This window comes from Chelonia mydas, chromosome 3, assembly GCF_015237465.2.
Source record: "Chelonia mydas isolate rCheMyd1 chromosome 3, rCheMyd1.pri.v2, whole genome shotgun sequence".
In the NCBI taxonomy this organism is placed as follows: domain Eukaryota; kingdom Metazoa; phylum Chordata; order Testudines; family Cheloniidae; genus Chelonia; species Chelonia mydas.
The window spans coordinates 5,980,314-6,099,392 of NC_057851.1; the positions used below are offsets into that span (position 1 = coordinate 5,980,314).

The window sequence follows — 119,079 nt, forward strand, 5'->3', positions numbered from 1 at the left end:
ATTTGGATCTGTTTCACATGCATTTGCCCAATGCTGCAGTGTTTGGACTGCAAACACAGGCTGCAGGGGGGTTGTTTATTATGTATTTCAGTTTACATCAAAGCACCCATCCATCACTCTGGGCATTTTTACCAAATTAAAAAAAAGCATGGAAGCATTTTTGTTGGTCTTAGGCTTTAGACAACCTTGTTCTTATAAAAGCTAAATTTGGGTCCCAATTTGCCCTGACAATGGCACAAAAAAAGTCACTTCAAAGGGAGAAAAAAAAGAAGGGAGGTTTTGTGCATAAGCCACAGGACTGGGAGTCAGGGGATAGGGGTTCTATTCCAGGGCTGATTGTAGGGACAGGCAAGCAGGGAAGTTGCCCTAGGCACCAACTTCCAGGGGGTGCTAGACCACTATGCTGCCAGCTGGGATTTTTTTTTTTTTTTGGCTCAGCTACTAATGGGAGCCCTCGCCAACACCAAAAATGCTTTCCTCCCTGGCTGGCAAAATGGCTAGGGCCGCTCCTGATCTATTCCCTGACCTACCCTAGACATGCTCTCTGATCTTGGGCAAGCTGCTTCACCTCCATGCCCCAGTTTTCTCCAGCTGTATAAATGGAGGATAATCCTATCCATTTCACAGGGCTGTTTGAAGTTTTAATTCTCTAATAGCTCTTGTCTTGCAACTGGGGTCACATTGACCTCAGTGGAACTCTGCAAGAGTGCATGGCTGGATTCCAAGATTGGGGCCAATATTTGTAAAGCTTGTTGAGATCTTGGATAGAATGGGCCATCAAAGTGCAGAAGAACTAGAAGGAAAAGAATTCAGCAACCTTATCCGGTCATTCTACACCATGTCCTAGAGTCTCTCCAGTACAAAGTTTCTTACTTGAGCAAATTCTTGGTCATTAGCCTGGTGGGGTACAAGAATTACAAAAAATACTCCTTTGACAAATAGGGAGATACTTCTCCTCCTCCTTGGATCTGCAGCCACATAACACATCTGGAAATATTTCCTCTCCCCCTCAGCTGTTCAGTTGGGAAAGGAATTCAGCAAATCGGTAACAGACAGTTTGGAGAAGGAAACAATTCACTCTAACCCCCTGGAGCTTAGTGAATTTCTCTGTTCTGATGCTGGCCAGCCAACTGTGAGCGTGATTATTTTGTGCAAAAATCAGATGCCTTTTTTGTTCTACCTTCTCAGGGCTAATCCAGTGTAGGAATTATAGAACCATGGGGAGATACAAATACACTGGCTTGTGGCCAGTGCACACGTCTCACCATCAAAAGGACAGGGCTCTATTCCTGGTCACGCCGCAGACTTGCTTTGAGCCCTTCAGTGAGTCACTTAATTGATCTGAAACTCAGTTTCTCCATCCACAAGAGGATGGAGAAACTGAGTTTAACTACCCACATCATAAGGTGTTGTGAGGGTTGATTCATGTATCCAAAGGGCTGTGACCTCTTTGGGTTGACGGTAATATTGAAGGGGTCTCTAACACTCTAAAAAAAAGCAACACTGAACACACAGGGTGAAATTGGCATTGACTTCAGCGAGGCTGTGATTTCACTCATGCTGTAGTGAGCTTCCCAACAGATGGTGCTGCTGCTGAACCTGTTGCATGAACCCAATATGCCAATCAGCTAAACGAAAAGACAAGGGCTGGTGGGGGTGGGCTGGGGCTCACCTTTTACTCGGTGATGATTATTTTGGGAAAGTGCTTGTACTAAGTGCTACCAAAAGTCTGATAGGTTGGGAAACTTGGAAGATTTGTGTGTTACCTTTGGCGAAAAAGATGTTGAAAAACAGTTTGAGGTGCCACAAAGTATGTGGCAAAATTTGGCCCTCTGGACTTATTTAACATTCATATTCCTGTGGTGCCTAGAGACCTTACCTGTATCGAGCACCATTGTACTAGGCACTGTGCAAACGATAGCAAATGACAACCCCTGCCCCAAAGAGATTCCAGTCTAAAAATCCTTAGAGTTTAATCGCTACATTCTCAGATGGTGGAAATTGGCATAGCTCCGTTGACCAGTACTGATTACACCCGATGAGGCTCTGGCCTAGATATCCTTAGGGAGGTTCCAAGTACGTGCTCCCTTATACAAGAGTGAATAATAATTTCCTGTGTTGCAGGACTCTCTGGGTGCAATCCTGTACCCTATGTTACGCAGGAGGCCAGATTAGATGACGAGACACAATTGTCCCATCTGGCCTTAAAACTTTTGAATTTATGGCTATTGCTATAGCTGACTGACTGTCAAAAACAAGAGTAGAAAAACTAATTCACATTAAGCTGCTATTTCAGAAGCTGAAATGGGATATTAAGATACTCTGTTTAAACAGACAAACTAAGGTGAGTTTATATATAAAGTATCTACATTCTGAAAGGATTTCCCAGCTTTAAAATGTTAATGAATAGCAGCTGCAATAATTCCTGGCATTTGTGAAAAGATCTTTCAATAGGAGGACAAAAAAAAAATATAAAAAAATATCTTCAACACAGTAAAAGCTTTTGTGGGTAAGCCTGGGATGACTTATTCCCGATTTATTCCCACTGTGAAACCAACAGATTTGTGTTTTATAAAATGGATATCTGGGAATAATCCTATGTTGGGGAGATGAGAGGATTTCTCTAACTTCTTCCTTCCAGTAGTACTTGTGGTGTCAGATAAAAGGGGTTTTCTTTGTTGAGCTTAGAATGCCCCCCTGGAGTATGGGATTCAAATTGTGTTGAGTACATTAATTTCAGCAAATTAGATACAACTCATGGCCCACATCCAGCAATCATATCTTCCAGCATAGTACCCTGCATTGGGGATCCAGGCAGGTGAAGAGGGACATTTTAGTTGATCTGCTTGCAGGATTGCAGCTGAAAATGTAAGAGCAGGCTGGAGAATATCCACTGGAGGGCAGTGAAGAGATCTCTGAAATGAGGGTGTAGGTTAATACTAATGACAGGGAAGCCGGCCGCATGGTGACAGAACATTTAGATGGCTGAGCGCTCACAGTTAAGGACAGATTTTCAAAAGAGCTCGGCAAGCTGGGATTTAAGCGCTCTTAAAAATCTAGTCCTACGGGTTACATCAGTTGTGGTGATAAGTAAAATCCTGATTTTGGAGCAACACACAGCAAGCTCCCTTTCTAGCCGAACATGAGCAGTAGTTCAGTAGCCTCGTTTCCAGGACTTTAGCAACGGACTCTTTCATCACCTCCTCCTGGAGATTATTCCACACCGGATAAATCCTTGGGAATTTGCATAAATTCCTGCTGCACTAGAGCAAACCCCAAGTGCAGGCAAGGAAAGCCCCAAAGTGCTCAGGTGAATATATCCTGGTTTTGAGAAGGGGAAAGTTCCATGGATGCAGATCACAGCTGGCCTCGGGTACCCTTGGGGTTTGCACAGCAGCAGCTCCATTGGTGCAAATTCCCAATATAGGCCCGGCCTAAATTACACTCTCTTCCTCTTAGTTATGCCCCCTTGCACCACACTAAATAATTCCTCTCCCTCCGACCCTGCAAATATTTGTAGAGGGTTATTTTGTCCTGCCCTCTCTTAGTCATCTCTTAGCCAGCCAATATTTACTTTATTTGACACTTACGATACTGCAGCAATCGAACACATATGTAGCTGTCTATGTATTCCAGGGTTGCATTGCCTCGTTTTTAGGGTACTTAGTCATAGTCAGAATACAGCAACCTTAACTCTTGGGTAATCAAGATTTTAGAGTGGGAATGTAGATAGATTTTTGTCTTCCCTCTTACACCACTCCACCCAGTCCCCTGATAGCTTTTGTTGCTCTTTTTTGAACCCCCTTCCCTCTAAAGCAGACTAAATATGCAGGGCGTGATTCACCATAGCCCCTGCACTATGTGTAGTCACATTCACTAGTGCAGTGAGCGAACAATGCTACCAGCAGGATTTAGTATAGTTTTACACCAACTTTGCACTGGTGTAAATGATGATACAAGGTGCAAGACAATAGCAAATCAGGCCAACGATTCACAGTAGTATTTTTAGATGAATGCTGCTGGAGATTGGGTACCACAATGATGGGTATGGTAGAAGAGTCTAGAATAGAACAGAGAAGAGATGTGGGGGGACAGGATGGGTATTTGAGTATTTTATATTCAAAACAAAGATCAGAAATGTCTTCCCTTTGTCTAATATCTTCTTAAATGACTCAATTTCCCCCCCTAAAATCCCTTTTTCTAAGCAAACTTTTCTGGATCCTTGCTCTTAAATGATTATTTCAATTTGTGTTCTGCTCAGCTGTGTTCCCCTCCCCTTTTGGAAGTCCTGAATTGCTGTCTTCACTCAGATTTCTCCCACAGATTGAACTGTTGCCGTCAGCAGAAGGCTTTCAGAGCTCACGCTGAAAACCTCCCATCTTTCAAACACACTCTTCCATTTCAAACAAATGATTCCAATTTTTAAAATTACACTAATGCACTTTGGTTTGGAAATTGCTGAAACAAACTAAACAGAGAGAGAGTGATGGGGAGAGGGCGGGGAATGTAGTGGCTAAATAGAACTGGGAGAGTTCAGAGGTTTTGTGTTGCTTTTTAATTAAATGACTTACAGTAATTTACTGCCTGAAATAACAGGTTTAAATTATTCAGCTTGGGGATTTTTTCCCCCCCTACTTGGCTTTTAACACTTTTTATTGCTTTTTATGTGCTTCAGTGTCTGAATTCTAATGAAGTGACAATAAAGTGATGATCTCATTTCAGTAAAACCTGCCATCTTAATGGAATAGAGCAATAATGTACATTGCCACAGTTCAAAGATTCGAGGAGGATCCAGTTCTACCCAGAGGCACAACAATACAAATTATGGCCCCAATTCAGCAAAGTATGTGCTTAAATGTAAGCATAACGGTAGCTCCATTGACCATCATGGGACTTCTCATGTGCTTAAAGCTAAGCACATGCTTTAATTCTTTGCTGAGTTATGGCCCAGTTTATTTAGTTAAATATGGAACAACTGAACCCTTAAGAGAACAAATGATTATTAATGGATTATATTATTTATTTCTATTGCATAAGTGACTAGCAGCGCTAGTCGTGGGCCAGGACTCCATTGTGCTAGGTGTTGTACAGACACAACAAAAGGATGGGCCCCACCCCCAAAAGTGTACAATAGAAGTAAAAAACCAAGAGAGAACAGATGAATGCACACCGACCGACAGGGGACCATAAGGAAAAAATGAGACAATATTGGTCCACCTGGTATGATATTGGTCACAGCACACCAGCTACCTAAACGTTTAAAAAATGAGGTTTGTCTGGCACCTGGAAAAGGAAAACACTCCATAAACTTCAGTTTTTCTTCCTCCTTCTCAGCAGTTGCTCTTTTTCTCATCCTCCTTCCACTCAGAGGCCCCGCCCACTTAACTACAGCTCCCCTGGCTTGGCTTCCCCTAAAATAATAGGGAAGCCTAATTTGGTTCTCCTGTATACCCTTTCTCATAATACAAGAACAAGAGGACTCTTTGGGCAATGAGATAGCATCACATCTAAAAATGGAAAAGGAGTAGTCTCTTATTGCAAAAGACAGTTATCCTGTGGAACTCATTGCTACTGGATAATTCTGAAACAAACATCTTAAGATGCCAGATAAGATAAAAGATGTTTATAGGATTAAGAATAACATGCAGTTATACTAGATGGGATAAATATTATAACAGCTATTAGTGCCCATGCCTCAGGCCATCAATTTGATTCCCAGACAGGGTCAGAATGAATTTCCCCCTCCCCATAACTTTATGATGTTACATTATAGCACAGTGGTAGCTCTGCTATAGTTAAGGTTGAGAGTCACTTACTGTTTCAAAGATGACTACTCTAAGTGCTCTAAAATTCAAATGCTCTCTTGGATTTTCTTGAAATTTGCTGTGCCTCATAAGGCTGTAGGGTAGGGTTAATGGACCAAATTTGGGATCATTTGAGAAAGAAGTTCCTGAGATACAGCCCCCCTGAAGATCATGAGTTTACAAAATCACCTGCAAATTGGAATTTGCAGTGGTGTTGTAGCCGTGTTGGTCCCAGGATGTGAGAGAGACAAGGTGGGTGAGGTCATATCTGTTATTGGACCAGCCTCTGTTGGAGAAAGACAAGCTTTCAAGCTACACAAGAGCTCTTGAGTACCTCAAATGCTGGTCTCTTTCACCAACAGAAGTTGGCCCAATAAAAGACATTACCTCACCCACCTTGTCTCTCTGGTTTTGGGAATGTTTTATTTGTGCACACCTGGGGCTCAAACTGTGGAATTATAGAAATGTCAGGCTGGAAGGGACCTTGAGAAGTCATCAAGTCCAGCCCCCTGAGCTGAGGCAGGACCAAGTAGATCTAGACCATCCCTGACAGAGGTTTGTCTTACCTATTTTTAAAACTTCCAGTGGGGACGTTCCACAGCCTAACTTGGAAACCTGTTCTAGAGCTTAACTCCCCTTACAGATAGAAAGTTTTTCCTAATATCTAACCGAAAAATCCCTTGTGCCGATTAAGTCCGTTCCTTCTTGTCCTACCTTCAGTGGACATGGAGAACAACTGATCACTGCCATTGAACTAGCTGCTGCCTTTTGGGGAGGTGTATTCATAGAATCATAGAATCTTAGGGTTGGAAGGGACCTCAGGAGGTCATCTAGTCCAATCCCCTGCTCAAAGCAGGACCAACCCCAACTAAATCATCCCAGCCATGACTTTCTCAAGCCTGACCTTAAAAACCTCTAAGGAAGGAGATTCCACCACCTCCCTAGGTAATGCATTCCAGTGCTTCACCAGCCTCCTAGCAAAATAGTTTTTCCTAATGTCCAACCTAAACCTCCCCCACTGCAACTTGAGACCATTAGTCCTTATTCTATCATCTGGTACCACTGAGAACAGTCTAGATCCATCCTCTTTGGAACCCCCTTTCAGGTAGTTGAAAGCAGCTATCAAATCCCTCCTCATTCTTCTCTTCCTCAGACTAAACAATCCCAGTTCCCTCAGCCTCTCCTCATAAGTCATGAGCTCCAGCCCCCTAATAATTTTTGTTGCCCTCTGCTGGACTCTTTCCAATTTTTCCACATCCTTCTTGTAGTGTGGGGCCCAAAACTGGACACAGTACTCCAGATGAGGCCTCACCAATGCTGGATAGAAGGGAATGATCATGTCCTTTGATCTGCTGGCAATGGTCCTACTTATACAGCCCAAAATGCTGTTAGCCTTCTTGGCAACAAGGGCACACGGTTGACTCGTATCCAGCTTCTCGTCCACCGTAACCCCTACGTCCTTTTCTGCAGAACTGCTGCCTAGCCACTCGGTCCCTAGTCTGTAGCAGTGCATGGGATTCTTCCGTCCAAAATGCAGGACTCTGCACTTGTCCTTGTTGAACCTCATCAGATTTCTCTTGGCCCAATCCTCTAATTTGTCTAGGTCCTTCTGTATCCTATCCCTACCCTCCAGCATATCTACCTCTCCCCCCAGTTTAGGGTCATCTGCAAACTTGCTGAGGGTGCAATCCACACCATCCTCCAGATCATTAATGAAGATATTGAACAAAACGGACCCCAGAACAGACCCATGGGGCACTCCACTTGATACCGGCTGCCAACTAGACATGGAGCCATTGATCACTACCCATTGAGCCCGACGATCTAGCCAGCTTTCTATCCACCTTATAGTGCATTCATCCAGCCCATACTTCTTTAACTTGTTGGCAAGAATACTGTGGGAGACCGTATCAAAAGCTTTGCTAAAGTCAAGGAATGACACATCCACTGCTTTCCCCTCATCCACAGAGCCCGTTATCTCATCATACAAGGCAATTAGATTAGTCAGGCATGACCTGCCCTTGGTGAATCCATGCTGACTGTTCCTGATCACTTTCCTCTCCTCTAAGTGCTTCAAAATGGATTCCTTGAGGACCTGCTTCATGATTTTTCCAGGGACTGAGGTGAGGCTGACTGGCCTGTAGTTCCCTGGATCCTCCTTCTTCCCTTTTTTATAGATGGGCACTACACTAGCTATTACCTATGCCAATAGGAGAACCCCTCCTGTCGGTGTAGGTCATGTCTACACTGAAGTGCTACAGCGGTGCAGCTGCTCTGCTGTAGCATTTCAAGTGTAGACAAGCCCTCAGGCTCTGTTCATGCTAGAATGTTTGCAGGCAGTGTGTTGTCACAGTAACTGGATGGCACAAGGTGATCTGCTGGAGTCATTGAACCTGAGGTACACCCATGCACTATAAGTTCACGCCCTACCCTTGCTAGCTTTCACAGGATTTGTCTTCTTTGCATCCTGCATGGGCTCCTTTGGTAAGTTTTGCCCTGAGACCAACATTTCTGTTCTAGGAGCAATATGTTAAAATGCTTGAAAATCTACATACAGACTCTGATTTCACATTGGAAGTGCTGTCAAGAAAAATCTGCATGAATTAACTAGAGGGAAGATGAAAGACTCTAAGAAGCTATTAAGGTAGCATAATTGTGACGCATGCTCCTCAGTCATTTCCTGAACAAAGGGACTTTGTATGATCAAAGGAAAGGAAGACACCATGCCAAAGAAAAGCAAATTTTACAAAAGGTAGATCACGTCAGACCAACCTGATGTCTTTCTCTGAGACAATACTTGATTTTCGAGACAAAGGAAATACGGTAGATCTAATCTACCTGGATTTCAGGAAAGCATTTGATACAGTTCCACATGGGAAATTACTAGTTAAACTGGAGAAGAATTAATATGAAAATCAGAAGGTGGTTAAGGAACTGGTGAAAGGGGAAACTACAATGGATGATGCTGAAACATAGGTGCTGACTCCATGGGTGCTCCGGGGCTGGAGCACCCACAGGGAAAAATTAGCCAAGCCTGGGAGAAAATATAAAATTGTCACTTAGAAAGTTTGCAGCAAATATTGGGAGAATGGTTAATAATGAAGAGGGCAGGACACTGATTCTGAGCGATCTGGATTGCTTGGTAAACTGGGCACAAGCAAGCAAACAATGTACATTTTAATATAGCTAAGCGTAAATGTATTATCTAGGAACAAAGACTGCAGGCCATACTTACAGGATGGGGGACTCTATCCTGGGAAGCAGGGACTCTGACAACGATTTGGGGGTGCTGATGGATAATTAGCTGAACATGAACTTTAAGTCTGACCCTGTGACCACAAAAAGGTAATGCGATCCTGGGATGTCTCGCATAGGAGTAGAGAGGTTATTTTACATCTGAATCTGGCACGGGTGCAACAGCTGCTGGAATCCTGTGTCCGGTTCTGGTGCCCACAATTTAAGAAGGATGCTGATAAATTTGGGAGGGGTCAGAGAAGAGCCACAAGAATAATTAAAGGGTTAGAAAACATGCATTAGTGTGATACACTCAAGGAGCTCAATCTATTTAGCTTGACAAAGAGAAGCTCAAGGGGTTGCTTGATTACAAGTGCCTGCATGAGTAACAAATACGTGATAATGGGCTCTTCCATCTAACAGAGAAAGGTATAACACAATCCAGCAGTTGGAAGTTGAAGCTAGACAAATGCAGATTGGAAATAAGACAGACATTTTTGTAAGGGTGAAAGTAACTAAACATTGAAACCATTTACCAGGGGTTGCAGTGGAGTCTCTATCACTGACAATTAAATCAAGACTGGATGTTTTGCTGAAAAATCTGCCTTAGAAATTATTTTGGGGAAGTACTCTGTCCTGTATTCTACAGGAGGTCAGATTAGATTATCGCAATGCTTCCTTCTGGCCTTGGAATCTATGACTTTCCCAGCCTGCTTGGTATTTTTTTAGAGTGTACAAACTGCAATGATTAACTGAGTGAGGAATGCAAAAAGATCAGCCTGTTTCCCGGGATTATAAAACAGGGCTAAGTCTCTGTTGCCTTGTGTAATCATATACACCTGTATAAAGTGAGAGTCGGATGCTAGCACTCAGGTCTGATGCTTTTTAACCCTTACTTTGTACAGGTGTCAATGACAGCACAAGCTGCAAGACAATGGACAATCAGGCCTAATAATTATTCTTTACACAAACCCATTAGTAGGGCTGGGGGAAAACCATTCTTCCTACATTGGAGCTTCAGGATACTCAGCCACCCTGTTTAGATCCCCAGCATGAGGTTGTGGCTGGAATGCTGTGATGAGCTTCTCTATGCGATGCTGGGAGATTGAAGCAGCTCTGGGGAAGTCACTGGAGGGTGTCTTACTGTGCTTAATTTGTAATGAAAGAGGTGTGGAGGTCCAAGCAATTTTTTTTTTTTTTTACATTCATAACTGATGGAGCAGGGCCAGAGGTGCCAGGGCTAGGAACTGCCAAGCCTAGAGATGCCGGGGCTCAGCCCTGGCACCAATTAAGCACTGATACCTTGTGGTCATGAACCCTGTCCCCCCCCCAGGAGAGCTGCAGGGGGACCATCTAAGGCTCAGAATCAAATACGGACACATAGGATCTCAACTGATGATTCAGCCCACTGCAAAGACTGGAGCAAGTGGCAGAACTGAGACCTTCATCTGGGTTTGAATTTCAGTTATGTACCCCCCAAAGTTCTGTGGTGTTCAGATCAGGGGAGGGGGGGTTGGCAGGGCTGGATTAATGCAGGGGCTTTAGGGGCTGAAGCCCAGAGTCCCAGGCTAAGGGGGGGCCCTGGAGCAGCAGGGCTCAGGCAGGCTGCCTGCATGCAATGCCCCATGTCGATCCCGGAAGCAAGCGGCTGCTGGCACGTCTCTGCGGCCCCTGAGCCCACACCCCTCACCCTCTCCTGCACCCCGACACTCTGCCCTAGCCTGGAGCCCCCTCCTGCATCCAAACTCCCTCCCAGAAAGAAACTAATATATCAGCTGTTCTAAGGTAAGAAGTAGGCTTGAATTAACTTAACTATATTCTACATGTTTTAAGACTGAAATGTAACCACAGAACAGCTCTATGTTAATTAAAAGGCAAGTTTAGTATCGCGTTAATAGCCTCAATGCCATAATTGTTTTAAATTTTGTTTTAAATTAGGAAAAAGACTTGTATGCAGGGACCCCACAAAATCTAATAGCCCCAGGCCCACAGGAGAGTTAATCTGGCCCTGGGGATTGGTTGGACCCCTCTCTACAGAAAAGGGGGCTTGCTGGGTGGATAGGTCAATATAAAGGGTTGGGTCAGTTCTTTAAAATGAGTACTTTGTCCATCCCTAGTTTCCTTTGTGCCCCATTATGGGGCCATGGCTGCTGCCCATGCTGGGTGGACTTCATCTGGGCCCCTTTTACCTGTATAGCCACAGGTGGATCTGTTGGTTTTGGCAGATGTCTTTGCTCTGTGCCCTGGCTGACTCTGCACAACCAGGAAGTTTCTGAGCCAGCAGCTACCCACCCACCCACAGGCTCCTGTTCAAAGTTTAGAGCAGTTGGGGGAAGGCAGCTCACAGCTGGGAGAAAGTTTCCCTGCAGAGAAGGAAGCCCCTGTCCCCCTTCCAGGAGGCAGGACAGCTTGGGACTGCAGGAGACTTTGAGCCAGGGACTTGCTTCTCCTTGTGGTGAGTGGCTTTGTGCTCACAGAAAATTTGTTCTGGGAGAAGCGAGTGGGAATAAGGGTGGAGATAGCAGCTGTGTGCTCTCCCCTGGGGCTTCCCTCTGCACTGCCCTGGGGAAAACCAGCATGGGGCACCCTGCTCTCCCTGGTGGGATACAGGGGTGACTCCTGCCCCCTTCTCTTCCCCAGGGCTCCTCTGCTGTCCCTGAGTTGTGGGCGGCGGCAATCTACTCTCTCCCATGGGAAGTCCCTTTGCCCTCCTAAGGGGCCTGCCCCATATCCCTTAGTGAGCCCCTTGTGCTCCCCAGGGGGGCCCTCTTCCTCTGCTCTCCTGCAGGAGTTGTGCCTTGGGAAGGTTCCCCTCCCTCCTCCTGGAATTAAACCTGCCGCCTTGCATTGCTCAGATAGGGGAGAACAGGAGGCAAGGCGGGGCTTCTCCCTGTGGGTTTGAAGTGGGGACAGGCAGGGTCCAGGGGTGTGTGAAAATGGGTTGCAGAGTTTGGGGGTCTCCAGGCTAGATCCAGGGGGAGCTCAGAGTTGCCGGCAGAAGGGGGCATGGCTCTGTAAAAGTGGGGAGCTTATGGAATTGCAGGGAGTTGGTTTGGAGGACAGTGGTTATGAAGTGCTGTGGGGAGGATGTGGGGGGCACCAGCAGGGTGGTTATGAAGTGCCATGAGATGTGGGGGATGGGGTGTCTGGGAGGGGTGGTTATGAAGTAGGCATTGGGGAGGGGTGGTTATGAAGTGGCATGGGGGTGGAGTATCTGGGAGGGTGGGTATGAAGTGGCATGGGGGGTGTGGGAGATGGAGTGTCTGGGGATGGTGCTTATAAAGTGGCATGGGGGTGTGTGGGGAGAGTAGCAGGGGTTTCAGAGAGGTGGTTAGGGAGTGGCCTGGGGGGTTGTTCTGGGGAGAGTGTGGGGGTTCAGAGGGGTGGTTTCTCCATGGTTATGAAGTGGTATGGGGGAAGGGGTGGTTGTTCTGGGGAGAGTGTGGGGGTTCAGAGGGGTGGTTTCCCCATGGTTATGAAGTGGTATGGGGGGAGGGGTGGTTGTGAAGTGGCCTGGGGGGTTGTGGGGAAAATGGGGGTGTTCAGGGGGTGGTTATGAAGTGACATGAGGACTGGTGGGGAGGTGGCCAGGAATCGCGATGCGAGGGGATGGCAGAATCCCCCGTTTGCACACTGGGAGGAGATCTGAGTTACATGCAAGGCGTGGGGTGGGGGAACCTGGGAGCCCAGGTCAGGAAGAGAGGTGGCTGATGTCTCCTACCAGACTGCTTTTGTGTCCCTAAGGGAGGGAGGCAAGTCACTGAGGGACTAATGTGATGGGGAATATTTGGCGCCTGGTATCTCTGGGCCGGGCCCTCTCTGACTTTATTAGTACTTGGGCATTGGGCAAGCACCCAGTGAGAGCCTATCCCTGCCCTAAAGAGCTTGCATTCTAAATACACAACAGACAGTGCGGGGATGAGGGAAACACAGGCCCAGGGAGGGAATATTATTTGCCCAAGATCACCAACAAGGTGGCAGTGAGGATTAGAGCACAGGTCTCCTGAATGTCAGCTCAGTGTCCTAACCATTGGATCAGGCTGGCAGACGGTTTCTGGCAAGCACCCTTCAAGGTGACTTGAGGTGTCGGGGGAGGGATTTAGCTTGGGCTCCTCTTGTGCTGCTTTATGAAGCATAAAGAAGGCCTGAAACTTTGGTGGATCTCTAAAAATAGTGTGGGGGGGTGTTTTTAATGGGTTTTCTCTGGGCTTTTTTTCCCTCTGTAGAAGTACCAATGACAACTCCTGTCTCCCATCTGGTGGTCAAGATTTCCTTGGGAGCTTTCTCATCCCTTCACTGAAGAAGTTGTGAAGGGGGGAAAGGATTGGATCTTTAACAGAGACCTTTCTCCCAAGTGTTTTTCTTGTGTTTGAGTTAAATAGGTGTGGGAGGTAGAGGCAGAACAATGAGTTGTAAGCAATCTGAATAAAAATAATTTTCCCTCCTGGTGAATCAGATTTCACTTTGGTCCTCTGTCGGCTAGAAAAATTGGTTGTTTTTGAAAATCTGGTAGCTAGTAGGTTTTTTAAAACACAACTTGGTACCTCACTCAGACACACCTTAACAGCTTTAAAAGCCTTTAAAACTGCCTTGGCAAACTCCCACAGGAGCCTTTAAATATGTGTTAGCTGGCCATGGCCCTAAGATCGGCTGTGATCAGCTAATCTGTCTACGCTAGGTGCATAATGTCTATTGAACAGCTTCTCGTGGTTTAGCACTGCCCCATCAAGCCCATTACGTTGGTGTGTGCCCCCCAGACCACTGGTGAAAAGAAGCACACTGCTCCTGGTACTGACTAGTGTCCCCACCCCTGGCTGTTATCTCTACCCACCAGCTGCTATTACTTTTCTCTTCACTTCCTTCTTGGTTCTTGTTCCCCAGCTGCTCCTCTTTGAGAACAGGCCACTTGCTGTGAGTAACTAGGCTGTAAGAGAGACATATCTTGCAGCCAAGATTTTTCACTAGTGCCTAGGGATTTTGGGTGCTCCAATATGACACCTTAAAGGGGTCTGATTTTTCACCAGCCCTCTGTAAGGACCTTGTCTTGATGGGCACCCAGATCCACTAGTTATTCCTGGAAATCTTGGTCCATATTTTTCCACTTCCTCCCGAACTAGCCAATCTCTGCAGTTAGACGGCACCTTTCTGTTTGTGCCGCTCGATCAGGAATCTGGTTTTCTTCAGTGCTCAGGGCTTCCCTCTCGTTCACCAGGCAGAAGCGCCTGCTGTTTCCACTGTGACCTGTCTTGGATCCATGATGACTGCTCCGTATTCCGTGTCTGTCTTTTGCCTTAACATATTCCTCTCCTGTTCTTAGAAGGTGTCTGAGATGCAGAAAGTCCTGGTGTGTTCTCTAGGAGCAACCTGTCTAATGCTCTCTGCCCGTCTGTACTATAAGACCAGCCTCCCGTGTCTCTCACACCTCTAATCCCTATGGCTCTTTATTAATAAGGATGAGCTCAGTGAGTGGTGGGGATGCAGATTTCATTCTGAATGTTCAGTTTGGTCTGTAATATAACTTAATGTGATCACCAGCCTGTCAAGTGAGGGTTTTGCATCTCATTTGCAGTTTAGATGCCGGAAACACCTGAGTTATTCTGCAAGCACTTTACCCATCTAAGTGGTTTGTGAAATGAGCTTTCTTTAATGTTTCTTGGATAGAGTAGGAATGCAGAAAACAGTGACTAGACCAGCTCTCCTTAGTTACAATATACAGCTCTTCTGTAGTGCAATTCATTCAGGGATCATATAGCACTTTTACAGTCAATATCATTATCCCCACTTTATGGGGAAACTGAGGCACAATGCGATGAAGCGGCTTGGCCAGTCCAGTGCACTAGGCTACACTACCTCCCCTAATGAAGAAGGGAAATAGGAATCTGAAAGGACATGTAGCATTTCCCAGCTTCCAAACCCTTTTGCAAGCATTAATGAAACAATTCTCAAATCACTAGAGCCCTGCAAATTTGCAGATATCTGCTTTATATCCACAGGCCATGACTGCCGACCAGATGATACAAATTTTGTATCCGCACGGGGCTCTGCAAATCACCCTGAGGTAGTTCATAATTACTATTCCCATTTTTTTCCATGGGAAAACTGAGTCTCAGAAAAGTGGAGAGACTTTGCCATGATCACACAGCACATTAGGGTTAGAAGCCAAGAATTCCTGGATCCCAGCCCTTGCCTCAGACCTCATAACACAGTGTTTCTGACCTATAAGTATATTGCAATTGACACGACTATGATGCGCTCTTCTGTCATTATCTGAAATAATAAATTGGGGTCCCATTGTGCAAGGCACTGTACTCACCCCTAGAAAGAGAGAGCCCCTGCCCCAAAGAGATTACAGTCTAAACAGATAAGATGAACAAAAACTGAGAGAAAGGAAGTTGTATTATCCCCATTTTACAGATGAGGAACTAAAATACAGACTGGCTCAGATCCTTTTAGATAGTTAGGCTCCTAACTGCCATTGAAATCAGTGGGAGTTAGAAGCCTAAGTGACTTGACCAAGGTAACACAGGAAGTCTGTGGCAGAGCTGCGAATTGGACCCCAACCTCCTCAGTCCCCATACAGTGCCTTAAGTGCAAGTCCAGCCTTCTTCAGCTTAACCTTCCTTCTGCACTTGGGGTCTACTCCTGCAGTGCGCCCTTGGCAATTATTGGCATTGGACATTCAGCACTTTTCCGTAGCGAGTGATCAGCCAGGATGACTGACGGTGGATTAACGATCTCTTTCCGGTGTTTGAGGGCAGGTGCTTTGTAGCTGTTGAGATCTCCTCTAGAGACTAAATTTAGATGGCCAATTTTCCCTATGGTGTGGTGTTTTAAGTCAAGAAGCTTTGCCCTCTGCTTGAGTAGCCAGACCACATATCATTAGGAAGAAAATGAGATATTGTTTTCTTAGGGTTCTCTAATTTGTAAAGGTTCAGAGAGGAAATTCTACAGAGGCCTAGGGAATTGGAGAATTATATTGTTTCTAAGTGCATTCAGTGCTGGTGAAAGGTGTAGATGCTGGAAAGCTAAGCCCCCAAGGTACTCAGAGTAGGTATAATATGAATGGATGATGCAAATCCTCCATTCTATTCTCTCTAGGTTCTTACACCATCTTCATTGCTCATCACTATAGCATCTGAGCGCTTCCCAGTTGGTGCATTAACCACTGTGCCTAAGCACCTGTCACCTGTTGTATCTTCTCTCATCCTCTCCCCAAGGGGAGAAATACATACACTGGAATGTCTTGTTTTGGTGGGGGCTTTAGGTTTTTGGATTTTTTTGTTTTTAATATACCCGCTGCTCTGTATTTGTTAGAGAAAGCAAGGTCCCAAAAAAGTACCTTGCACTTGGAGTGGAAAGTGGTGCGGTTTGTGGTGGTCCATAGTTCCTGGGAGAGTTCATGCCACAGACTCGGACCAGCCCCTGAGAACGTTCTGTCTCCTCCACAGACAAGCTGCTCCCATATTTTTGAGAGTTCCATTGTGCCAGGGGAGCAGAGTTGTTAAGCAGGGTCTTCATCCTGGAGCTTTCGGCTGTTTTAAATAGGCTGCACCCAGGAGCACTTTGAAGCTAAGAAGCGAGACCTTGAACTTGATCCCAAAATCTCCAGGAACCTGGTGTAGAGAGCAGATGTGCAATGTGCTCACAGTCGTCTGTATTGCTGAAGGGACGCTCTGCAGAGTTCTGAATTAGTTGGCATTTCCTAAGTGCTGAAGGCTTCATGCCCAGGTATACTGCATTGCTGTAGTCCAACCAGGCATTGACAAAGGTGTGCTCAAGTCCAGGTCATCATCCATCAGGATGGGTCAGAGCTTCCTAGACAACCAGAGTTGATAGAAAGTAGTATTTGTGGTTGCTGCTATATCAGACCTTAGTGTCAGCAAGAGTTGAAGAGTACTCCTAAAGTATGGACTGAACTGACCAACTGAGAGTAGGTGCCTTCAACCACAGACAATTGCAGCATGGCTGCAAACTCCTCAAAATACTTCCCTCTGCCCACCATCCTCACCTGTCTTGCCTCGGTTCAGCTTCAGCCAGCTGCTCATCCATGAGCTGATCTCGGCCAAGCACTGGGCTCTCTTCATGGTAGTGGCATGGTCGTTCGTGGTGAAGGACAGGAACAACTTTGTCTCATCTGCATATTACTGGCGCTTGAGTGAGTGTCATCTGACCAATTGACCTATCAGTTGTGTGAAGAGGTTGAAAAGGACCGTAGAGAGAAATCATCCTTGTGGGACTCCACAGGGCACGGGTTCTGCAGCGGAGATACTCTCTTTCCCATCACTGCTCTTTGAATGAGCCATTCCAGGAAGAATTCAGACCATTTTGGCACATTTCCCCTTGGCCCCTGTTACCTCTCTCGTGTGAGGGGCACCACCTTGCCGCCTGCACGCTGCTCTGAAAGAAGTCCCTCCAGTGCGGTCCTAGGAGTTTGGTCTCTGTGGTGAATTCAGGCCTTAGCCTCCTGGCTGAGAGTGCCAACAAGCATGGTGAGGTTTGGGGATATTATACTGTAACAAATACACATGCTGCAGGTAAGTGTGCATGTCAACTCCCCAAGCTCCATTCCAAAGTTGGGCCTTGAGCCCTTACGCGCCAAAGGCCTCTACCAGCTGAGCTAAAGAAGCATTCCCTGCATACTGTGATTCGTGGTCCCTAGCCACTAAGGTTATGTCTATGCAGCAGTCAATGATGTGCCAACAGGTAGGCAGACCTGCCCTCGCTTGAATCTAACTAGCACTGGTAACAACAGTACTGGAGACATGGAGGCATGGGCTTCAGCATAGGCTAGCAACCCAAATAGGTCCCCAGCAGGCTTGCACTTGGGCAGCTAGCCCACTTCTGTTCCTAGATTAAAGCTAGCGCAGGTATCTCTACCGTGCTGCAGTACCGCCTGTCGCCATATAGACACAATCGTAAGGGCAACATCACTTGTGCTAACTCATTTTGCAGGTGTGAGGCCTGAGAATGTCTAAGAAGTCGGCCCCGTTATTATCATCACTTTGTTTCTATGTCACCATGAATACGCAAGGTGGTAGCCCTGTACAAACATAGATGTGCTGAGCAATAGCCGGAGTCCCTGCCTGCAAGAGCTTCCAGGGAGCATGAATGCAGCAGAGAGGAGACATTAAATCTCTGTTGTCAATCAACTGCCTTTGCCAAGACTCAGGGTCCCAGGCTAAGCTGGTGAAGGATCAGCTGGAACGCAGCAATGCTGGTATGTGTCTTAGATTCTTTGCTCCAAGCGTCTCAATCTGAGGCCAGTCAAAACCAGGAGGAACTGAAATAAATCACGCCAGTGCAGCTGAAAACAATGCAAGCCTCTCTGGTGAGTCAGGCTCAGCAAAACTGGATCATCCTGTTTGTTGTTTCCCGGGACCACGTGGATCTTGCGGCTGCTTCTCTGGGAGTCTCATCTTTGTCCCCTCTGCTCCAGGGTTTGGGGTTTGTTTATTTTTTTTGAAAAGTAACAAATTCTTCTTCTAAATTTTACCATTCTCCCGGGGCTACTTATGCTAATATAATCCATCTGTTACTCCACCCAAGGAACAAGGGTCTCAGCTATTTTTCCAGTGCGGATTGAGGGCCAGTTTTCTTAGTCTGTCATCTTAAAAAGGGAACTTTAATTTCTTTCTGGGGAGGAGCGAAATCTGCCTGATTTTAGTGAAGCCCCTTCAGCTTCTGGTGGGAGAGAGCAATACCGTGTTCATGAGGCTGAGAACTCGGTTTCGGGGGGCGGGGCAGCAGCAAATGTTTCTTTTGGGAAATCGTTGGTTGTCTTTTTCCTCCCTAATTTTGGAAATTAGGAACAGAAGGTCTGATCCTTAGCTGGGGAAGGCAACAGGGCTCCACCAACTGCGGATCTGGCTCTGAATGTCCTTTCCCCCCCATCCTTGCCCTGTCTATTTCCAGGTGGCATCTAATGCAGGGCTGGATTAAGGTGAGGATACATGGACATCTAAGCTGAGAGGCCCCCCTCCCTCCCGCCCACTAATGTTAGAGGGGTGGGCACTGTCAGAGTGTGCTGGATCTCTCCTGAGAATGGGGAGCCGGAAGCAGCCACAGAAAAAGAGCCAGGAGCACTGTGATTTGTTGGGTCTATTGGGCCGAGCCCAGTTTCGGCTCAATCCATCACTGTCTCGGCACATTCCGTACAGTTCGTGCTGCTGGAAAGGACGTGTTGCTTTCACTTCTCTTGTATTTTAGCTCGTTTCATTATTAGCGTACACCGTGTTGAACAGGAGAAGGTTGCAGCTAAACAGGTAACCCAGCCCTTGCTCGGAAAGAGCTAGTGCTGACTGAATGCAAACAGTACAAGACCAGACAGATCATACACAGAGCAACAGGGTGGGGCCAGTGCAGCTTGACTGGTTCATGGCATAGGTATGTTCTTAAAGGCTCTTCCCAGAGACGGAGGGTGGTGGGGGCAACTATTCCAGGCACGTGGAATGGCACAGGAGAGGGGTCGCAGGCCCAAGCACTGAACACTGGAAATAGTCATCGGCACTCCTTTGAAGTGCCTTTAAATACAGGGCTCTTGGAGCGCTTTACAAACGTCCATTCATTCTCCCGACTCCCCGGAGAAAGGAGAGAAGCGTGGTTCCCTCCATGGCACAGATAGGGATCTGAGGCACGGTGAAGGGAAGGGACTTGCCCAAGGTCCCATGGGGAGTGTGAGGTAAAGTCAGGAGGAGAGCCCTGCTGTAAAGGTCGATGCCGGTGTTTCCCAAACCGTGTGCCATGGCGCAGTGTTGTGGGTGTCAGGTCAGTGTGCCGTGTCATTTTTTTGAAGAACCACAAGCGAGAACAAAAACACCCTTCCCTTCTATATTTTAATGAGTGTTGGAGCCGGCTCCCAGTCTGTACTTTTGCTCTCTGGGACGAAGCCCCTTTCCAGTATTATGCACGCGTCACGTTCCATCCCCCAAAGCCAGGTTACGATAGCAAATCTGAGTCCTGCAGGGTGGGGGTGGGAAAGGAAAGGGGGGAAGCTGCCTTCTGATTGGCCGTCTGCCTCACTGCCCCTCCTCCTCTTCCAGTGGCAGAGCAACCAATCAGAGCTCCATCTCCCTCTCCTGTGAGCAATGGGTCCGGTCCCCCCCCCCCCGCAGCCAGGGGCCGGGGGAAGATCCCCTGGAGTTGCCCCTCCCCAGCCTGGAAGAGGAGCGGGGACCCTGCTGCAGCCCCTCAGGAGGTGAGGCTGGCAGGCAGGCAGGGGAGCTGAATTGGGGTGGGAGCTGGGGGTGAGGTGGGGGACCCGGGGGGGCGGAACTGGTGGGAGCAGCATTGGGGTCAGGTGGGGGCTGGACAGGTGGAGGGTAAGGACAGAACTGATGGGGAGCTGCAGGGTAGAACTGATTTGGAGACTGGGGCCACAGGACTGATTTGGAGGTTTGGGGGCAGAATTCATTGTTGGGCAGGGGACAGGGAGATGTGGAGGTGAGAACTCCTGCAGCAGGGGCCATACGAAAGAAGTGCCTCAGATGAAAAGGTAATAAAATAAGTCTTGATACATAATAATATTTTTAGCTGTTGTTTCTTGATTGGTACAACTTCTGTATTATTTGTTCATCATATAATAAAACAATTCATTTTTGTATTTGGCATCTTGGTGTGAACTTGTGAGTTGACCAAAAATGCACCTCACAGGCTGTACAATAAAGTGCATGACGTGAATGGCCAGGGTGGTAAACAGCTTGGACCGAGGCGATAAGAGGGCGAGATCATTTTGGAGACAAAATAATTAAGTTTCAAGGTTTGCCATGGCAGAGAGAAGGTTGGGAACCACTGATCTAGATGTCTTGTCACCTCTTTACACCCCCTTCCTTTGCTGCTTTATTCCTTTCCTTGTCTCTGCCCACTTTGCAGGATTTCCCCCCCGCTCCTGTGGATTCCACAGGGCACCCTGAGTGGGACAATCTCACCTCCTATTTCTGTTCCCTCCCACTCCGCAATCCAGGCCTCGTTCCCTTGCGGTAGCCCGGGAGGGCATCGTGGTGCTGCCAGGGTGAGAGTTAGGAGAGCTGCTAAGATAGTGTCCTGGTGACGGCAGGGGTGAGTGCTGGAGCTACAGGGAGACTTCTCCAAGGGGCCAATGGCTCGCAGGCTGCCTTGTGCAGCCATGGGAGTGCTGTCCCCTACTGGCGGGAAGCAGGAAGCGATCCCTTAATAAGGCACTTCAGCTTCCCCAGTAACTAAGGCTGTGAGATAGCAGGCCGGGCAAATGCAAGTAGGCCTTTTTTTTTTTTAAATCTTTTTTACAGTGCAAATATTTGCGATAAAAAATAATAGAAAGTGAGCATTGTACCCTTTGCATTCTGTGTTGTCACTGAAATCAATGTTTTGAAAATACAGAAAACCATCCCCAAATATCTATAATAAATTTCAATTGGTATTCTATTATTAACAGTGCGATTAAAACTGTGATTAGTTGAGATTATTTTTTTAATCGTCTGACAGCCCTAGTTTTTTAATTTTTATTTTTCATATTATGTTATAATAAAACTTTGGAAAGAAAAGTCCTTTTCAAAAGGAAAATTGAAATGTTTCATGACGAAAATGTCAAAATGGGACATTTTGATGGTGTCAGGACTTTCCCCTTTCTTACTCTGAAACAAAATTTTAGCAAAATCATGTCAATTTCATGAAGTGTTTTGATTTTGGCAGAACTGCATTTCCTGACAAAACTGTTCCTTCAATCTTTTTCTAACCCGCTCAAGCTGAAAGGCAGCCAGCCTGGCAGAAGTGAAGCTTTAGGATGAATATGGCTTGAGCTCAAGGGCTTGCTGATCATTTTTGCTTTCTGGTTCCAATATTCTAGCACTTGGTGCTGTTCATTTGGTGTTCCTCCCTTGCAGAGTCGGATGTTTAATAACCTCTTGTAACATTTCTCTGGTTGTTACAGGAGGGTTCATAAAACCTTTGTAGGTTTCATAAACCCTGCTGCTGGGCTTGGGGTGTGTTCCGAGTCCCTTTCAATCAGGAACACTTCAGAATAAAGCTTTGTTCTGGGAAAAGCTGAATCTCACCTACTGCCAAAATCCAATCCCCAGCTCACATCACCTCCCTAAACTCTACACACGCACATATTACACATCATACCTCCACACAAAGCTTTAGATACAAGCACGCCCTTGTACAAACAACATATGTCACCTCCTTCTGATCCACATGGCTACCTGAATAATTCAAATGTTGAAGGTTGGTATTCTTTGTGATTTTTATTTGCTCTGTGCGTTTCTTTTTTCAGTGGTTTTATTGCCCCACCCTCCCTTCCACCTGGCCGCATGGCTCCCTCTTCAGCAGAGAGACCAGAGTATTCGAAAGTCACTTTCAGCTCTTGCCTGCTGCAATGGAGTTTAGCATCCATTGTCCCTGTCCTGCTCACAGTTCTCCTGCTCCTTCTCTGCATCCCCTTTAAAAGGTAGGTGCTCTCCCTCCTAAATCTCTCACTCTTGCTCGCTCTCATTATTCATGGTGTGTGCTGCTGGTGGAAGGTGCTGGGCAGGGCTGTCAGCCCTGGGGACACAGGACCAAATTCAGAGTGGAATATAAGGGCTCATTGAGGTTAGGAATACTGGCACTGGGATGACTACACTGATGTAGTTCCATCTCTGTAACCCCCTGGCGCTGACACACTGTGCCTGTGCAAAATTGAAGCTAGACAATTTGAGACCGGAAATACGGTGGAAATTAATTACCCCTCCCTGTTAAAAATCCCTGGAACAACTTATCCAGGGCTGTGGTGAATTTTCCATCACTTTAAAATCAAGATAAGCTCTCGTTCAAACAGGAATTAATTCAAGGAAGTCCTATGGCCTGTGCCATAGAGGAGGTCAGGTTAGAGGATAACAATGGTTCCTAACCTATGAATATGTGAAAATGGGTTTTGCACCAGTGTCTGGTCTATATGCAGAGTTGCACCAATTTCACTAAAGGGTTGTTTTGAAATAGATTTAGTTTAGGTGGTGCAAACTCCTGTGTAGATGCTCTTAAATCCGTTTAAACCTGATAGCTTAATTTGGTTACTAACCATTTTAAAAATGTACCAGTTTAAGTTTAAGCATGTCCATAATACGCTCTAGATCAATTCAGTTAAAGCAGGGCCCTGCTTTAGCATAGACCAGGCATCCCTAACACGTTGATCAGAGAACAGAAGCAGGTCAAAGGGCATTTGCATGTAAGGGAGTGTGACTCCCCCTCCTGCACCCCAGCAAAAATTGGGCCATAGCAATGGATGAATCAAAGCGTTAATTTTCTAGCTAGCACAAATATCAGGCCTAGGTTGTGAGCTGGATATTTCTGACGGGTCTTCATTTATCTGCATGCTAAGCTGCTCACCGCCCTGTCTGATGTGACAGCGCCTCTGTGGGGAGGGGGATGAGACAGAGAGAGAGAGAGCACCTTGCATTTGTTGATGCCAATCTCCTTGGCTGATTGAGGATAATACAGATCAGCCTTAATGGGGGTCTCGTAAAGTTTGTGGCAGAGCAAGTAGAGGGAAGGGGATGAAAGGACCATATGAGAGGGACAGAGATGCTTCCCCTTCACTCCAGGGAAGGAAGCAAAGCTGTGGCCAGGCACTGGGCCAGTTTGGAGAGGGTGCAGCTGGTCTCTCAACTACACTGTGTGCCATGGTGCTGTGAGATGTCTCCCCTGGAGGTGCGCTTTGCCAGACTGGCCACTGGGTGGCATCAGCTCACACACATTGGCAGGGATAGAGCATTTGTGTGGCAATTTAACTCTAGCCATTAACGCTCACAGGGCAGAAGGCGAATTCGGCTACCCAGGTTTCATGTCGCTTCGAACAGGGGTCCTCAACGTTTTTCTTTCTGGCCCCCCCCACTCCTCCCAACAGGATATAAAAACTCCACGGCCCACCTATGCCACCGCAACTGGTTTTCTGCATATAAAAGCCAGGACCGGCGTTAAGGGGTAGCAGGCAGGGCAATTGCCCGGGGCCCCAGGCCACAGGGCCCCCGCAAAGCGAAGTTGCTCGGGCTCTGGCTTCAGCCCCGGGTGTCAGGGCTCAAGGCCCCGGGCTTCAGCCCCATGCGGTGGGGTTTCAGCTTTCTGCCCTGGGCCCCAACAAGTCCAACGCTGGCCCTGCTTGGAGGACCCCCAGAAACCTGTTCGGGCCCCACAGGGGGCCCCGGACCCCTGACTGAGAACCACTGGCTCAGTACATCTCTTGCTGCTGGTACTGTGTTGGACTTCATCTGTATAGCCTCATTGGCAGAGCCAGGTCTTAAAACCAAGTGGTGGTGGGGGGCAGAGCGAGGGGTCACTGGTGGTGGGTTGGCGAGCGAGCCCACCCCACGCTCGCTTGGGAGCAGTCAGCTGTTGCGCCCTGGCACACGGGGTTACGGCACCAGCTCAGGTGTGGCCCAGCCACTGCTCCATCGTGACAGAGGGGCGGCCGGGGCAAATCTGAGCGCGTGGCATTGTGACAGACAGTAAGGGGTCACGGAGACACGTGACACTGCACCAGCGTTGCAAAACCGGAGTGGGGAGCCACGCCCAGCCCCCCCGGGACAGGAGCTGTTTCCGCCCTGTGTGGAAATGAGTATCGTATGCCTCCTTTTGTCGGCTGCTTGAAAAGGCGCCCCACGTACATCGAAAGGCTGCCAGGGGAGGGAAGGGCCCGGTCACTCTGCCACTCATATCCTGTGTGCTGCTCCTCCTGACCGTGTGCACAGAGGGCTCCGCAAGGGGGAGGGGAGAAGGGGGATTAATGGGCAATGCAACATTTTTCAGATGAGACAAAACCACAAAGGGTTTGGTGCACAGCAAGTCACTGTGTGGCAAGCCAAGATGTGAATCTACAATGCACCACCCTGGCCATGCAGCTCCGTCCTACGAGGACGCTGCTCCGGTGCAGTGAAAGCCCCGGAGTGCAGCTTGGCTTACTGCTTCTGGGAAGCGTTACTGCGCGGCAAGCTGGGAATTCACACCCTGGCTTGCCACACAGGAGAAGCAAAAGACTTACGCATGTGCCTGAACTGAAGCAGGAGACTTGTGCCATTGTCGCGGTCAATATTCAAGTGCTTTGCTGGATTGGGGTCTCCTCCTGAGCCCACTGAAATGAGTGAAAATACTCACGGGGCAGGTCTACGCTGCACTAACAGACCCATGGCGCTGACGCAGGTCAGCTGACTCGGGCTCGCAGAGCTCTAAAATTGCAGTGTAGACATTCAGGCTCTGGGCTCTGAGACCCCACATGGAAGCCATGGCACTCATTACAATGCCTCTCTCTGCCTAAGGTGCCCATCGCCCCGCAGTGTAATTATTCATAGTCAGTGAAAAAAGGAGGAAATGGCTGGACAATACGGAAATACATGTTAGAAATTGCTGATGGGGAAACCTGTGTTGGGTTCCATCTTAGCCCATCCCCCAGCCAATGCTGGGCCTCTCTCTCCTCTAGTCCATTCCAGTACACCAGACCCTCGCTAGAACGCGCGTCTGTATAGCGCAAATTCGCATATAACACGGTCGCAGCCATGGATCCCAAATTTAATTACTTTAATTGCAATTCATTCTAACGCAGTCCCCGCGTTAACGCGGTACCGTGCATGGATCCCGAATCCCGCGTTCTAGCGAGGGTCCGGTGCATTAGGAGTGTCAGGTGACTGGGCTTCCACCCTTTGTCTGGGAAGAGACTGCAGTCGTCATCTTGCCATTAGGAATTCCCTGAGCTTCCTTTTAGCAGAGTTTGATCCTGCTACTCCAAGTTACCCACCTAAACAATTCCTCTCTCCGTCCTGGCTGGGGTCAGGAAATATCTCCTGGCCCTCTTCTGATCTGTGCAGCTGGTGGCTTTGGGCACAGAAAGGTGATGAACATCAGAAAAACTTTCCACGCATTCTCCGGAGGAGCAAAGTGAATCTTTTGTGTCTTTTTCATCTTTGCAGGAAAAAACAAAGTTTTTCCACCAGACCCCTTGGGAGACACGTTGACTCCTCCAAGCTCATCAGAATGGTAAGTTCTGGAGGCCTCTGGAAAAGGTGTTTTTCCTTAGAACCACTGCAGCAGGATGATCCTACAGCAATGTTAAGTGGGTGCATTCCTGATACCTTTGCTTTTGCTTCACTCTTCAACTTGCTGTACCTGGTGCTGGGCACTCTAGCTCTTAAGCTTTGCTCATGCTTGGCGAGAGAGAGGACAGGATGGGCCAACCCTGGTGTGAACCCTGTCAACGTGAGCTTGTGCAAATCTGCTGGAGACTGGCTCTTTGAGGGCAGGACCTTGAAGGAGGGGAGAAAAGAGTTCAGACTAAGTAGTGGAAATTAGGAACTTTGGGCTCCCTCTGATATTGGGCAAATCACCTCCCCTTTCTGTGCCTCAGTTTCCCAGTTCAGTAATGTCACAGTTATGGAGCTCATTGCACCACTGTCCCCTTTTGGTCTGTTTGAGTGCATCCCCCCAGTGTCGGGCCTAATGCCCTTACTTATCCTGCCCTGCAGTTTTGCAGTTAGACCAGGCTCAGAGTACAATCCTTACCCACCAAGTATGCCAACCACTTCTGTGCAGGTCTGACTGGATGCCTGCATTTCTTCCCTTCAGGAGTTTCAGAGGGTAGCTCTGATACTTCCACAAGGGGGAATGAAGCAGCTCAAGTTCACCTGGGAGTAGTTACTCAGGGAGTTAATCAGTCAGGCAGGGAGGCACTGGGGCATGCTAAAAGGTTAAGGAGCTCAGCTAGATGGGGAACTTCAGAGGAGAAAAGTGGCTGCCAGAGAGACTGCAGGGAGAGGATCCTTCCAGCAGACTGATGAGAAGCTGCCAGACAAAACCACCACTCCAAAGAGGGAGAAACAGGGCTGACAGCTGGGGAAGACTACACAGATGGGAAGTAGCTCTGGGAACAGCAAAGGACTAGATGGACTGGTTCTGGCCGTCGCAAACAAGGGGCCTGAGCTGGAGCCCAGTGGAGTGGGCAGGCCTGGGCACACACCCGCACAACCCAGCCAGGGACTTTTAGAGAAGAAGCTCCTAAACCCTGATTAGCCCCTACTAGAGCCCTACTCAGTCCCATGGGGGCCCTCGGGAGGTGACAGTGACCGGCGATGCACCACGCTCAATGTCCTTTTAAAACAAGTATGTTTATTCGCAAACGGAACAAAGCATTGCAGAAAGTGACTTCAAAACAACAAGCAGCCTGCGTGCCTGCCTAGGCTCATCCATGCTTACGCTTCGCGACGAGCTAAGTTACAATGGGCTTTCCTCTGGTGTTACAGGAGAAGAACAGACCCAATTTACATTAGTTTAGGAAAGCAAGGGGCTCTTGAGACCCAGCCTCGTCCCAGTTTGCCTTCAAGAGAACATATGCCCCAGACTGTGCCCCCCCTTCTTAGGCACAATTGCCTTTCTTACCCCCCCAAAACACCACCCAACCTGTGTGTGCCCGAGCCCACTTACCATATGGCTCAATGGCCTTTGTGACAGGGCCATGGTGTAAGATCATCTATTTGCCAGTAACTGATGTTTCCCAGCCAGCCAGGCCATAAGAGTTCCCCCATGATTGTAGCTATGTTGTTTGGCAGTTAAACAAATTCAGTCTTAACAGCTCGCAGTCCAAGGCCCCGTGACCTTGGGGAAGGGTAACGAACCTGTCAGCTCCCTCTGACATACCACCTCCCCACCCTATACTTACAGTACTTTTTGGGGTAAAGATCCAGATGCACCACAGAGCACCCCCATGTTCATCACAAGTCAAATGAGCAGAACTGCTCTTAATTACCTGCCTGGCTGAGCTTTTGCAAGGAGTAATTACTAAGCACTTCAGGGCAGGGGCTTTCTTTATTTTTCTCTCTTGTATTGAGCGCAGCACAATGGTGTGTAATTAATGACTAGACTTTCTTAATATGTGACCATTATTTTCAAACTTGGGTGGTTGGTGTTAGGCATCAAAACCTGTATTTAGTCACCTAAATAAATGTCCTGACTTTTCATAGGCACTGAACACACTCAATTCCTATTGACTAGATAAGTTCATGGAGGATAGGTCCATCAATGGCTATTAGCCAGGATGGGCAGGGATGGTGTTCCTAGCCTCTGTTTGCCAGAAGCTGGGAGTGGGCCACAGGGGATGATGACCTGTTCTGTTCATTCCCTCTGGGCACCTGGCATTGGCCACTGTCGGAAGACAGGACACTGGGCTGGATGGACGTTTGGTCTGACCCAGTATGGTCTTTCTTATGACTCTAATCGTTCCACTCTATCTGAAACCATGCCCAGCACTCTGAACTGTTAGTGGTACCAGCGCCACTGCAGAAGGATAAACTGCGGGAGTTGTTCTTAGGTCGTGTCATCCTCTCTGCCTATTTGAAAAGGCTGGCAAAATCTTCCAGGGATCAGTGGAGTTACCTGAGCACTGCCTTTTGTGTCTCTAGGGAGAGATGCTACAAGAGGAAGAAGAATCCCCGAACTAATAGAAAAATATTTGTTTGTAACTGTCAGTGGTCCTCACCTATCCCAATTGTTGCTGGACGCCCTTGATGTTAGAAGGGACTAAAAAATGGGAGAGGCAGCCCTTCACCTTTGGTTCAGCATCTCATAGCCAATCATTACAGGTCTGTAATGACTGGAAGTTGTTACCATCTCTTAGCTGTTTGGTAGCCTAGGTGTAGCAGGTCTCCATGTACTTCCTAGCGGGCAGGTATCCACCATAGTCTGGATACCATGGAGTGTATGGTATATCCGTACTACCACCAGCTCCCATATTGGAAGTCTCAGCCCCGAGGCTAAAGACTGAAGGGACCTTCGATTCACACCCTTGTGGTTAGAATAGTCACATTGGGTCATAGTGCGGGAGGCTGGTGCTACTTTGGTCTCTGTTGCACGTGGGGGTTGCACAGGGGACTCTGTCCAATGGTGCCTTTCACCAACACATCAAAAAGAATGGCCCTAGTCTTTGTTAAAGGGAAAACTCCATTGTACCCCTCCCTGACAAGAGAGAAAGTCCACATTCACGCTGAGAGACTACAGCCTGGCTTCACTTCTGGTGTCCTGGAGAACAGGGGGAGAAACGAGTAGTAACTCACTATGAGCAGCCTGGTTAAACACAACCCTTGCAAACAGGCTGGCTGTGGATTGAAAAGAACCAGGAGAGTGGAGGACTGGAGAGAGAGAGAATGATACTAATTAATCTCATCAGAGGATCTTGCAGCCCTTTGCAAGCATGAATTAACCCTCACTGCTCCAGGGTGAGACAGAGAAGTTCTATTCTTGTGGTTATCCCCATTTGTAAAATGAGACACAGAGATTAAGTGACTTGCCCCTCATCACCCAGAAAGTCTGTGACTGAACTGCAAACTGAATCCTCCCCCTCTGAATTCCCGGTCCCGTGCCTTGGCCAAACCTACCAAGTCTCTGGGAGCTGCAGGGGCTTAGCACCTCTGCAAGTCAGGCCACTTTTATTTAGGGGCCTATGTGTAGATTTAGCAGCCCAGTGTTAAGCAATGAGTTAGAAAATGTCAGCCTACATTACATCTTCAGAGTGCTATACAAGCACTGTATATGTGCCTTGAGTATTACTAACAAACCATCGCATAGGTACATATTGCAAAAGCCCATTCTACGCACCAATTGGAGACTGCTCCCCCAGTCAAGACCCCTCCCTAATAAACATCCCACGGGCCTAATTTATCATTTTCCCACAAGCGGTACCTTTCCCCCTATCATCTGATGGGGAATTGATTAGTGATGCTAATGATCATCTAGCAATACTGGGTGGAATGTGTAAGCCCATGTGGTGGGAATCTGTAATGCCACTTCTGTACTAGTGCTGTGTACAAAATATCAAGACTCTGGTGTCTTGTGCTATGACAGCCCTCTAGTGTCGGAAAATGGAAGGTTCTCCGCCTTTTACAGTGGAACCTCAGAGTTACAAACTGACTAGTCAACCACACACCTCATTTGGAATCGTAAGTACGCAATGAGGCAGCAACAGAGACAAACAAACGAAAAAAAGCAAATACAGGACAGTACTGTGTTAAACCTAAACTACTAACAAGATAAAGGGAAAGCAACGTTTTTCTTCTGCGTAGTCAAAGTTTCAAAGCTGTATTAAGTCAATGTTCAGTTGTAAACTTTTGAAAGAACAACCATGACGTTCTGTTCAGAGTTACGAAGGTTTCAGAGTTACGAGCAACCTCCCTTCCTGAGGTGTTCGGAACTCTGAGGCGCTACTGTATAAAAGGGGCGTTTGAGGTAACCGGTCAGTGTTTCTATACCAATTTGAAACACTGAGTTTTACTTAAATACTAAAGACAATTAATTTAAATAAATGTTTGGATGGAGCAGAGACAAGATAAGTAAACAGGAATACGGCCAGTTCTGGCATCCTGCAGATAGAGCCCTTTTTTTTTTTTTAAACCACTGAAAATCATGCACACATGAATGGCAGCAAAGCTGGTGAAAGCAGGAAGGTTCTGTATTTGTGAGCCAAAGATCTAGGGCAAATCTCTAACCAGGAGTTGCTGGGAGCAGTGTTGCTATGTGGAGAGACAGGCATTGGCTATTCGTCACTTGTAGCCTCTGGATTTTCTGAGGTCAAGTCCAGGAAAGGAGAGCAGACTAGAAAGGACTTTGTTTCTAAATGTGCTCCTTTTTTCAGGTTCACTGTAGCCAGTTATGTTGGTTCCTCTGGCACGACCAAGGGGGGGGAGAGCCCAGGGTGGTAAGAAGATGCCTGCAACCCCTGTTCTGGTAGGAAAGCCTGCAGATGCCTAGCACAACTCCAGAAGTGGTTGGTCGATCTATCTGCTGTGCTCATTACCATATACTGTGTAATCAAAACCACCCTGCAGCTAATTCCCATGCTAAGTAGAATTCCCTAAGGGGGAGAAAATAATCTCCCATTATTGGACCTCTCCTGGGGCCTGAAGCAAAGTTACTGAAGTCAACAGGAGATTTTCAGGCCAGCTCTGGTCAGGCTGGCCTGCTGCTGGCTGTGCCATTGCCATGGCAGCAGGCGAGCGGCAAACACCACTGATTTGGTCGACTTAATGTCCCCTCACTACACGCATCACCTCATGCATCATTTGAAAGCTTATTATGTCTACTTTTAAGATAAGATATGATGTGGAGCTGTCAAGTGGTGCCGTTACCATAGAAACAGAGAGAAACGATTTCATCAACGCATTAAAATGACCGCTTTGAAATATTTGCATCCATTTCTGTTAGTTTAAGGACGGTGTATTATTTCAGGACATAAAATTGGATTTCTTTGTGACCTCAAAGCATCACCATAACAAGCTACAGTATCAAACAAAATCTAATAATAAATTTGTACAGGTGTTATTGAAATGTCATATCGCTGGTGAGATTTCTGGGCAACGTCATAGAATATCAGGGTTGGAAGGGACCTCAGGAGGTCATCTAGTCCAACATCATCATCACATCTTGTTCATCACGATGATCTCAGTCAAGAGTGCATGGGTTTCCACAGTCTTCGTTGCCTTGACATGTAAACCGCTCTCTGCAGGGGTGATTATTCTCACTACAGACTCAACTGATTCTGCATTGTGCAGTGCAGTCTCCTGGTACTGGCACAAATAAGATCTTAGATGTCACTGGGCCCTTGAAGAGTACAGGAAGTAGTTCATCATCTGAATTTTTCCATCCATGGTGATCTAATATCTGGCTTTACCTATGCATGAAGACATCCACATCTTTGTTTGCCACAAATGCTCTTTTGACATGCTCTTCAAAACTGTCCTCTCGCGGTGGGAGTTTGGCCAGCAGCTTGTCCTTTTGTGATGGACAGACTGAGGTGCAAGCAATTCAGGTCTCTGTGAAGCTCCTTTTCTTTCTCACTCTGGTCATACAGCCCTGCTACCAACTTCATTGCTGCAGAAATTGTGTCTTGTCCATCACTCTTTTCCAACCGGGCAAGATCTCTGAAGGGATAAGCTCCCTTTGTTTTGAAAACATTAAACACAGATTTCCCCCCACCCCCAGTACCAAACAGGGATGACACAGCTCACAATCCTGTTTAATGCGTGTACAGCAGGAAGTCGGGAGTGTGTGCACCACAAATTGGCCGTACAGGTATGAAGCGAGGCGTGTCAGTTGTGCCGGTAATTGTGCCTACTTCCAGAAATTAAACACAGATAACATGTGCATTGAAAACATGGCACAGCAAGGACCAAAACGTCTGTATCAGGTGGCCTAATTATTATGGTTCCTTCTGACACTAGGAGACCCCAAAGCCATATTGACACATGTGGAAGCATCCTTGTGTCTGCTTCCTCTTGAGTACCGTACAAGCGCCTTGGGTTCCTTCAGCACCTCTCCTGGTGATGGACTTTGTTACTTCCCTGTTGGAAAAGCCTCCAGCAAGGAGAAGTGTTTGTGCTGGGTGTGCTCCTACACTCTCAGGTACATTTTGAAGAACCATATATTGACAGAGGAATTTTTACAAATGACTTTAAACTTGGCATCCAGCAAGCAAACCTTTTCTATGGAGGCATAGGGCATCCCCCAATCACCTGGTATTTCCTGAATCCAACATTTCATCCTGTCCAGCTCTGTCCTTTTGTCGTTTTCATGCAGTTGCTGTTGTCCTAACTGTCAGATTTCGATTACAGAATTATCTATGTTAAATTCTTTTAAGACACACCTCAAGTACTCAACAGCCAATTCATCGAACGTGCGGAATTTGTCTCGAGCCGTCATTTTTGTGACAGCCGTGGCATTTCTGTGGCTTTCTTTGTTGCATGCCCTTAGCTCATGAATGCTTTCATCTTGAGCAGCCAGTTGATGCCCTAATTCAGCTTTGTTTGTCCTTCTCTTTGTTCCATCAGCATCAACATCAGTCACCCCTTAGGATCTGTGCCTAAGAACAGATGCTATGGAAACATCATCTCTTGCTAAGGACAGGACTCAGCAAAAAAATAATTTCTGGACTGATAGCTGCTGTGATTGTCCATCCCTTGCCCAAGAAAACCAGATTTAATTCTGGCATACCAGCAAAAGTTTTTTTTATGCCAGAGTTCTTGACTGAGCTGAAGAAGTTCCATGTCCCATCAGAATCAAGTGCATCTCTCAGAGATCTCTCCACTTGTTCTTCACCAGCATCTGCTATTTTCGGTGCTGACTCCTGTACATCTGATATTACATGCATTCCAGCAGATATGCTGATGGTACTTGTGGGTGTGATTCAGGATCACATGGGTTTTTCATATTGATTACATGGTTGATAAGAGCTGTAACATGCTCTTCACCCCTCTTCAGGGCAGAGGCAAGGACCTGTTTGTGGACTTTGTCTTCACTACTTTTTGTCAGGCCACTTGTTTCTCTCATAGCTTTTGCATATTCCTAACATAAAGCTGTGTATTGTCCTCTCCAACACTAATACTGACTTGTGCATGAGAGTCACTGAATTAAAAAGCTAGTTTCTAGAATATTTCAAAGGCTAGTACTGCATGCACAGGTAATTTGAAAAATTAAAACCTTCTGCCAGGCAGACTAGATGCTACATTGTTTGTGGTTATGTCTACACTGCGCACCTTACAACGGCATGGCTGTGCCTCTGCAACCGTGCCATTGTAAGGCGCACTGTATAGCGGATCTTTATCTCCGGCAGAGAGCTTTCCCGGCAACAAAATAAAACCACCTCCAACGAGGGGCGGTAGGTTCATCGACGGGAGTGCGGCTCACGCTGCTGAAGTGCTGTCCACACTGGCACTTTTCGTTGCTCAAACTTTTGTGGTTCTGGGGGCTGTGTGTGTTTTTTCACACCCCCCGCGCGACAAAAGTTTTAACAATGAAAGTGCCAGTGTAGACTTGTATGTACAAAAGCTTATACGTGGAAAAGCATTGCATTAGGAGTTCACATACTTTTATATCTCCCTATTGTGCTACACAAACTATGGGCATGCAATCTACTGCTACTCAGTGAGAGACTGATCTGGTGAGCAAATTTCAACTGAAAATTATAAATGATTATTATAATCACTTGTGAGATACTTTGACAATTAAGAGATGTGAATATACTGCAAAATGTTGATGTTTGCTGTCTTTCCCATGGGCTAAACAGCTTCATCATTTCTGAAAGAAACATCTTTTCATACATTGTCATTAGGTAGTTTTGATCAGTAAATCCCACCTTTAAGGTGTTGAAGTTAACTCAAACAGTACACACGGTAGTCATGGCCCAGTTGCAGTGTTTCTGGAGCTGTGCAGAAACTTTCTTATTGTGGATCCCATCCTTTCACCTCACCTTTAGCACCACTTGACAGCTCAACTCCATACCTCACCTAAACCTACATAAAATAAGCTTACAAATGATATCTGATGGGGGGGGGGGGAGATGTAAGGAGGGTTTTTTTGGGAATTGCTGTACGCCTCCAGTTCTTGGAGCCATCTTTGCATGGCCATGGGTTCAGCACTTTCTTTAGGGGCGATGGGATGCAGAGTTGGGCTGCTGGATAGGTGCAGGGTTCAGTCTACACCTGCCACTGGGGGAAGAGCGTCCAACGCCTTGAAGAACAGAGCACTGTGGTGGGAAAGGCCTTAGTGATACAAGATCTGAAATGCCATCTTGGGGCAATCTCTGACCCAACAGGCCTTGCTGGAGAGGCAACTCCTAGAATTCCCTCCCCCCCCCCCCCCCCGCACATGCAGACACTCTCTGGACCTGCAGGGGTAGAGGGCAAGGAAGCTGGGTGTAACTACCCAGCACAGGATCATGCCAGGATGCATTGTGTCAGGGAATTCAATGTGACGTGGGAGTTGCAGTAACTGCAAACGGTCAGGACTCTGGTTTCTCGCATGGGAGACGTGTGCTAATATCTTCTGCCTACGGGTGGCAGCAGGCACCTACGTATTCTCGCCTCGGCTGCACTGAATGGTAGGTGGCTGGGTTAGGCTCCTTACTGTGTAAGGCTACTGACTTTGTGATCAAGATTAGGCTCTCTGATCTCTACAACCAGAGGTGGCCGGGCAGCCATATCTGAGCCTGGCTGGAGTACTGTGGTGGGAATCTCCAGGGAATGCATGAATGCTTCAGTGCCAGTTCTATACTGGCAATGCCCAGGGCTAGCCCAAGGCTCCTAGCACTCTGCTGGGGAGGAGGATGTGGCTGGCCCTTGTCTATTCATCCAGCCCCATCCTCTGGTCCTGCTGCTACTCCTATCAGGAACCATGGCTACAGACACTGCGGTCCTCATTGGGGACTGAACCCAGGACTTTCAGCATCAAAAGCACATGACTCCGCCCCCTGGAGCTAACAGAGCTCCTATGGCTGTGAGCGTGTAGCAGGCTAATACAGCCCGGGGGGGCAGATGCTAGAAGGCGACATGATCACGCTCGCTAAGTCAGAGTATTGCATTGAGATGGCAGAGCCCCCCACTAGCTGCTTCTCTGTCTAGTGGTGCCCACGTAGGTCTCCAGAGCCCTGATCATAGGCATTGTGCGTGGGGCACAATGGGGCTCCTGTCTGTCAACTGTTGCTGTCTGCTGTCAGCTCCCAGGTGGTAGGAGCAGAGAGACCCTTTCACAGGTGCCCATCAGTCATTGTGGGGATTGCTGCAGGGTCCAAGCAGGCAGCTCTGAACCTTTCCCAGTCTGGGACCCCTCCTCCTATTCAGCAATACGGGAAAGGCAGAATGGTCATAGCCCCTGACACCTGGTCATGACCCCCAGGTTGACAACCCCTGATCTAAGAGATCTCTCTTTGCTGAGGGTGGGGGAGGCTGGAGGAATGTTGCTTGCGATGAGAATGCAGGACAGGGTCCTAAGAGTTAACCTCTGCTGCAGTCTGCTCTCCCCAGCCTGCCAGCCCCCCCATGTGTTCACAGCTCCCCGGTTGTGGCTGTGTTCTCCAGACAGCCTTCCTTTATATGTAGCCCCTCAAGCACAAGTGAAAAGGTGTCTGTGGGTGGGAGCAGGAGGTCAGTGACCACAGCTGGCCCTTGGGCACCTCTGCGCATGTAACCTCTTCTCTGCTGGGTCACTCGCTCGAGCCAGGCAGAGTAGTGCAACCTTGCTGTGTGAAAGTGGACCTGCAAAGCAGACCACAGTGCTTGCTCCAGTTCCCAGGTCTGTATCTAGGTGGCCTCATCATAGCTTGCCTCTGCTGGCCTTGTACATCTGGAGGGTCACCTCAATGTTCCCCTCTCTCTGTTGGAAGATCTTAGCAAGATCTTCGGAGGACCTGACTAGCGAGGTCCCATGTGGCTGCTGTAATCTGAGCTGCTGCCCTGCCTGCTCCCAGGGAAGAGGGATGGGGATGCTGGTTCTTAGACAAGCTTCAACTTCCACTCCCCTTCAGCTGGGAGCCACATGTAGGCTTGGGGGCTTTTAACCCCTTTATGTGCAGCTTCAAGGGAACTACAGTGACAGCAGTGGGTCGGAGTTGCCCACTCGCTGTGCTAGGGGATCCTCTGCCTTGAGGCCAGGTACAGATGAGTTTAGCACTGGTCAGAGCCCTAGTTTCCAGGCAACTCCTGGGCTAGGCCTATTCTTATCACCATGTTAATGACACCACCCCCACCATCCCACTCTGGAAGGGCTCCCTCCAGCACCAACCCAGGTTCAGCCGTAGTGGTAGGGATACTCTGTGTCTCCCGGCGGTGTAGACACAACTTCAGTATCTGCATCAAGGTGGGGGAGAGGGGAGAGGAAGGGTTTGAAGGGCCAAAAAAGATGCAAGGTGTCCAAAGGGGTTATAACTAGGAGTAATGGGGAAAAAATGGGAGGCTGCATGGCATAGGACACCTGGGTTCTATTCCCAGCTCAGCCACTGCCTTCCTGTGTGACCCTGGGCAAATCACATCCCTTCTCTCCTTCCCCTCCAACCCTCTGTCTGTTAGGTTGTGAGTTCTTCAAGGGACTGTCTTGCAATGTGTAGGTGCAATGCCTAGAGCAATGGGGCCCTGATCTAGACTCAGCTTTAATAATAAGGGAAATTTATGCTGATTACCGGTGGCTTTTGGAATAATCCCCCAAGGAAAACAATGTTGGAGCCCTTGTGTAGATGGGGCCCACCAGCTGCCACCATTTTAAACACCATGTCAACTCACCTGGCTCAGAGCAGGTCTAATTAACACAGTCCCCTACCCTCCCACCCACACTTCAGGCCACTTTCACCCATCGCAAAGAAGTAGGGATACTGTAGGTCTGGGTTTTCCTTGATGTCACTTCTTCTTTGAGGCTCCGTCCTCTGTCCGGGCGGATTTTTCAAATAACAGGAAATGTCTGGGATTTTTGCAGAGCAGATGCTGGTTCGCTTCCCGATTGGTCTGTCCCCTGCATCTGCATCTGTTTGGTCCATTGCCCAGCAGCCACAGCTGCTGGATCCCTCCTGCCCACCCAGGCCCGGCTCCCAGCCCTGGGGAGGGGTCCGGCGGGGAGGTACTGTCTGATGGCTGGCACTGCATCCTGGGCTTGCGCCAGCTGCCCTATCACTGACCGAGCAACACTGCCCCCCACCTCCAGTTAGTACTCCGTGCTGCAGGTGTCCCCGCCCCCGGTCTCCCCTCCTGTCCCCTCCCCGCCCCTCCCGCAGTACCCTCTTTTTGGGAACCTGAGATATGGTAACCCTACAAAGAAGCAGAAACTGGAGGGCAACAGTCCCATCATGTTGGAGAGAGGGGACTTACCTCTGTGCTGTGTGATGCTCCAGAAAGGATCTAATCTCTGTGTGTTTACACTGTGCCCATCCCCAGGGTATGTTGGCACCTATTCGGCTTTTGTGTGAAACCGGTCCTGTCAGGTCTGAAGAAAGAAAGGTCTGGCTAGAGATTAAGGCTCCATTTCAGCAAAACACTTCACCAAGTTCCTGCTTGCTTTGCTGAACCAAGCCCCCTGGGAGGGCCAATAGGGCCACTGTCAAACTTCTGTTTCTCTCTGCAGACTCGGCTAGGAGACCGATCAGCCAGCAGTCCTGCAGGGAAACAACCAAAGGCTGGAACAACTGTGCAGGAAGGTAGGACAATGAGATGGTTTGCATTGTAACAACACCAGATATTAACTGATCACAGTTCCTGCCTGCCCTGTGCTGCAACAGTGATTTGGATCCATTCCCAGCACCTCCTGGGTCCAGTCTGAAGTTCTAAATCTCTGTGGATACATAACATGGTTCGATACATGTCACAGCAGGGGTGTCTGGGGGGGCCTTGTGGATCAGTACCATTCCATTGGGGGAACTCACACAATGCCGGGGGTGGTTGCCCGACGCCTACCTCATTTGGGTGCTGCCAATCCTTTGCTTTTGGGAGCATGATACGGTTTGCAAGCCCTACGAATTCCTGGGCAAGGTTAATGTATTGCTGTGAGCCTAATCAGCCCTGCCTGCCACACCTGTGGGTGTTAGGCCAGAGGGGTGGGGCTAAAAAGGGGAAAGATGCTCAGAAGGGGGCTGGCTGGGAAGTTGCTCAGAGCAACAGACCTGTGGAGAGAGAAGCTGGGCAGGAATCCAGAGCTGAATAAATCTGATTCCTGATCAAGCCCCCCTGGAGGGGTTGTAGGCCCTGACAAGGAACCATTCGGATGTACCTGGGACCGGCTGATGAATTTTAAGATGAGCCATGTAGAGGAGACAGGAGGACAGAGAGCTAAACCCAGAGGGCAGATGGATGAATAACCCAAGGAACTGCGGACTTAAGCCAAGTTTACAGGCAAAGACTCCTTTGTTTAGTGACTTTGGTCTCTGCTACCCTGGAAGGGAATTGAGCTTGTGTAATGACTGGCTAGAAGGCTGCGCTACGTAAGCCACCAGAGCGGGCTAGAAACACAGTTGGGGAAGCTGAGGCAGGGAGCCTGCGGCACCATGTCTCACCACCAGGAGGCATCGATTCAGTCACAGGGAGTCTTTCACAAATTAAAGGAAAACAGGTCTCTAGGGCAGTGGTTCCCAATCTTGTTCCGCCGCTTGTGCAGGGAAAGCCCCTGGCGGGCCGGGCCGGTTTGTTTACCTGCCGCGTCCGCAGGTTCGGCCGATCGCGGCTCCCAGTGGCCAACGGGAGCTGCTGGAAATGGCGCAGGCCGAGGGACGTACTGGCCGCCACTTCCAGCAGCTCCCATGGGCCTGGAGCAGCTAACCGCAGCCAGTGGGAGCCGCGATCGGCCGAACCTACGGACGCGGCAGGTAAACAAACCGGCCCGGCCCGCCTGGGACTTTCCCTGCACAAACAGTGGAATGAGTTTGGGAACCACTGGTCTAGTGCCATTGTGATGGGTCAGTGGCTGCATACGGTGGGGCAAGCTCGTTCTGGACGCAGCCCTGCTTAAACCCTACATGGCGCTTGGGCCTACAGGGGCCCTCTGCACGGGGGCGGAATCCCATTAGCAGCACAGATCTGTGTGGTGTCCATTTTATTTTATTTCCATTTCATTGCTGCTTAAGGATGTTCAACCTGCCTGTGTAGGATGATGGGCAAAGCTTGCCGTTGTTCTCCCAAGCTAAGCGGGGCTGGGACTGGTCGGTACGTGGATGAGAGGTTTCTCTTTCCCAGCAGATACAATGTGAAGTTGCCTAACCCGGCTGAAACAATCCCACACCCTGGTGTTGTTTGGATCAGTTTATTCCCGGCTGACATGAAAGCCAGATCGAATCGTTAATGGTTCACGTGAGCGAGCCTTTTATCCCAAGCGCTGCCTGGCAAACAGTAATCAGGCCATCGCTAGGTATCTGCTCCACGACTCTGAGCTGGGCCAGCAGAGCGGGATTTATTGTGTGTGTGTGTGTGTATTGCTTGGCAAGCACCTGTCCCCTTGCCTGGCTAATCTTGTGTAATCCCTTTATAAAGGCACTATAAACATTTGGCTTCCTCGGGGCTTTGTTTGCATTTCAGTGTAATTAGGATTTCCTCCATATGAACTCGGAAGGGGCGAGGGAGAGGGAAGGGGGAGAGACTCCTTTGATGGCAGCAATCCTCTGGCCTTTGAAGATGCTGCCTGGACCTGGCATGTGAGCGCTGCCTGTTTCTGCTGGAGCCGGGAGATGCTCCTATGAGGGAAGTGAGACATGAGAGCCCCATGCATCCTCTCTCTAGGGTTGCCAACTTTCCAATCACACAAAACCGAACATCTTTGCCCTGCCCCTTCTCTGAGGCCACGCTCCCACTCACTCCATCCCCCTTCCTCTGACCTGCTCTCCCTCACGCTCACTCACTTGCTCGTTTTCAGCAGGCTGGGGCAGGGGCTTGGGATGCGGGGGTGGGGGAGGTGATGGCTCCAGCTGGGGGTGCGGGCTCCAGGGTGGGGCCAGAAATGAGGGGTTCAGAGTGCACGAGAGGGCTCTGGGCTGGGGCAGGGGGTTGGGGAGGGCACCTGCTGGGAGTATAGGCTCTGGAATAGGGCCAGGGATGAGGGGTGCAGGAGGGGGCTCTGGGCTGGGGCTGAGGGTTTCAGAATGTGGGAGGGGGATCCCGGCTGCAGCAGGGATTGGCATGTGGGAGGGAGTACGGGCTCTGGGCTGGGGGTGTGGGCTCCTGGGTGGGGCCAGAAATGAGGGGTTCAGGGTGCGGGGCTCTGGGCTGAAGTAGGGGGGTCCGGGCTGAGGTAGGGACGTTGGGGTGCGGGAGGAGGTACAGGCTCTGGGCTGGGGGTGCGGGCTCTGGGGTAGGGACAGGGATGAGCATGTGCTCAGGAAAGGGCTGTCCGTGGCACCGGATCCCTCCCCCCCAGAGTCCCCAGGGTTGAGGCCGCGGCAGCAGGTGGAGAATGCCTTGCCTCAGAGGAGCAGGGAAAGCCTGGTGTGTGTCACACCCCAGCTGGCCGGGGAGGGCAGAGCCACCCAGGGCAGCAGTGCCCCCAGTTCCTCTCGTCCTACCCTAAAACACCAAGTTTCCTTGCATTGAGGCAGGTGTCCTGTGCAGCCCCTCTGTGTGCCCTGATTTGGGCCCTGCTCCTTTCTCCTGCCCTGCTCCTTTCTCCCGTCCTGCTTCCCCAGCCCCAGGGCTTGCTGGGTGCCTCACAAGGGGGCACTAAACCAGCCCACGACTCATCCTTGCCCTGCCTGGCCCTGGGTGGACCCTCAGTGTTTTCATTTCACTTGGGCTCGTTGCTCTGCTCCCCGACGGCATGGGGACTATTGAATCTCGCACCCACCACTGCGGTCTGTAGGTGCTCAGAGTAAAGAGACACCCCCACCATTCCCAGTCTGGCCCATCTCCGCTGCTGCTCCTCTGGCAGGGCTGGGTGTTTAAGGGTCAGGCTAGATGGGGAGCAGGGGAAGATGCCAGGCCTCCATGTATTCTTCTTTAGCAAGGAAGCACGTGGCAAATAAGTGCGTCTTCCACCATCTCCATCCCACTCCTAACGGGTTGCATTAGGGATGGAGGAGGCTGGTGCAGGAGCAGCAAGAGGGAGAGGCCAGGTCTGTGAGGCTGGGGCGACTCCAGGGAGGCTTTAAAAACAAGCCCGCTGAATATCGCTTCATAACACGGTCTTCATGCCAGTGGCCCCAGTGCACAAAGGTGCCTGGTACAAGCCAGGGGCGTCTCCATGCTGCCTAGCATGCAGATCCTCTGACTGGCAGGACTTCCTCTTCCTGGTCCTGAATGCCAGAGCAAAGCAGCTGGGAGCGAAGTGGAGGGAAAGCCCGGGAGAGGGGACTGGTGGCCGACTGTCGGTCACAGTCAGTTGCCCAAATGTGCATTTTAATATTGCTTCTAAATCAAGCTCAGCCAAATGAGAGAGACGTCCCCTCCACAGGAGCACGAGAGAGGGGCTCCCTTCTCCAAACCTCTGGCAAAGTGTATGGCTGCAGCAAGGGGAAACGTGCTCTCCCGTTGCTGAAACAATTGCTTCCTGCTGGTCAATAGCTGTCTCTCTAATCAGAGCACTCTGCATGTCTGCTCAGTGTCTCCTTTTCAACGTGGCCTTGTAGGCACTGGAGATAGAACAAACCCTGTTATATCATCCAGCCCATGTCCCCAGGGCCAGCATAGTGCTCTTCCCGCCAGCATAATAACACGGGTTGTTGGTCCAGTCTAGTGACCCAACCAACGGGGATCCCACCGGTTCCCATAGCCTGATACAGGATGTGTCTCTTGGTATTCAGCCCATCACTCCCACTTTATAAACCCTTGTGCCACCCTTAACAATTCTTCTCCTCCCCCGGTGCTTGCAGCCTTCAGACGTTTGTTTACGGTGGATCCTTTGCGCTTCACACAGCCAAGTGACGTGTATTTAACTCTTTTTCGCTCTCGTCGAGGTGAGTGAGAGGGGAGTTATGGATAGAACCCCTTAACAGGAGGCAGGAAACGTTTTTTCTTATTTATGGTTTCTATCACAGCAGCATTTATAGGCCCGCAGCTGAGATCAGGCCGCATTGTGCGAGGTGCTGTAGCGGCGTATCCTAAGAGGCAGTCCCTTCCCCAAAGAGCTATGGAGACAAGACAGGCAACGGCTGGGGTAAAGTTCTCTTCCGCTCTGGGTCTGTTTTGTTCTCAGGTCTGCCGCTGATGCCTGTGTAACCTAGGACAAGTCACTTAATATCTCCATGCACCACTTCCCAATTTGCAGATCACCCCTCTCACCTGTGTTGTGGGGCTCAGTGCTTCCCTTCCCTGGAAAATGCTGTAAAAGTTCAAAGTATGGGCATGAACTGCCTAGTGTGTATTTTGCCCTGCTCTCTGCCCCTGGGGAACTGCTCCCCTTGGGCCACAGGCTTTATATTGCTAGTGGAGATTTGGTAGCTCAAGAGACCTGTGCTTGTGGTTGATCAGGTCTGAGTTCTGTCCCTGCGCTAGCCACGAAGTTCCAGGAGGCCTTGGTGTGGCCTGTGACAACAGCTGAGAAGCCCTAGCTGGCAGTGGATTTGTTACAGTATTATTGATCCTTCCAGCCCCTAGCCGTCGTTGTTGCTCGTCGCCAGTTTGTTTCTAACAGTCTGGTAATGCAGTGCCCGGAACTTACTGCAGCTGAGTTAATGTCACTTAACCAGGAATGTGACTGGTGCCGTGTTCTCTTCATATGGGCCACCCTGGCGTAACCTGCTGGCTTGTCTGGGGGGAGCTGAAAGGCCTCTGCTCCTGTAGAGCCCGCATAAGGTGACTGGGATTTATTTAACATGGATTATACTGCAGAGTAATAGCCAGATGGAGGCTGCGGTTTAGCACAACATCTGTGGAGCTTAAGCTGCATTGATTTCATGTCCGAGGCTATGGGATGGGGATAGGAGTTTCTGCTGGCAAAGGAGGATTCCCTGCCCCATCTCCTACCCCCCCCCCCGCCCCCCGGGCCTGGCTGGTCTTTACTCTCTGTTCTGGAGAGACAAGGACTAAAGCTCTGATTAACCCCTGTGGGCTCCGGGTTGCCCAGGTCTTAAAGCAGTGAAAGGATCTGTCTAAGCAGAGAGCATGCTTTCCAGATGGAAGTGCATCACTTAAGGCCCAGCTCTGCTTCTGTTAAAGCTGTTGGTGAAACTCTGGCACTGATTTCCCTGGGAACAGGCTGGGGCCTTGAGGGCACGTTGACTAGAGCCACAAGTGACTTCATTTACTTACATAATGGCTTCGTAGACTTTAAGACCAGAAAGGGACCATTATGACCTAGTTGGACCTTCTGCATAACGCAGTCCCGAGAACTCAGCCAGCCTGTACGGAGCAAATCACAGGGCTAGGTGGTGGCTCTAAACAAGAGGGTGGGTGGGTGTTCTTTGCGGGGGGAGGGTTGCATTGTTCCGAGGGGAGCTCCCCAAAAGTTCCATGCTGAGGCAGACAGGATCTGCCCAGAAATGAGTGGCAGAGAAGTAATTGCTATGCCCTCCTTTGTAGTACAGCATCTCCACCTTGGCCGTGCTGGCTGGTGCAGAAGAAGGCATGGCCATGACGCTGTCCCACCCCACTGGGAAAGCCAGCGTTGCTGCCCATGTTAGCCTCAAGCAGGAGCTCAGGATGGGCAGTGGGAGGAGACTGTCCCCAGCACAGATGTGCACATGAGGAGGAGGTTTCTTGTACCCTCTTCCTTATCCTTGCACACCCAGCCAGAGCTAGGGGCTGGGGACCATGTGCATGTACAAGGCCGAGCACCAGATGGGTCCTATCCTGACTGGGACCTCTGGGGACTTCTGCAGATTCACAATATGCCTTCAGCGCCCTGTGAATTGCCTGGTAGCTACTACAAGAAGTGTGTTGGCTACTGTAACATTAACCCAACACGACAGGAGTCACTATCTGCCTTTGCAACTAGCTCCCTGCAGAAGCAGATTGTGCAGTCAGCGCATGGCTTTTGCACTACTGTAGCACCTCATCCCAAAGCGCTTTTCCGTGTCCTTATACCGCACAGGGCCAGTGAAGTGCAGCCACCTCTGGGGTGAATGATACACAGAAGAGGCGGGGGAGAGGGACATTTTGCCAGGAACGCCAGGGCAAATCCCTGCTCTTACGAAAAATCCTGTCATATCTTTAACATCCACACAGAAGATGCAGGACCTACGTTTTTCAGGTCTCTGTGGAGTAGCCCTCACTGTGTACTGCATGGAACTCAGTGCATTGCTCTAAATGTCCTGGACGTAAATGTTTACGACATGCTAGGAAGACAGACAGACAGCTACAGTACTATTCCCTGTGAAGTGCTCAGTCAATCCAGACAGGACTCATTGCTTCCAAGAGTCTGGGTGCTGTAGGCCTAGCACTGGGACCACCAAGCCAGCCCTTTTTGGGCCTGACCCAGCACCTCGCATCTGAACACACCCAGAAGTGGGGAAAGTGCAGATCCAGATTCACACTTACCAGATCAGGCCCATCCTTACCTTGGCCAAGATGCATTTAAATGGAGCCAGCTGGGCCTCTGAACTCCTGCTCTGTGTAACTCAAGTGCGAATTGCCGATCCTGGGTCTGTTTCAGCACCTGCTATCAAGGCTGGACAGGAGGCTTGGAAATGTATCAGAGCTGCCTTTAGGCTTTGGAGCTCACATGTTGAATGACCAGGGCTCTTGAGAAAGATCAGGGGCTAGCTGGTCATACCCCGAGGGGTGATGGAAAGTAGGCTCCATGCTGGCTGGCCACATGCTTGTTCTGAGCAGTTTCTTGTTTCTCTTCAACAGCCGTCCTACCTCTGGTTGTGATCTTGCAAACTAAGCAGAAACAAGCCTGGTCAGTCTTTGGATGGGAGACATCCAGGGAAAACCCCCAGTGCTGTAGGGAGAGGTGCGGGTGGTTCTGTAGGAGCCACTTTCCTCTGTGAGTCAGCAATGAGCCAATGCACAAGAGTGGTGTTTATGGGGATGTTGTGCTGGAGTTACCGTCTTTCAGCTGAGACCTACAACTGACACTTGTGGCCATTACCGATCCCATGGGGCTTTTTTGCAAGAGCAGGAGTTTTACTCTGAGCCAGCATCCAGCTCAGGCGGTTTCCCTTCTGCTGGTCTAAACTTCCTCTTATATGGCTTTGTGTGGGGAAGTTTGTTTGTTACTCCCACCTGTTGCATCATGTCTGTAATTAGATTGTAAACTCTTAGGCTCAGTGACCACATCACTGTGTGTCTTCTCTGAAGTGTCTGGCATGCTGGGTGGTGTTCTTCTCTGCCCTTTGTAATGCTGATGGCACAGAAGGGATGTACCATTCCACTCCAGCAACAGCTGCCTTGCTGTGATGAGTAGAGCGATTTCTATACACAGAGACCAAGCAGTCTGTGAAGTGCTTTGTTCAGGATGAAAGCCATTAGAGTAAACTCTGCAGGGCTATAACCTCTTCTGTGCAAGGATCTCCAGGCGCTTTGCAAGCACACATGAGTTAAGCGTTCTAACCCCTCTCTGGGTGGTGGTGTTCTCCTTTCCATTGCAGGTTACATGACTTCTTTGAGGCTGCACAGCAAGTGTAACGCCGACAGATCCCAGTTGTCAACGGGCAGGATTGAACCGCGGACATCTGGAGCTTAGTGCATGAGTCTCTACAGCATGAGCTAAAAGCCAACTCGCTGTTAGCTAAGGCTGTAGAGCAGACTCATTAATTGCTCTCTAAGTGGTCTCGGTGCCACTAGATGGGACAGAACACCACTCCCAGGAGGTGTGTGTGTGGTTGCTCCATGGGCAGGGCCCAGATCCTTTGACTCTCAGAAATGTGCCTCACCAATAAGGCACCCTCTTCTCTTGGGAAGATATAATCTGGCTAATGATTATAGGTTCCCTTCTTTCAAGCCATGCCATATTATCCTGCAATGTGAACCGTGAGCAGATTCAGTTCTGCACCAACTTCAAAACGGATTTTCCAACAGCCATAAGAATGTCACCGTAAATTCACATAATCTCCTCATCTGAGCTGGAGAGCTGCGTGATCTGACAGTGCTGAGCCCAGTGCAGAGAAGGGAGCTGCAAATCTTTTCTCTGGTGGTGACCACACTACTCGGTTGTATATCAAGGCACCTCTGCTGCCTCAGCTTTTTAAACCCCCCCTCCCCCCGCCCCCAGGCTTTTAGTGCTCCCCACCACTTCCTGCCTGTGTGCTGTGAATGACTGTGTGTGGTAATGCAGTGTTGTTGCAGCTTGTAGTCCTGTCGGTCCCAGACTATTGGAAGATAAGGTGAGGTAATATCTTTTATCAGATCAACTTCTGGTGGTTAGAGAGAGACATGCTTTTGAGCTACAAAGGGTCTATATCTACACAGTAAAGAAAAACTCGCAGCTGGTCCTTGCTAGCCAACGTGGGCTTATGGCTCTTGGGCTACAGGGGTGTTTCACTGCTGTGTAGACTTCCAGGCTTGGGATGTAGCCCAGGCTCTGGGTCCCTTCCACCCTGCAGGGTCCCAGAGTTTGGACTCTAACCCAAGCCTGGAAGTCTACTCAGCAATGAAATACTCCTGCAACCAGAGCCCTGCGAGCCCGAGTCGGCTGGCACGGGCCAGCTGTGGGTTTTTCTTTGCTGTGTAGACATACTCGTAGCACTCTTCGCGAGGTCTGGGAAGGGTGCTAAGAGTGTCACAGCTAAATCCAAGACCAAACAGCTAGTTTAGCATAAGTGGGTTTGGAGTTGTCTGTAGTGGTCAGAGTCAGGGCCGTCCCTACCCATATGCAAAGTACACAGCTGCGTAGGGCACCAGGAAATTTGGGGCACCAACTTTCCTGGTGCCCTACGCAGCTGTGTGCTGCTCCAGCCCCTGCCCCACCTCTTCCCCATGGCCCCCGCCCCTGCTCCGCCCCAGCCCCGCCTCCACTCCCCTGAGGACTGCAGCAGGGGTCGGGCGCCCTGCAGGCACTGGCAGTGATAAGAGCGACCCGGTCGCAGCCTGCTCTGCTCTGCCGGCTCCCAGCCGCGCCACTGGTGAGTGCTGGGGGGCAGTTTCCCCTCTGCCCCCCAGTTCCAAGGCTGGGAGCCAGGGGAGCAGAGCGGAGCGGGCTGGGGCTGGGTCACTCCACTTCCCGCCGCCCCGTGAATGCGGGGTCTGGCCTGCCCTGCCCCCTAAGCCCAGGGCCGCCCAGAGGGGCGGGCAAGTGGGGCAATTTGCCCCAGACCCCGGTCCCCGCAGACAGGGTGGGGGCAATTTCGGTGGCAATTCGGCGGCGGGTCTTTCAGTCCCTCTCTTCCTCGGCAGCGGAAGGGGCCCCCAAAATTGCTTTGCCTCAGGCCCCCTGAATCCTCTGGGCGGCACTGCCTAAGCCCGCTCCCGCCTCCCCACGGAGGCCTGGGGCCAGCCCCCTCTCCCCTCCCACGGAGGCCTGCCCGCCCCCCCTCCCCCCACAGGGGGTGCTGCGTAGGGCACCAAAATGGCTAGGGATGGCCCTGGTCAGAGTGTTATAGAGGGTGAGACCTTTGGGGATGATGATTTGCCCAGGAAGTAGATGTCATGGTTAAGTTTTGCTTCCTTTTTCTTCATGTTGTAGAGTTTCCATTTCAGATGGCGAAATTTGATATCTTCTGTTGATCACTCTGTCCTCATCCCCAAAAGAAACCTGCACAACACTTTCAAAAACCAAGCCTGGGAGTTAAATTTATAACTTTGCTAGACACTGAAAATCCATAAAGACACTGCATTTGTGTCTTGTTACAACAATCTGTAACCGACTAACCCCCCCTTTTTGGTCCTATGTCTTACAGGGGTGTTAACGGGCCACTTCACCTTGAATGGCCCCTTAGAATATGTGCTAACTACTTATGCTAAAACATCTGTGTGACTTTGTATTTAGATATGACCCCTTTTTCCTCAGACCCGAAGGAGAGCTCTGTGTAGCTCCAAAGCGTGTCTCTCTCTCACCACCAGAAGCTGGTCCAGTAAAAGATATTACCTCACCCACCCTTGTCTGTTATATTTACTTGTAGTGTGAAAAGAAAAGGAGTACTTGTGGCACCTTAGAGACTAATTTGGTACGATGTCTATCTGTTTGCATTTGGAAAGGAAGATGATGTCTGTCTGTATCTGTACGAGGTTTTTCATGAAGTTGATAGATTTCCACTCCATACTTGTAGTGTAGTATTCAGTCACTAGGTGGCTCTGTGTGCTTTGTAGAGCTCCAGTCAGGGTGGGTCACTGGTAAATCAGGAAGGCAAAGCTGGAACTCAAGCTGTGTGGAAGCCTGTTTGTTTGTGTCTGTAGCTAGTACCGGTTTTCTCTAATAAATGTTTCCTGTCTAAAGAGAACTGTGATTCCATCTATCATGATCCCATCAGGGGCAGGGACTCAGATTTCAGGGGAACCTGGTTTTCAACATCACTTTTTCCCCCTTTGTTTCAGAGTAGAGTGCCGTCCCATCCCTTTGCAGAACCCTGAGAATCTCTCTTACCCCCTTATCACACCCCATACTGCAGCTACTCCCCTTCTGCCCAAGGGGGACTGGATGAGGCTCCATTTGGAGAACACTCGTGCTGTTTCTCAATCTCCTGAGTGATGTGAGGTGTTCCCTCTTCCCATGGGGGATGCTCAGAGATTTGGGAACAAGAGACCAGAGCAGGGAGCCGAACCTGGCTCTTCAGGCTGGCTGTGCAGATCTTACCACCAGACAGTCAGGCCAGTCCCAGACTCAAACTGGAAAGCATTCAGAGAAGATCCACAGAAATGATTAAAGGACTGGAAAACCAGGCATACAGTGAGAGGCTCTAGGAGCTCAATCTTCATCTTATCAAAGAGAAGGTTAAGGGGTGACCTGATCACGGTCTGTAAGTACCTACATGGGCAACAGAAATTTTGGTACTAGCAGGCTCTTCAATCTAGCAGAGAAAGCTTTTATATAATCCAAGAACTGGAAGCTGAAGCTAGACAAATTCAGACTGGAAATAAGGCGTCCAACGTTGACCGTGAAGGTAATTAGCCTTTGGAACAATTTACCAAGGGTCGTGGTGGATGCTCCATTGCTGGACATTTTTAAATCAAGACCAGGTGTTTTTCTAAAAGAGCTGCTCTAGTTCCAACAGGAATTAATTTCAGGGAGTTCTTGGTCTTGTGTTATGCAGGAGGTCCAACTAACTGATCACCATGGTCCCTTCTGACTTTATAACCTATGAAACCCTGCCGCTTCCTTGCAGAATTTCCTGGATCATTTGCATGGTATTTTCCAACTAATATTTATATGCTTGTTCCCAATCTTGTTAGATTGCACCTGAAATCTGAAAATTCTTATGAAATACATCTTTGTCCTCCCAGTAAACAGGCAGGCAGTGGGGTAGTTTGTGAGTACTGGGCACCGTGTGCAGGTTTGTTATTGCGGAGCTAGTCTGTGTGCCCTTTGTTATTGTAGAGTTACTTTGGATGAGCACACAGTTGGATGCATCATTTGCTATTGTAGGGTCACTTGTGAGTTGTTGGCACAGATTACTCCATAAAGCAATTGCTTTCAGTGCTGGTTTTTATTCTCTGTCTCCCTTGAGCTATACCAGGGGTGGCCAACCTGAGCCTGAGAAGGAGCCAGAATTTACCAATGTACATTGCCAAAGAGCCACAGTAACACATCAGCAGCCCCGCATCAGCTCCCCCACCCCGCTCCCAGCGCCTCCTGCCCACCGGCAGCCGATCAGCGCCTCGCCCTCCCTCCCTGCACCTCCCAGTCAGCTGTTTCATGGCATGCAGGAGGCTCTGGGAGGGAGGGGAAAGGTGTGAGGACACGGCAGGCTCAGGGGAGGGGGCAGGAAGGGGTGGAGCGGGGGCAGGGCCTGTGGCAGAGCCAGGGGTCGAGCCGTGAGCACCCCCAGGCACATTGGAAAGTTGGCTCCTGTAGCTCCAGCCCCGGAGTCGGTGCCTGTACAAGGAGCCGCATATTAACTTCTGAAGAGCCGCATGGGGCTCCGGAGCCACAGGTTGGCCACCACTGAGTGATACCAAAGTCCTGACTCTGTGTATGGCTTGCAGTCGCTGGCGTTGCTAGGATCAGAGAGAGCACAGAGCAGCCACAGCATAAGGAACTGATACCTTGCTGATATCTGACAAATACTGAAAGGCTTCAGCTGCCCCTGGCCTGGAGGTGAACATTACAGGACGCTTGATATTTATGCTTCTGGCTGGAACTCTTCTCAGCACCTGATCAGTATGGATGAAGGAAGACGTGCCTGAGAGCAAGGAAATAATAATGGAGTTTGTTACCAGTGAACAGCAGCTTCTTGCATTCCCTACCCTAGGAGCAGGAGCAGGGAATGAAGCAGTCCAAGGGAATAAGATTTCAGGAGAGACGGTTTGGGAAAATTAAATCTGCAACCAAAGGGAGAATTAAAATTAACCTGGGGAGAAGAAGGCAGGGGAATCTCAGCAGACACCAGACCAAATCAAACTCCACAACCTCTGAAAAGAGATACTCGGAACAAGCAGTGGCCAATGTGGCTGCAGCAGTGTCTGGTCAAGGAAGTAATAGTCAAATACCTCAACTGTGAGTGGAAAAGGCAATCAAAGCAGGTCTGAGAGTCAGTATCAAGGCGCAGGGAAAAGATAAAGGCAGGAAAAAATAGAGAGGCTCTAACAGGTATATTGGGGGAAGGAAACACTGAGTGGAAATTAGGCCAGTGAATGAAATGGAGATGAGAGTTTGATGACTAAAATGACTGAGATATTGACTCACTTTTTAAAATACCTGACGCTGACAATGACTAGAACAAAGCAGTTTAGAAATTTTGGAAGAAGGGTAGATCTTGTATAAATAGCTATTGATCTGGGTCAAGGCAAGGGTCTGATTGCACTGGAACAAATCGTTAGCCACCTGGGAACACCAGCATTGTCACTAGGGCTGTGTCTACACGGCACAGTTAACCTCATTGGTCAGCACCCGAGTCAGTCTAGCCCAGGAGCAAGCGTCCCTACTGCAAAGTCCTACCTGTGTGTTCACTGGTTCTGTAGTTGCCTGGGTGTGGCTGGGGCCATAGCTCCTGGGTCTTTGTGCTGAGAAGCTTTAGGATTCTTTCCCAGTCAGTTATGTCAGTTGCAGGAGAGCTTGCCTGTCCTTCAAGGGACTTGTCGGAAGGCATTGGAGGACGGTCAGCGCTAGAGACTTTGCAGGCACCCTCATTGCAAAGGTGGTGAATTCCATCCTGAATTAAAGGGGAACTCGGGCTCTAACCTACACTGCAGCCGACTGAGCTAGCCCAAGCTTAAAGCCCCTCTGTATCCAGGCCAAAGGTTTTTCTGTGTAGACAGTAGTGGGGTTAAGACTAAAACCCTACTAAAAGCCTGGGTTAACTGTACAGTGTAGATGTATGCTATACTGCGCTCCACTCTGCACTTTACAACAGAGCGAGAACTTGGATTCTCCTGCTCTAAAAGCACAGATCGCCACCATCGGAGGGAAAGGAGATTCTCCGTTAGCTGTTATCAGTCTAGGGACTTTGACACGCAGTAAAGCAGTTCTATTTATGACCCACTAGAGGGCCCTGCTATACTAGCACATTCACTTCACTAGCGTGGTTCGTTATTGGTTTAGAAGAGTCTGTTCAGGAACAGTGGTGCTTCTAGCAGTCTCCTGTCAACTGTGGTTTCACAATGTCCCCTGCTGGGTTCTGTATTGGCCCGAAGCCATTCGACATGGGGAAGCTATTTTTAACAAAATAATAAATACATGTAACACTCCAATAAGAGAAATCAATCTGCAGACTTAAAAATTCAAAGTCCACCTGCATATCAAACAAAAGGATAGTTGAGTGTGAGTTTCTTTTCTACTTACCTGTCCACAATAATACATTATTTAGCGTTGTTCACATGATGGGAAGCGTTGTGGAGCAAAGTAGAGGCAGGGCGCTTGACAAAGAGAGGCCAAAAAGTGACTAGTGGTTGCGAATGCCCAATTTGAGATGTCTCAAGCTAATTCTCAAAGAGTGGGTGCTCAGCGCTTTCCAAAAATCAGGCCTGTTCTTAAGGAACCTCAAGTTGGGCCCCTGGAATCATTTGTCACTCTTGAAAAGAGCAAATTCTGTGGCACTTCATCAAGCAAAACTCCCCAAAATCTTACAGTTGAAATAAGGGGTTCTCAGGCTTTGTAACAAAGCTGTGCTCATCTTACTAGAGATTGCCTTATGGACACTTCGCATTCTGTTCCCCATTGCCTGCCTGTCCCATTCACAACCATCCACGCCCTTCTCATTCACAATCTCATAATCTCCCTGTGGCAACTGCAACCGTTGCTCATGCAGTAGAGTGATATTAGGACACTTGTGTATTGTGTGCTTTATTAATGCAATTTAGCTGCCGAAAATTAGGAGGAGGAGCCGGCGTCAGGTGACCAGCCGGTTCTCCGCACAGCACTCTGCAGACCTCAGCTGGGGGACCGCAGAGCCAACTAATAATAAATTATAAAGGGGCACCTTCCTTTTTCTGCCCATTGGTTGGCAAGGCCGCTGCCCAGGAAAGGAGCTTCAGAGGCAGGCGAGAGGAAGCTGTAAGCCCTGGGCTGGGGCAGCGGGAAGGGCAGGCTTTGTGATGACAGAGCTGGATTTAGATTTCAGAACAGGCTTGGGCAGGCAGTGGCTCTGAGGGGACTTGGTCTCGCCTCTCTGCTTACTGCACTGTGCTGAGACGCTGACGGTGTGTTCCAGGCCTGGCACCCCCCCAGCTCCCTGCTTTGGAAAGCTTTGAGTGTGAGCCCTGAGGGAAGGCAGAAGAGGGGAACCTTGTGACTTCCTGGCCTCTGGTCACTGGGTTTCTTCCAGGGAGTGTGGACGTGATGGGTGAGGAATAGGCATCGGACATGCAGGGCCCAGAACAGTGGCTGCTGCTGTTCCTGATGAATCATTGTGGTTTCCCTGTGAGACGCCTCACTGAGAAGATGATAGGTTGTTTTGGGAGCTAATTAGCAGGGAGCCTGGCTAAGCGCCCCCTGGCTGGAGGGGTGTGGGGGTGGGGGTGAGGAAGAGGGAGTTGTGCTGAGATGATTTCCCCAGAGGCTGCAGAACAGGAATGTAAACCCTGAGCACTAGTTAAAATTTAGGGGGGAACAAAAAGTCCAAGTGTCGCTTTGGCTGTCTGTGTTGCGTGCTGGGCGGTTCACAGTCTCTCTCCACCTGCCGCCTTGCTTGCGCAGTGCTGCGGGAGTGGTGTCTTGTGGTCTGGGAGCCAGGCCTTCTAAAGTTCAAATCCCATCTCAGATGCTGCGTGTGGCTGGAGGCGTCTCTTAACCTCCCTGCCTGCATTTCAGGACATGCCCCAGGCTACCTCCCAGAGGTGCTGTGACTGCAGATCGGGGCGGGAAGGGGGGAGGAAGGATGGTCGATAAGGTTAAGCAATGTAATTGCAGGATCAAAGCTCTAATGTGGGCCTCGCTGATTTCCTCTTTGAGTTTGTGGGTGTGTTACGTCCCCGCCCTGTGCCTCAACTTCCCCATCTATAAAAGGGAGATGACACCTCTGCTCTCACAAAGGAGCTTTGAAGTTTAGCTCATTAATATCTGTGAAGAGCTTTGAGCTCCTCAGAAACTTCAGGTTTCAGAGTGGTAGCCATGTTAGTCTGTATCAGCAAAAACAACGAGGAGTCCTTGTGGCACCTTAGAGACCAACAAATTTATTTGGGCATAAGCTCACGAAAGCTTATGCCCAAATAAATCGGAAAGTTCAGTGTATGATTTTAGCAGCTGTTGTCTATGAAGCTTGAAGTTCCGTCTTAGAAATGGCCTCAGACACTAATCTCTGACTTTCACGAGCTATTGGCCACTAACTCCACTGAGGGGTGGAAGTGGGGAAGGCGTTGGGAAGTAAGTAGTAGGCGGGTCTGTAAGGTCGAATATCCCGTGACCTGCCATGGGCCCAGCAGACTTTTCCAGTCACAGCCCCAGCGATCGGAAGGGACAAATGCTGCTCCCTGTACAGCTGCAGCTTCTTGAACAACCAGGCCACTTGCTTTAGTCTAATCTCCCACCGTGGAGGGGATCGGCAGTGCCTTCTTGCATAGCCAGGATTCAGCCCTGACCCAGGCTCTGTGCTGCTCGTGACATGCACTTGTGCATTCGGCCACGCTAAGGGGTTACAGTCGGGTCCTCCGCCTCATTACGCTTGCCTCTTTTCCTGGAGGGGAGAGCACTTGACAAGCCCCTGCTCTTCTCCCCTCGCCCGCCTTGGTCTCAGTGACCCCTTTAGGTGGCTGAAGAGACTTCTAAAGGAAGAGAAACCTTTTTAGGGTGGTGTTGGCCCCTTTAAGCCTGGGCAGCGGTGGAATTTTGGTTCCCTGACGGTGGAGCTATTTGGTGCCTCTCTCTTGGTGCCAGTGTGGCTGGGAAGGGGGAGAGGGGAGACAGCGTGCTGCTAACAGAATTAACATATGCCCACCCAGTCAGTGACCACGGAAAACAACCAGGGCGGTTGGCAGCTCTCCCGTCAGCAGCGTGACAGCCTGCTCTGAGAAGAAGTGACCCTGGGATCAGAAAAGCCTTTGCGGTCCAGAGAGAGCAGCGAGAGGCAGAATAACCCTCTGGTCTGTTGGGGGATTCAGGTCGTTGGCCCTAACCTCTGGGCTAGCGACTGGATGCGTGTTTGTGCGTGTTGTTGGCTGGGTTAGGCGTGTGGCGGTTATTTTTAGTTGCGGCTATATTTGCATTGAATTGGAGCCAGTGGATCCTGACCCCTGCCATGTGACAGGGGGTGTTAATCTTTAGTAACCTTGCCCCATGCCAGGCAATAAAGAGCTGACTCGACTTATACCAGTGCTGCTCTGTGCCACGCTCTTATTCCACCTTCTGGGATTGGCTCCTTGGTACGAGTCTCCTGCAATAGACTGAGCAGTTAATACAGAGACAGTGTAAACATGGCTGGGCCTGGGAGAGCCACAGCACTGTCTCAACCACATGGGGTTTGCTTTGCTGGAAGAAACCTTTCAGCATCTGTGGGTTTGGAAGGGTGCGGGGGAGAGTGTGTGCGTTCGTTGCTCATCGGGTCGTGCCCGGTAGTACAGGATGGGTGCAGTTTTGGAGACAAGCAGAGCCTTGGCTGGGACACCTTGGTTCTGCAGGCCCCTGCTTGCTTCCTTTCTCTCTCTCTAATCTCAAAGCTTCGAAAGGCTGTGGCTGCTGGCACTGCTCACGCTGTGATGTGTGATGTTCAGTGCTGCTCCGGGGAAGAGCAGGCAGCAGGATCCAGGCCAGACAATGGTAGTGATTTGACATGAGGATGGTGGTGGCGTGTATGTCTGTTATATTCCAGCACTCAGATTCGTGCACCAGTAATCTGGTCTGGATTACCAGACCGTAATACGCAACAGCCAATTATATCCTATTAACCTGTGAGGGATTAGTTTATAAATAGACCTATGCCCGCTTTTGTATGAATTCAAGATCCCTATTAGATAATTGCATGAAAGTTACAAAGAGACACTGCAAATGTGCGATGAGTGACTGAGACGTTCCCCACCACCCCTCTAACCAACCCAAGGCTCCCGACATTGACCTAACCTGCACCTCTGTTTGGCAAATGCCCTGCCTGCTCACATGCGTACAGAGGTGACTTGATCTTGCACCACAGGGGTTAAAAGTGAGGCTGGGAGTTCAGCTCCTTCTCTTCTGCTAAAAGCAGCAGGAGCCCTCCATCACTCGTAGGTGTGGGTGAATTCCCTCTCCTCTGTGGCTGGTGCAGTGAGAGTTTCCCCCGCCTATTTCAATCCATGGTTGCCTCCCCTCTGCATGTAGTACTGAAGCTCAGAGCCTTTCAGCTCCCATTCTTGTTGGAAAAGTATCTGGTATGTGGAGTCAGGGTATATTGTTAGTGTAATTTATTTGTTTACTCGCATACACAAGTCCTGGAACAGAGGTGGTCACAAACAGCATGCACGCAAACTCCTCCGTCGATCTGCTCAAACACCAATGCTCAAACACCAATGCTAAGGTGGATAGAAAGCTCTAAGGTGGATAGAAAGCTGGGTAGATTGTCGGGCTCAACGGGTAGTGATCAACAGCTCGATGTCTAGTTGGCAGCCAGTATCAAGTGGAGTGCCCCAGGGGTCGGTCCTGGGGCTGGTTTTGTTCAACATCTTTATTAATGATCTGGATGATGGGATTAATTGCACCCTCAGCAAGACCCTAAACTGGGGGGAGAGGTAGATATGCTGGAGGGTAGGGATAGGGTTCAGAGTGACCTCAACAAATTGGAGGATTGGGCCAAAAGAAATCTGATGACGTTCAACAAAGACAAGTGCAGAGTCTTGCACTTAGGACGGAAGAATCCCATGCACCGCTATAGGCTGGGGACGGACTGGCTAAGCGGCAGTTCCGCAGAAAAGGACCTGGGGATTACAGTGGAAGAGAAGCTGGATATAAGTCAGCACTGTGCCCTTGTTGCCAAGAAGGCCAACGGCATATTGGGCTGTATTAGTAGGGGCATTGCCAGCAGATCGAGGGAAGTGATTATTCCCCTCTATTCGGCACTAGTGAAGCCACACCTGGAGTATTGCGTCCAGTTTGGGGCCCCCCACTACAGAAGGGATGTGGACAAATTGTAGAGAGTCCAGCGGAGGGCAACGAAAATTATTAGGGGGCTGGGGCGCATGACTTATGAGGAGAGGCTGAGGGAACTGGGCTTATTTAGTCTGCAGAAGAGAAGAGTGAGGGGGGATTTGATAGCAGCCTTCAACTACCTGAAGCGGGGTTCCAAAGAGGATGGAGCTCGGCTGTTCTCAGTGGTGGCAGATGACAGAACAAGAAGCAATGATCTCAAGTTGCAGTGGGGGAGGTCTAGGTTGGATATTAGGAAAAACTATTTCACTAGGAGGGTGATGAAGCCCTGGAATCGGTTACCTACGGAGGTGGTGGAATCTCCATCCTTAGAGGTTTTTAAGGCCCAGCTTGACAAAGCCCTGGCTGAGATGATTTAGTTGGGGTTGGTCCTGCTTTGAGCAAGGGGTTGGATTAGATGACCACCTGAGGGCTCTTCCAACCCTAATATTCTATGATTCTATGAATGCCCAGTTCCCAGGGAGCAGCTCTGCCCCAAAACCTGACTCTGGTTAGAGAGAGCCTGGCACAGACGAAACTCCCTTGCGGCTTGCCCCAAAGCAACTAAAGACTGGACATTGCTTTATGTTAAGAAATAGAATTTATGGGACTACATGAAACGCCGCCATTCAGTGACTCAGGCTGTAACACTACTTTTAACCACAGCTCGTTCAGACTATGTTCAGCTTTCTGGGTGCATGAGCCTGTGAATCACCAACTGAGGAACTAGGCTTTGAGCAACCCTAGATCAGATGAGCAAGTAGATTCTATTTTTCAGCAACAACAGGGCACTTAGGTAAAAGGGTGAGGACTTTTGGGGTATGTTAAATACTGGGCCAGTGCCTCAGAATGCAATTAAGTCTCTTTCAAAGGCTCTTTCGTCTTTAGGTGAACAAACCTGCCTAGCGTACAGCTTTGCTGAGCACCAATGTTGACAAATCCCGTATGGGTAGTAGAGAGCCCCTTTTTAAATAAATATTTGACTAAAGAAATAAACTCACTACAAGAATCAACATTCTGCGGCCTGTGGACTTGAATACTGTGGTCCTCCATGGTTAGGAAGAATATACCTGCTAAGCAAATGTTAGAACCTGCCTCGGCCTGATCCGTGTCTGTGCTACACGGAGTGTGCCGTGCTCCAAGATGAAGACCTGGCAGTGAAGGAAACAGGTCCCAGAAATAGACTTGCTGGACCAAATCCTCTCTAGTCAGGGAGAAGGTTTTGCACATACCACGCAGCCTGTTTGTTTGTTTTGCAGAGAGCCTTCATTTTAATAAGGGGGTCGAGGGATATTTGCTCATTGCTTTATGTCACTGCGGTAGATGCTAGCCAGGCTTCCCCTTGGTCCCTGTTGGAGCCAAGGGAGAGCCAGCAGTGGCTCTTCAGCCTGTTGTGTCTACAGGGGCCCCAGGAAACCATTTGTTTCCCCTCCTGCCCACACTGCTGGTGCATGGAGGAACAGGCAACATCTTTGCGTCTCCTCCTCTGTCTTCTGGTGCCCTGGCTGACCAGAGGGAGCTGGCAATGGCCATCAAGCACAGGAACTGTTCAAGTCCAGAGCCCCATAAGTGTAGGTTACAGTCAGTGCAGCACAGAGCAGCAATGAAAGGGCATTGTCTGGTTACGAATGTCCTTGCCTGAGGTGGCGGTAACACCACAGATGGTTACGAAGGGATGATCCTGTGCAGTTTTTACCATTTTTGCTGTTTGTTTCTTCTCTTGTCCTGTTAACTTTAGACAACAAAAATAGGAACATAGGAATTGCCAGAGCAGCTCAGACCACTCGCCCATGTGTCCCAATACCCTCTCTCTGACAGTGGCCAGTACTAGCTGCTTCAGGGACAGATACAAGACACTTTATCACAATGTAGGCAGTGATAAGATAACCCGTCCCCAGGGATGTTTCTTGTGTCCTGGAGCCAGAGGGTTTAGATCCCTTCCCAAAGTCTTGTTAGCTCTTTTATCATTAATTATTATAACTCTGGATGTTATTCATAAATTCCCAGGCGAGAAGGGACCATTGTGATCAGCTCATATGTATAACACAGGCCATAGAACTGCCCTGAATTAATCCCTGTTTGAAGTAGAGCGGATCTTTCAGAAAAACATCCAATCTTGATTTTTTAAAGTTGCCAATGATGGAGAATCCACCATGACCCTCAGTAGGTTGTTCCAATAGTTAATTACCCTCCCCGTAAAAAAAATTTGCCTTATTTCCAGTGTGAAATTGTCTAGCTTCAACTTCCAGCCATTGAATAGTGTTAGACCTGTTTCTGCTAGATGGACGGACCACTCACTAAATTTTTGTTTCCTGTAAATACTTATAGACTGTGAACAAGTCACCCCTTAACCTTTTCTTTGATAAACTAAACAGACGGAGTGCCTAGAGCCTCTCACTATAAGGTGTGTTTTCCAATCCTTTTATCATTCTCATGGCTCTGCTTTGAACCCTCCACCATCGAAATCCTGCTTGAACTGTGAATGCCAGAACTTCTATTGTTCTTCACATAAATGTCCCATTCCTTCTTTTTGAACCCTCCTAAACCCTTGGCCTCAATAATACTTTGTGGCAATGAGTTCCACAGTCTAATTATGTGTTTTGTGAACAAGTATTTTCATTTAATTAGTTTTGAATTTGCTGCCTTTCAGTTTTATTTAATGTCCCCTTAGTTCTGGACTGGTCCATAGAACTTTTGTTTTCTCGACGTTCTCACTTTTTAGCACTCCTGTAGTATCATAGCACTGCGATGTCTGGGTTGCAGTTGCTGCAGAGGCATATTTTAAATCCGAACCCCTCCAAAATTTGCTTAAAAAAATATGGAAATATTTCTAATGGTCATAGGACTTATAGTCGCCTGTTTCTATAAAACCTGAAAGCTGTGCCTACATAGACATTTAGAATTATTAGCCAAAAGACCAATAAATATTTACTGATGCTCAAATAACAGATTAATTCCAGCTGTTACGATTAGTTTTTTGTAAGTGGGATACACAAATTTACCCAATTTTCATAAATGTAACATTCTAAAATAACATTTAAAGAAGGAAAAAACAGAATATGGGTTTGTATCACTATTAATGCTTTTTTGATGGTAGTGACTGAAGACTCCATCTGAGATCAATGCCCCATTGTACCAGGCACTGTACAAAGGCATAATAAGACACAGATGCTTCATAAGAACGGCCACACTGGGTCAGACCAAAGGTCCATCTAGCCTAATATTCTGTCTTCTGACAGTGGCCAATGCCAGGTGCTTCAGAGTGAATGAACATAACAGGTAATTATCAAGTGATCCATCTCCTGTTGCCATACCCAGCTTCTGGCAAACAGAGGCTAGGGGAACCATCCCTGCCTAAAGATCTTGCAGCCTAAATGGAAGGAGAAAGAAAGTATTTTCATCATGCCCATTTTACAGCTCTAGAACTGAGGCACAGATGGATTAAATGACTTATTTCAGGAAAAAGCAGCAAAGAGTCCTGTGGCACCTTATAGACTAACAGACGTATTGGAGCATAAGCTTTCGTGGGTGAATACCCACTTTGTCGGATGTATTCACCCACGAAAGCTTACGCTCCAATACGTCTGTTAGTCTATAAGGTGCCACAGGACTCTTTGCCTCTTTTACAGATCCAGACTAACAAGGCTACCCCTGTGATACTTATTCCAGGAAGACTGTGGGAGAGCTGGGAATGGAATCCAGCTCTTGCAGTGCTCAATGATGTAACCACTAGCCCCGCCTTCCACTTTGTGCTGTATTTATTGGGGCCAAATTTGTTTGAGAGTTTGTCCTCGCTTTTTTTTTTTTTTAAATAGAGATTCTAGGTGGATTTTGTTAAACAGGTTTCACTGAAATCTCTAATTGATTCTAACATTCCCACTTTCTGTTGGTGTACAGAGAACTTTTCTGGTGAATTGCAGAGTCTGTAACAGGCTGGCAGTTTGCCTGAAACACCCCTTTCCTGCTATCGGGTGTTTGATCCTGCCAGGAAAGCGTGAAGTGGGTTCTGCTGACTCACTGAGGCAGATGGCTTGTCACCTGGATATAAGAACATAAGAACGGCCATACTGGGTCAGATCAAAGGTCCATCTAGCCCAGTATCCTGTCTTCCAACAGTGGCCAATGCCAGGTGCCCCAGAGGGAACGAACAGAACAGGTAATCATCAAGTGATCCACCCTGTCGCCCATTCCCAGCTTCTGGCAAACAGAGGCTAGGGACACCATCGCTGCCCATCCTGGCTAATAGCCACTGATGGACCTATCCTCCGTGAACTTATCTAGTTCTTTTTTGAACCCTGTTATGGTCTTGGTCTTCACAACATCCTCTGGCAAGGAGTTTCACAGGTTGACTGTGAGTTGTGTGAAGAAATACTTCCTTTTATTCGTTTTAAACCAGATGCCTATTAATTTCATTTGGTGACCCCTAGTTCTTGTGTTATGAGAAGGAGTAAATAACACTTCCCTATTTACTTTCTCCACAGCAGTCATGATTTATAGACCTCAATCATCTCCCCCCTTAGTTGTCTCTTTTCCAACCTGAAAAGTCCCAGTCTTATTAATCTCTCCTCATACGGAAGTCGTTCCATACTCCTAATAATTTTTCTTGCTCTTTTTTGAACTTTTTCCAATTCCAACATATCTTTTTGAGATGGGGCGACCACATCTTTACGTAGGATTCCAGATGTGGGTGTACCATTGATTTATATAGAGGCAATATGATATTTTCTGTCTTACTATCTATCCCTTTCCAAATGATTCCCAACATTCTGTTTGCTTTTTTGACTGCTGGTAATCCTCTCCAGAAAAAGAGGATCTAGGGCGTGGGTTGAGCACGCCTCAGGGAGGAATCCTAGGAACAGCCAAGCCTGGGGAGGACTGATCAGAACTTTGTTGTATTATTGTTAACCAAATCCAGGAAGGGTGTGAGTTTTAGCTTAACACAGAGTGTGGATTGTATTTCAGAGCAGGTTGGGAATGGCACATACCCGCTGTATTCCATTGCTTCTTGGCAGCCAGGTACTGGTAATGGGATTCTATAAAGTGCTGACCTCATTTGACTAGATCTTTAGCCTTCTTGAAGGGTGGCTATTTAATGCCCATTGATTTATGGGGCTACTTTAAAGCAATCAGTTAGGAGGTGGGATCACCTATTGGAGGAGATTTACTGTATCTCTCAGTTTTTGCTGGACTGGGATCTCTCCAGATTTGAATCTTCTGTTGAAATAAATGCAAATAGGGCGCAATACACCCTTGTGCACAGGGCCAATTTCTGTGCACCATGTAATCCCACTGCATCCTTCAGCATGGATGGTCCTATGCTGGCCCTCTGCGGACCATTGGTTCCCAGTCGGGGCTCACAAACGGGTGTTAGGGCATGACCCCTCTGCCCTTCCAGTACAGCAGAGTGACCCCAAAACCCTCCCAATCCCGAGTTTTCCCAACACCGTCATCTGCCCTGTGACAATCTGCTGGGTTTTCCCAGAATTGAGAGTTACTGTGTTATCCCCTCTCAGCAAGTCAGAGTTTTGCTGTGTGACAACTCCCTGATGCATCAGCTTGTCTGCCTTACCAGCAAACTCTTCAGGGCTCTGACAGCCCAGATCTTGCCTTGTAGGTAACAAACAACAAACCCCAATTCCTGAGTTCCCCAGAGACATCTCCCTGTGGTGCCCAGCCCTCTCCTGGAACACTCCCAGAAATTATTCAGTTTGTTACTCCTTTAAAGAGATAATATGCTACAGCTCGTAAATTGAACTGGGGTTTGACAAAGACTCTTATTTAATCACAGGCCTGAACTGGTTTATAGTAAAAGTCATGGGTTTAACTGATCCCAAGTATAAGGAGTAAAGACAGAAATGGTTACAAACAAACACAAGTAAAAACTATATTTCTAAGGCTAAAACTTAATTTCAGCAGTTACAATCTTTGCCTAGGCAGGTTTCTCACCTGTGTTCGGTTCCCAGAGAATTCAGCCCCCTTGGGTGAAGGATCCAATGTTCTGTGATTCCAAGAACTCTGGCCCCTTTAATCCCCCAAGTGATGGCTACCAAAGTGCCTTTCTGTCGCTGCTTATATCTCCCAAAGTTCATTGACCCTGTTACAAGAGGCAGAAATGCTTCCTGCTGTCCTTCCTTTCCTGTGGTCTTCCCATCTCCCTGCTGATTCGTATGTAAATACAGCCTCCATTGTTTTGATTCCACAATGCTTAATTTACTTTGCAGACAGTTAGATTGCTGCCTTCCCAGGGAGGAAAACTCTGGTTAAAGCATGATATCAGTGAGTATCCATAATTCCTCCCGTAGTGGTAATACAGACAGTTCACAATGACGTTAATCAACAGAGTGTCGCAGGCTTTCATAAAAGACCTTATTCTATACACTTTTATAGTACAATAATAGTGTGTACAATCACAGGTTTCAGAGTAGCAGCCATGTTAGTCTGTATTCACAAAAAGAAAAGGAGTACTTGTGGCACCTTAGAGACTAACCAATTTATTTGAGCATAAGCTTTCGTGAGCTACAGCTCATGGTGTTAGTCTGTATTCGCAAAAAGAAAAGGAGTACTCAAATTTATTTGAGCATAAGCTTTCATGAGCTACAGCATCCGATGAAGTGAGCTGTAGCTCACGAAAGCTTATGCTCAAATAAATTTGTTAGTCTCTAAGGTGCCACAAGTCCTCCTTTTCTTTTTGTGTACAATCAGTTGATTCAGTCTTCATAGCCCAAAAATTCTTTGACATGTATTCCTTGAAAAGCAAGCCTAGACCAAGCTTCTCTCTCCTGCTGGAATGGAGATGCTGAGCTGCCGTCCCAAAGTTCATTGACCCTGCTTCAAGAGGCAGGAGGTCTCCCTGGCCTGCGCTTGCCATCCCCCGTTGAGATTGCTAAGTATTCATCTTTCCCCACTTGCTGTCTTGAAGGCTTTGTTTACCTTGCATATAAACATTCTTTTCTTTATCTTTGGTCACACCTTGCCTCACTTACAGTAGAGACACATTCAAGAAGGTGGAACCACATTCCTTTGTCTAGGATGAGGTACCTTGTGGGGTACTTCTAAGAACATATTTTCAGCATAACTTTGTAGTTTTACGTATGTTACCCATTTGTACACCACACAATAATATTAATGAGCAGTGAGTTATGAGTCTTCCAGTGATCTATTACATGCCACCTTTTGCATATGTAGCCTGACAACAGTGATAGGTGTAGTGAGTATGTCAGGCCTGAAGAGTGGCTGACTCAGAATAGTGGGCCACCAGTGCCACTTGGTGTCACAGACAGGGATTCCAGTTAGATGGGCTGAGGTCGTGGAAGGGTCCTGGCAAGGAAATGGTGGAAAACCACTGCCACAGGGCATTTATTTTTGTGTGTTCACTCAGTCCTTTTTAAATTAAGGAAGTTCAGTCCAAACATCTTGTGCTGCTGGAGCACTATGGCCAGGGATTTAAAAACCCAAATCAGGCAATTTAAATTTAAACCCACATCAGTCTTGCCCATGTTTGAACCTACACTAAACAACATGCACAGCTACCCAAGGTTACTACCTTTGAACAAGGAAGGTTGACGTAGGACCAGGACATTTGAGTGCTCTGATTTTCGTGCATTTAAACTCTCAGCCATAAGACTGCATTAACGCAAGACTGTCTTGCACTGATTCTGTGCAGAGCTGTGAATAAACATCTTGTCATCCTTTACAGCCATCTTGAGAGAGGGAGTGTGATCCCTCTTCCCACGTCGCACCCTGGCAGCTGGAGCGACTCCCGTCCTAGACACATATTGTCTTAAATATGCTGAGGATGACTTGGCACCCAGGAGATTAGCCCTAGGACGTACCCAGGGAGTCATAGGGTTGCTAAGGGATTATGGAGAAAGAAACTGATCCTGGAGGGGCTTGAGAGTTTGCAGTGATGCATGGGGGCAACAGGGTGCAGACACCCCCATCCCAGGTACGTTGCTTGATATCGTGCTGTAATTCTCCACCTACCCAGCAGAGTTTGCTCACCCAGCTGGTTTTCTGCTTGTTGCAGTTGCCTCGTTTGTCCTACTTCAGTTTAATTAAAACGAGGAGCATGCATTTGGCTCAGTCTTTCATTCTGCTTTTCTTTCTGCAGGCGGCTCTTTGCCCAGCGACCCGGGAGCACCAGCCCAAAGGCAGACAAATGGCTTCACTGGAAATGCCCATCCTCAGCCAGGAGGCTCCAGCTGCACAAAGGATTTGGACTCCTCTCCAGCAAACCATCGAGGGGAGAGGGAATCCAGAGCATCGGCCGCAGGTGTCTTGGGAAGTAGCTCCCCAGTGGCATCTCAGGAAAATTCAACTGCCATAGAGTCTTTGCAGCTCCGGGAGCTCCCAGCGACTCCAGGGGATATGCAAGTAACGACTGCAGAGCAGCTTAGTTCCAGTCAGGACGCATATGGTCCAATCTACGAAAGCATCAGGTATAAAGGAATCACGTGCTCCCGAGGGAGTTTGTACGAACTAAGTGCTGGCACTGCAGAAGGCCCTAATATGAACTCAGGCCATGCTACTGCAGGGGGTGAGGAGAGTGAGCCAGGGGAAACACTGCCACGATGCAATAGCAAACAGGAGCAGCTGGTGGCTGATGATTCCAGGGGGGACCCCGGGAAGTCACCTCAGGAGTGGCAGGAACTCGCCTTGGAGGAGGATGCTGTGAACGAGTCCTTGACTGAAAGGGAGAAGCAGCTCAGGGCGATGTACGCGCGAGTGTGTAAGAAATCCAAGTCCCTCGGGCTCTCACAGCCTGCAAGCCCAGATGCTTCCACAGAGCCGGAAGAGGAGGAGCCTCCGCCCCTACCAGAAAAGCACTTGGATGTGATCTATGAAATCCTGGGGAGCCTGGGGTCTGAGACACAGGTAATGCGGGGTGCCCTCTGCCTGGCCTGATGTTCAGTGGGCCCTGAGTTCCCTGAACATCTGCTGCCCTCTCGCCTGCAAGGTTCTGTTTCATCTAGGCTGGGATTTCTCCCTGCTCCCCCTTCTACAGACGTTTCCAAGGGGAGGCTTTTGGCTGTCTCCTTCTCTATCGGCTAGGAGCCTCAAAGGAATATTTGAGCTGCTACCCTGCTGTGATCTTATCAGCTCTCCTAAGCTCCCCAGGGCTGGACCTGGCCAATACTTGGTTGGAGAAGCCTGCCAGATGCTGAAGGGAGTGTCATTTGGCACTCGGTATATACAACTCCTCCCCAAGTCTGTGCTAATTGAATGCCCCACCATGGTGCTGGGGGCACTCTGTGGCTGGAGATGCTGTCTGATGGATGGGATGTGAGCAGGATCCTGGATGTTGTGTAGTTAAAGATCCCATGGCATGGTAGTTTCAGCAAGGATGGGGTGTTAACCCCAGTCTCCTGGCTAAATTCCGTCTTGGGGAATTGCATCCTGACCTGTGAATTCGCTCTGAAATCTCCCCTCTCCCTCTAGTCAGACACTCCTTCTCCTCTTGGGGCCGGATCCAAAGCCCAGTGAAGTTAATGGAAAGCTCCTCGTTGATGCCAATGGGTTTGGATCAGGCTCTTGCTGCACTGAGCTTAAACGTCCCCCAGTGATTGAACTTTAAAGCCACCTTTCTTTCTGAGTCAGCACCACTATCATCAAGGCCCCTGTTTGGTTTGGGTTTTTTTTTCTCTTGTAACTATGTAGCCCAGCCTGTGGCTCTCCTCTCTCCCTCTCTGAGGCCTGTTCCTTATTCCGGAGTCAATCTCAACCCACGCTCCGCAGACCTGAGGTTATCTCGCTGCTGCCCTGTACATTCTTTGCACCAGAAATGCTGATTCGGGAAAGTGGCCGTAGAGGAAACACGCTGCTAGATGAGTGAAGCCCATGTGGTTTAGGGGCTGTCCATAAATTGCATAACACAGTTTGTGGTGATTTTTCAAGACCCACCGACCCCCTTATAACCCGGAAACAAGCACTCATGCAAAATTAAGGACCCAGCTACTGCCCAATGTGTTATGTAATTTAATTTCCCTAAAAAGAAAAGGAGTACTTGTGGCACCTTAGAGACTAACCAATTTATCTGAGCATAAGCTTTCGTGAGCTACAGCTCACTTCATGTTGCATCCGATGAAGTGAGCTGTAGCTCACGAAAGCTTATGCTCAAATAAATTGGTTAGTCTCTAAGATGCCACAAGTACTCCTTTTCTTTTTGCGAATACAGACTAACACGGCTGTTACTCTGAAACCTTTAATTTCCCTGCGCTTCTGGTTCATGTGTCCCCCGTTCTGCACCTTGATCCCATCTTCTCAGGAGGTTGAGAGCTATTTGGGGGGAGAAGAGGGGAGACCAGGATGAGAGGAGGAGGGGAGGGGGCAGAGCAGGAGCTGGAGAGAGGCATTGGAGGTGGAGGGGATGGGGAAGGCTGAACAATTTGGGAGGAGGGGCAATGGCACACTGAGGGGGTAGGAGGGACAGCGGCATGAGGGAGGAGCTAGCTGAACTAACCTCAGTATTACTGAGTCGGTAGCTAGCTTTAACTTTGCAGCACCGGCTGGTGGGTGAGCTTGGGACCTCTCCAGTAGAATCCTGCACATCAGCCCAGAAAGCTAGGAAATGACATGTGGTGGGAGAAGGGGTGAATCCAGAGAACTCACTTCAAATAAAACAGGGCAGAAATCCTATCTGAACTCAATGGGGCAGACTGGGTGCTGGTGTGAACAGGTGAGGCTGCATGGACATCAGCCCTGAATTTGTGCTCAGAAGTTCCCCGGCGTGGGGGGGGAGTTCACATCTCTCCCATGATGTGCTGGAGAAAAGTTGGGTTCTTTTTTCTTTTTACCAAGCTGAGACAGGCCTTTGATCCACATGCCGCTCTGACTGTGACCCATCCAACTTGCTGGCATGTACACTAAGCATCACACCTACAAAAGCTCAGTCACAAGATATGGGCTTGATGCAGGACGCGGTGAGGTTCTCCACCCAGCCTGTGTTATGCAAGAGACTAGATAATCCCAATTGTCCCTTCTGGCCTTAAAACCTATGACTCTACCTCCCCAAAGCTCTGGCCTGACCTGAGCAGGTGTCATCCCTTGCCAGCATTCCCCTTCAATAGATGGGAAAACAGAGACAGAGGAGGACTACACGAACATGCTGAGCTTTCTACAGGAAATCAGCAACACGGCAGGGCATAGTATCCAGGTCTCCCCTTGTCTTGGCTGGTCTACAGAGTCATTCGTCATGATCAAGCTTAAAGCTTCTCCCAAAAGAGGGAAAAAACAAAACCACCTCTTGTAACAAAACAGATGAGCTGGGTTTAGTGGGCACTATATAGGGAGGTAAATTATTAACAGTATTATTATCCTAGATAAGTCTGCACCAGACTCCGAGATCTGGCCGCTACCAAACTCTGGAGAAGTTTGGACCCAGAGCCACTTTGGATCCATCTCTAGTTATTGCTCATGCTAACAGGCTTCTGCTTTCCTCTCTGTCATCCCACAGGACAGTGAGGTGCCCACCGTCTTAGCCCAGCCAGAAGAATGAGGAGCCCCAACTTCAGGGGAAGGCTATATCAAGTACAGAGAGAACTCCAATCCTGACTAGCCCTGCCAGGAGAGGCAGACGTTTGCTGACCTTTCATGGAGGGACGCTGTGAAGCCATGCCTGACACAAGCATCCCCAGCTCCTGCCCCTACCCTATTAACAGTATTACCCGGATACACCAAGGACCTCCGTAGAGATCACAGTTAGGAACGTCCCGCTGCCGCTGATGTCACAGTGTCGACAGCTCCATCAAAGGTGCTGGAACAGCATGTCTTACCCGCAACAGCTGTTGAAGAAACTGATACCAATCATGTCTGAGCATGGAGCGCGACATGACAGGCTCTGAGCGTTACAGGGAGACTAAGGGAGTGATGGATCTCCACCAGTATCCTCCTGAGACCTGTGCACTGGGACGTGATGTCTGCCCTTTTGGAGACACTGTTGTACCGCAAGTGCCAGAACCCTCCCTCTCACCCAGCTGAACCCTCCCTATCACCCAGCTGTTACTACGGGGTTTGAAAGCCAGCGCTGTACAACAGCGTGGTACGATAGCTGTGCGCTCAGCTGTGATGAAGTCTTTGGCTAGTAACTGAATGCCCTTGAGGAGGTATTCCCTGGCTGGGTGCAACAAGGTTTCAGAAATGAAGAGCATGTCTTGGAAGTCCCAAGGGGAAAGCAGAACGAGCAGGGTGATTACAGTACATTATGCAGGCAGGAGCAAATCAGTATAGGTCACCATGTCCCACAGGGCTGCTAAGTGGTGGCTTTTGGAAACTCATGTCTAATTCTATGGGAGCCCAGATCAAATAGTAACTTATCAAATTTCTCTTTCTCCAGCACTTGGTCTGGGAATTAATAGCCCTGCTGTGATCTAAACTTTAGGGCCTTCTGATAGTAATCTGTAGCCTTATCTCGATTTCCCCCTCAATCTGCTCTCTGATACTGGCATAAATCCACTGACTTCAGTAGTGTTACTGCTGAATTACACTAGCATAAGTGGGAGGAGAATTGGGCCCAGTACTTTACCTGGGCTAAAATCTACTGTCAGCATGTCCCAGCCTGGCTTACCCATTACACTAAGGGGGTACACAGCATGTCATGACTACAGAAGCTGATGCATTGTGACTGTTAGTGTGATCACAGTAACTTTGTCAGTGTGCCAACGGGACATTGTTCAGAGCTGCATCTGATAGTGTTTGGTGCAAGGGGAAGGGCCGTCCCTTCTCCGTTATCAACCCGGTTATTCAGAGTTAAGACAAACAAATATCTGAGCCAACCCTCCAAAAAGCATTTAGCGGGAAATGGCTGGGGGTTGTGCCAGGGAATTCTGTCCTCCCCCCATCAGCTGTCCTGAAAATAAAATCAAAGGAGATGAGTGTGTTCATCTTGTAAGGAGGCATCAAGATCAAGAACCACCTGAAGTCTGTCTCCCACCCACAAGAACTGGCAAATAACGTTTTACAGGGAATCTTAAAGCTTGGCTACCTAGCAAAGAGCTCACTCAACAAGCTCTTAATCAAAAATTTCCACCATTCTGCTCTGCCTGGGGCTATGAAAATCAACAGGGTAAGAAACCATTCTCACTGTGAAATGTGTATATTTTTTCACTTTGTATTAAGGTTCTGTTTGTAAGGAGTTTTTAAATGGTTAATCAGTGATTAATAAATGGTTTATAGATTGTTACAGATCTATCACAGTGAGAGGTTGCTTATAACCAGTGGCTTATAACTATCCATAACACCTACTGTTACCTTGTAACTGTCTATAACATATTTATCCCCTCATTTATTAACCTGCGATATTAACCTGCCTTATTATAAATGGAACCTTAACAAAGGGCGACTCTCTAGCTGAAGAGAGTGATACCTCAATCACACTTTATCCAACCCCTGTTTTTGCTCTGGTGGTTTGGACCAAATGGACCCTGTGGATGAGCTAGCCCTGGTTTTGCAAAATGAAAACTCCATCCAGTCCTGTCCTATCCTGTACTCATCACGCTGGTGTGTGTGTGTGCGTGCGCCTCGTTTTCATATGTTCAACCCTAATGACCCGCAAGAGCTGAAACGTTGCTACTTGCTGAGGGAGCTGCCATGGGCCACAGCAGGAGCTGTGTCTGCGTTAGCTGGTGCCAGACCAGAGCTGTAAAATCCTGTGGAAGTTCAGGCTTCTCAACTAAGCAAAACAGTTCCTTTTTCCTTTAAATGGCTGATTGTGCAATAAGTGATCAAAGGACAGACAGGTCCATATGGGATACTTTTCTCACTGGGGATTGAGGGTTGAGACCCATTCTCTATTCTTTCACGTTCTTATACTGTGCCCGTCGCTGTGGTTTCTGAGCACAAGACATAATCTGAACAGCAGGCAATTGGGAATAAATAGGGATGAATATTATTATTTATTGTTTGTATTGCAGTATTCAGGCCCCGTTGTGCCAGACGCTGTACAAACATCTAGGAAACCTTTGTCCCGGCACTGAAGATCTTACAGTCTAATTACATCTAACGGAGGCAGATCTAATTCATGCAAAGACCAAAGCAACCTGTGGAAATAATAGCCACAGCAGGTGACTGAACCAAAGTGTGGGACAAATTCAGCTAGGTGCAGAGCTAAATACTGAGTGCCATAGCTGAGGGCTGCTAGGAGATCTAGCCCTGTCCTCTTCTGCCCCTTCCAAGGCCCTTCGGCTAGTGCCTATCTGCCCCTACAGATCCACGAAGGTACATAGGTGGACCTAGACCCCAGCCTTAGGCACTTAAGTCCCAGTTTTAGGCTCTACTCAATCCACAGAACTCCCACCAAACCCTGCAGGCACCTGCATTTCCAGTATGAAAGTTCTACCGGCGCCTTTGTTTGTGGTTCCAAGGATGCCCACTGCTGCCTCGTGCTTGGTGGCCGGATGCCTATCTCCCGCTTAAGCCCCAGAGCGCTCTGCGATCCAGGGGAAGATGAGCATTCAGCTATGTAATGTGAGTATAGGAGGGGCCCTCTCCAGTAGGTGTGCTCAGAGGCTGCCTGCCGGAAGGACTCCCATTCAAAATTAGGGGGAGAGGAGGAGGTAACGCCTCCCCACCACCTTATAACTTTCATCCCAGGGGTTTGAGCATTTACTTGGGAGGAGGGAGACCCAGGTTCAATTCCCCCCTCAGCAGAGGTGGAGAAAGGTGGGAGACCCCTGTTCAAATCCTCCTATGTGGGGGTGTTCTAACCCCTGAGCAATGGCATGTTCTGATATAGGGTTCCTTCAGTCATGGGTGCCAACTCCCTGGGTGCTCTGGGCCTGGAGCACCCATGGGGAAACAATGGGGAAATGCCCCTAGGGAAAGCACCAGCAGCCCCCCATCAGAACCTCCCCAGCGCCTCCTACCCGCCGGTGGGCCAAGCCAATCAGCACCTCCTGCTCCCTCCCACCCGCCGCAATCAGCTGTTTTGCAGCGTGCAGGAGGCGCTGGGGGAACGCGGGAGGAGCTAGGACATGGTGTGCTTGGGGGAGGGGTGGAACAGGGTGGGAAGAGGCGGGGAAGGGGTGGCACCCCCCAGCACATTGGAAAGTCAGCACCTGTGCCTTCAGTCACTCCTGCAGAAGCTGTTCCTCTGCGTATACATAATTAGACAGGCAGTAGGCCGGAGAGAGCGAGCAAAAGTGAGGAAGACTGTATAGTCCAGTGGTTGGAGCAATCACCTGGGTGTGGGGAGACCCAGGGTCCAGTCCCCTTGCTCTCATTAACTTCAAACTTCAACTGTTGTGTCAAGAGTCTGTATATATTGAGCCTTGGGGACTGGCTAGCTCGGGGATTGCTTAGGGGACACAGAGCCTTTCATCCCTAAGTGATTCAAATCCAGCCAGCGTTGGTGATGACTGAACAGTTTGCTGATGCTAGGTGTCCTGTGTGCAATGATCCTTAAGTCTCAAGTCTCTTTTGGAGTGGACGAGCCTGCATGTATCACACCGCTGGTGCTGCTTTGTCCCCTTGCCTCAAGCCCTGGTGACTTTGGGTGCCCGTCCGCGGGGTGGGATTTGCTAGGGCTGCATGGAACATGAACCCCCTGGAGTGGGAGACAAAGGTGAGACCCCGACCTACCTTCCAAACTGGATGGGAGCAATAGCAGCAAACCCTGGGGGTTCAGATCTGGTGACTAAATGCTGATTCTGGGAAGGGAAGGGGAGAGGGAACTGGGACAGAAAAACAGGAAGAAAAGAGAGAGTGAAAAGAGAGTAGAGCTCTCTTTTCGTCTCTCCCCCTCCATCTCTCCCCTTCCCTTCTTCCACACTACAGTGCCCTCCCTCCGCGACCTATTGTCCCAACATCCCTATTTTTTGGCATCCTTTCGTAGCGTTCACTCTGTGGTTGGTGCTCTGACTGTGGCCAGGGCCCTGGCTCTCTGGGTTCAGCCCTTCTCCAGCTGCCTGACAGGTGTCTTTGTCTCCAGATGGCCCTGCAGCAAGTTCTCCAGAAGCTAGTCTGTAAACTATTTGCGAGGAGGGAATCGCCTTTTGTCATCCCGATTGTGAGGCTCATAGCATGCTCTGGGGGGCTGTGCAATAATAACATCAACATGCATGTCAGGACAGAGAACTCTGCCAGGGGTAAGCACACTCCATACGTCCACCAAGGAATCCTCAGGAGATTAGTCTCAGAAATGGGATCTGGAATGACCTTGTGCTCCAAGGGACTGTTATCCTTAGTCTTTGTGCCTCACTCCATCCACCAGGAACACTAGGTAAAGAAAAAACAGCAGAAGCCTCACACTCAGCCATGAGCTGAGCTGGGAGAATTGAATGCTGTGAGGGAGACGTAAAAGGTCCCCTCAGATCTGCAGGCCGTGAGATGGTGGCCGCGGGGGAGCAGTTTTCACTTGCGTCCCGATTGCACAGTCCTCTCGCCCTGCCCTTCTCCCACACTTGAACATCAATGAGAACATTGTTTGTGACCTAATTTTTTCCCCCTTGCTGAACTCTGGCTTCTATCTCTGTAGTAAACTAACAAAGAGGGGCTATGTTAACGCAGCAAGGGTCCTGCCTAAACTGGAAACAAAGCAGGGGTATTCAGAGTTTAGGCCCCAACAGCCTAGCTGGCTGTATGGCTGCTGCCTGGCCTGATAGAAAACCAGGTGACACAATGGGGCAGAGAGAAAGAGAGAGGGTGAGACATCTGGAGAAGAGGCCTTAGCTCGGTGTTCTTTATTTGTGTGTTTCAGTATGATCACGGGGCTTACATTCCTTTCATGAGATGGCTCTGTTTCATTATAATCTCATTATTCATAATATTTACTGGTTTTTCAATAGCACTTAGAGACCCCAACCAAGATCAGGGCTAGGTGCTGTACAAATGCAGAGTAAGGGACAGTCCTTACCCCAAACCTTACAATCTAAGTCAACATGACCAACAAAGGGAGTGTTATGTCCATTTGACAGACTGGGAACTGAGGCACAGAGGTTAAATGGTTTGCCCAAGATCATGCAGCGAGTCCATGGCAGAGCTCCTGATTCCCAGGCCAGAACATTGCCCATTCAACCATCTTTTCTTCCTCCCTAACTCCAAGCTCACACTATCTGTGCTACAAGTCCATAGGGTTGCCAACTTTCTAATCATACATAACCAAGCACCCTAGCTGCGCCCGCTCCCCGCGGCCCCTGCCCCGCCCCTCCCCGAGGCCCTGCCCCCACTCACTACATTCCCCCTCCCTCAGTGGCTCACTCTCCCCCACCCTCACTCACTTTTACTGGGCTGGGGTAGGGGATGCAGGAAGGGGCTCCAGGTTGGGGGATGGGGCTGAGGGATTCGGAGTGCAGGGGGGGACTGCGGGTTAAGGCAGGGGGTTGGGGTGCAGGAAGGGGTATGGGTTCTGGGGTGGGGCTGGGGATGGGGGGTTCAAGGTGTGGGAGGGTGCTCTGGGCTAGGGCAGAAGGCTAGGGTGCGGGGGGGGGGGGTGAGGGCTCCAGCTGGGGATGCAGGCTCTGGGGTGGGGCTGAGGATGGGGGGTTTGGGGTGCAGGAGGGGGCTCTGGGTTTGGGGGGCTCAGGGCAGGCGCAGGGAGTTGGGGCTTGGGGTTGGGGTCCGGGCTTACCTTGGGCAGCTTCCAGTCAGTGGCACAGCAGGTCTAAAGCAGGCTCCCTGCCTGTCCTGGCAGCGTTCTGCGCCCTGGAAGCGGCCAGCAGGTCCGGCTCCTAGGTGTGGGGTCCAGGAGGCTCTGCGCGCTGCTCTTGCATGCAGGCACCGCCCCCCCCCAGCTCCCATTGGCTGAGGTTCCGTGCCAATAGATGTGTCTGGAGCCGCTGCTTGGAGTGGGTTCAGCGTGCCGAGCTGGGTGGCCCCCCCGCCTAGGAGCCGGACCTGCTGGCTGCTTCTGGGGCACAGCACGGTGCCAGGACAGGTAGGGGCTAGCCTGCCTTAGCTCCGCTGCACCGCCAACCGGACTTTAATCTGCATGTGGGAGCCCATTGCATGAACTGCAGCCTGGAATCCGCTCCAGAGCCATCTGTGAGGCGAGGCTGGAGAGGGATATATAGATATAGAGAGAGAGCAAGATCTATATTAGGGCTGTCGATTAATTGCAGTTAATTCATGCGATTAACTCAAAAGAATTAATCGCGATTAATTTAGTTTTTAATCGCACTGTTAAACAATAGAATACCAACTGAAATGTATTAAATATTTTCGATGTTTTTCTACATTTTCAAATATATTGATTTCAGTTACAACACAGAATAGAAAGTGTACAGTGCTCACTTTATATTATTTTTATTACAAATATCTGCACTGTAAAAATGATAAACAAAAGAAATAGTATTTTTCAATTCACCTCATACAAGTACTGTAGTGCAATCTCTTTATTGTGAAAACGCAACTTCCAAATGTAATTTTTTTTGTTACATATCTGCACTCAAAAACAAAACAATGTAAACCTTTAGAGCCTACAAGTCCACTCAGTCCTACTTCTTGTTCAGCCAATCGCTAAGAGAAACAAGTTTGGTTACATTTACGGGAGATACTGCTGTCCACTTCTTATTTACAATGTCACCTGAAAGTTCAAACAGATATTCACATGGCACTTTTGTAGCCAGCATTGCAAGGTATTTATGTGCCAGATATGCTAAACAATCATATGCCCCTTCATGCTTTGCCACCATTCCAGAGGACATGCTTCCATGATGCTCATGATGCTCATTAAAAAAATAATGTGTTAATAAATCTTGTGACTGAACTCCTTGGGGGAGAATTGTACGTCTCCTGTTTTACCCACATTCTGCCATATATTTCATATTATAGCAGTCTCAGATGATGACCCAGCATATTGTTCGTTTTAAGAAGACTTTCACTGCAGATTTGACAAAACGCAAAGAAGGTACCAATGTGAGATTTCTAAAGATAGCTACAGCACTCGACCCAAGGGTTTAAGAATCTGAAGTGCCTTCCAAAATCTGAGAGGGACAAGATGTGAAGCATGATTTCAGAAGTCTTAAAAGAGCAACACTCCAATGCGAAAACTACAGAACCCGAATCACCAAAAAAGAAAATCAATCTTCTGCTGGTGGCATCTGACTCAGATAATGAAAATGAACATGTGTCAGTCCGCATTGCTTTGGATCGTTATTGAGCAGACCCCGTCATCAGCATGGATGCATGTCCTCTGGAATGGTGGTTGAAGATGAAGGGACATATGAATCTTTTGTGCATCTGGCATGTAAATATCTTGCAACGCTGGCTACAACAGTGCCATGAAAATGCCTGTTCTTACTTTCAGGTGACATTGTAAACAAGAAGTGGGCAGCGGTATCTCCTGCAAATGTAAACAAACTTGTTTGTCTGAGCAATTGGCTGAACAAGAACTTAAGTCTGAGTGGACTTGTAGGCTCTAAAGTTTTACATTGTTTTATTTTTGAATGCAGTTATTTTTTGTACATAATTCTACATTTGTAAGTTCAACTTTCATGATAAAGAGATTGCACTACAGTACTTGTATGAGGTGAATTGAAAAATATTATCTCTTGTTTTTTACAGTGCAAACATTTGAAATCAAAAATAAATAGAAAGTGAGCACGGTGCACTTTGTATTCTGTGCTGTAATTGAAATCAATATATTTGAAAATGTGGAAAACATCCAAAATATTTATATAAATGGTATTCTCTTATTGCTTAACAGTGCGATTAATCGTGATTAATTTTTTTAATCGCTTGACAGCCCTAATCTATACATGAGTGGAGGAGGTCAGGTCTGGGTTAGCCCTATTCCGGCCTGCCTCAAGCAAGGAGGGAGGCAAGTTAGTCTGGGAGATCCACGAGGGAGCCCAGCAAGTGGGAGGCAGCAGGGGGCAGAATGGAGAGAACTGCTGGGGGGGAGATGTTGTTAGGCTGTCGTGTTTGGGAAGCCTGAGGCGGCTGGAAGGCTGCGCCACTGGGGCGGGATGAAAAGCAGTGGAGGTTCAGGGTAAGACCACTACGAGAGGCAGTGCTGGGGGTGGCAGGTAGGAGGAAGGGAGTCTGATCTCTGTGGCAAAGGGGCCAGACTGGGGGAGGGAGAGGCTGGCGGGCCAGCACTCCATGGTTGTCATCTCACCTTTGCTGGCCCTCACTGCTGTCACATGGAAATTCCCAGTAAAGATCCTGAGCCCTTGCCCTTCCTGGCCCCAGAAGAGGGGTTTGCCAGGGGCCTGGCGTGACTGGGTGGGCCTTGTTTACACAACAGTACAGATAAGATGTCTGCTGCGGTCGGTGTCGCTAGCCGGGCTGACCTGCCGGGCAGAGGGGGCGCAGAGCAGGCTTGTCCCCAGGGCGTGCCATAGGCAAGGAGGCTGGCAGGAGTTTTGGCATAAAAACTGAAACAGCGCTGCCCCTGACGGAGCGTGGCCAGTCTCTGGCTCCAAGAAAGGAAGGCAAGCCCCGCTCCCCATGTGTGTATTCCTCCCTGCGGGAGGTTGTCCTGTGCTTGCCTTTAGCTCTGCCACCGACTTCCTGGGTGACCTTGGGCAAGTCACTGCCCCATGCTGTGCCTCAGTCTGCCCATCTGTAAAAGAGGGATTCAAAGTAAGGCCCTACCTCCTTGGGACGCTGTGGGGCTTAATTCACTGACAGCATCGGCAGCTCCCATTGGCCGCAGTGAGAGTCTGGCCAGAATAAGAGCTCATAGAATCATAGAATCATAGAATATCAGGGTTGGAAGGGACCTCAGGAGGTCATCTAGTCCAACCCCCTGCTCAAAGCAGGACCAATCCCCAATCAAATCATCCCAGCCAGGGCTTTGTCAAGCCTGACCTTAAAAACCTCTAAGGAAGGAGATTCTACCACCTCCCTAGGTAATGCATTCCAGTGTTTCACCACCCTCCTAGTGAAAAAGTTTTTCCTAATATCCAACCTAAACCTCCCCCACTGCAACTTGAGACCATTACTCCTTGTCCTGTCATCTTCTACCACTAGTCTAGAACCATCATCTTTGAAACCACCTCTCAGGTAGTTGAAAGCAGCTATCAAATCCCCCCTCATTCTTCTCTTCTGCAGACTAAACAATCCCAGTTCCCTCAGCCTCTCCTCATAAGCCATGTGTTCCAGACCCCTAATCATTTTTGTTGCCCTTCGCTGGACTCTGTCCAATTTTTCCACAGCCAGCTGCGTCAGGCATTCAGGATTTAAGCCGTTTGGTAACAATGACGTGCTGTTGTTGATTGTTATGTATCACAGAAGCTGCTGGAGACCAGCACTGCACTGTGCTAGGGGCTGTACAAACCCATAGAGTCCCTAAAGAGCTTACGATTTCAGCAGCCAGGGGAGAAAGGAGGATGATTGTCCCCACTTTACAGATGGGGACCTGAGGCAGAGAGGGCTTAAGGGTGGGATTCACAAAGATATTTAGGCACCTACCTCCCACTGATTTCAAGTGACTTGCCCAAGGTCCCACCAGGAGGCTGTGGCAGAACTAGGGCTGGCACGCTGATCTCTGGAGGCCCCATTAAGTGCCGTCATGCCCTGGACACAGAGCTCAAGCTAACTGTGTTTTGTGTGGCGTGTCCCAACAGGCAAGCTGTCTCTGGAGATGTGTGATATGGATAAATAAATAAACCACCTCCGAAAGAGAGAAGGATCTCGAGGGCTTGAGCAGGGGGACACGGTCGGGGTGAAAATGGATTGAGTATCACTGATGCAGGGAGGTTGTGCAGCCGGCAGGGGCTGAGCTGCAGAGGTGTATGCTCTCTGGTCAGCAGAGGTGCGGGCAGGTGACTGGGCAGAGAGGAAGGCAGGGCTAATTAGTGGAAGGAGCAGGCAGGTGAGTGGAATGAGAGAGGGCCCAGCCTGGCTGCAGGGTGGGTTTGAAAACCCAGGAGGGCAGATTGGAGCTGGCTCCTGACAAGAAGGGAGGTGCCTGCGGGTGGAGGAATGTGGCATTGTGCATGAGGAGACGGCAGGTGGCAGCAATCTGCTCAGGCTGCAGGCAAGCCAGCTGGGATGGGGGAGGCCACGAAGAGGGCTGCAGCTGCAATAGTCAGGGTGTGTGGCATTCGAGGGAGTCGGGGTGGCAGGGATCTCTAATGGGGCTTTTCATTTCAATAGCTCCATTCATGGGGGAAGGCCAAAGTCCTTTACAAACAATGGAGCCTGCAGGGAGGGAGTCACCCCTGCTTTGCGCATGAGGAAGCTGAGGTACAGGCTTCATTAATTAACTTATGTGATTGGCCCAAGGTCACCTAACACCTCGGTGGCTGAGCTGGCACTCAGGTATGTCCTGACTCCTGGTCCCCTGCTCTGTCTGTCTGTGTCGTTGTATTTATAGCTTACCCACCCTGGTCGTGGCTGGGGGCTGCACACCGAGACTCTTGCCATTCTAAGGATCAGCCTCTTCCCCTACTTGCCACATCAGATTTAATGTAAAACGGACCCTTGAAGTCACTGAAGTTCTAATAGATTTAAATCATAGAATATCAGGGTTGGAAGGGACCTCAGAAGATCATCTAGTCCAACCCCCTGCTCAAAGCAGGACCAATCCCCAATTTTTGCCCTGCATCCCGAAATGGCCCCCTCAAGGATTGAACTCACAACCCTGGGTTTAGCAGGCCAATGCTCAAACCACTGAGCAGGGCATGCAGCAGCATCTAGACAATAGATAAATGTAGCCTGGTCAAATTCCTGCCTAAATACCACTTCAGTTGGGGCACACTTCATTCCTGTGTGAAGTGGCTGGGCTGTGGTGCTGTGCACGGTGGAACAGCTTCCACCTTTCAGCCCAGAGGTGACTGCACTTCACTGATGGGTCTGTCTAGCCGTGTTTTTCCTGCATGCACAGGCTATACAAAGCTTTAGAAACTCCTCTGTGCTCCTAGCAGCTCTAGTTCTAAATGTAAGTATCTTGCTGGGGCTAGTATATTTGGATTGCAATAAATCATAATCTTTATTTTCCTCCCCTGCCTTGGCATCCTCTGTCTGTAATATCTTTAGCTGCTGTCGTCTGGGGTTGTTATTTATGCTGCTTCCCGTGGCTGCAAATCGGCCATATCTACGCAAACTGCCACCAGCGTGCACAGCAAAGCTGGGAGCTGGGCTGTATCTGGAACAGCCTTTCCCTTTTTCTCAGCACAATAATTTTTAAAGGTTTTAACAACCTGGGATTTATTTATTTTAGTGACTTGGCCTTCAAGTTGCTTGACATGTTCATGAGGAAACGTAGCTGTTTGCCTTACAGGTTCTCCGTAAAGGACAACAAAATTCCATTTTTGTTGCTTTCTAATGTAGAGAGAAGCCCTGAAAGATTTTTTCCCTCTTCTGGAAAAGGGATATGGGCTTTTTTGGGGGAGCAGGGGTTAGTTGCTTTCATATTAAAATATCTGGTTTTTCTCTTGCTCTGTCTTTGCTGGAGGGCTCTGTGGAAGACCAGAGAACTAGTGGGGTTATAGGATGATGAGGAGAGAAGCGACTCAGAGCTGAGCTCTTGGGAAGGGAATTTTAAATCAGACTATTTAAAATTCTTTGTTTAACTCAAACACGTGAGCTAAAAAGATCTTCTCCGGAAAGCCTGGGACATGCTGATGAAAGGCAAGGAAACCTCACCCTCCAGGTCTCCGGCCCAGCAAGGAGGACTCCAGCAAAAGCAGGGGAGTTATCCAAGGTGAAAATTCCCTTGTCTTCACTTCCCAGGTCACCCTGAATGTTGGCTGGCCAGTTGGATAACAACGATGCTTTTCATTTCTTGAGCACCCTCCATCCAAGTGCTTTTATTACAGATGTCAATGGATGATGCCTCATGGAGCCTGCATGACGTAGCCACCATCATGGTCCCAGAAATGGAGAAACTGAGGCACAAAGAAGTGAAGGAACTTCCCCAAAGTCATGACCTGATCTGTGGGGAAGCAAGAACTACAAAGGGGTCTGGCATTTTAACCACAAGGCTACTGCTCCCCTTACACTCACAATAATGCCCAATGATGTGGTGCTTGGAAAGATGGTCTAATGGCTGAGACATTGGACTGGGCTCAAGAGAGCTGGGTTCAGTTCCCAGCGCTACTATATGTTCCCTGTGTAACCTTGGGCAAGTCATTCAATTTCTATACACCTCAGTTTCCCATCTGTAAAACAGGAATAATCATCTTTTCTTTTCCACACTTTGTCTTGTCTAGTTAGAGAGGGTAAATTCTGTGAGGCAGGCGCTGTCTGTGTGTGTTCACGATGCCTAGCACATAGGGACCTGAGCTTGGATAGGGCATGTGGGCCTACTGAAAGCTGAACCAGTATCACAAGGCTGCCATGCGGTGGGGGTTCCTCCCTCTGGAGTCAAGAGGTTTCCCCTCCTTTCCCCCGCTCCTCTGTGTTGCAGCCATTGCCCTGACAGCCCAAGGGGACTGGTTTGGCTTGGGAAGGTGCTGAGCAATGTGACTCTGTGCTCCACAGCCCTGCCAGTCTGGGGAAGGAGCGTGTGCAAAACGTGCGTGTACATAGTTGGGGGCGCTGCAGCCCTGGGGTTGGCTGGGGCAGCCCCAAAGAGCTGGTCTGGACGTGCACACAGCTGTTTCTCATGTGCGTACACACACGCACACTCTATCTGGCAATGTGGTTTTTGTGCAACCCAGTGTTTGTGTTGTCAGGTAGGTCCCAAACTTGTCGTACCTGTTTTGCTCTCAGCCTTGGCTGCTCACATGCACTCCCTGTTGCTGTCTCCCTGCTCCACTTTTATTGGTAACCGTGAGAATGCACACACGGAACGGGGGGCTCAAAAGCCTGAGGTGGAGGGAAGCTGCCCACTGGCTCGTTCCCCATGGTCGAGACAGGTTCAGGGAGAATTGTAACTTCTAAGGGCTTTTAAGGAGGCTGAGTCAAAGGACAAAAACAAGCCAGGCCAATGTTGGGGGGATGAAAACTAGCAGCTTTAATAACTCTCGCGGCATGGAGAGGTGCCAGGCTGCAAGCACCAGCATTGTTGTCAGCAGGCTACTGTGCAAAGATTAATGTCAGTTATAAGGTGGGCGTTTCAGAGAGAATGATTAAGCAAAGGTGCATGGTGAGGTGCCGTGCTTGCAAGGAAATCATCTAATCACAGAGATGCTTTGAGGCACAGGGGGATGCAGCTGATTGCCTCAGAATACCAAGAGCACGATAATTTCACGATAACCAACACTGCCTCATATTGTTCGTCAGTTTTATACCTGAAGGCATCGCAGGGTTTTAGTGCATTAGAGTCACAGCAAGAGATTCTGTTCTAAGGGCTGCAGCGTATAATACCTAGGGACATGACAGCTAGAATCAGGGAGACTGACTGGAAGGAGAGGCACATATGGCCTGGCCTCTGACTCCTGCTTTTCAGGAGATCTAATCAGAAATATCATCGACCCTATGTGTAAATTCCTTTAAATACTGGTGCTTCCCCCAGGTATACCTGGTAGCTTCTTCCAGGTGTTCATGACCCTCAGCTCCCTCCCTCAAACTCCTCTGTGTTTAATTTTGGTTTTATGCCACCTTAGGTCTCACTCGCAAAGCAGAACGAGGAAAATCACTTTCTCCCACTCTTTGGGTTGTTTGTGAGCTGTTCCTGTTGATCCACTATTCACGATGTGTGACCGATCCCCTGAATGACCCAGAATAGTTTCTGCTCCCTACGCGGATGACTGAAACTCCTCAAGCGGTAGAGTAGCAGAGTGAATGGCAGATAATGTCTTTTCAGGTAGGAATTTCTGGACAAACGATCATCCGTGCTAAAATCCCTGCAAATGTGGGAATTTTCAAGCGTTTTCCCCAACTCCCAAGGGTCGTCCGAGTGCTTGTGAAAGACGAATAATACGACCCAACAGGCAGCAGTCTCTAAGGTGCCACAAGTACTCCTTTTCTTTTGACTCAGACTGGGAGCTCTGACTAATGAACGGATCTGATTCTCCCCCACCGCCCTCCAGCTCTGCTCTGGACACATTTTGCCCCATCGATCATCAGCACGAGATTGTCCCAAAATGTTGTCATGCCGTCAAATGTGCACACAGAGAAGGCCTGCAAGCAGTGAGAAGCACCACCAGATCAGAGGGCTTATTGCCCTATACCTCGTTTAATGTCAGGGCTCTAAAGAGGGTCATTGCAGAGCTGCTGCAGTAATCCCGGGTGTCTCGGCTCCTGAGCAGCACCCCTGAGAGCAGACTATTGCATGGCAGCGAGCCCACCAGAAAGGAGCCCGCCGGTTCCTTGGGGCTTGCTTTCCTGTCGTCTCGCTGCCCTGTGTTCTGGGCCAGAGTCGTCTCCTAAGGCAGACAGCCTAGGATTCCGAAAACAAATCGCATCTCAGCTCTCACTGTTTCTACTCCCCTTCCAGGTGACACACACCAGCCAGCCAAGAACTCTATGTCTTGGTGTCACTCAGTCAGCTGTAAAAGCAAAAGTCTCTCTCAGGCCTGACCACTGCTCCGCATACAGATCGGATGAACTGTAGGGGGGGCTAGAGACTATGGAAGGGAAGCTAGTTAAATAGACTCTAACAACCAGTCTGACCACTTAACAACAACCAGATAACAATATTGTCCCCTTCTGCAACTCCTCTCACTTGAAGGCCTCCTGGCACTTTATTCCGCTGACGAGTCAATCCTTGTGATGCCCTGTGAAGTTGGTCAGAGAAGGGTAGTGTGTATGTGCCACCACTGCCCTTCATTGAATGGAATCAGAACTGTTCAAATGTGTGTCAGAGGCCCTATACTGCCATCAGCTAATGAAGATTCTCCATTAGCTCCAGTGGCTGGGGCCTGTGCTTCTGGAGCAGAAGGATCTGGGCTCAATCACAGTCACTATTGCGAAGTTCTTTGGAATGGCCAGAATGAAGTGCTAGATGGATTATTATCCCCACTTTACAGCTGTGTGAACAGAAGTGCAGAAAAGTTAAGGGATCTGGCCAAGGTTGCATGGAGGGTCGCTGGCAGAGCTGTAAAGAGAAGCTCTCTCTCACTGTCCTTCCCTAAGTGCAAATGTCTTTTCAACTTTCCATCTGCCGACTTTCTCCTGCTGTCCTTCGCTGGCAGCAATCCCTGGGTGTGGCATAGCCGGGTAGGGGGCGTGGGGCTCCAACATGGACTTTCACTGCTTATCTCCAAACAGCCAGGCTTCTAGAAGTCACAAGGAGACTTTGATGCCAGCATATAATTAGAAACAACCGGGTTTTTTTGGAGCAACCAAGATAACTTCGTTGTGAATGTTCCTGGGGCTTGTGTGTGTGTCTTAGCATGTTCAGGCTGCTCCCACAACAAGGCACAGAGAGCCAGCAGGCACACCAATCAGCTAAACAGCAAAGCCAGCGACAGCAGATACATGGGTTAATGATTTCCAGAGGGCGGAAGACTTGAGCTGCTTGTGTGCACTCTAAACCCGCCCTGTTGTTTGGCGGGTTATCTCTCAGGGGCCGCAAGGTCCATGTTCAAGGTGGCAGTGCAGACACTCTGTGCCCTCCCCGGTCTCTGCATTAGCTGAGCCCTTTCACTGGCACATGATATATGAGCATGCCACGCCCTCCGCAGACAGGGAGGCCGAACTCCCCTCTCGGACACCGAGAGGAAGGCTGGTGGCTTGAGGCACATAGGGATGGATGAGGCAATTCGTACCTTTCACAGAGTGTATCAGACTCAGGGCAGCAGTACTTTACTTCACATTTGGCAGGTTTAATTGCATTTCCCTTCTCATTTTTACTGGTGGGGAGGGGAGAGTTTCGCTGGGATCCTTCCCATTTTCCCCCTGGCCTTAACAACCCTGCGATCAGGCTGACCAGGCTTTTGGGCTAAGGAAAGTTGGCAGCAGTGCTCCCTGAGCAGCTCCTGGAAGATCAAAAGGGGTTGCTGAGATGCACCATCAGTTAAATTTGCTGATAATTACTGAACACCTTTGAACTAAGAAGCAAATAAAAGCAGGGACATGGAAGGCGGCATTTTTGCTGGTAGAGGCTCCGTCGCTCCTTTAACTCGGGCGTGCTGGAAACATCTCAGTGCCGGGCTTCATTGACTGGATTTATCACGTGTGCTGGATTTATTTACACCTGAACAAACAAAGCAGGCCCACTTGTAGCGTGGAATTTAGACCCACTTCGATTTTTCCATTGCCAGAGAGCCTGGCACATTCCTGGCGTAGAGCGAGTGCAGAAATGCATGAAAGATCATACAAAGGAACACTGTGAAAAACAAATACCGGAGCCTCTAGTGACCTGGAACACTTCACGACGCCTGGGACAGTTCTGAGTCCATGGTGCTTTCCAATGTCATCTGGCTCTGGAACATCTGGCTCTTTGCCCTGTAACAAATGGAGGAAGCACAAGCCTGAGCTGCAATAAAGGTCTGACACACAGGGGTGCTGGTAACACACTGGTCTTTATTTGCTGGAACCGGTCATCTGACATAGACTATCCCTGTCACTTGACATGAGTTCGCTGGTGCAGGAGGCCTGGTCTCATAGTCTTGGAGGCCAGGGGCCTGCCCCTGTGGAACTGTCTGAGTCCTTGGGGCCTAGCCCATTAATGGGTCACTCCCAGGAGACTGGTTCCAGGTTGGACACAGACTAGCCCCCTCCACACCATGACACTCCCATTGCATTCTGATCACATGACCGCTTTGTGTTTCCAAAAGGCAGTGGCCTGCTGGGAGGCTAGGAAGTGGATGCACTAGCAGGGGAGCCTCTGCTTGTTGCTCCTGGTGTATTTCATGGTCAGTGATTGCATGGGCTTGTGTGACGTCTGCTGCTTGGGAGCCCTGCCAGCAGCATTCTAGGTGTCTTCAAGCAGCAGTCTGAGCACAACTTAGGGATGCATTGGCTTAGCTATGATAACATGCCCATGAATCTCTGTAAAGCTTCCTTGCTTATAGTCTTTCCATTTGTCCAATTGCCTCCACTTTTCTTAAGTCCAGTCAAGTGCCTGTGTCTCTAGCCGTCCTGGGTAACTAAACTCATTTAGCCCACCCTGGCGCTGGTTCCTGTTCTGTTCAAGGTTCTTTCCCTCAGCACACGAAAATCAGCAGATCATGAACAATGAATCCCACCTTATCTAGATCCTTGAAGATCTGGGCCAGGATGCTTTAGCACACCCAAGGTGCTCCAGAAATCCCAAAGGGAAGTTGTCTAAACTTATAGCTACCAAGGAGAGGCTGAGGGGGCAAAGTTCTGCACTTTCTGTATCAAACCAGACCTGCCAAAATCCTTGGCTTGCATCCAAATCTGAAAATACTCCTGCATTTTGAAATCAAGGCATCACCTCCCCATCTGTTCTTATGCGTTAAGGCCTATTTATTTGATGCCCCTGTTCAAACCTTTTGGATCTATACAAATCCCTACCTTGGGACCATAGTGTGAACCCTGTCAGCTGGTGTCTGCTTTCTCTCAGTAACATCTAATTTTGCCATGCAATCCAGTTCAGCTCTCAGTGCTAATGGGACTTTGCATGGCACAGGTAGCTGGGGTTTGTGGCAGCTGTTGCCCACCTCATCAAATTCTTTTGCATCCTGTTCGGTGGACAAGTTATGCACCATTTGATCATCTGCATTTGCAGTTGCACTTCAGCCCAAGTACATACGGGGCTTCCATTCCCACTACTTCAAACTCCGCTACGTGGTATCTGTCTTTATATAGACAGTCCAGTGCAGTTTTCCCATGTGAGTTCATTTTTGTGCCTGCTACACCAAGCAAGCTTAATTTTCAGTGTTAACATTCCGTGTTGTGGTTACATGGCACTCCGCTTCGGTATCAGCTTTGAACTTCACTTTTTGTTCATGTGTTTCCAGGGTCACAAACCAATCTGGACCCAGGCTTTGTAAATGTACCAAACTCTGTGTCGACAGCATCCCCCTGCAGCAGAGCTGTGTCCTCCTGCTGTTTGGCCATGAAAGGATTTTGCGTTAGTACCTCTTTGCAGACGAAGTCAGTGGGAGCATCAGGAACTCCGCACCTCTGAGAATTGGTGTAGGATATTAAAATAAGCTAACTCGTTCAGCGTGCAATGTTGGCAGGGCCCCTCTGCCCATTGGCAGATGGTGGGCATGTTCCACAATGTGGGAAGGTGGAGGGGGTGGAGCTGAACAAGGAAACTACAGTGTCCAGCCCCCTCCTCGCTGCCAGATCAGATCCCTGCGGCCCACCCACAGAGTCTAAGGGAGGTTGGGAGCATGCCAAGGTAGGATCACTGCCCCCCAGCCCCCAGGTGCAGGCTCCTCTCCGGGGAGTGGAAGGAAGCAGGGACTCTAGCAGTCAAATTCTGCCCTTGATGGCATTGTTTGCTGCGCTCCATGGAATCAACAGATGCACATCTTGAGGATAAAACTAACCTCCCCGAAAATTCTCAAGCTTAAGGCAGCAGCAAGTGTTCTCCAGTTGTTCTAGTGCGACGGCTGCAGCATAGCCAGGGCTGTAGGAATTGTGCCTTCAGGAAGAAATGGTTAATAAGCAATTCATTCCAGTTGCAGTTTGTCAGCCTTCCGCTTCGTTACCCTGACCCTTGGGGAAATGTGCACCCTGCTGAAATGTTACAGCAGACGGGTCTGCATGCACACAGCTCTGCTCAGGGCGCGTGTGACAGCTGACACCGGCCGTTGGAGGCAGGAAGACAGGGGGATCCATAGAACGTTCCTGTTTACAATAAGATCGCTGGGTTGCACTTATTTTTATTGTGCATCTAATTCGTAGGAAGACGCTTCCGCCCAGGTGCTGAGCTCTGTTGCACAGGCTGCTGTTGGATTTTAAATGTAGTAACTTACATCCTGGTTAGAGAGGGGGAAACGCGCTCAGTGGACCGACATGCAGTAAATATCTTCCTTCAAGCTTTCCTTTTTGAACGGTGGCTTTGCTGTGTGACAGTAAAGGACGTGTAAAAGAGGTTGGGGCCCAGCTAAAGGGCAGGCAGTGGCTGGGCAAGCCTCTCTCACAGCTCTGCCAGTCCATCCCCTGCCTGACCTGTGGCCCCCTCTCTTTACTATTTCAATCCTGGTCTTCCCCCCACTACGCACACACTGCTCTGCCAGTGCACTTCAGTGGGTGTTGAGAGTGCTCCGCATTTTGTACAGTGCCTAGCACAATGGAGCTTCAGACAGAAGGCTCGCCTACACTTGAAAGGCTACCAGGGCTTTGCACCTCCGCTGCTCTGGCACTTCAGTATAGACACTACCTACGCCCACGGGAGGGGCTTTTCTGTTGCTGTTGTTAATCCACCTCCCCAGCAGGCGGTAGCTAGGTCGACAGAAGCAAGGATTTCCCTACACCCCCCCATGGGAGTGTTTCCCCCCCCTGAATTTCCCCAACACCCCACCCCCCCAGTTTTGTGAACTAGTTACATGCAGTGTTGCCAATTTAGTGATTGTTTGGAAAAGTGAATTGAAGTTGAAACATTAATACACACTTTAAAAGCATATAAAGTGTATGATAAAATACGTGTATCTGAAAAAGTATAATGGATTTGAAAAGTATGAACATAGACTAGCTTCCTTATATAGCTGTTGTTTTTTATGACCATGTCAGTGCATCCATTTTGGTGATGTTGGCCAACCTAATAATTTCAAATTATGATTTGTAAGTAAAATCTAAATGAGCTCTCCCTGACAGCTAGTGATGAGCTAGGGCCTCGGCTGGAAGGCTTCAGGACCAGATTGTATTTACATTCACACCTAATCTACCTAGGTATCCAGCAAACAGAGCTGTGTTGCCCAAGTGATAGATTTTGGCTGGGGTTGGGTTACAAATCACTTGAATGCGGGGGGTAAAGAAATATTGTTATTCTTATTGTATGAGTAAAAGACAGTAGAACTGTACTTAGCCTGTACTGATTGAGGGCATCAAGAGAGAGGGTGGGGGCAGTTGTTTTGCTTGATGGTCTGCCTGAGTCACAAGTATGATTTGACCTGCCCCTCAGACAGAACTGATTAGGCTCCATAGAGAGTCTTTTGTTCTGTTAAGTGACCACTACAGCTGAAATCACTGATAATCAGGTCTAAGTGCTTAGACCTGCTGTGGGACAGTGTTTCTGTGGAAGAGACGGCCCAGTCTGCTCTAGTAGTGAGGTTCCCACACTGAGAGCTCAGCTGAAATCACGGAGAGCTGGGTGGAACCTCAAGAGACCGACTCGCAGAGGTCACAGTGGCAGGTGGCAGCAGAAGGTGACAGTGCAGGGCCACTGGCAACAGAGCAGTGGAGTGAACGGTGGCACAGTGAACAACAGTGGACAGAGTGAACAGTGAGCAGCTGGAGGAAGGCACAAGGTGCCTTCTTGCCCCCCACCTGGTGTTGTCCTTGGTCAGTGGAAACTCAGAGTTCAGAGGTGCTTTCACATGAGTTCACCAACGGTGAACTCATGTGAAAGCACCTCTGAACTCTGAGTTTCCACTGACCAAGGACAACACCGGTGAGTGTTAATGAGGCTGTTACTCAACACAGTTCATGCGAACAAACATGGCTGTGGCATCCTACTTTCTATTTAGGCAAGAGATACCACACACTACAAACTGGAGGCCAAAGTTAAATGCATTGTCACTTGTTCATCCTGAAGTTGAACGCTGCTTCCGAACAAGACCAGCAAGTGCTCACTGTCTTTCTGCAAGAAACTCAACAGACTGGCTAGATGCATGTGGTGCAACAGTGAAAGACTCAACAGTTGAAAAAGTGAAGAACTCTCTCACCACATTCAAAAAATTTGCATACATGGCTGATGAATGCACCAATGCAAATAGTCATCAAGTATTAAGTCATTGTGTACGTTATCTTGATGTCAGTGGTAGGCCAGTACATGCATTTCTAGATGTTCAAGTTATAGAAGACAGATTGGCTGCATCTGTGACAACCCACATCTTAGAAGAGTTAAATGCTTGTCAATTGACCCCAAACAGATGGCTGCTTGTGCATTTGATGGAGCTGCAAACTTCTCTGGAAGACATGGTGGAGCACAAGTTTTGCTCAGAGAAAAGTGTAACCCTAGTCTCTCGTATACACACTGCAGAGGCCATCTACTCTAGCGCTAGTACAAGACTCTTCAAAAAACATTTAAAAAGCTATAAATTTAATGTCTTCATTATATTCTTTTTTCAGCAAAAGTCCTAAAGGACTGAATATCTTGGAAAATATAGACGATACACTGGGACTGAAGTTCAAATTAGTCCAACCTGGGAAAACCCTCTGGCTTTCTCATGAGTGATCCTTGGCTGTTGTCTTAAAATTACTCCAGCCATTATTACTGGCTTTGGAAAGTATATACCAAGATGGTATGGATCTAAGTAGTGAGGCTGGTGGATTACTTTTGTTACTACGTTCAGAGAAGACTACTGCCATTTCTCTCCCCCCAACCCCATTTTTTCATGATCTGTGTGTATGTAAATCTCCTCACTGTATTTTCCACTTTATGCATCCGATGAAGTGAGCTGTAGCTCACGAAAGCTTATGCTCAAATAAATTGGTTAGTCTCTAAGGTGCCACAAGTACTCCTTTTCTTTTTGCGAATACAGACTAACACGGCTGCTACTCTGAATTCTCTCTCTTGTAAGTCTACTGTTGAAACCACTTGGGTCATTAAACAATGCCATCCAGGCATCTGCTACAACTGCAGTAGATCTTTGTCCAGCAATAGAAGCTACATTTGGATCAATCAGAGAGCTATCCATTGAAAAAGTACTGGAAGAAGCAAAGACTTCAGTCCAGAACTTGACTAATGAAGGCATTTATATTGACTCCTTAAGTGAAGAGGACAAGAAGTGTTTGTTAAGACAACTGAAAAAGTACACAGACTTGATCCTTAAAAATCTACAACAGTGACTTCTTCTACATAGCTTTTACAGATCCCTGTCTTATAAAACACTGACAGTTGAGTGGAGTGATGCACTACCAGCAATAAGAAAAGGAGGACTTGTGGCACCTTAGAGACTAACAAATTTATTTGAGCATAAGCTTTCGTGAGCTACAGCTCACTTCATCGGATGCATCTACCACAAGCAATGGGTCTGCCATGTGCTCAGAACAGAATAGAGAATTTGAACACAGAGTAGAACATCATATGATGAATGAATGAAGATTTGGGTTCAACTTCTTTTTTAGCATCATTAGTGGTTCGACCCGATCTTTATGCTGTTTCCTGGGCTGAAAGAAGTAGGAATTCATTACCTCTCCGTACTTGAGAGGAGGTACGCTAAGGGCTGCATTAAGGAGGCTGTGTTGGTGAGTATCTGAGTGTTTGTTGTGAGGACAGTGTGACTGTGTGCTGTGTGCTTGATTGGTTGTTTGAAAAGGGCGGGAACTGGGTGTGTTTTGTTCCAGGTGAGCCTTAAGTGGGCCTGACTGCATAAAAAGCCAGTCAGTTGCGAACCAGCTGAGCAGCGAACAGCAGAGCAGCTAACAAAAGGAGTTTGCCTGGGGAGAGCCCACTGAGGCTTACATCTTGCCAGATTCTCTGAGTAATTACTACAACTCCTGAGGAAGTTCGTAGAAAGAAGGTAATATGGATGGGGGGTGTTCAGCTGTTGTGACCTGCACTGGATGTGCTATGTTTGTCTTTCTTCCACAGGACAGATGCGACTTTGTCTATACAAAGTGCAAGCTGGTCTCCATACTGGAAGAGAAGGTTCAAGGTCTGGAGCAACAGGTATCGACCCTGCGTTGCATAAGAGAAACTGAAGATTTCCTGGACGGATGTCAGGATAGGCTTCTACGGGCACAAGGTTCTGAAGATTCAGAGCAGGCTGCACATCGGGGACAGAAGGATGGTGAAGAAATTTGGCATCATGTGACCTCCAGAAGAAAAAAGGGGAACGTCCATGTACCAGCAGGGCAGATACAGGTAAGTAACCGTTTTTATGTTCTCTCCACAGGTACAAATGCGGAGAGTGGACCAGATGATACGTCTGAGGGAAGGGAGCAGAAGGAGACTCCGCCGATTGGAAGGCATGGGATGCACTGTCCTAGGGTTGGGGGTTCCACGACCACCGCTCCCAAGAGAAGGAGGCGGGTGGTGGTGGTCGGGGACTCTCTCCTCAGGGGGACTGAGTCATCTATCTGCCACCCCGACTGGGAAAACCGAGAAGTCTGCTGCTTGCCAGGAGCTAAGATTCGCGATGTGATGGAGAGACTGCCAAGACTCATCAAGCCCTCGGATCGCTACCCCTTCCTGCTTCTTCATGTGGGCACCAATGATATTGCCAAGAATGACCTTGAGCGGATCACTGCGGACTACATGGCTCTGGGAAGAAGGATAAAGGAGTTTGAAGTGCAAGTGCTGTTCTCGTCCATCCTTCCCATGGAAGGAAAAGGCCTGGGTAGAGACCGTCGAATCGTGGAAGTCAACGAATGGCTACGCAGGTGGTGTCAGAGAGAAGGCTTTGGATTCTTTGACCATGGGATGATGTTCCAAGAAGGAGTGCTAGGCAGAGACGGGCTCCACCTAAGGAAGAGAGGGAAGAGCATCTTCGCAAGCAGGCTGGCTAACCTAGTGAGGAGGGCTTTAAACTAGGTTCACTGGGGGAAGGAGACCAAAGCCCTGAGGTAAGTGGGGACGTGGGATACCGGGTGGAGGCACGAGCAGGAGTGCATGAGAGGGGAGGGCTCCTGCCTCATACTGAGAAAGAGGCACCTCAAGTGCCTATATACAAATGCACGAAGCCTGGGAATCAAGCAGGGAGAACTGGAAGTCCTGGCACAGTCAAGGAATTATGATGTGATTGGAATAACAGAGACTTGGTGGGATAACTCACATGACTGGAGTACTGTCATGGATGGATATAAGCTGTTCAGGAAGGACAGGAAGGGCAGAAAAGGTGGGGGAGTTGCACTGTATGTAAGAGAGCAGTATGACTGCTCAGAGCTCAAGTATGAAACTGCAGAAAAACCTGAGAGTCTCTGGATTAAGTTTAGAAGTGTGAGCAACAAGGGTGATGTCGTGGTGGGAGTCTACTATAGACCACCAGACCAGGGGGATGAGGTGGACGAGGCTTTCTTCCGGCAACTGGCAAAAGTTACTAGATCGCACGTCCTGGTTCTCATGGGAGACTTCAATCACCCTGATATCTGCTGGGAGAGCAATACAGCGGTGCACAGGCAATCCAGGAAGTTTCTGGAAAATGTAGGGGACAATTTCCTGGTGCAAGTGCTGGAGGAACCAACTAGGGGCAGAGCTCTTCTTGACCTGCTGCTCACAAACCGGGAAGAGTTAGTAGGGGAAGCAAAAGTGGATGGGAACCTGGGAGGCAGTGACCATGAAATGGTCGAGTTCAGGATCCTAACACAAGGAAGAAAGGAGAGCAGCAGAATACGGACCCTGGACTTCAGAAAAGCAGACTTTGACTCCCTCAGGGAACTGATGGGCAAGATCCCCTGAGAGAATAACATGAGGGGGAAAGGAGTCCAGGAGAGCTGGCTGTATTTTAAAGAATCCTTATTGAGGTTACAGGGACAAACCATCTCGACGTGTAGAAAGAATAGTAAATATGGCAGGCGACCAGCTTGGCTTAATAGTGAAAGCTTACGAGAAGTGGAAGATTGGACAAATGACCAGGGATGAATATAAAAATATTGCTCGGGCTTGCAGGAGTGAAATCAGGAAGGCCAAATCACACCTGGAGTTGCAGCTAGCAAGAGATGTTAAGAATAACAAGAAGGGTTTCTTCAGGTATGTTAGCAACAAGAAGAAAGTCAAGGAAAGTGTGGACCCCTTACTGAATGAGGAAGGCAACCTAGTGACAGAGGATGTGGAAAAAGCTAATGTACTCAACGCTTTTTTTGCCTCTGTCTTCACGAACAAGGTCAGCTCCCAGACTACTGCACTGGGCAGAACAGCATGGGGAGAAGGTGACCAGCCCTCTCTGGAGAAAGAAGTGGTTCGGGACTATTTAGAAAAGCTGGACGAGCACAAGTCCATGGGGCCGGATGCGTTGCATCCGAGAGTGCTAAAGGAGTTGGCGGATGTGATTGCAGAGCCATTGGCCATTATCTTTGAAAACTCATGGCGATCCGGGGAAGTCCCGGAGGACTGGAAAAAGGCTAATGTAGTGCCCATCTTTAAAAAAGGGAAGAAGGAGGATCCGGGGAACTACAGGCCAGTCAGCGTCACCTCAGTCCCTGGAAAAATCATGGAGCAGGTCCTCAAGGAATCAATTCTGAAGCACTTAGAGGAGAGGAAAGTGATCAGGAACAGTCAGCATGGATTCACCAAGGACAAGTCATGCCTGACTAATCTAATTGCCTTCTATGACGAGATAACTGGCTCTGTGGATGAAGGGAAAGCAGTGGACGTGTTGTTCCTTGACTTTAGCAAAGCTTTTGACATGGTCTCCCACAGTATTCTTTCCAGCAAGTTAAAGAAGTATGGGCTGGATGAATGGACTGTAAGGTGGATAGAAAGCTGGCTAGATTGTCGGGCTCAGCGGGTAGTGATCAATGGCTCCATGTCTAGTTGGCAGTCGGTATCAAGTGGAGTGCCCCAGGGGTTGGTCCTGCGGCCAGTTTTGTTCAATATCTTCATAAATGATCTGGAGGATGGTGTGGATTGCACTCACAGCAAGTTTGCAGATGACACTAAACTGGGAGGAGTGGTAGATACGCTGAAGGGTAGGGATAGGATACAGAGGGACCTAGACAAATTGGAGGATTGGGCCAAAAGAAATCTGATGAGGTTCAACAAGGACAAGTGCAGAGTCCTGCACTTAGGACGGAAGAATCCAATGCACCGCTACAGACTAGGGACCGAATGGCTCGGCAGCAGTTCTGCAGAAAAGGACCTAGGCGTTACATTGGAAGAGAAGTTGGATATGATTCAACAGTGTGCCCTTGTTGCCAAGAAGGCCAATAGCATTTTGGGATGTATAAGTAGGGGCATTGCCAGCAGATCGAGGGACGTGATCGTTCCCCTCTATTCGACACTGATGAGGCCTCATCTGGAGTACTGTGTCCAGTTTTGGGCCCCACACTACAAGAAGGATGTGGAAAAATTGGAAAGAGTCCAGCGGAGGGCAACAAAAATGATTAGGGGGCTGGGGCACATGGCTTATGGGGAGAGGCTGAGGGAACTGGGGATGTTTAGTCTTCAGAAGAGAAGAATAAGGGGGGATTTGATAGCTGCTTTCAACTACCTGAAAGGGGGTTCCAAAGAGGATGGATCTAGACTGTTCTCAGTGGTAGCAGATGACAGAACAAGGAGTAATGGTCTCAAGTTGCAGTGGGGGAGATTTAGGTTGGATATTAGGAAAAACTTTTTCAGTAGGAGGGTGGTGAAACACTGGAATACGTTACCTAGGGAGGTGGTGGAATCTCCTTCCCTAGAAGTTTTTAAGGTCAGGCTTGACAAAGCCCTGGCTGGGATGATTTAGTCGGGGATCGGTTCTGCTTTGAGCAGGGGGTTGGACTAGATGACCTCCTGAGGTCCCTTCCAACCCTGATATTCTATGATTCTGTGATTCATCTCTTGCTACTCCCAGTCACATCAGCTACAGTTGGGCATTCTTTTTCATCATTGAATAGAATTTTGTGTTTTGAAAGAAGTCGCCTTCTGCCTGATCATGTGAATGAACTAATGAGCATGTCAATTGAAGGAATGGAAGTACCGGACACACGAGAGGCCACCAAAGCATTGCATTCAAGAAGTTCATTAACAGAGTTGTGCAAAATTATAACAAGAAACCAAGGAGGATGTAAACTTGGTGCTTCATAGAAGGCTTGAGTAGCCAACTTTAATTTGTGTGATAATTTTAAAATCTAATAAAATGGTCATGAAACATTTTTCAGTTTTTACTATGGTGCCATCCAGCCCACCTTCACCCTCACGGTCTCACCCCTCATCGGCCCTGACTCCCCCCCTGTATATTTGAACACCCCCTGTAATTTCAATTCCTGGGGGAAACACTGGACAGAAGAATCCTGCTATTGATCTAATGCTGGCTATACAGGGGCTTAGGTTGGCGTAAGTATGATTCTCTAGGGTGTGGATTTTTCACACCCTTGAGTGCTGTTGTGGGGGTTGACCTAATTTTCTAGTGTAGACCAGCCCTTGTTCTCCTTTAGGCACTACCACAATATAAATGTTAAATAATAGTAATCGATCCAATTGAAATTGAGGGGAAGAGTTCCATTTAGTTGGCTCAGGCCCTTAAAGTCTGACTGAGTCTATTTCACAGTGTTGTAAAGCACATGGCATTGCCTCTGGGTGTGACAGAACTAGGAGATGAGCAAAGAGAGTGTGAGCAGCCCTCCTATCTCACCCTGGTGAAATCAGGCGGCATTTCCTATATTCCACCCAGAAAAATATGTCCCAACAGCCACGTGGGTTACAAGCCTGTGTTTGCCTCACTGTCTGTAATCACAGCCTTCTCTCATTTCTTCCTCTTAGTCACAGGAAAGGAGTGAGTGCCTTAGTCACCAGAGCATCAGAACTTGTTGGCTGGAGATGACTCTGTTGGCTTAGCTGACCATGCACACGGCTGTGGCTGTTTTACGTGTGGCTCTGCATGGTACTCCTGCCTGCAGGGAAGAAAGGCAAGAGGGGGAAGTTCTCCCCAGGAACAGTTGGCTAATAGGGAGTGAGTAGGAGAGGAGTAAACAAAAGGAGATTGCACTTCCAAACACCAATTCCATGGAGATTATTTCTTGCTTGTTTTCATTTTAATTTGTAGCTATAATGGTGCTCGGAGAACGGCATGCAAGGAGGCCATATATCCCTGTCATGTTATGCTCCTGCCGCCCTTAGCACAACCTGGTGATGCCCTTCAGGTGCTGCCTCAGTATAAATGTGTAATGACGCCGGGTTTTAATCAGGTTGGGAAAGCGAGTGAGGAAACCAGAATCCTTTGTTTGTCTATAGTGCTTTTCATCAAAGGCTCTCAAAGCACGTATGCACATTCATAACCCTCTTGAGGTAGGTCAGGATTATCAACCACCCTGCAAAGGTAGGGAATTATTACACCCATTTTACAGATGGGGACACTGAAGGTTTGTCTAAACTTATGGCTAAATCGGCACTGCTGTGATAGATGCAGAAGCATGGGCGGCAGGTGGAGCCCCACTTCAGGAAGGCTAGCCCCTGGCTCCACCCCTTCCTCCCACCCCCTGCCTCCCCCATGGCCGGAGCCACCAGTCTCCCTCACCCTCCTTTGTGGCCGGAGCCCTGAGGCCCCCTCCCCACCACTGCCTGAGCCCCTGCCCCTCCTGTGGCCAGAGCCCTGAGACACCCTGCTCTCCCCCCCCGTGGCCAGAGGCACCCCAAGACCCCCTTCTCCCACGGTCAGAGAAGCCCTGGACCAGCCGGAACCCTGAGTCCCCCCACAACCTGCTTGGAGGAGCCCCGGGCTGGCTGGAGCCCCCGCAGCCGCGCCTCCCCTCTGCAGACCCCAAGCCGCCCCATGAAAATTCAAAAGGTCTTCTCTTCTTCTCTCTTCCGGAAGAAGAAACTAAGCTTTTGCCATGCCCCATGCCGGTTCCGGGGTGGCTGAGCAGGCGGAATGTGTTACTCAGCATCCCGGGTTCATCAGTAACCTCCCTGGCATGCAGGGAGATTACTAACGAACCCAGGAAGCTGAATAGCACATACCGCCTCCTCAGCCGCCCCGGAACCTGCATGGGACATAACAAAAAGCAAAAAATTTCCCCTGCAACCGGGGTCCCACAGCAGCGGCTGCGTTAGGGGAGGCAGAGCCTCCCCTGACCTATTAGAACCACTGCCCATGTCAATTTAGCGGGTCTGGTGAAGACAAGCTGCGTCAATGGCAGAGCACTCTCCCATCGACTTCTGTACTCCACCTCCCCAAGTAGCGTCAGGTAAGTCGGTGGGAGAGTGTCTCCCGTCGACACTGCGCGGTGTAGACACCACTGTAAGCTGACCTAAGTTACGTCGACTCCAATTATGTAACTTACATTACTGAAGTAATGTAACTTAGGTCAACTTACAGCTTTAGTGTAGACCAGCCCCGAGACTCAGAGGGGTCAAGTGACTTGCACAAGGCCATATACGGTGTCAACAGTAGAGCTTGGGAATAAGACTCTGGGCATTATTCTTATCTCGCAGTGGCTTTACACTGATGTAGCGCTGTTGATTTAACTCAGACTTTATTCCTGATGTCCTCATGTAAGTGAATGGCGAATCAGGCCACGTCTGTCATCACGGAGATAGCCCTATCTGATAACTCTTAGAACACTGCCTTATTTTTCAGCTCTGTGTTCTAACCACGAGATAACATTCTTTCTCACACAATTGTTCACCTTATTTGTCTGCCTTTTTACATGGCTGCTGCTGGTAACTCCTCACACCGAATGGCATGTTACCACATGATGATTTACTCTAAATCAAGGTCACTGAACAGTCACTGATGAGTTCTTCCCGAGTGATGACTCAATAGACTTGTGACCATGTGCCTCTTGATGCCATGATAAGATTGCAGAGCTGGAGAAGGAAAACACTGCAGTACCCTACCCACAAGGCCAGATATGACGTCTGCACTGACCCTATGGTGTCTTGGTGCGTGACAATTATGAAAGGGTTAATTAGCTCTCTGTAACATCCTAGTGTAGACGTAATGTCCTACCCCGAGGGTACGTTCAGTCAATGACGGTATGCTGATCATGCAATGTTTCTATCTTGGGAGTTGTGGAGACTAACCAGACACGTGTTTGCTTTCACCTGCTCATGTAACTGAATGTATCTCTCTTCACAAAAGCCTTCGTCGTCTTCCTAACTCACCTCCAGAGTCTAGCAATCCTATTCAGCTCTGAGTATACACACAGCTGGAATGACGGGCAGGACTGTGGCTCTGATAGAGCAATTACCGATGCGCCCGAGACGTTAGAGTGAAATGTCACCACATTTGATTTGTAAAGTAACACTAGCAAGGCCCAGCAGTGCTCGTCTCAGCCTCTGGAGAAAGAGGGAAATCTCACATCAAGTGGCGCACAGTAAAGAGAAGAAAAGGAGGACTTGTGGCACCTTAGAGACTAACCAATTTATTTGAGCATAAGCTTTCGTGAGCTACAACGAAAGCTTATGCTCAAATAAATTGGTTAGTCTCTAAGGTGCCACAAGTCCTCCTTTTCTTTTTGCAAATACAGACTAACACGGCTGTTACTCTGAAACCTATCAGTAAAGAGAACACCCATAGAATGAGATGCGGTAAGAGCAAAACGCTTCTATTTACACTACCACTGGTAGCCAGATAGGTGCCAAACGGGTGCCACCTAATAACCCTCTCCGTGTATCTCTGCCTCAAAGAGGGTAATTGTTATTGACAGGACATATTTAACCCTTCAAAACCAGAGAATGAGTTCACATGCATGGAACAGTGATTGACTTAAAGGAGACAAGATTTTTTATGTATAAAAAGGGATGGCTTGAAAAAAAGTTTTCAAAAGAATTTTTTTTGCTTTAAAAAAAAATAAAATAGCAGGATTATCAGGGTTTCTCTTCCCTGTTTTTGTTGGAGGTCTCCTTGGAGGATCTCAGAGGTGGCATGGGAGTTTTTCTCCGTTTTTAGTTGATGAGATGGGGCTATTAAATCACAAATCTTTCCTCACAACAATTTACTAGTTCCCCAGCTTTCCAGGAGAAATATGGTCGATAAGAACTGAGGTTTTAATGTAAAAAAAATGTGCAGAAGGAAAAAAAATCACCTTTCAGGGTGTATTTATACCCCGTCCAATAGCAAACATAAGGCACACTCTCCTTGTGTTTCATCTCCAACAGCTGGAGTCATGGTAGCTTGTTCAGTTTACCCACGCTCGTAGCAATTGGAGCAGCCAAGGAGAGGAGGAAATTGGGGCTAGAGGGGGCATCACCAGAGACAGCAGGGAAGATGCATACCTGGGCTTGGAGGAGAGTGAGGAGGTGAGATACCAGGGATCAGGGAGGAAATCAGGAATAGGGAAGGAAGTGATGCACTAAGAACTGGAAAGTGGGCTGAGGAGGAAATGCCTGGGGGACAGATGTCTTGGAATCAGGGTCGAAGGCAGCAATGGGACGGAGTAAGAAATCCATGTTCGCTGTCTTGAAAGAAGAATAAAGATGATAGAGACAACAGAACAAGAGAGGACGGAGGGAGATAGAAAGTAGACAGCAAGACTGGTAGAGTAAGGTCCCAAGAGTATAGCCATAGGACATGTTACCAGTACCAGTCATCTAGCACTAGAGGGCTCCAGATTGGTGTTTGCCAAAGAATAAAAAGGGAATTGGGCAATGTTTTATTTTAGTCTATTCTGACACAGTTATCCTTTTCCTGGACTTCTGAAATCAGGCATGTATGAGGTCTCCTTAGTACAGGGAGTTTTGTGTGTGTGTGTGTGTGTGTGTGTGCGCGTGCAAAAATGTGACAGTGGCTGCGAGTTAATTTAGCCTCTGGAGAGATGTCAATTTAGCATGTGCCAAACAAATGTTCCTGAGCAATAACCACAAGAGGAGATGTAGGAACAAGGCCAGGGCAGCTGGAAGGGGGTTTCACAGAGGTTGATCTATCTGTGGGAGTTAGTGAAAGAGAAGCTCTGCTAGGTTAGTTAGTCCATCTTGCACTGCCAGCCCTGCATCACTCCCAAAGAAGAGCAAGGAAGATATCTTGCTGTATGTGGGAAAAGCAAACAGACACTCTGGCCTAAATCATGGGGTCTGTTTTTAAGCGGCAAGGAGCACATGCTGTATGCATTTCTTTTCAGCCAGCAGTGCAGCCTTTCTTATGTGCAATTCATAGGATAATTCAGTTAGTTGTGGGGGGCGGGGGGAAGAATTGTTTTGGAGTTGGAAGAGGGAAACTAGGTCTGGTTGTTGGGCAATGAGTCTGGGGTAGGGAGGCAGACTACAACTCAGATGGGGAGCCCTGGGGAACCCTGTGAGGGGGAGACTGGGACTGGCTGGGCAAGGAGATTGGTCCTGGGATGAGAAGCCTAAGAAGTGGAGACTGGGAATGGGGAGAGAAGGAGAATGGGAGGGGATGACAAGCCAAGGGTAGGGAAGAGATAGGACTGGGGCAGAGGCAGAGGGTCAAGCTTGGGGGAAACGTTCTCCCCTCCAGAGCCTGGAATGGAATCCCAGATTCCTGAGTGTCAACATTCCTCTGCTGTCAGCAAATATCTGTGAAACCCCCTGTGCATCTCACCCCACCCCCCTCCAGTGTTGGTCCACCTAGAGGATGACAACCTACTATTGTGATCAGTTACTTTGTTAGCTTAAGTGCCCGAAGTCTAGGCAGTGGAGCTAACAGTTCCAAACCTGCTGCTCAGCCATAGGTGTGGAGATGATGCCACATAGTGGAGTTTCTGTTTATTCAGGTTGCTTTTTTAACCTAGGAAATTACGCACAAAAATGTTAAAAGAACATTAAGGTTGCAAAGTCAAGTACTCTAAAGTTAGGAAATGCCAGAATTAAGATTGCCTGTGCAACTTTAATTTGCCTGTCCCCCTCCCCCTTATGTATGATCTATGTGTTTATATAACCTCCATTACCAGAGTAGCTGGGCACCCCATTTTACAGATGGGGAACTGAGCCATGAAGAGACTAAGTGCCTTGCCCACGGTCCCACAGGCATTCTGTGGCAAAACAGGGAAGAGAACCCAGGTGTCCAGCTGAGAAAGGCACTTTGTCCCTGAGGTGCCTCAGAGCTGGGCTCCGTCTGCAGCCCATACAAACTGTGCCGGGGTTGAGGGAGGGCTTCTTGTACGTTTAACACGCTCCATGGGAACTAAGGAAAAGACGGGGTTTGCCTGATCCCATGACCACCTTCAGAATGCTTGTCACTGTGCTGTAAGTGAGGCAAACATGCAGGCGCAGGAATTCCTTCCTTGTGCCGCTGAGCTCTGCTGGATGGACTCAGAACTGTTCAACTTTGTGTCATAGACCTGGTAGGGGAGACATTTTAATTTGGATACTTCGAACATTGGCATATGCCTTTGATATTTGCCAATCAGCGTATACCGTGTCAAAGCAGGAATGGAATGGGAGTGCAGGGAGTGAAACCAACAAAGATTAAACAACAGCAACCAAAATAGAGACAAATGGACCATGATGATAAACATTACAAACAGGTGCAAAGACAGTCTTGTGGTGCTTCCCTCCCTGCCCTTTTTTTCTGTTCTTTCTATAAGTGTAAACGGGAGTGGAGGGTGCTCAATTAGTTGCAAGACTGGGCCCTGACAGTTTAATCCTGCGAAGGGAACTATATCCCTTGTGGGTTTTAGGCACTGTGCAGGCAGATTCCTTTGCAGAATCAGGACATTAGGTTGTGAGTTCTTTAACACAAGGACCTGTCTTTCCTATGTGCCTTTAAAACACTTTTGGATGCTGCAAACTCACAATATTAAACAAACTGACATGGTTATTGCTGGGTTCTTTTATCTCTGCTAGGGGAAGTAAAGATTTCATACTGGGGAAAACAGAATGATGTGTTAGCGGGATGTAGTATGGATGTACCATAGATTTGTCTAGGGCCAGAGTGACCTAGACATATTGGAGGATTGGGCCAAAAGAAATCTGATGAGGTTCAACAAGGACAAGTGCAGAGTCCTGCACTTAGGATAGAAGAATCCCATGCACCGCTACAGGTGGGGACGTACTGGCTAGGCAGCAGTTCTGCGGAAAAGGACCTGGGGATTACAGTGGAAGAGAAGCTGGATATGAGTCAGCAGCGTGCCCTTCTTGCCAAGAAGGCTAACGGCATATTGGGCTGTATTAGTAGGGGCATTGCCAGCAGATCGAGGGAAGCGATTATTCCCCTCTATTCGGCACTAGTGAAGCCACACCTGGAGTATTGCGTCCAGTTTTGGGCCCCCCACTACAGAAAGGATGTGGACAAATTGGAGAGAGTCCAGCAGAGGGCAACAAAAATGATTAGGGGCTGAGGCACATGCCTTACGAGGAGAGGCTGAGGGAACTGGGCTTGTTAGTCTGCAGAAGAGAAGAGTGAGGGGGGATTTGATAGCAGCCTTCAACTACCTGAAGGGGGTTTCCAAAGAGGATGCAGCTCAGCTGTTCTCAGTGGTGGCAGATGACAGAACAAGGATTAATGTTCTCAAGTTGCAGTGGGGGAGGTCTAGGTTGGCTATTAGGAAACACTATTTCACTAGGAGGGTGGTGAAGCCCTGGAATGTGTTACCTAGGGAGGTGGTGGAATCTCCTTCCTTAGAGGTTTTTAAGGTCAGGCTTGACAAAGCCCTGGCTGGGATGATTTAGTTGGGGATTGGTCCTGCTTTGAGCAGGGGGTTGGACTAGATGACCTCCTGAAGTCCCATCCAACCCTGATCGTCTATGATTCAATGATCACACGAGACTATACTTACATTACACTGTTAATGCTACCTGCTCCGTTTTTGCTGTTGTTTTTTAACCTTTTTTTAATTTCACTCCCTTTCCTTTCCTGATTTGACACAGTATAAATTGGGTTGCAAATATCAAAGGCATATGCAAAAGACACTTCCTCTTTCCATGCCTCATGGTCTATCTTGTTTACTTAGATTGTAAGGTCCTACTACTCTACGTCTGTACAGCACCTAGCGCAGCGAGTCCCTGGGGCCATTAGGTGCTACTGTAATACAAATAATAGTAATAATAGTGGAGTAGAAGCTGCCACAAGCTCTGCCATCCTGGGTCAAAACATCTTGCTCAGTATCCTGTTTTGGACAGGGGCCAGTACCAGAGCTCCAGAGGGAGTGTACAGTACAGGGCAATTAGGCGTGATCATCACCTGTCTTCCATTCCTGACTTCTGGCAGTCAGAGGCACCCTGAGCATGGGGGTGTGTCCCTGCCCATCCTGGCTAATAGCCATTGATTGGCCTATCCTCCATGAACTTATCTCATTCTTTTTCTACCCCATTCTTCTTTTGGCCTTCACAACATCTCATGGCAATAAATCCTTGGAATAAAGGCAATATTGACTTTATGGTGCTGTTATTTGCAGAATATAACAACCAGGTTCAAGATTCTGAATCTAGGACAACTTTTGCTGCTAAAAGCAAAGCTGGAAGGTGGTGGGGGGAAGGGGGTGATTACTGCTTAAAAATGTGAATTCTTTAACCTAAATATGGCTCAGTCACTTACATCATCCTGAAGTCAGTTATGTGTACATATCCGTTGCCATTGAAGCTTCCCTAATGGGTTTTAGGGTACTGTCCCTTTAAGGCAAGAAAGATCTCTGCTTCCATGTGAGTGTGCTGTTGGGAGCCAAGCCAAACAACCCAGATCCCCTCCCCCTCTCACGTTTGTATATCCAGCCTGTTGAGACTAGATTTCTCTGGCTCAGGCATATTTGGCAGCCCCAGCCAGGGAGTGAAAAGCTAAGATGTTCGGATTGGTTCATATGGCTCCTGTTGTTATAGTGGAAGCTGCAGTTGAGAGGAACCCTACAGACCAGTAGCTGTTAGTACTTGCTGCAAATTAATGACTGCATACAGCCTATGAATATATAAACCAAGGGACAGATTCTCGGTAGTGAGTTTAAAGCTAAGGGCAATCATAGGATCACGGTAGTTAGAGATGTTTCAGAGTAGCAGCCGTATTAGTCTGTATCTGCAAAAAGATCAGGAGGACTTGTGGCATCTTAGAGACTAACAAATTTATCTGAGCATAAGCTTTCATGAGGTATAGCTCATTTCATTGGCTGCATGCAGTGGAAAATACAGTAGGGGGATTTTATATACACAGAGAACATGAAACAATGGGTGTTACCATACACACTGTAACAAGAGTGATCAGGTAAGGTGAGCTATTACCAGCAGGAGAGAGAAAAAACCTTTTGTAGTGATAATCAAGGTGGGCCATTTCCAGCTGTTGACAAGAACATGTGAGGAACACTATGGGGGGGAAATAAACATGGGGAAATAGTTTTACTTTGTGTAATGACACATCCACTCCCAGTCTTTATTCAAGCCTAATTTAATGGTGTCCAGTTTGCAAATTAATTCCAATTCAGCAGTTTCTCGTTGGAGTCTGTTTTTAAAGTTTTTTTGTTGTAATATTGCCACTTTTAGGTCTGTAATCGAGTGACCAGACAGAGTGAAGTGTTCTCCGACTGGTTTTTGAATGTTATAATTCTTGATGTCTGATTTGTGTCCATTTATTCTTTTGCGTAGAGACCGTCTGCTTTGGCCAATGTACATGGCAGAGGGGCATTGCTGGCACATATCACATTGGTAGATGTGCAGGTGAACGAGCCTCTGACAGTGTGGCTGATGTGATTAGGCCCTATGATGGTGTCCCCTGAATAGATATGTGGACACAGTTGGCAGTGGGCTTTGTTGCAAGGATAGGTTCCTGGGTTAGTGGTTCTGTTGTGTGGTGTGTGGTTGCTGGTGAGTATTTGCTTCAGGTTGAGGGGCTGTCCGTAGGCAAGGACTGGCCTATCTCCCAAGATCTGTGAGAGTGATGGGTCGTCCTTCAGGATAGGTTGTAGATCCTTGATGATGCATTGGAGAGGTTTTAGTTGGGGGCTGAAGGTGATGGCTAGTGGCGTTCTGTTATTTTCTTTGTTGGGCCTGTCCTGTAGTAGGTAACTTCTGGGTACTCTTCTGACTCTGTCAAACTGTTTCTTCACTTCAGCAGGTGGGTATTGTAGTTGTAGGAACGCTTGATAGAGATCTTTTAGGTGTTTGTCTCTGTCTGAGGGGTTGGAGCAAATTCAGCTGTATCGTAGAGCTTGGCTGTAGACAATGGATCATGTGGTGTGGTCTGGATGAAACCTGGAGACATGTAGGTAAGTATAGCGGTCAGTAGGTTTCCGGTATAGGGTGGTGTTTATGTGACCATCACTTATTATTATTACAATAGTGTCCAGGAAGTGGATCTCGTGTGGACTGGTCCAGGCTGAGGTTGATGGTGGGATGGAAATTGTTGAAATCATGTTGGAATTCCTCAAGGGCTTCTTTTCCATGGGTCCAGATGATGAAGGTGTCCTCAATGTAGCGCAAGTAGAGTAGGGGCGTTAGGGGACGAGAGCTGAGGAAGCGTTCTTCTAAGTCAGCCATAAAAATGTTGGCATACTGTGGGGCCATGCGGGTACCCATAGCAGTGCCGCTGATTTGAAGGTATACATTGTCCCCAAATGTGAAATAGTTATGGGTGAGGACAAAGTCACAAAGTTCAGCCACCAGGTTTGCCGTGACATTATCGGGGATACTGTTCCTGACGGCTTGTAGTCCATCTTTGTGTGGAATGTTGGTGTAGAGGGCTTCTACATCCATAGTGGCTAGGATCGTGTTTTCAGGAAGATCACCGATGGATTGTAGTTTCCTCAGGAAGTCAGTGGTGTCTCGAAGATAGCTAGGAGTGCTGGTAGCATAGGGCCTGAGGAGGGAGTCTACGTAGCCAGACAATCCTGCTGTCAGGGTGCCAATGCCTGAGATGATAGGGCATCCAGGATTTCCAGGTTTATGGATCTTGGGTAGCAGATAGAATACCTCTGCTTGGAGTTCTAGGGGTGTGTCTGTGCAGATTTGCTCTTGTGCTTTTTCAGGGAATTTCTACTTTGCACAGTAGCTTCTCGGAGCCTTATGATGACATTGGGGCTAGAACTCAGACCCTCTTAATCGAGAAGAATAGGCCCATACCAAACTAAAGGAGAAGCCTCTTTAAGCATTAGCAGTATAGAGCCTTTGAGACACAGTTGCACAGTTTGGAGTCTGTTCATTGTTAGGAAGTCACACAAACAAGTATGATACAACACGACACACTCAGGCACAATGGCAAATCTCCAAAATGGAAAGAAAAAAAATTAAACCATGAAATTGGGGGGAGGGATAGCTCAGTGGTTTGAGCATTGGCCTGCTAAACCCAGGGTTGTGAGTTCAATCCTTGAGGGGGCCATTTAGGGATCTGGGGCAAAAATTGGGGATGGGTCCTGCTTCAAGCAGGGGGTTGGATTAGATGACCTCCTGAGGTCCCTTCCAACCCTAACCTTCTATGATTCTATGTAATAATAATCATGATTCAGAAGCCTCTAAAAGAAGACAATGAAACCTCCCAAAGGAAGCAGCTTAGCTTTCTCCAGTAGATTTAGGGCAATGTTGCTCTCTAAGCAAACCTCTGCCTATAGTGATATTTTCATTACATCTCAACTGTGCAAGAAGTGTTTAGTGGTTGGAATAGAGGTTTGCATCTGAGCCTTTTGCCTCTAAGTTTTGAGTCCAATTTCAGTCCAGGGACAGTAACAGCTAAAAGTTGTTACAATCACAGAATCGCCAACCTCAAGTGTTCAAAAATCACAAATCGGTCACCCAAAAATTATGAGATTGTCTTAAAAAGCATGATTTCAAATAATAATAATAATTAATAATATATTTAGGGTTCTTTTTCTTTGAGTACAGAATTTTGGACCTTCAGGTCACATTTTCAAACTTTTTGCACCAACCATGAGGATTAGCAAGTGTTTTCAAACGAAAGCTGAGATTCTCACATATTCTCATGAATCCAGGAGGTGGGACCTTAAGAAAAACACCTAATGTCATAAGCCTTGGAATCAGTTGGCAAGAGTTGGCAGCACAGCCTGCCAGGTGTTCACATCACAAAAACACACCGTCACTGTAGGCACAAAATAGCCCTGGCAACTGATTCCCTATTGGGCAGCGGTCCCCAAACTATGGGGCGTGCCCCGCTAGGGGGGCATGGAGGAATGTCCAGGGGGGTGCAGCAGGGCCCAGGCCAGCCCCCACGGAGGGCGAGGAGGGAGCATCAACCAGCCCCACTCTGCCCCCAGCCTCAGCCCCTGGCCATGGCTCCACTCCTGGCCCCAGACCTGCCCCCAGCTGTGGTCCCAGCTGCGGCCTCCTTTACCTTGTCCCCCTCCCCTCCCAAGCCGTAGCCGTGCTCCCAACCCCAGCTCCTGGGTGTGTGTGTGTGCAGACAGGGGAAGAGGGGGCCACATGAAAAGTTGGCGACCACTGCTATGGGGGACTCACCCCAGATCTGCACTGAGTCACAATGGACAGGGCACTGTGAGGGAACCTTGTGCAGTCACGGTGCTGCTGGGCCTGTTCTGTGGATAAATGGATATGACCAGTCTGCTGGGGTTGCAAACCAGATTTAATTCAATTTAAAACTCTGAAAATATAGATCTGTTGTAATGCACAGGCTAGTGCTCTGCCCATTACCCAGTGGAATCAGAACTACCGCTCAGTGGGGTGTCAGAGGCCCTATATTGCTAACAGTCACTTTGCATTATTATTATTGTACTTATTATTAATTTGCATTGTGGTAGCACCTAGAGAGCCCAGTCCCACTGGTCTAGACGCTGTAGGCACACAAAACAAAAAGACAGTTCCTGTCCCAAAACACTTAAAATCTATGTAGAAGCTGAGGGACAACAGGTAGATACAACAAACAGACAGTGGAGAAAGCACAAGGTAACTGAGACTGTAATGTATAGGAATTGAGTAGTAGTCCTTTAAATAGTTTGTGATCCCTCTGATGGCCGTGACTGAATGTCTTCTATGTTTCAGAATCCACCAGAACACTGCCCAAGCAGCTGTGTACCTATGTCACTAGCCCTTGAATGTTATAGGTGGTAATCACAGTAATGTGGACATCACTGTAACCAGGTGCTTCCTGTTACGTTGGTTGTGTAAAGAGTAAAAGATACAACAGAGACAATTACGATAGGGGTGTTAGGACTGTGTGCTTTTGCAGCAGGTAGTTCTGAGTTCTAACAATGATGAAGTTCTTAGGTGGCCAAGGATTTGTTGCACTATATGTTTAAAACACAACAAAATCTGCCTTGCTTTAATTTTTTGGGGGGAAAAAGAAAGATTTGTACTTTCTTTTAAAACAATCTGTTTATTATTTGCAGGATGTTATGGTACATCTACTCTTTTCATATATATTGTAAAATCCTTAGTATGAAAGAGCTACTACACATTGTTCCAGATTGTCACTAAAAGAAAAGTACTTGTAGAAAACTGAGGCAACATGTAGTTCATCCTGTAGAACACATACCACACTGTGCAGTTACCGCCTGCCCTTTGAATTACATTTTGAAGGCTTTTTGTCCGTATTGTAGGATAATGACATGGGGTTGTTTTGAAGAAAACAAAATTGCGAACAGCAGAGTTCTGTAACTTAGAAACATAGCTGTAGATACATTCTATTGTAATCTTCTTTTGGATTTGTAACTAAAAATGTAATTATTGCCTGCAGTAGTAGATGTGTAAATTAGTGTCTTTAGTTACCACCTATAACATAATATGCGCTGTTACTACAGGTGTACTGGCTCAAAGGCAATTTCTGTGACCTATTGTGGGTCTATGACCCTGGAGATAATGGAGTCGCAGAAAGGTTTTTGAACAGCACCGTTCAGTTCGTGATGCTGGACTTCGAGGATAATCTTTTGATACACCTCCACACATCTGGCCCAGTGTCTGATATGCTTCCAGATGGGAGATGCGTCAGAATTACATTAAAATTGTATTAGGATCAAGCCGCCAGATTTGACACTCATGACTGTAGAAGTCCCACTGAAACAACCATTTCACTAACCATTTTAACTAAAAAACAAATTTAAAAAAACATAAAAAAGGAGTTTAAAGAACAGATTTAAGGGATTTTTCTTAATTAAAAATAGTTTAATTACTTTCTTTTTATAATAATCCCTGGGAAGTTTTTAACTGGCATATGCGTCTTTACCAAAATCCCAGCTCCTCCACTGCAGAATGCTTTGTTTATTGTAGGGTAGCATTAAACGACACGGCAATTTGTTATTATAGGCTACTCGTGAATTCTGAGATGTCCACATTGGTGTCTTAGAGCATGGCTGCCCATGAACACTAAGTGTTATGGGAAGAAGGGCTATGTTATTTGCTCAGAGCCAGGTGAGACAGTCATGTAGACCTTGGATTGGAACTCAGTTGTTCTCGGCACCTAGTCACGTGCTCAGACAACTTGACTACGCCTTACTTGTCACCAAAGCAGCACATAATACCCATCTTTTCCTGGAGGCCTTTCTGAAACATTTCTGTGTCTCACACACACACTGCATAACAGAAACAAGTAAGCAAGATGCTGTGATCCTTCACTAAGATACAGGTAGTCCAGGGGCATGTACTAGGAGATCATTCTTACATATAACTCTTCCCGTTCCCCATTGTATTGAGAGAAACCATCCTGCTTTCTGGCAATTGCCTGGTAGAAGCACTGTTACCCAGAAGACCATAAGGAGTTGTTACAATCTATTTTGAAAAAAGAAAAGGAGGACTTGTGGCACCTTAGAGACTAACAAATTTATTTGAGCATAAGCTTTCGTGAGCTACAGCTCACTTCATCGGATGCATCCGATGAAGTGAGCTGTAGCTCACGAAAGCTTATGCTCAAATAAATTTGTTTGTCTCTAAGGTGCCACAAGTCTTCCTTTTCTTTTTGCAGATACAGACTAACACGGCTGCTACTCTGAAACCAATCTATTTTGAGTCCTTTAGCAGGGGCCTTAATTCGGCAAGGTACTTAAGCAAGTAGTCCCATTGACACCTGACTAATCTTCATCAGTGGAACTCATGTGGTTAAAGTTAGGCATGTGCTTAAGAACCTTGCTGAATTGAAGTCATAGTTGGGAAATCTTTAATAAGTGGAGTATGGATGTTATGTCTGTCATGGCATAGCTGTTTTGTGTCAACGCATCCTAGATTCTATGGATCACACAAGGGGTGAAATTCTGGCCCCATTGAAGTTAATGGCAAACTAAAATCTCAGCCTGTCTTTCTGACATCTCCTCCTGGATGTCAAGCCATCAGCTCAAGTTCAACATGGCTAAAAGAGAGCTCTTAATCCCCTCCCCCCGCCCCCACCTCTTTTCGATCACTGTGGACAACACCACCATCCTGCCTGTGACTCAGGCCCATAACTTTTGTGTCATCTCTCTCTAGGTCCTCACTTCCTTCACTGTCTAAGTCTTGCAGATTCTTTCTGTAGAATGTCTCTCTTAAGATACAGCTTTTCCTATCCATCCACACAGTCTTTCCTGTCCATCCACATGGGCTCTTATCATCTTGCATCCCAATTACTACAATGTCTTTTTCTGTGGCCCTGACAAATGAAATCTTGCCCCATTGATATCCATTCAGAAAGCTGCTGCAGAGGTGGTTTTCCTAGCATCCCTCCTCCAGCTCCCACGTCTCTATCATATCCCACATAGGCTACTTTTCTTCACTTTCAAGGCCCTCATGACCTATCACAGGTACCGGCTTCCTCCTTTCCCCAGGGGTGCTCAACCCCTGCTCAGCCCTAGGCCCCGCCCCCACTCCACCACTTTCCCCAAAGCCATGCCCCACCCTGCCTCTTCCCTCCCAGTTCTGCTCCCTTCCCCAAGCGTCCCCCATCCCCGCTCCTCCCCCACCCCCTCCTGCATGCCGCGGAACAGCTGATTGTGGTGGGTGGGAGGCGCTGGGAGGGAGGGGGAGGAGTTGATTGGTGGGGCCGCTGGTGGGTGGGAGGCGCTGGGAGGGAGGGGGAGGAGTTGATTGGTGGGGCCGCTGGTGGGTGGGAGGCGCTGGGGGGGGGAGCAGGCTGATGGTGGGTGCTAAGCCGCCACTAATTTTTTTCTGTGGGTGCTCCAGGTCTGAAATACCTAGCTCCTAAGTGCTCTGCATGAGCACTGAAGACACACTGATACTTTCCATAAAAGGGGGATATTAAAATCTATACCTTTCGCCCAGAATGTCCATCTTTTTCTGTTTGCCGACACATTATGTGCTTCAGCCGAGGTTATTGCCTGTAGATAATAGTGAAAAACGGTGTGGTTGTTCAGCAGGAAATGTCCCTTACACATGTGGGGAGCTCGTTGATTTTGGCGGCCAGTTTGTCTGGCTGCACGTGTTGTTTAGATGTGTGTCTGCCTCTGGCGTGGCGGCTGTAATCAGTTAGGTTGAATTTTTTTTAAAGTGGGTCAGCTACTTTTTGGGTGCCTGGGTGAATCATGATTTTGACTTTCCAATGACATCAATAAGAGCTGCAGGTGCTTAACACTTCTGAAAAACCAGGCATCTGTGTCTCAGGTTGAGCACCTAAAAATAGAAGCATCCAGAATTAGTGGCAGTGTAGCCCAAACCACAGAGTTCAGATTCTAGTACTGCCAACCCCAAGTGATAAACAATCATGCGTCAACTTCCCCCCAGTGTGAGATGGGCTTAAAAATCATGAGATTTTTTAAAAGTAGGCTTTTTTTCATTTGCCTTCTGGTGTTTGAGCCTTTAGGTCTCACTCAGTTCACACTTTCAAGCTTTTCTCGACAACCATGAGGGCTAGAAACTTACTTAAAGCAAAAAAAGAACTTTGAGCATCTCCCCAAATCACATGCCTTCAGGAGCTGGAGCTGCAAGAAAACATCAAATACCACAAGACTTGTGATAAAAAATAGACTGTTCTGAACTTTTCCAGTTTGGTGGTGTTCAGATCTGGATTAGGTTTGGCCCATTATAGGGACTTGAAGCAAAATCTGCATGCACATTTCTCTGTATTTTAGGGGGTGTTTGGGTCTGGTGGTTTGGTTCAAATTCACCGCTACTAAAAATGAAATAAATTATATTAATGGATTCAAAATGTTAGTTAAGCAATTTGTTGTGAACTGGTATGCCTAGAAACAAAGCATCTGTAGAGGTCCACCGTCCATGGACAGATGCCAAAGTAAAATGTCATGCAGAACAACCAGGCAGATAGTATTGAGCTACCTGTATTCAAGCAGACAACATTGTTAAATGCACACTAACATGTAATATTTATTGAAGTCACCTTACGCTGTGATTAAATACCATTCTGTTGACGTGTGGTTTATTATGTGTGGCATTTTCTTGCTCCATTGCTTTTTGGTCTATATCTCTTTTAAAGTGTTGCAAAATTAATAAAGATTTGGGTAAGTTCCTTGCATATATATCACCATTGGAAAAACTATAACCAGGAACAACTCAGGAAGCAAAAATAGAGACGCTTCTGAATGCCTTTGAAATAGTGTAAAATAAGTTAATGCTACTTCATAAATGTTAGAGGTAAGTTATTACCACATGGCAGCTTTCTAGCCTGTGAAATGAATTGGTGATTCGCAGTGCAAGTTCTAGTATATTAAAGTCCACACATAAAAAAGAACAAAACACATTTGACACTAATTGTCACCCTTGCTGGCAATCTTAGCAGAGATGCTAAAGTGTAATGGGAGAATAAACTCCCATCTGATAGAGTCCTTCTAGTTTATGGTTCAGTTACATTGGCAGAGAATTTCGCTGCCTCTACCATATCTGATCTGTGGACAGAGGAATTCACAGACTGTCAAGGTGGGACCTTTCTTTAGCACTAAACTTGCACATCCACACATTGCTTTCACTATATTCATAAATGCTGTAAATATTTTAACCACACCTATCCTGATTCCTTAGATCCATGCTTTATATGGATGCCATGAGTATTATTTGTGTGTGTGCATGTGCTCAGAATGAGCACTTATTCAGCTTGTTTAGTGTGCAATTTACCTTCAGCTGAAAATCAGTCTGACAACAAAGCACGCATGAATCAAACCAGAAGAAGCAATGATTTTGCAGTTTGCTGTCCAGTAAGGCTAGGATTTTTGGAAGGGAGAGAATGGGGATATACAGAAAAAAATGTCCTGTTGGAAGAACTTTCTACCACCAGAGAGGAATTTTTGTGGATTGGGGTATATATTTGATTAGCACAATTCTTACTCATTTATTATCTTGAGCTGATGATGTTCGTTACTGGGTTGTAGCCATGTTTAAAGCAAAGAAGTACAAACTGAAGAAAATGTCCTCACAAATAGGAAATGTTTGCATATGCTACACCATGGTAAGTGCTGTGGGTGCTTTGTGGTCTTGGGATGCCCTGTTTGTGAGTTAACTGAGTGCTAATTGTTTGCAACTAAATGTCTTGTTTCTTTCTTTAAAAGGAAAAAAAAACCACCCACTCCTACAACTTAACTGAACTTTTCCCCTTTTAATAGCATAAAAACAAACAGTGTCCCCCAGGGCTAGTTTGAGGCCGGACTAGAAGGGTTGCTGCCCTTCCTGAATTCTGCAGGATTGTCCAGATTTCAACAGTTGGCCACACACTGTGCCAGTGTTTTTCACGTTTTCAAGCCATGTTGCAACCTGACACTCTGCCCTTCCAGAGTGCGTGCCCCTCACCGAGGGGCATTGAAGAGGGGAAGTTTCACCCTGCAGTGCCACTTAGGGCGTGGGGGTCGTGCCCCTCACACTGGGGCTGCTGCCAGAGGAAGCAGGGGGCTTGTGCCTTGCAGCGTCTGGGGAGTGGGGGAGTCTCACATCCTTCATGGTGGGAGTGCTGTGTGTGGAGGGGAGCAGGCTTATGCCCTGCAATGTCGGTGGTGGGGGGGAGCATTATGTGTGGGAGGGAGAGGGCTCATGTTCCTTATGGAGACCGTGGGGGGGAGGGGGGCAAGCCCTGCAGTGTCCCTAAGGGGTTCATGCCCCTCAGGGGAGTGTGGTTGTGGGGGGAGGTCACCCATGCTTTGCTGTGTCAAAGGGTGGGTTCATGGCCCTGAGGGGTGCTACAGGGGAAGGGGCCTACGCCCTGCAGTGTCAAGGGGGAGTCATGATGGGGGGGGGAGGGGCCCACGGCCCGCGGCGTCAGGGCGGCCGTGCCCCTTGGGGGGGCGCTGTGGGGGGAGGGGCCCACGCCCCGCGGCGTCAGGACGGCTGTGCCCCTTGGGGGGGCGCTGTGGGGGGAGGGGCCCACGCCCTGCAGTGTCGGAGGGCGGGGCAATAAGCGGCCGCACCGCGTGGGAACCCCCCGCAGGGGCGCCCCGCCCCGCCCCCTCGGAGTCGGCGCTCGGAGTCGGAAGCCGGCCGCGCGCGGCTACGAAATGGAGCGGCGGGCGGGGTCATACCGCTCCGGGGCTCTGATTGGCTGTTCCCGGTTTTCCCTTTTCCTCGTCCCGGGCTCCGATTGGCTTCTTCTGTTCCTCCTTCACCCCCCCCCACTTGCCGCTCCGGGCTCTGATTGGCCGCCCGCTCCCCAGTGCCCACCCGCCCTTGCCTGGCGCGAACGTGCCGCCCGGCTGTGCTCGGGCCTCGGGGGGCAAGACGAGGAGAGCGGTTCTGCTGCCACGTGGGGATCTGCACGTAGGCAGCCCAGCGGGGGGAGGAGCGGTTTGGGGGAGCCGCCCCAGCGGCAGGGGGGGGCTCAGCAGCGCCTGACTGTGGCTGGGTTTGGGGGATGGCGCCACTCAGGGAGGGGCGGTATGGGAGCTGCCTGGAGCCGCCATCCCCATAGGAACTGGGGGGGCAGAACTAGAGCCGCTTTCCCCATGGGAACTGCGGGGGGGGGCAGAACTAGAGCCGCTTTCCCCCCTAGGAACTGCGGGGGGGGGCAGAACTAGAGCCGCTTTCCCCCCTAGGAACTGCGGGGGGGGGGCAGAACTAGAGCCGCTTTCCCCCAGGAACTGCGGGGGGGGGGGGCAGAACTAGAGCCGCTTTCCCCCCTAGGAACTGCGGGGGGGGGGCAGAACTAGAGCCGCTTTCCCCCCTAGGAACTGCGGGGGGGGGGCAGAACTAGAGCCGCTTTCCCCCCTAGGAACTGTGGGGGGGGGCAGAACTAGAGCCGCTTTCCCCCCTAGGAACTGTGGGGGGGGGCAGAACTAGAGCCGCTTTCCCCCTGGGAACTGTGGGGGGGGGGCAGAACTAGAGCCGCTTTCCCCCTGGGAACTGCGGGGGGGGGGCAGAACTAGAGCCGCTTTCCCCCCTAGGAACTGCGGGGGGGGGGCAGAACAAGAGCCGCTTTCCCCCCTAGGAACTGCGGGGGGGGGGCAGAACTAGAGCCGCTTTCCCCCCTAGGAACTGCGGGGGGGGGCAGAACTAGAGCCGCTTTCCCCCCTAGGAACTGCGGGGGGGGGCAGAACTAGAGCCGCTTTCCCCCCTAGGAACTGCGGGGGGGGGGCAGAACTAGAGCCGCTTTCCCCCCTAGGAACTGCGGGGGGGGGCAGAACTAGAGCCGCTTTCCCCCCTAGGAACTGCGGGGGGGGGCAGAACTAGAGCCGCTTTCCCCCCTAGGAACTGCGGGGGGGGGGCAGAACTAGAGCCGCTTTCCCCCCTAGGAACTGCGGGGGGGTGGCAGAACTAGAGCCGCTTTCCCCCCTAGGAACTGCGGGGGGGGGGCAGAACTAGAGCCGCTTTCCCCCCTAGGAACTGCGGGGGGGGGCAGAACTAGAGCCGCTTTCTCCCAAGGGAACTGCGGGGGGGGGGGGGCAGAACTAGAGCCGCTTTCCCCCATGGGAATTGCGGGGGGGGGGCAGAACTAGAGCCGCTTTACCCCTGGGAACTGCGGGGGGGGGGCAGAACTAGAGCCGCTTTCCCCCTGGGAACTGCGGGGGGGGGGGGCAGAACTAGAGCCGCTTTCCCCCTGGGAACTGCGGGGGGGGGGCAGAACTAGAGCCGCTTTCCCCCTGGGAACTGCGGGGGGGGGCAGAACTAGAGCCGCTTTCCCCCTGGGAACTGCGGGGGGGGGGGCAGAACTAGAGCCGCTTTCCCCCTGGGAACTGCGGGGGGGGGCAGAACTAGAGCCGCTTTCCCCCATGGGAACTGCGGGGGGGGGGGGCAGAACTAGAGCCGCTTTCCCCCATGGGAACTGCGGGGGGGGGGCAGAACTAGAGCCGCTTTCCCCCATGGGAACTGCGGGGGGGGGGGCAGAACTAGGGCCGCTTTCCCCCATGGGAACTGCGGGGGGGGGCAGAACTAGGGCCGCTTTCCCCCATGGGAACTGCGGGGGGGGGGGGGCAGAACTAGGGTCGCTTTCCCCCTAGGAACTGCGGGGGGGGGGGGGGAACTAGGGCTGCTTTCCCCATAGGAACTGCGGGGCGGGGAGGCAGAACTAGAGCTGCTTTCCCCCATAGGAACTGCGGGGGGGGAGGGGGGCAGAACTAGAGCCGCTTTCCTCCCTAGGAACTGCGGGGGGCGGGGGCAGAACTAGAGCCGCTTTCCCCCTAGGAACTGCGGGGGGCGGGGGCAGAACTAGAGCCGCTTTCCCCCCTAGGAACTGCGGGGGGGGGGGAGAGAACTAGAGCCGCTTTCCCCCCTAGGAACTGCGGGGGGGGGGAGAACTAGAGCCGCTTTCCCCCCTAGGAACTGCGGGGGGGGGCAGAACTAGAGCCGCTTTCCCCCCTAGGAACTGCGGGGGGGGCAGAACTAGAGCCGCTTTCCCCCCTAGGAACTGCGGGGGGGGGCAGAACTAGAGCCGCTTTCCCCCTAGGAACTGCGGGGGGGGAGCAGAACTAGAGCCGCTTTCCCCATATGAACTTGGGGAGGGACTGGAGCTGCCTTCCCCATAGAAATGGGTGGGGGAGGGGGGAGAGTTTACAAGAGCCACCTTCCCCATATGAACTGGGTGTGGGGTGGGAACTAGAGCCACCTTCCCTATAGGAATTTGGCTGGGGGGGATGACTAAAGCTGTCTTCTCTGTAGGAACTGGGGGGTCTGGAGCCACCTTTCCTGTAGGAACTGGTGGAGGTGGGGTGTATGGGAGCCACCTTCCCCATAGGAACTGAGCTGGGGGGAAATGGAGCCACCTTCCCTGTAGGAACTGGATGGGGGAAGGGACTGGAGCCGCCTTCCCTGTAGGAATTGGGAGGTATGAGAGCTGCATACACCTCCAAATGGCCCTGTACCCACACCAGGGCATAGATGCTGAACTGTCCTGGAGGAGGAGAGGGGACTGGTTGACATGCACATACTGGGTAGAAACCCCTTCCTTGTTGGAGGGAGAGATGTTAGCTAGAAATGCTCTGGCGTCCTTTCTCACTCATTCTGTCCACTCGCTTATAACGCAGGTATTTGGAAGTGTTAGCTAACACCTAGAATAGACAGGGCAGGTTGTATTGAAATATGTTAGCTGGTCAAGCTGAAACTTTGGCTCTCCTCCTAAGCACCATGTCTTCACTTGGACCTTAGCCACATTTTTTAAAAGAAAAAAAGGAGTACTTGTGGCACCTTAGAGACTAACCAATTTATTTGAGCATAAGCTTTCGTGAGCTACAGCTCACTTCATCGGATGCATCCGATGAAGTGAGCTGTAGCTCACGAAAGCTTATGCTCAAATAAATTGGTTAGTCTCTAAGGTGCCACAAGTACTCCTTTTCTTTTTGCGAATACAGACTAACACGGCTGTTACTCTGAAACCATTTTTTAAAAGCACTCTGGTCCCATTTTCAGAAGTGACAGAGGTGCTTAAGAACTTTTTTCACTGAAAGTCAGTGGGACTTAGGCTCTTAAGAGCCTGTCACTTCTTTGAAAATGGGATGTGGGCACCTGAGTCACTTTGGACAAAAAAAACTTCCCTGACTACACTCAAGTTTAAAAATGTGTTAGTTAAAACAGGCCTGGAGTACCCTGACTGCAGTGGGGCTACTTATGGTATTAGGTACTATTCAATGTGAATGAAGGTATCTCATTGACACCTAGACTGTACATTCTTTAGGGCAGGGACGTTCTTTTCATTATATGCGTTTGCAAAGTGTCTGACATGATGTGGCCCTGATCCTGACTGTGGCCTCTAGAGGCTATTGTAATGAAAGTAATTATAAAAAGGAGAAATTACCCTGAATGAGAAGTTCCTGCCTTCCGAGGCGCGAGGCTTGGTGGGTCTGATGTTAGGATATCCTTAGATGTAACATCCCAGTAATAAAGTCTTGGATTAGGAATCTTTGTTCACGTGACTTGCCCCTCTTCAAATAACATATGCATGTGTGTGATTTATTATTTATTTTTGTTATTAGCAGGGGAACAAGGATCTTAACTTATTCTCAGAAAAACCCATCCTCTTTTCCCTGCATCCAGACAGATTGCTTCAGCCCCACTTTATCTCTGGTATTGAATAATCTCATGCACAATTGGGCCAATTTAGTCCCAGGAGTATTTGTTATTACTTACTCTTTTTATTACAATGGTGGCTTGGGACCCAGCACTCTCTGGTGCTAGATGCTATACGTACACATAGTAAAAAACAGCCTCTGCCACGAAGATCTTACAATCTAAATAGAGTAGACAAAGGTTAGAAAAAGCAAGTGTTCTCACCATTGGACAGAAGGGAAACTAAGGCAGAGATTAAGGCCTTGTCTGTACGAGAAAAATTGCATTGGTTTGACTAAATTAAACTGGTGCAAACCCCTAATATAGAAGCACTTAAACTGGTTTTTCATTGATTCCAAGGCCAAAAGGGACCACGATGATCATTTAGTTTGACACAGGCTAGAGAACTTTCCCTAAATAATTCTGAGAGCAGATCTTTTAGAGAAACATCCAGTTTTTTCCAGGATGGAGAACCCACCACAATTCTTGGTGTAAATTGTTCCAGTGGTTAATTACCCTCACTATTAAAAATTGATGCTTTATTGACAGACTGAATTTGTCTAGCTTCAGCTTTCAGACATTGGATCGTGTTATCCCTTTCTCTGC

General features: G+C 48.7%; 1 protein-coding gene and 1 long non-coding RNA gene across 2 annotated transcripts; one reads left to right on the forward strand and one right to left on the reverse strand.

The window, feature by feature from the left end:
- Positions 1–2,002: 2,002 nt before the first annotated feature.
- Positions 2,003–11,451, reverse strand: LOC122464887. Its single transcript, XR_006289288.1, has 3 exons — positions 11,228–11,451; positions 3,933–4,060; positions 2,003–2,915 (listed from the first exon to the last, which is right to left on the reverse strand). It is a non-coding gene; the product is annotated as an uncharacterized LOC122464887 (long non-coding RNA).
- On the forward strand, positions 11,158–70,060 carry LOC114021121. The gene is made up of 6 exons (XM_027829180.3): positions 11,158–11,493; positions 22,288–22,461; positions 25,949–26,015; positions 37,899–37,971; positions 64,918–65,681; positions 68,260–70,060. The coding sequence occupies exons 2-6, from the start codon at positions 22,325–22,327 to the stop codon at positions 68,299–68,301; spliced, it is 1,083 nt and encodes a 360-aa protein (XP_027684981.1). The 5' UTR covers positions 11,158–11,493; positions 22,288–22,324; the 3' UTR covers positions 68,302–70,060.
- The last annotated feature ends 49,019 nt before the right edge of the window (positions 70,061–119,079 follow it).

Coding starts and splice junctions, on each gene's coding strand:
- LOC114021121 (XM_027829180.3), top strand. CDS start 22,325: ATGGCTCCCTCTTCAGCAGAGAGACCAGAGTATTCGAAAGTCACTTTC. Junction 37,972..64,917: donor TGGAACAACTGTGCAGGAAG/GTAGGACAATGA, acceptor TTCTTTCTGCAG/GCGGCTCTTTGCCCAGCGAC. Junction 65,682..68,259: donor GCCTGGGGTCTGAGACACAG/GTAATGCGGGGT, acceptor GTCATCCCACAG/GACAGTGAGGTGCCCACCGT.